Here is a 134,399-nt window from a genome sequence, read left to right on the forward strand (position 1 = left end):
AGTGTTAGCTGGCGACTTGGCCACTTCCTGTCCGGGAGAATCCCAGAGCCTCCAGGCTTCCTGGAGGCTCTGGCCCATCCCCATCCTGCCCATCCCGCTCCCCCTGGCAACCCTCTACAGCTGACAGAGACCTCCTGTCCTCATGGAACAGAGCCCTAGCGCTCTCATCCTCCATCTATGCAGATTCTCATCTACATAATGCCCTGTTTGTTGAATGCAAAAAACATGGCATCAGCCCTAATATGAACAAGAGGCCACATAGCTTTGTACAACATGCAGCACATTCAAGGGAAAGCCTCCCAGTTCGGATTCGAGTTTGTCATCGTGATGCAATGGCATTGCATCTGTGTCTGGCATTCACATTGTCTTCGACTCGATCTCTGAAACACACGCTGGATCTCTTCTAGCGATGTTCCCTCCCAAAGCGTCTGCTAAAACCCAGCAGCTCATTTATCTACGCGGCAACCTGACGAGGGACAAAAGGAACACCGAATCAAAACGACCTTGGTGCGGTGGAATATTTCCATATAATAAGACAAGTTTGATATGAACCCCCCCCCCCCCCCCCCCCCCCCCCCCCCGCCATCGCCTGCCGTCCACCGAGAGAACCACGTTCCATATGCTGCTGCTTCGTCACACCTGATGTCTGGCCGACGAAAGTGCTGTTGTGATCTTTCTTACTTTGCCTTCCTCTCTGTTGGAGACACACACACACACACACACACACACACACACACACACACACACACACACACACACACACACACAGCGGCCCAGACGTAGAGGACAAGGCGGACGCAGACAGCCCCTCTCCTCTGTTAAGCTGTAAATGAGCAGGGCTGGTGTGGATCAGTGCCTCCAGGCCAAATGGCTTGTGTCAGCGCACCGAGAGCACATCATCGGGCTGTTTAGTGGAGACCGGCCCCCCGCTGCATTGGGGAGCGGGAGAACGCAGTCCAATCAACACACTCATACACACACACACGTACACATGCGCACACGAACACACACACACACGCATGCAAGCAAACAAATGCATGCACACACACGCATACACATACACACACACGCATACACACACACACACACGCAAGCATGCAAAATCGCAGACGTGATGGTAAGCTTAGACCCACACTCACAGACACACACACACACACACACACACACACACACACACACACACACACACACACACACACACACACACACACACACACACACACACACACACACACACACCAATATATGTATAGATGCAGCTATGATGTATGTGAAGTTAGTCAGAAATTATGCTATTCACTACAAACAAACAAATGCGTGTGTATGCTGTCGGGAGGTTTATTTGAAATTCAACAGATGTGGAAAAAACAGAGGTCAACAGAAACAGAGATCCTCATATAGACAGATAGGGCAGCAGAGTGGCTGCTAAATCCGGTTACTCATGCACTATTGTTTGTGTGTGTGTGTGTGTGTGTGTGTGTGTGTGTGTGTGTGTGTGTGTGTGTGTGTGTGTGTGTGTGTGTGTGTGTGTGTGGGTGTGTGTGTGTGTGTGTGTGTGTGCATGTGTGTGCGCGCGTGTATGTGTGTGTATGTGCACAAACATGCATACAAGAAAATGCAAATGTTTATACAAAATTAGGCATAATGCAACATGCTGTCCACCTTTCGCCCCCATATTCATTCTCCCTCTCGCTCTCTTTCTCCCCCCCTCTCTCCCCCTCTCCCTCTCCCTCTCGTCTCTCCCTCCCTCCCTCTCTCCCTCTCCTCTCTCTCTCCCCCTCCTCTCTCTCTCCCCCTCTCCCCCTCTCTCTCTCTCTCTCTCTCTCTCTCTCTCTCTCTCTCTCTCTCTCTCTCTCTCTCTCTCTCTCTCTCTCTCTCTCAGGCTGTGATACAGCACAGGACCCTGGTGACCGTGTGAGTTTAATGGCATCACTGATGAGGTCAGAGAGAGAGGAGAGCCGGGTTAATTAGGAGCTGCGCCGAGAATCTCAGGTCGAATTCTGATTACAACGTTCCACCAAAATGTTAAGCGGAGAAAGAAGAAGGGTGATAAATTTAGCTCAGAGCCCGGCCGAACGGGAACACGGTACCGTGGAAAAAGGACAGAAAGAATCTTCCCCTTGAGATCTCAATCGCTCAGAATTAGGTTATGATACTGCACTAGATATAAAGAGACACAGACAATTATCCCATCTCTTCCGATGCAATGGTAGGCAGCGGCTGATGATACCTTCTGTGCGTCTGTGCGTCTGTCTGTCTGTCTGTCTGTCTGTGCGTCTGTCTGTCTGTCTGTCTGTCTGTCTGTCTGGTGTTTCTGTGTTGACTGTTGTCCCTGTTAGCCACATGACACCTCGCTGCCCTCGATGAAAGCGTTGGAGGTCAATGGGAACCTTTACCAGAAGCCAACGGGGTCTCCCAGTGCCCACAAACACACTAGCAGAGACAAAGATACACCAACACATACACACACGCACACACTCAACACACACTAAACACAACAGACAAACACAACAATAACAGCAGAAAGAGAGCCAGAGACAGGGAGACAGAATATCTCAATGAGAAATATGCAAATGCCGGATCTCCCGCTTTTTTCTGCATCAGCCCAAACCCCAGAACTCTGCGGCGGCCGCGGTTTTCTGCAGCATCATCCATATGAATGTCCATCCCCCGCCCGGCGCCCGGGCTGCGGTGCCCTTGGCACGTCTGGAAGACATCAGGAGGCGGCGGCGGCGGCGGGCTCCTCCTGGCGTCCCCGCTGGCCTTATCTGCTCGCGGCGCTCGTGTAACGCCACTCGCCAAGTTCATTGGAAGATCCCCTGGGTCAGCCCGTCCGGGGGGGGGGGGGGGGGGGGGGGGGGGACGGACAACACGAGTCCAGCCGGTTCAGCCCGCCCACCTGGAGGGGGGGGCGCTGGGACAGCGGGACCCTCGTCTTCACCCCCTCCCTGTGTGGTGTTTGTGTGTTGGGTTCTCCTGCCCCCCCGCTTCCATTGATTTGTATTTATTTTGTGTGCTTGCAACCTGCTTGGTTCTAGTTGTAGAACCAGGGAGACCGAGGCTGTAGTTGAGTTTAAATGACGCGTAGAAACTGTCCGCTGTAAAAGTGAGGTCAGACATGAGTGTGTGTGTGTGTGTGTGTGTGTGTGTGTGTGTGTGTGTGTGTGTGTGTGTGTGTGTGTGTGTGTGTGTGTGTGTGTGTGTGTGTGTGTGTCTTGTTTTGTAAGACATAGAGAAAGAGAGATGGAGAGGCAGACAGAAAGAGACAGAGAGAGTGAGATGACGAGTGCTAAAGAGAGAGAGAGAGAGAGAGAGAGAGAGAGAGAGAGAGAGAGAGAGAGAGAGAGAATGAGAGAGAGAGAGAGAGAGAGCGTAATCTTCTCAGAGAATCTTTTTCGCAATCCTGCAATTCAACATAAATTGTGTTAGCTACATATATACTGCACTCACTGACATACATAGCTATTGTGTTTGTGCTGTAATGTAGACAGAGGATAGATGGACAGTCAACCATCCCATCTCACTGCTTACACAGACAGAGAAACAGTATAGAAATGTCAGCTCTTCCCATTGAATATCTTACTGCACGTATGCAAATACACACAAACCCACACAGACCCAGACACACACATACAAACATACACACAGTCAAATACGAAAATCCCTTCTCCACCCACATTTCCCTTCACACAGAGATAGCCGCACATGTATAATTGCAATGCGCAACAGCGTGCACCTTAGAGGAAATAATTACCACCATAAAAAGAGCAATTACTAACCTGGCAGAGTGTTGCAGTGGATTTTAATGCTACTGCCAGTAACGTCTGCTCACATAGGCTTTTTTGTTTGACTAATGATTTCTTTTGAGGGCTAAACAAACCCCCAGTACTAAAAGCAATCTGTTTTGCACACACACACATATTGATACATAGAGCCCAGCTTGCAGACACCTCAAATCAGAGAGAAAAAAAAACAATGCAGGAAAGTCAAACACGGCGAAAGATTGATGTGAGAGGAAGCAGTCTGTAACCTTACATTAAAGGGGAGTTCATAGGAAGTGACTACGCTCCAATCCAATAGTTCATATCCACTCTCGATTAGAGCGTGTGTCGATTCAATTCATTACAGAGGTTGCGAGTGAAACTCACGCCGAATTGGATGTGGCTCATATAGCTGAGTTGTTCATTTTCATCTTACACATCCTAATAAGAACATCACTTACCGATACGGACACCAGAATGAGTGATGCCCTCAATTGCATCAGAGGCGCTGAATTGTATGTGCTGTGTGTCGCGTACACACAGTATGCAGTACGCAGTCAGCAACCGGCGGAGAGATCTTTTTACCATCTGCAGCACACTGCTGTCACAGGATTATGCACAATCGGTTTTCTGCCTGTTTTGAAAAATGCAACCGTCTAGCAGGGCTTTCAGTCTTTCTACCCCACCTCCTCTTTGGGTCAGCTCAGAACCACTTCCTCCTAGTCAATCAATGCATTTTCTTACCCCAATCAGGTGCTCTCCCGTGGCTGTCGCCCAGCCCAGCTCACAATGGGCAGACGGGGAAGGCCAGACTCTCTGAATGGGACCCCTGGCCGTTTGGTTCCATCAGGTTGAGAACGTACAAGATCTTCCACGGTAGTACCATAAACAAGAGGTACATTCGATCATAGCCACAGGATGGATTTGGAGTCTAAACATTAGGGAAGACCAAGAAGAAATGGGAAAACAGGAGCTATATAGTAGCAACGCTGTAAACTCTAGCATTTGAAATGCACATGAAACATGGATAACTCATCAGTATGTATGAGTTTATGTCAAATATTCGATTTGGTTAAGCATTGTGCAGTTTCCACACGTGTCTGATTGATGGAGAAAAGTGTTCCATTTTAAGCATAAACTTGAAAAAACAACAAAGTTAATTAGATATTTTTAGCACCATACAGAAGTGGGACAAGTGTGTCAGATCAAGACGTCGTCTGTACTAAAAAACCCTAAGCTCAAGGTTTACTCCAATGTTACATGTTGGTCAGGCAAACAGGTGAGGTCAGGTCAAGAAGATCACCTTCTTTGTAAACCTTTGTTAACATTTGCTAACTAATGTGCCCAAGCAGCTGTCAAGCTCATGGCTTGTTAAATGTGACTTTGGTTAATGCATGGCACTGACCTGATCCACCGGCTATCTGGTGACGTTGCTACTTTATTGCATTTTTCTTTTGGTTCGGTAAGCCATCACAGTGACACAAGACTCGGTCAAGCAAACATAACAATGTTAACACACGTCATGCCGTGAAAAGTTTGCTAGACAATTGAACAGAAATGGCAGAGGGTAACAGACAGTCGTACTTGAGCAAAAACTTTGTGAGGACATTGGTCTTTTTCGTTTAGCTTTTTTGATCCTCCAAATATAAATCACACAATTTGCACTAAAAAAGGTCAGTGATTTTGTGATGTTTATAAGCAATTGCATTATATAGACGTCCGACAAACAAGTCGTCTGGCAAAAGTGTACATTCAACCCACAATTCATTCGTTGTTGGTTCGCTTCCGATCGTTGGTTCAGATCACGTTGACACCTCAAGCCTACCGAACCAGAGATCACTTTGAAGCGGGCCGAGACCCCTATCAAACAGACCAGAGTTCGGCTTTTAGATCTACACCAGAATTCAAATTAGTATTTACACTTAAAAAACAGTTATATCGGTCGAAACGCTCCAGGGTGCGATCAAATGGGCCAAACGCTGAGCTGATGCTAGTGATGATATCAAAGCTATATCATTTATTTTTTTTTAAACTGTCATGACTTGACTGATTTAAAGTCAAAATGTTTAAGATTGAGCCCCTTCCTATCAGTAGGATGGAGACGTTCAGTATTTACAGTGTGCTCACCACTCTAACTGGCGGTGCCACTGTGTGACGTGAACTAGTGTAGCTCGGCTGGTTGGCTGATGAGAGAGGGAGGGGTTGCTTGCGTATGAATTTGATGCTTGGAAACAAAGACAGAGGTATGGGCTTGCCAGCATTTTGTATTCTCAGAATACATCAGTTCTAGGATGTGATCTTATTGGTAGCATTATTGAAACCAACAATCATCGAAGAGAATTGTCTAAAGATATGTACATTTAATTTTAAGTGACCAGCTAGTTGAAATGGTACCTATTGCGACTTATGCGATTATACGCGGTCAAATGTCAGTCGTCTGTCCTAAATGTCATGCGAGACAATGCGGTTGGCGATGGATTCTCAGCTCCATCGGGGCCAGGGCCAGACGCTGCATTTAACGTGAGCAGAGTCCTGATCACACACCCCGAGAGTGGATGCGCTAACAGATTGCTCATTGGTTTAGGGAGCGATATAAGTAACACAATCTGGTGTCTAATTTCAGACAGCTGTCCACGCCTCCATGGGACCGTGGTTGGAGACGATGGCCACCTTTATGATTCATGGTCTGTGAAATGAGGATGAATATTTCATAAGGCCCTGGAATCAAGAGACTGGAGCACTGTCATGCTCATACGTCAGCCTATAGACAACCTGCCCCCCCCCCCCCGATCTATCTCACAGGCTGTAGACTCAGGGAGGGTCAACGATGTGATAGGCAGAGACAGAGTCGTGATGTACGAACACCAGAACCATTGTTTGTATCAGTGGGTCGTCATCGGCTTCATGGTAAGAGGGCTACTCCACTTATTATGTTTTTTTTCAAAATGGGTCAAGGAATTGAATATTTGCAACGCGTCCCATAGCCTCACCACTTCACATGCAGAGCCCTTCACACACACTTCACACACCCTTCACAAACACTGTCTAAAAGCAGGACCTAAACAAAAATATTGAATATCATTTGATGATTTACTCTTCATCACTCTTGTTCGCTAATGCACTGCGTTGGAGTAGGCCTGTGTATGCTATTGGTGTGTATGTGATGGGGTCCATGTGGGCCCACTTACTACTATATCCACTACACACACACTACACAATGTGTGTGCTTCCATGGGTGCTCCTTCCCTAACAAGGTTTGTGGGGGTAAATTGAGTGTGTGACTGCGTATAATTCACTCTCTGAACAGTCCCATTTCCCCCCTGCCTGCCTGCTTGGCCACACTAATTCAATGCACCAGCAGCAATACAGAATGCATACCAATAAATTGAGCTTCCTGGGTAGTCGGCGCGTTCCCGCCACCAGGAACGCCCCCGCTGGTCGGAAAACCAAACCACAGCTGGTTAGCTCCGAAGTGGGGCTGCCAATTCCCCCCCCCCGTGTCCCGTAATAGATTCACCTTTCATATCAATCATGCTGATGCGATAAATGCGTTGTAAATATTCCCATTCCCCCCGGGGGGGTTGGGACGGTGGGGTGTGGGGGGGCGACCACAGCAGAGACACCCATTACGGTTGTTTCTATAACGTATTGTTAAATCAGGGCTGAGCGTCAACACAGGCTCCTGGGCTGCCGGTCATCTCATTTGCTCCTTAATGGCCAAACACTGTCCGGGCTGATGGATGCCGCTCGCTCTGGGGGCGCCGTGACGAGGACCAGAGGGCCGTGCCGAGATGGGCCGTGGCCGGTCAGACCCCAGTACGCTGATGTGATGCACGCGCCATTTCCACGACTTGCAATCTGCATTTGGTTACGTAACCATCTCTTCGCGCGCCATTTACCTGCCCGCGGCCCGCGCGTCATTATCGATTCTCCTGGGCGGCGTGTGTTGACGGCCGCGCTCCCCCCCCCCCCCCCCCTCCCCGACGATCACTTTTAATCATCCCAGCACTAGGACACACTGTGCTGTGTGAGAATGGTAAGAGAGTGTGTGGGTTTGTTTGTGTGTGTGTGTGTGTCACTGTGTGTGTGTGTGTGTGTGTGTGTGTGCGTGTGTGTGTGTTTCTGTACATGTGCGTTATGTGTGTCTCTTTGTTTCTGTGCGTGTGTGCGTGCGAGTGTGTGCATGTGCGAATGTGTGCATACAAATCACTTATGCAAAAAGACAATTTGTGAAGCACACTAATCTCTCAACTGGGAGTAAAACCCTCTCACATATTGTCCTCCTATGCTAAAAAAGGCAACAAAAGAGGAAGACAAAATATGGAAATTGAGAGTGGGGTAGCTGCACGCGAGTGTGTGTGTGTGTGTGTGTGGGGGGGGGTTTCAGATAGGCATCACGGGTAATAGGCTATCAGGTACTCTGTGTGGAATAGGAAGTGACACGCGCACCGGCGTCCCGGGGAGTCCTCGTTCATATTCACCGACGGGATGGCAGGTTAGCAAAACATTAGTGCCACTGATGAACTGAGGGCTACTGGGACGGACCGCGTTCTGATTCACGCTCTGATTACAACGGCGTGTTCAGCTCAAGATACGGGGGCCTCACTGATGAGTGAATGCCCCGCTAATGAACCTAATTGTGCTGAGTGCGATAAGGTCTGCTCCGACGCAAATCATTTCCTCGCACAATGCGTCGAGTCAGCGGGTTTTGAGTGTAAGGAACCTATGTCTGTGCGTCCAACGTCCGGTTGTGTGGGGGGGGGGGGGGGGGGGGGGGGGGGGGCTGTGACACTGTGACAGGGACTCCATCATCAGGGAGCCTTGCTGATCCCGACCGTGGCGATCTAGGTCACCATGAGGTCTGCTGGATGTATCCGTCGGCTCGGTTAAAGAACGTGGTGCACCTTAAAGTGGCCCGGTGAACTTCAGTTGAAATATCGGATCGGGTGCTTGCTGTTTCCCCCACCTTGGGGTTGTGACACCACATAGGGGTCGCCGACATGGGCATGGTGGTTACAGCGATGTGTGGGCAAGCAGATGCACAAAAGACGTAAGAAGTTGGGGGTCGCCAACGTTTCAAAAATGGGGTCGCCGGACCAGAAGGATCAGAACCCATTGCCTTAGGTAGTGATGTGCATTCGGCTTACTGCAACCTGTCGCTTTGTAACAGTAGTCAAAATAACATTGAAACAAACAACGTCCGACACACAAAGACAGACGCTGTGATGCGTGGAGAGAGCACCTCTTGTTATGCAGTTTTGGAGGGGAGAAAGCAAAAAAAATCCCCAGCAATTTATCCGTTTGGGTGTGCGAAAGTGGCTTCAACCCCATTTTTAACATGTCAGTGCAAAACTGTGGCACCGTGGCGGTGGTGGAGACTGGAGACGCGTTATTACCTGACAGAAAAAAACAGATGTGAAACTCTGATGGTGAATAGATGGATGGGCAAACCGTACACATTACGAACGTCACCGGCTCGCTAATGACCCAACGCACGTGGCTGAAAGGGGAAGACGTCGGATGATGGAGGGAGATAGTTCTATCCTGCTGAACCTCAAGTAGGCTGGCGTCACTTGATGATGTACCCCGGCCATGCCTTCTCTCTAAACCCCCTCCTCTCAGGGTTGGGTTGGAGAGAAGGCATGGATGGGCACATCATCAAGTGATGCCAGCCCACTGAAGCCATTGTTATCCTGAAGGCAATAATTCAAATAATAGACTTCAATTGAAACGGAGGTCCTATGCGTTCACCCATCACTTTCACCGTGCAACGCTCAGGTCGGCTGACCCTATATACACCACGCCGCCGCTCGTACGCAAAGGGGTGGTGGGGGTGAGGAAAATGTCAGCCAGGTCTGACCACAAAGATACATATTTGTGCCTTCTCTCGGTTGCGTGTGAGTGATGCAGCAAATTGTCCATTTGCTGCATTATATCGGATGGGTTCAGGGATGTCATTAGTCACAGCGCACTCGCTCTCATTAAACGGCCCAGTCGCCATGGCAGCCCCACAAAGGCCAGACCCTCCCCCGCCGCCCCCCCCCCCCCCAGCACATGGAGAGTGACAGGCCAATTAGAGCGGGGCGCTGTGACATGCAGTCTGCTGTGATTACAGCTCTGAGGAGAGCAGGACCGGGCCGGGGGAAGGCAAACAGCGGCGCTCCGACGCAAAAGAAGATCACTCTCTCTGCACGAAGAGGACGGGCAGAGGGGGCCCCCCCCACCGGGGGTCATGGCGGCCCTGAGAGCTGGACGTCCTCGGGCCCCTCAGTCACCTTGGCACCTGCCTTTGAGCGACAGTGGACACTCTGAGGAAGCATAGGAATTAGGACTACACCAACCAGGGGGCTTTGCGGCACATATGGGCTTGGTGGGTGATCCCCCCCCCCCCCCCCCCCCCCCCCCCGACCACGCTGACATTTATAATTTCTGCACGGTTCAAAGTTGCGTCGTCTTCACTGGGAGCCCCGTTATAGGAATAATGGAGGCGCAACAGGAGAGGGATGAGACCTCTATAATCTAGGCGAAGAGGAGATGATTATAGGGAGAGCAAAGTGTGAGGAAGAAGAGCAGCACTCAATCTCTCCCCCTCTTCCCTGTTCCAGTCTTATAACACACGCCATGCAAAGAGACGTGGCCCCATTATCAATTACACGCGGCTCAACTAATAGATACGTTCAAATGCACATGTGGAAAATGGGAACATATATTATATCTGATCATCAAGATATATGTAAAACAGGAAACAGTGAAACTGTTTCTACACATAGCCAGTATAGTAGATGTGTTTCTAGTTCTGCACATAGCCTGTATAGTAGATGTGTTCCTACACAAAGCCTGTATAGTTGATGTGTTTATACATGTAGCCTGTATAGTAGATGTGTTTATACACGTAACCTGCAAAGTTGATGTGTTTATTCACATAGCTTGCATAGCGGACAGAACAATGCTCCGCTGTGGGTGCTGTCTGAAGAATTAAACGGTAGCTGCTTTCAAACATTTCTGTGAGCTTCAAAAGTAAAAAAAATAAAAGATGATAGAAAGGGCGAAGAAAAGAACATTGTGTCTGAGCAACTCGAGCCATTGGCCTCTCTCACGACTCCTCTTTGTGTTCTGTAGGAAATGCTTCGCTGCCTTTTAATAATACAAAAAAGAAAACGTTGAAAATATAAACCATTTTCCTCTGACGCGCGATGCTCCTTTGTACTCCTTTGCTAGAAGCATGACGGAATCACAACTGTTTCATCATTGCATTTTTTTTGTTGACCACTTTTGTCGATGAAGATGCATCTTTCCGAGCAATTATTTAATGTTAGTGCTCCCTAAATAGATCCAGAATATAGATCCTTTTCTGATTCAGGTTGGCAGAAGTGCAGGAGCTATATAATGGCTCACGTAATATCCACGGCAGGGGCGGGAGAAAGAGGCAAAGGCAATCTATTAATTTCCAGATGATAATTTTTCTGTTACACAACATTGAACTCAAAGATTTGGGACAGATGGTGCTGAGTTGGGATTGGTATAATGCTGGCTGGGATTATATGAGTGCACACACATACACTGCACATAGACACACACACACACACACACACACACACACACACACACACACACACACACACACACACACACACGCACACACACACACACACACACACACACACACACACATATGCACACACTCACACATATATACACAAACCCACATACACTCGCACACACACATGCACGCAGACACACACACATATGCACAAACACGCACATACACTCGCACACACACATGCACGCAGACGCACACATAAACCCACAAACACACAGACACATGCATAAACACTTACACACACAAACGCATGCAGACATTAATACAAACATGCACAAACACACAGAAACAGGCACGCACACACACACGCACACACTCACACAAATGCACAGAGACGGACACACACAAACGCACAAATCCAACACAAAGTACGGCAAGTCACTTAACATGGTGGCTTTTGTAAACCCCTATCGCTCTGTGGATGATGAATGCTAGATAAACAACAAATCATATTATACACATCTATGTTGAATGTGACATGGTATAAGTGTGGCTGTCATGGTATGTCCTAAGATGCTTCAGTTCTATGTCTCGGGACCAAAAAGTCACAAGTGAAAAGAGGACAGAATAAGTGAGGAGTGCGCTCCAAAGTGTAATCCGGCCAAAGTCACTTGAGGCGGCCATAGGCGCCGCGAGAAGAGAAAAGAGCATAAATGGAAGGAGATTTGGGGAGGTATGAATACTGTGTTCTTGAGTGGGGAGAGGCGTGAGCCAGACAGGGGCTTTGAAAATGAAAGGGAAAGTGGAAAATGAAAAGGGATGGAGAGAAAGGAGACGAGAGAAAGGAGAGACCCAAGAGAGAGAGAGAGTGGGGTCGGGGGGGGGAGTAGAAATAGTGAGATAGAGAGCGACGGAGGGATGGAGGGCAAGCAATACGGGGGTTAAGGGCGAAGTGGGAGTCTGTGTGACAGTATCAAAGCCACAGGCGTAGCGGCAGAGAAAAGCTGTTAACGGGGAGCTTGCCGTGCCTTAATCGATTGTGAACAGTGGCGCAGAGCACAGCCAATCACACAGGGCTTCTAGAGCCTTCTCTAGGTTAGAGCACTTACACGCTGTCTGCGGCCCGATCAGCGACAGGACAGAGAGAGGGGCTGAGGAGAGCGAAAGAGACAGACGGGGGGAAAATAGAAGAAGACGGCCAAGAAGGAGAAGATGAAGATGAAGACAAGGGAGAAGAAGAAGAGGAGGGTGGGGTTTGAGGAGGGGTGGAGGGCTGGTGTGGGGTCTCTGATCTTGGTGTAGATGTTTCATCTCGGTGATGACCTTGAGAATGCGTGCGTGCTCTCAACGTACTGGCAAGGACACACACATTGAGGGGTGTGTGTGTGTGTGTGTGTGTGTGTGTGTGTGTGTGTGTGTGTGTGTGTGTGTGTGTGTGTGTGTGTGTGTGTGTGTGTGTGTGTGTGTGTGTTTGTGTATGTGTGTGTGCGTGTGTGTGCCATGTGATTTTACAGTCTGTTATCTCTACTCACAGATGTGATATACTGTATATCCAAGTATCTTGGAGATGTATAGTGAGATGGTGTTGGCATATCCTTTCAAAGCGTGTCTATATGTCTGTCTTCCGGCCAATCTGTCTTTCGGCCAATCTGTCTTTCTGTCTTTCTGTCTTCCTGTCTGTCTGTCTGTCTGTCTGTCTGTCTGTCTGTCTGTCTGTCTGTCTGTCTGTCTGTCTGTCTGTGTACCTGTTCATCCGTCTGTCTGTCTGTCTGTCTGCCTGCCTGTCAGTCTGTCAGATACAAAACATAGTCCTTAATGGAGACCATTAAGTCCATTTCCAGATCAGTATGCTGACACTGATGCTTTTGTTTCCAAGGGGTCGGCCGTTTCTAATCAGATACATACAAAATAAAAAGACTAAAACAAAAATAAAGCTATCAGATTTAGTTGAACAATAAGCAATTTTGAAAAACGTACACCCAGTTCACAAGAAAATCTAATTCAAAGACATGAATAAAATTGCAAGACGGAATAAAGTAACAGTTCCAACACATTTAATTTGGTTGTTTACTCCGACCCAATCACCTGGAGGCTTATTTAGTGAACTCTAATATCCAGGCATCCATCTTCTTTACCTGCTGAGGCTCTGTTCAGGGCGGCGGGAGGCGGGATTATCTCAGGTGTATGATAGGGAGACACTCTAGCACAAACACACACACACACACACACACACGCACACAGACGCACGCACGCACTCACGCACACGCACACACACCCTCATTGGAAGTGTTTGCTAGTGGAGGACATCTACATAATCAAATAGCTTCTCCTCCCTATGGCACTGTGCCTCTCTGAACCAAACCAGCCCACGTTCATTTCCCAAATAGAACTTCTTAATCATAGGAGATTAATGCTTGATCAAAAAATGCAAGATCAAATTGATGTTACTATTATAAGATCTGTAATACAACGATAATACCAAGATCTTGTCTACCCGATTTCCACCCTCAGTTTCTCATCTGTTGCTTCTCTCTCTGTTATGCTTTCGCACAAAGATACAACATTTCAGGTCAAAGAAACCGCAAAACGTCCGCATTACCAGCAGTGGAAACTCTGGGCCCATTGTCGGTCACATACAAAGCAAGCCATGTCTGCTTGATCCCCCGAGTCGTCCACCAAGAGGCTCCAGAGAAGCTAAGTGGTGAGCGGGAGGTCAGGCGCGGTCACCACTACCCCTGACTCCAGCAGCATCCCGGGGTACAGTTCTGCTCCGTCGCCTGTCCACCCCCCTGACTCCAGGCTGTGACTCAGACGCACCGCCCCGGCCCTGAGAAAGAAGTTCCCAGACGACAGCATGTTTCTCCAGAGAAATCTCAGGAGAGGAATTGCAGACTGATGTACTCTGGGAAGTGGTCGTTCCCACCATTGTGAAATGGGCGTGAGTCAACATCCCCTGGAACTTAGTCGCACCAGAGACGTGGTAATGGCAAAGCATGCTATGGCCATGCTGAATGAGTTAGCACTACCCGAGGCTAAGAAGTTGGTCTGTATAGGCTTCGCTCCATTAGAGACTGAGGACTCTCTCGTTATTTCCACCAAGTTTTAGCAACGAAACCCAGTAGGTTTTTGCTGCTAAAACTTGGTGGAAATAACAAGAGGGTTTAAAGGTGACACATATTACACGATCAGATGTGAGTGTGATTAGCCGTGTCCACCTAGATGTATGATGGATAGATGAACAACGTTTGCTACAGTCCACTGGGTAGGCTGGTAGACTGATCTATCCAGCATACATCTAGGTGGGCATGCCCACTTGTGATGTCAGAAGAGGCCGATTTTGAAAACGGCTTGCAACGGCTAATCACACTCACACCTGGTGGTATAATATGTCTCCTTTAAGAAAACCTGCATTGGAGAACCAATCAAAGTCTTTATGGGGGCCCTTAGTCGTACCAACATGTCTTTCTTGTCCTGGGTAAAAAAAAAATACTAGTGTCCCTGGAGGTGCTTCGTTCACCAATCTTGTGGACTGAGCCCACATTTGATGAAACCGAATCAAATAAGGTTCGGTGCCCACAGAGGGACAGCATCCTTTACGATACGGCATCATTTCCTATCTGATGTTAGCGGCGCACGTCTGTTAGCCGCTGCTCTCTGCGCTGTTCAAACAACTAACTTGCGTTGAGAAATCCCCAGACATTTGGTAGGCGGTGAGATCTCAGATCGTCTGAGACTTCTGATATAGCGCCTTCTATGGAAGTCTGTGGGCAACAGGCACCCCTGCTGAGGGAGCTCCCGAGGGGCTGCGCTGGCTGCCAGGGGGACCCTTTAGATGAGAAATACTTCAGGAAGTTCTGAAAGGTGTGTGTGTGTGTGTGTGTGTGTGTGTGTGTGTGTGTGTGTGTGTGTGTGTGTGTGTGTGTGTGTGTGTGTGTGTGTGTGTGTGTGTGTGTGTGACTGAACGCGTGATGAAGAATATGCAGTACGGATGTAAATATTAGTACTCTCTATAACTACTCTCGTCTCATTGACTCTAACTCAACTGATGTACTGTCTGACATGGTGAAGCCATTGCATTACAGCTCTCTGAAGTGAACATGGGTTTAAAACATTTATGGCTGTGTACAACATCTCGGTTCTAATAGGCCTATGTGAAAAATGTTTGGAGAAAGATTAAAGTAATAACAATAAGACAAATGTACACATATTTATCCATCCTTTGTAATCGCCCCAATGAGGAAATGTATCTTGCCGCATCATTCAATTGACTTAGCCTATTGGAAATAAAAACTGCTTCATATTGAATCTGCTCATAAAAATAAACAGCTAGAAACCAATAGTCTGCCGCTAGCCTATATTCTACACTAGCGTCATAACACCAAAGCTCTAGCACACACAGGACAACTGTCGCTAGTCACACACTCCTCCAGCCAGCCAGGCCCAAAATAGACATCCATAAAATATATCAAATCGTTCCCGTGGTTCAATGGTAAACTCAATGCCCCAATTACCACTGAAAAACAACAATGGCTTTCCCACTCACAGCTTAACAGTCAGAGGTGAGTCTTATTTAGAGTGGGTTCGTTTTCGTCCAAGCACATCCCTTCCCGTCTTCCCTTTCTACTGCTCTGTCTCCTGTGCTTAATCCACACACGGGAAAGCCACCGACAGAAAAGTTATGTCTCAATGCAGAGGTGAAAAATCCCATTAGTTCTGCTTGACTGGCTTCACCTGTTAAGAGAACCACTTCGCCATAATAATCACGAGTTCGGGAATAAGAGGAATAAATAAGATGGTTGCCCGATTGAGACGCCTCTTCGAGTCTGCGGTGATAACATGGAGGGAGGATCCAGACCGAGGGGAGCTTTCTGGGGAGTGAGAGGAGGGGGGCGAGTTGGAGAGCTGCCCGTTATTTTAGTTAGTTTTACGGAAGGGGGGGTTCAAAAGGGAGGCCGTATGCTTGTAGGGTGCAATCCATAGTCCTGTGTTCCAGCTGGTTTCACATCCGAAAATATCACCGCGTCACAGATCTGCGTGTGTGCGTGTGTGTGTGTGTGTGTGTGTGTGTGTGTGTGTGTGTGTGTGTGTGTGTGTGTGTGTGCGCGTGTGCGTGCGTGCGTGCGTGTGTGTGTGTGTGATGCGTGATGCTAGGTGGTTAGTGCTGTTGGTGGACCGCAGGAAAGGCTGGGGCCCCAGCCTACGCGGAACCTTTCTGTGGGCTCTAGTATGTGTTCCCCATGCATGCCCTGGAAGCCCCTGAATGACAACGTAGGCTATTACAAGTTATGTTCCTACCCTGCCATGCATTAGAACGGTTCAAGACATCATGAAATGAAACGCCAATCAAACACAACGCACAGCAAAATGGACTGTCGCTGAGTCCAACTGCATGGCCATGACATCACAACCAATATTAACAGCAGCAATCACATTCTCAACGATCCAATCAAATCCCTCTCTGCATTATGGCCCGGCCTAATATCCTGTTTTACTCTGGGAATGGTCACATGGGGAGCAAAATAACCTCTGATTGCTAGTGGAGTATCAACAAAAGGGCCTTTTTGGAATTAGTTGTAGAATGGAGTTGCTTGGCCGCTTGTTTCGAAGATTAGGTCAACATTTCACAAAACACAAATCCATGATTCCAACACAATATGTTGTGCCCGGGTCAGGGGGTCGTTGGTCCCTGGACTCAGACCACCTGATGTTCAAGAGGGCTCTTGAGGCGCTGGATTTCTGTTAGTTTCTACCGAGTCGAGAGCAGGAGTTCGATAACCGAATCCGCCCCTTTAAATGGCAGTTGTCTTGGAAACAGGTGCACGAATGGGCCATGGGGATGGTGGTGGTGGAGAACCATGCTAGCCAGCGCTAGGCCAGCATGCAGATCCACGTACCCCACGCTGACAGAACGTCTCGCTGAGGTCCGGTGCTCCACCAGAGCACTGAGAGAGAGCTGCAACAAGTCGCTCAAACGACATGGCAGAGAGACTAAAGGAGACTTACAGAAAAGAAATGGCCACACCTAATGTGTTTTCGTTAAAAATATCGGCCTATATTAGAATATTATTATTAACAATTATGGATTGTAGCCTAAATTGCATCTGTGGCATACATTAACAGCTTATTACATTGGGATTCATTTCAATCCTTGAAGTAAAATCATCTTTCATTTCTAAAATGATTACATTTAAAATGTTGCAGTCTACAGTATCTAATAACTAAGAGCCCCTGGGATGTCTAGCATTTGGTGTTTTAAGAATACATAATTGGTATATTTAAAGCCATATTAATTTGAAACCGTATTGACCTCGCCCAGGAATTGTGACAAATATAATCATTCTTTCATATCCATAACATTGACCACTACTGCCCCCTAGTGTACACAAACCGGCCGTCGTTGTAAATATGTATATTATAGCTAACTATGTAAAATAAAAGAAGACACATATAAACATATGTTTTATATATATATATATATACATATATAAAAAACATATGTTTATGTTCTTAACGTTTTTCTGCTTTTGTGGACAATTTTTAACAATAAGAAATGTACAGAAATTAAAAACCTGATCTCTGTAAGATTGATATGCAGCTCAACATTGGAATAGTTTATGTAATTCCCTCTCGCTCATATCTATCTAAACCGACAACAGGAGAGAGAGCTTGTCTCTCTGATTCAAAGTAGGTAGCTAGCATTGTTCCCATCCCTGACTCTAAGTGAAGGGGACAGATAGGCCTACACATGTCAGCATTTCCTCACATCCCAAGACGGATCTCCCTCAAACATCATTCCATCTTTTATCTACACTTCCACCCCATCCAACTATATGATATAGATCCTATATCCATACCAATATCCCGGCAGAATCACTCAGACACAATTTAAACAATGCATGCATTCCACCCAAAATATTTGATACTCATTCAAGGCAGATTTTACTTTCTTTGTCGCAGAGTGAAATGGCTTCCATTCTGTGGACACCAGGGGTTCACTGGGGCAGGGGGGAGGAGCGGGGAATGCAGATGCAATAGGACAGAAGCTGATGCCTTTAAGTTTGTGAATCTAGGTACAATTAATGTGCATTACATGTGTGTAAGCGATGTGTGTGATGATGCCTTAGCGCTGGTGCTGCCGAGCCACGAGGGGGAAGAAGCCCCGGGCAGTACTTGGATGGGGGGACCTTTCAAAAGCAATTGCATGTCGTTGGTCCCCGTCCCCCCAGAGTCGTCCTATCAGAGAAGATAACATGCACACTGAAAGGTCACAACTCACCGTGACATTTCTGGTGTAAGCAGCCAAGCCCAGATCCCTACACTAATCTTCAATTCATATAAATGCTTGGGTAACAATGTGTGTGTGTGTGTGTGTGTGTGTGTGTGTGTGTGTGTGTGTGTGTGTGTGTGTGTGTGTGTGTGTGTGTGTGTGTGTGTGTGTGTGCGTGCGTGCGTGTGATGTGTGCCTGTTTGTTTTTACAATTGTTGATATGTAGTATTTAACCTCAATGTACGGTTGCAAGGTAGTGCAACAGAAAGAGTTTAATCTATGCACTGAAATGGAATCACAATAAGCAGAAGCCACAGAAGCAGGCCATTTCTGCTTCTATTACCTCTACGACCAAAAGGTTGCACAGACAGGTTCATGTTTTCAAATGAATGCCTGCTCTACATTTATATACGCAGTCAAAATAAGTCAGGCATCCACTATGACTTCCATATCCAGTATATTATTTAGATAGGGTACAATGTCGGTGAATAAATGACTAAATAATAAAAGATTAAAAAAATAAATAAACAATTGCCGCAACCAGCAGGGGAAAAAGTATTTGTTATTTGTTGTGATGTCGGTCTCATTCACTGGCCTGTAATTAGCAAACTCACTGACAAAAAACATTACCTCCACACCTATGTTTGTGTGTGCGGGTGTGTGTGTGTGTGCATGCGTGCTAGCATGCATGCGTACATGCGTGCGTGTGTGGATGTGTGCGTGTGTGTGTATTCTGCACGCATTGGCAAATAATACTCCCTCTAGATGCTTACCCCCTATCTGTTTATCCGATAATAACAATTGAGACGATTTAACAAGGGCAAACAAAACAAATAGTCCTACGTGACAGCAATCGACAAGTCTGTAGTGGGCCGTGCCTGGCTACCCTTCAGCCTCAGTAACAGCCCTAATGCAAGAGGCGAAGCACACACTCTCTAGCCTCAAGCACCACTAATGACGGGGAGAGCTGGTGCACGGCGAAAGCGTTCTCCCATGATGCATAGGCAAGACAAGATGAAGACGAATGAATGACGGGAACCTCAGACTCTCATTGATTAAATGTGCTCCGTATCAGTGTTTTACCAGACAGTGGACCATTATGAGATTGTTAGCCTAATGATTTTGACAGCCAGACAGCAGCATACTACACACTACGTGTGTCTGTGTACGATGAGTTCAATCTGACACACACCCACCCACACCCACACGCACACCCACACACACACCCACACCCACACCCACACACACACACACATAAAGAGCAGCCCTGATATGCGATCCTTTAAAAAAAAAAGAGATGTGGAATTAAGGGGGAACCGTAGCTACTTAAATGTGCAAAGCTATTTAATAATATATGGTTCATAAAAAATATTTTTCGAATCACACATTACAAACCGAAGGGTTTCAGGGTCATGGTTTTAGCAGTTGTTTTAGATGTTCCTCAAACGCTCCTTCTAGAACATTCATGTTTCTCCAATAAAGAAAATGAAATGGAGGAAGAAGCCTAGCCCCACCCGCCCTGCTGTAATGTGTGGCCAGGCTGTTGAAACTCTTCAATAGTACCAGTATCTGGGGATACATATTGATAAGTTAACCAAATACCAACGTTGTTTGTGCAAAAGCCTAAAAGAGCATCTACCTTATGGCTCAGAAATGTAGATGTTGACACTGCTTTAATAAGAATGTTTTACCCTTGTTTTGATGAATCTGTTTTAATTCTATTTTATTTGCTGGTTTTGGTAACTTGAAAAACCTGAACAGGTAAGAAAATAATTGTTGGATCGGGCAGTAAAATAGCAGGCACAATTCTAAATGACCTCCCCTAATACCACAAAGTTAGAGCCAGCAAAAACCCCAGATGAACCCCAGTCACCCCTTGTTCAGTGAGTCCCGTTTGCTTCCAAATAGTCGCAGATATAATCTGCCATGACGCAGGACCAACAGAATCAACAATTAATTTGTCTCTGCTGCTATTGGCCTTTTGAAATACATCATGTAGTTCAACATTTTTGGGTTTAAATTGTTAAATTGTTGTTCAATTGTATTTGTTTTGATTGGTGTGTGTGTTGATTGCTGATGATTATTGTATTACTGCTTGCTGTGCAACCAATTGCCCCTTGGGGATAATCAGGATTACCTTACCTTACCTACCAACTGTGACTGTGCCTGCCAATCAGTGACCTCACCTAGTTTAAAGGCTGACCGGTGTGTGGTGATGAAGCTCTCCTGCTTTGTACCCTGGCAGAGTATTTCCTCTCTGCTAACAAAAGCATTTCTCTTCCAAGATCCACTTCATTACCCACACTAATACAGTGCAAAACGTTTATTCAAATGAGCTTAGATCTGATACACAGAAGAAATGGGAGGAAGGCTGAAAACGTACACTTTTTTTCCTCTCTCGCAACTCGCAAGATATGTTTACATTTGAATTAATTAGAGGGAGAATGGGGGCGGGAGGATGGCAAATCCCTCCTCTTTGCTTTAGCCACGGGTTCCACTCTCTGTATTCATTACACCACTGCTGTCATCAATATGTGTCCATGGAAACAAAGAATAATTACATTTTATCAGGATCCACATGACAATGAGAAGAACCTTTGTGGGAAATTGATTGGCTGTTTCTTAGAAGAGTTGGCGCATTGTGAGCATTTGATTGGCCAATACTAAAGGAAATTGATTGGGCCGTGTAATTTTCCACCTGAGTGCCAGGCACGTGCACGCGCGTACACACACACACACACACACACACACACAAAGTGTTATCGTGTGACTTGGTGGAGGCTAAAGTGTGTGTGGAGTGTGGATGTACTCCACGTGTGAGCCTCTGCACTGGCCATAGCTGCAGCTCAATTGTTTTCTATTTTCTAATGAGGTCCGGTAGGTGAGGGGGGGGGGGGGGTGTGTGGGTGTCTGGGGTTGTGTGTGTGTGTGTGTGTGTGTGTGTGTGTGTGTGTGTGTGTGTGTGTGTGTGTGTGTGTGTGTGTGTGTGTGTGTGTGTGTGTGTGTGTGTGTGTGGGCGAGCATAGCTGTCCATCCCAAGATAAGTCACATGTGACAGTCTGTCAGGTCACCTCTCATCAGGATGTATACAGCAGAGGAAGCAAATCCTCAACAGCGATGCATGTGCAACACACCAACCTTCAAGCACAATTACACAACCACTGCATAGCCAACCAACCCCCTTCTCCCCCCCCCCCCCCCCCCCCCCCCCCCCAATCACACACACACACACACACACACACACACGCTCAAGATCTATATTGTCAATACCCAACATCTCCTCGAAAATTGTCAATTTGGATTTGGAATTTGTGCGGCAAAAAGTGGAATAGGACCCCATCGCCTGCACCCAGCCACTGGGATGCACTACTTCTAAGAAGAGCCAGGGTATGCCTGCTACTCGCCGGGATTGTGCCAGTTGCAATGCAGCCTCTTCTAATGGAGATACAGCCTCTTGCAGAAGAGATAGACAGTGGACAAAAAGTCTGTTTAAGCGCACATCCAGCCTCTTTCAGTGTAGAAAAAGCCTCTTGTAGTGGAGAAACAGCTTCTGGTTGTGGAGATACAGTCTCTTTAGTGGACATGAAACATGTTTTACTCGCAAAACTGCCTCATTGAAATGGAATACAGCCTCCGTTAATGGAGATACAGTCTCTTTTAGTGGACATATAGCCTCTTTCAGTGGAGATACAGCCTCTTTTAGTGGGCATATAGCCTCTTTCAGTGGAGATACAGCCTCTTTTAGTGGACATATAGCCTCTTTCAGTGGAGATACAGCCTCTTTTAGTGGACATATAGCCTCTTTCAGTGGAGATAGTCTCTTTTAGTGGACATATAGCCTCTTTCAGTGGAGATACAGCCTCTTTTAGTGGACATATAGCCTCTTTCAGTGGAGATACAGCCTCTTTTGGTTGAGATAAGGTCTCCTTCTTGGAAATAAAACCTCTTATACTGTAGAAACAGCCTATTTTATACGCAATACAGCCTCTGTTAATGGAGATACAGCCTCTTTTAGTTGAGAAATAGCCTCTTTTATTGGAGAAATAGCCTCTTTCAGTGGAGGTATAGCCTATTTTAGTGGAGCTATAGCCTCTTTTAGTGGAGATGGCATCCATTCTTGTGGAGATCCACTTTTAGTGCAGAGCGCAATCAGAAGCTCATCTCCTGACCTTTGTCACCAGTCGGGTAGAAGTGACCTAACCACCACAAGGCCTTTTTGTCCCTTCTCCTTTCTGTCGCTGCCTCGTAGTGCTGATTTCATTCCACTCATCACCGTTCACGGAGAGACGCCATCAGAGAGGGGGGGTCAGTCAGAAACCACTTTGCACGACACGTCTTCACAGCCACTGCTCCCAGATGATAGAAAACCCCTCCATAAAACCAGGACACATAGCAACAGATGTGAGACAGTAAGGCCCTGGGGCTATGTGTATCAATGTAGACACAGGAAGGAGTGTCAATAAAGGACAATAAAAGGACATGGGGCACGACTGCACCCACATCTGGTAATACGATTACATCTACACATGCAGCGCTGAAGCAAGAAGTCAGCAGGTCTGTGTGAAGGCTGAGCCGGCCCATGACTCCTTTGAAGGACGCAGACAAATGAGGATTTAAAGCCAGCAGCGGGGGACTAGGTGGAGCTTTCCCCCCCCCCCCACAGGGCAACACAGTGACATATCGCTGCTGAAACGATGGAGGAAACAAGAGACTTTTAGAGTTCACAGGGCGCAGTGGAAGTACGAGAAGGTTTTTTTACAACAGCTTTTTCAACCGCAGCTAAACGAAGACAGCAGGGTGGTCAGGGTTTAACATGTGGAGGACACGTTCAGAACTTAGAAATAACTATAATGAGCTCGATTTTGATCGCTGACTGAAGAGGTCACGTATGATTGGTTTAGTTGATCATGTGAATTGGCAATAGTTCAGTTTTAGGTGGAATGCCATTATCTCACAGCCAGAAGCACTGCCATGTAGAGGGGAAAAAACCCACACAGCTTAGCTAATAACCTTCCGGTTCACCGGAACACCCGAGGCCTCATTTTCTGGATTTCTTTCCATTACATTCGATCCCACTCTATTTCATGCCTTTTAAAAGGAACATAACATAAACGACCCCCCCTCCCCCCCCCTCTTGCTGTGGACAGGGGGAATCTATGATTTTACGCTCCCGAAGTAAAGAAAACAGCCCAATGATAACAGCAAAGAGCCATGGCAAACGTCAGTCAGCACGAAAGGCAGCCATTACTCTGAAACACAGTTCCAAATCATTAAACACAAAACTACTTCTCCCCGTACCGTCTTCCCTTGCTGTCATTACAAAGCAATTACACATACTAGACACACATTGTGTCTGGAACATACTGAACAGGACAGTTTGTCTAGTTCGGAGAGCAACTCTGTCTGCAAGAAAGAAAAGGGTAAAGACCTTAAGTATCTTACTGCGTTCTTTCAAAAACCTCTGATCTGTTTCTCGTTGCCTGACAATCAACAAACGGTGATGAAATGAGAAGACAGAAGGCCTTCTGGGACCCTGCTATTCCAGTCCCATTCTCCTCGGGGGTGAAGGAAAAGGCCATTCTATCAGCCATCCACCATTTTGGTGTGGCAGTAGATCTTTCGATAACAGCCATGTGACACGTCTCTTAAATCACTCAAGGTCATCTTTCTCATATTCTTTCATTTCTTTTTTTTGTGGAGGGGGGGGGGGGGGGGGGGCTAGTTTCATCAATCGAAGTAAAGAAAACAGGTTGAGCACATAAATTGTCCAGCATAAAAGGTTCCAGTGATTCCTCATGAAATGTATTTGAATAAGTCTACAGCATATTTTTTGATGTATACATTTCTCAGTATGATCCGTCTGCTAGCCTTGGCCATCAAGCTGGAACCAGTTGGCCAAGTGTATTCTACCCCCTAAGCTTCCAAGAACTCAAAACGCACACAAAAGGTAAGGTCATAACTTCAACTTCACACAAAGACAACTCATCGAAGACACAATGCTGATGGAAGGGGAAATGGTCTTTCCAACTCCAGTAACCCATAGCCTTTTAACCCCTACACACCCATTTACTCTTTCATACTTACACAAACAAAGTAGAAACCAACTAAAGACAATACCTGAAATGATATCAAAATGTTTAAACATAACAAAAGTCATACGACAACAGGTTGTAACACTTCTATACTACCACCTACTGGTCACAAGCATTTGTGCTGGGTATAATAATGATAGTAATAACAGGCTCTTGGATTTGCGGATAAAGATTTATCTAGGTCAAATAGGCTGGTATATGCTCATTTACCACAACACAGACCAAGCAATCGTCATGCATGTTATCTGGAGATACATCAAATGTAATATTTTCCTTAGATAAGCCATCTAATGAAACAAAAAAAGTTGTCGTTCAAGTCAAGGCAATTTTATTTGTATAGCCCTTAATCACATGTACAGTCTCAAAGGGCTTAACAGGCCAAATATTTATGACAATTGAATGTGGTTGTGTGTAATATAAAATAAAAAAAGAGTTCCATGTGGAAGAAACAACAAGTTGTAGTTTACTGTTGAAAGTAATGCTTTGTGTAACAACATTCATATGGGGCAAGTAACTCACATTTAGTGCCTTAGTGAATAACGGCCGTCGGGTCAGCCAGGACTACATGTGACAAACCTAGGCTAGGCAAAACTATACCGCTGCTCTGCCATGACATACAATCAAAAACAAACACCCACAATTAGCAGGATTGTGCAAAAGAACCTGGGTCCAACTCTTTCCCCCTTGGAGCCGATATTGCAGTGCGTTAAAGTGGTTTGGCGCAGCTCTCCCCAGCCCAGCCAGAGTAGCACACACATTTAAACTTGGACCCCATGTTCAGCGCCTGCCTGGACTCTGGCTGTTCCAGCACTCTGTAAGTCCTCCCTCCTCCGGGCTTGTCATCAGACACCACCTTCCAGAATGCGGGGTCGAGGTGGAGGTATGCCCGGGAGGAGGGCTCCCTCCTCTGGCATCGGCCCCTGGATGAACACATGGCCTGGCTACACAGAGCGGCCGCAGACGTGACGTTCACCAGGTAGTGGCCCAAGGTCTTGTCGATGTAGGCCTTAATCGTTTCACAATTAGCCTAAGAAAAGGAATACCAAACAGAAAGGGAAATCAACAGTGGATCGATAAAAAATGATTGATCAATCAAGAAGAGTGCAGCCATTACATTTCGCAAAAGTGGACCCCACACACACACACACACACACACACATCGATTCAAAAGCCCAACCAATTCCAACACACATATAGAATGTTTTACGAAAGGGGGATAATAAAGGAAGGGTTAGCGGTCCTACCTTGGATTTTGCAAACAGGTTGTCTCCCCAGAGCACGACTCCTGCGGCTCCCACGGCGGCGCTCTCTCCGATGGTGTACACCAGATGTTCCTGCAATCCAACACACACACAGACACAGACACAGACACAGACACACACACACACACACACACACACACACACACACACACACACACCATCAGGGGCCCGCCGTGCTTCCATCAACACCGCGATTACCGCCCTGCATCCACATGACCCACATAGCAGAAACCCAACACCAGCCGGCCCCCCTGCCCACCACACACAGCCTTGCCTGAGGGAGGAAATCCAGGGAGTAGGTGTAGACGATGCGGGCGTACGGGACCACAGGGGCCATGGCGGGCCCCCGCTGCGCCCCCACCCTCATGGCCTCCATGATGCGGTGGTGGCTGTACAGCAGAACCTCCTCGTGGAGCTCCCGCAGACGGATGTCCAGGTAGATCTCGGGGTACAGGGCCGTGGAGACGTTCCAGAGCCAGGAGAGCCGGTCGTTCCTCTGGAGCTCCACAGGAGGGCAGGCGCCCGTGTAGTTGGCGTCTTTGCGGCTGTAGTAGTTGTAGCAGCCGGGGAAGCCGTAGAAGCCCCAGAGACCGCCCGGCCGCTCCTTCTCCGCCAGCCTCAGCGTTCCCTCCATAAAGTCACGGGCGCCGGCCTCGAACTCTTTGACGGCCTCGACCTCTACCTGAGCCGGACTCCAGTCGGGGTGTTTGGACCTCACCAGTGCCCTGGAGCCCTGCCAGTACACCTCCATGGTGTCCCAGTTCCTCTTCCACGACGGCCTCCAGCTTTCCCAGTCCACCACGGCCAGGCCCACGAAGTCCCGGTCGGGGATGTCGGCGTCGACGTCCCGGGCCGCCGCCCTGAGGTGGTCGGCCAGGCTGGCGTTCTGCGGCACACCGCCGTTGATCGCCACCCCCTGGTTGTATTTGGGATAGCGCCCTAGTTTATCTGCGTAGAATATGGTTATGTTGTCTCCCATGAAGCTTTGGTTCCGGTTTCGGACAATGTTGAACACCCCCAGGTCCAGCTCCACGCCGAAGCGAGATTTGCAGTTGGCCGTCGGGGCATTCCAGACGGCCGCAAACGGGACCTGGGAAAGAGGAGTCGCTGCATACTGCTGTCCTGATGAGAGACGGATCACCACCGCATGCAGGACCAGTAGAGGAATAGAGGAGCACATACCTGGGACATAAAGGATAAACATTACAGATTCTGATGCCAACTGGAAAATACAACGTTCAGAGGCTAGTTTGGGATCGTTTTTATGCATGCGAAATTGCAACAAATTAAATAAAAAAAAGAAAGAGTGCTTTGAATATTTGATCATTATGTTGTTTTACATACATTTATACTAGCAGCTAAAACCCCTTTGAGATTATTAAATGTCTAACAACAATGTAAAATACATTGCAGGTTTGTCTTTACAAATCCGCTTTGTTTGAGAGGCCAAGACTGGCTGGAAACAATTACAAGAAAACAGGGGGAACTGTGTTTTTTCTGGACAAAAAGTCGTAACATTTTATTTCTCAACCGTAAACTTAATAGTGATTTAACCAGAAAAACGCATTACCCGTTTACATGTATTTGTTTACAGGCAGCTCTTGGCCTCTCAAAGATAGCGGTCAATGCAACATTTGTTTATATGATTATGGTCATACAACAGTGGTCATGTGCATTAAAAACTCACTCGCTTCTTGTTCCTCATTCAAGATGGAGCGGATATTCACGTTTTCAATTCAATGTGAATATATTATGTTATGATTAAATTAAATTAAGGTCTTGATCTTGTGATGATGCTGTAGATGCAATTTTTATTAAAATAACCTATTCAGTCCACTTTCAGTCTACTTATTTGGAAACAAATAAGGGTGACAACGATCTTCACAAATAAGGAACATTCACAACCTTACGAGCCAAATGAGGAACATCCGGACTGGGACTTGGCTGTGAAAGGGGAAGCATCGATTCCCTTGAGCATTGCATATTGGCAGTAATGAACCCTCGTAGAAGCTGAACAACCAAGCTAGTCAGAGCCAGAAGGGACGGCCACACCCCAACGCAAAGCCAAAGTGCATGACACTTGTATGAGGCAGATAGCGTGAACAAATATAGTTCGTCTTATGACAGACTGCTCTAGGTAGGAATATTGTTCACATTTAATTTGTCAGGATTATGAGCCTAAACCCAAACGTATGCTCAATTTTGAAGTGGCAGTTCGAGAGAATTCAAACTCGGGGGGGGGGGGGGGGGGGGGGGGGGGGGAGACAGGCTGTGGACATTTACTTTACACCTTATTGTTCTGTTAGTTCTCGTTGGCTAAAAGTAATTCTGTAATAATTGTGGGTAATGTGGGGAACACTGCCCCCCCGGGCTCCCCGTTAGTACCGCCAATGACGTTTTGAAAACATTGTCTCCTATTGACTCAGACTCATTTATTCAGATTAAATTATCTCCTAACCCTCAACCATTTCCCATTTAATATAGCCTAAACAACCGCAATACATCTGCGTGACGTGCCGTCTACAGAAACCGAGAAGACGCAGAAAAGTGGAATACCACGTAGAAGTGAATAACAGTAGCTCACTTGCGTTGTGACATTAGCGCTTTATTATCAATAATCCCATCCTAACAACGTCAACGTGTTCTAGGTTGCATTAACCTTATGCCGTTTTATTAACTTTGTAAAGTCAACCAAATCGGAATTCTTGCATTTCAATTTACAAAAAACAAATATATTCTCTTCATTCAGTGAATACAAATGACATTATAATCACAGAAATATGAAAAAAGATTTAGTACGTACCTATACCGCTAACAAATGTCAGCAGATTATTTTGGTTTGCAGCATGTTTTGATTTGGTCATAAGTCTTGTGATCAATGAAAATAGTTTTCCTCTTCTTCTTCCTCTGTTGTTGTTGGTGGAGGACGATCCGTTGAGACGTGCATATACCACCACCTGCTGCACTGGGGTGGGCATCTCAGATAAACGTGAATAAACCCATGACGGATTATGTCAAGGTTTTAAAATGATTATTATTATTATTACCTGGTCATGTTATAACACAGCTGGAAATCGAGGATTTCTGATAAGAACTAGCTAACCTTTTTGACAGACAAAACAGCAGAAACTATGTTAAGTGTGCTCATTAGTGTACAGCACCATTCTCTCATTGCTTGTGTAAAAAAAAAAAAAGATAGAATATTAGATTTGAGGACGAAACGATAGGGTGGGCTAAGGCAAGTTTTGGGTGGGCTTGAGCCCACCCAAAAAAGGTCTAGCTTCGCCGCTTGTCACAACATAAAGAAAGATTAGGAAGGAGAAAGAGTGCGCAGGGATGAAAGAAAGTTTTTCAAAGTGGTTGAAAGACAGTAGTTTTTATGTCAGAGTATCAAGAGGAGGCTTTTAAATGTTCAGGTTAGCTAAATCTACTACTAGTAAAACAACAGGTTACTGTTGTCTTGCAACTGTGTAGGCTACTGATCAGAATGGAGCCTACAATATAACAGATCATGACAAGAAAAATAAAAGGAACTTGTTTGTGGTTATTTTATTTTGCTTCAATCTCTATGCAAGTCTTTATTTTATGTAAATAGACCCAGTAAAAACGGAGTTATACATTTGATACAAAATAATCGATTCAGATAAGTTAATCAAAAAATAAAGATTATTATCTTATCTGAATCGAGACTGAATCGTTACACAGTATCCCGATGCATCGAAGAATCGATTATTTTCCCACCCCTATTGATTACAGTACTCCAAAAGTTCTAACAGAGTCTATTGTTTTGCATAAGCTTTTTGGTAAAACTAGAGTTGCTGACATGCGCCTTGTGGTGGGGTATATAACTGGCAGTGTCTTTCAAAAATAATGAAGCACCATAGTGGTTATCGCATAAATGCTTATCTGATGTGGAAAGAATTGGCATCCCGCTTGTTATGCCTATAGGTAAAACTATTGATAGCGAATTGCAGAGAGCCTGTTGACTCGATTGATTGACTGCATACACTTCCTTGCAGAAAGAAACCTGCCACTGAGGGGGGGAAATGCACAGTAAGGAAATCCTAGAAATTGACATTTTTCTGGGTATCCTTGATCTCATAGCACGGTATGATGTTACACTGGCAGAGCATCTTAGAAAGGCTGCCTCAAAAAAAACATCGGATATCGGTCCTGGTGCACTCAAAATGATTTTTTTGATTCAATAATGTGTTTTACGTACAATTTGTGGCCAGAAAAAAGAGAGGGGGGGGGGGGGGGCGCGCCTGCTATGTGTCTGCTTCCCCCCCAGAAAGTAGGCAGTTGCGCCTCTGACTGCATCCCTCTCCACTCCCTCTAACTGATTTATGTAAGTTAGCCTAAAGTCATGCAATGATGTCTCCCCTGGATACTTGTGTCCTGTTGTTGCTTCCAGTTGTCCATTCCCTTTGCCGTCAAATGCTTTTCACTTCCCCGCGTCCGCATGCTATTTCAGTATCTATCTCATCTCTCTTCCCAGCACTCCAAGCCACTGCATTAGCCCTCTCGTTACCGTGAACATGCTGTGATTATGGCCATCAACTCGGCACTTGCTGAACAGCTCTGTATTTCATCATGGAATTCTGATAGGCATACAGCCCAGCTCCTACCTGGCCGCTAATTGGGTCCTTTGTTCCATCCATCCGTTTATTGTAGAGTGTGCCGAGGCTATTGCAATTTAAAGATACTGGCACTTTTGGATCAATCATCAAACATGCTTTAAAACACCACCATCCTCGCTACAATGTGTTTTTATATCGAAGCCTTTTGATTGGATAATTACCTTTGGTTGGGGGTGTCCTAACAGCAGCCTAGTTTATTTGATGTATGCACGTCATGCAAGTCACAACCAATCAACATCGAAAATGTAAATGCATGTTCAAATCCCCCTCAACTCTTTTGGTTGAAAATAGCTCTGGCTTAACCAAACCCTGTAATTACCCCGAGCAAGAGTATGGGATTGATGCATGCATGCAAAACTCCCTGTTGAGCGCTCAAACTTTAGACTACTAGTCTGCTCGCTGCCACATTTCGTATTGTAAACCATTGTTTTGAGTCATTACACGTTGTTCTTTGAGGGACACTATAGAGGGCTGCAGCATTATCTACACGTCCCTAATCGCTAAAATATGTTTTCGTCAAAATGGCATATACCAGTTTGACATAAAAAAAATACATAAATAAATTAAAGGTCTAGTTTGCCTCGAAGAACACAACATAGAATCTCATTGCCCAATATTATTTTGTTATAGAAGAGTCCAGTAATAAATCTAATACAAAACAGGTGGTAAAAACGAAATATTTATTTTACTTATCAAAACATGTATTAAAGAAAATACTTGGGAGGGAGAAGCCCTAATGCAATTGTAATGATCATCTCAGGGTATTCTACATTTGATCTTCGCTGGTAAAGGAAAGTAAAACATGAACGGCCTCTGGCTCTGCATTTACAATAAAAGTGCTGTTGAACTAGAAGTCAGACATTTGTGAAGTTTTTTGTGTAGTAGTCATGTTCTGTAAAATATTAAGGACAATTAATGAGATACTGAAAATACATTCAAATAAATATTAATGCATAGGCTTCCATACACAGTTTTGATGCCAGTGAAAAGTCTTTGGATAAGGCCCACTAGAGCCATCTTGTGCCGATACCAGAGCTAAGTGCAACACTCTTACATCTACCTATTGATCAGATGCACAATACAAATATATGTTCATATCAGAATCACATTAGCCTATCAGTTACTCCAATCACATTGCATTTCCCCTGGGAAAAATCTATGGAACTGGAGACCATGATTATAATCCACCTTTGATGCAAGTGGCAAGGGAGAGCAAAATGTAAACACAAATCCTTTCCAGCAAGCTCTCGATCTCATGAAGTATATTTAAAAAAGTACAGACAGCTTCGACTCTCATGTCGACAATTTCCCTCCCATGTCCCTCCCTGCATCCACATCCCCCACTTCAATGTAGAGCAAACACAAGCCCTTCATCGTGTACGTCTACAATTTGGCATACGCTAAAAATACTGCAATGCACGGTTAGCCGAGAAGGAGAGTGGCGAGAAGCAGGGGGGTCACCAGCACCACCACCGACGCCACGGTTGCCCGGGCCGCCCCCTTCTGTTGATTACACCCATCACCGTGGTAACCTTTGTAACAGCGGCACTGGAAATTCTCCTGGAACGCGCTCCTCTCTGCGTCGCCGAGCTCACCGGTGACTGCCAGCTTCCTGCCCTGAGCGGCGATGGAGTGAGAGAGCGGGTCGAGGTGCAGGTAGACGTCGGCGTCCGGCACTCGCCGCTGGCAACGGCCCTGAGAGGCACACAGGGCCTGGCTGCATAACTCTGCTGCCGTGGAGACGTTGAGCAAATATTCCCCCAACTGACCGCGCAAATAATCATTCAGGCTGGAGCAGCTGACCTGGTCAAGGAGGTGGGGGTGGGGGGGATACAGAACATGTGATTTAGGGCTGAACAAAGAGAGACGAACTGGAAAGACCTCCTCAGTGCTAAATGAGATGCTATGAATGGATTTTAGGCAATGTGGTAAACTGCAGCAGTATTGGGTCCAAGCAAGGCAATTGGAGAAATTAAATATATTGTTGGGGAATGTGATTAAAAATAAAGTATCTAAATATAGATAAAATGTAACTTCCTCATTCTATTTAAACATGAAGAAATACTTTGTTAAAATAGAATCCTCTTTTATGTTAACAGTTGCACTTTGCTTCCTCTTTCACTATTAAGTGTCAGTCCGGATGTTCTTAATCTGGCTGGTATGAGGACCAGCTTGTGGAGGTTCCTTATTTGTGTACATAGTTGTCACCCTTAATTGTTTCCAAATGAGTAAAGTGATAGTGGACTGAATAGGTTACTTGAATAACAATTGCATCATCACAAGATCTAGACTTTCATTTCATTTGTATTAACAAAAGTATTCTATGAAATCCTCATGATCAAATCCCTTTGTGGTCAGGTCATTTAAAACCAGAACCGCAAATGGCCACCCAAAGTTAATGTAACATACATAATCAGCCATATTATGGCCCAATCCCATTTCTACCCCTTACCCCTTCCCCTTACCCCTCCCCCTTGTTTTGAAGGGGTAAGGGGAAGGGGGAAGAGGTAGAAATGGGATTGGGCCCAAAGCCCAATCCCATTTCTACCCCTTCAGCTTCCCCTTACCCCTTCACCTTCCCCCTCCCCCTCCCCCTTCCCCTTCCCCTTCCCCTTCCCCTTCCCCCCCCCCTCCCCCTTCCCCTTCCCCTTCCCCTTCCCCTTTCAAAACAAGGGGGCGGGGTAAGGGGAAGGGGTAAGGGGTAGAAATGGAATTGGGCCTATGTATGTTGCTGTATGGAAACTGCCTTTCCATACAGCTATATGTAGACTGATGGCCAGCAATCGGACAAATTGTTCAGAAGCACCACTTGCTGGTGTCAAAAGGCCAAGTGTGATGCCGCTTACTTTACTGCTTGCGTACGTTGCCTCTCCCCACAGGATGACACCGGCCGCTCCCAACGCCACACTCTCCCCGATAGTGGACACCAGATCTGTCTGGACATGAGACATGAGGCATGAGGCAGAACCACAATCTTTAAAATAACATAACAGGGCAGGACTCATTTGTGCTACCAAGTTCAAAGGAGTTTGCCGGAGGGAGGGTGGAGGGGTGGGGAGGGGGTGGTTAGAGTCCCTGTAAGCTTAGGCTTACAAGCTCTTATCTGTACCTAAACGCAACAGGAAGTACTGAAATGAGTGTTGGCGTGATGATATGCAGCATGACCAACACCCATCCTCCCCTTCTTTTAGGAAATTCCTGATATTAGAAACTTGTCCCTGTGCCAGGATTTAACAGGAAAACACTGCGGTTGAACGTAAGAATTTCAATAGCTCAGCATCGAACAATGATGAAATCTTGTCATGCAGAGACATTTTCGGCAGGAGTGGGGAACAATCCATTGTAATCAGTTAAAAAACAATACACTAGTAATGAAGACATACATTTGAAAGATACATAAGTTATGCCCGACTGGGATGGAGTTTCCTCACCTCCGTCAACAGCTCCAAAGAGTTGGAGTAGGTGGGCCGTGCGTAAACAAAAACAGGCCGCGCCAGGCCATCTCCAGATGACGCCAGACGCATGCCTTCTTTCACGCGGTTCCGGACAAACTGCCTCCCGGAGGCGGAGGACTTGAGCACGGAGCTCATATAGATGGAGGGGAAGAGGGCCGTGCTCTCCGTCCACAGCCACTTCAGCCTGTCGTTGCGAACCTCCTCCACGTCTGGGCAGCGGCCGGTGTAGTTCTCCAAAGTGCGCCTGTAGTCGTGGTTGTAGCAGTCGGGGAACAGGTAAAAGCCCCACAGCTGGTTGGGCCTCAGGGATTTGGCCAGCTTCAGGGTCTCCAGCATGAACCTGTGGGCGGACATCTCAAACTCCTTCAGAGCCGCCCTCCCCACCTCTTCTGTGGGCAAGGGGGGGTTCTTTTGGACCAAAAGCTGGCGGGAGCGACTGCGGTACACATCTTTGTTTTCCCAGTTCCGTATCCAGAGTGGGCGCCACTCTTCCCAGTCAATGACAGCTAGGCCCATTGCTTGTTTCTCGCGAATGTACTTCTGCACACCTTCTGGCATCTTATCCAGGTGCTCTTTGAGACTGGCTACCTGGGGCAGCCCACCATTCACTGCAGTACCATCTTCCTGGTAGTATGGATACAAGCCCAGGCGGTCTTTATAGAAGATGGTTAGGTTCTGTTTGACAAAAGCCTCATTAGGTGAGGCAACAATCTGGAACTGGCCCAACTGAAAATGGACGCCGTGGCGTGGGGCACAGTCCTCTGTGGGTGCGTTCCAGGCCAGAAGCACTGGCTTTTGAGGGAAGAGTGGCCATCTCGTGGGCTTGAGGTCCAAAGCCCAGAGGCAGTCTAACAGTAGGATAATCGGTAGCAGTGTTTTTAAATCCGCCTGAGCCCGCAACATGTCTTCAAGTGTGAATGCACAGAGATTGCCCTGACTCTATGATCTCCTGAAGAAATGTACAAATGGGAGAGAAAAAAAATTGCTTGGCTATCCGGCGAAATGTCACCAGACTGAAGATAACACTGCACAACGTGACTACATGCTCATGGGTAGAAAAAATCCGAAGAAAAGTTATAGCAGAGGGTTAACACATAGAAATGATAATGCAATGCATAAAATATTACGACTAAAATTTTATCGCAAGAATAGATGAGGGGGGTGGGTGACCTATGGACCAGGACACTCAAACTGGGAAAGTCCACAGTGCCATTGCCTTAATTATCGTACATTAAACCCACTTTAATTTCTCAGAGTGCAGTTCTAACTCAGTTCGTTTAAGAGAGGAATAAAGGATCTTTAATACATTTCCTACAATCGTTGTATTTGTAAACGTGCTTACCTTTATATGTAGACTTAGGAAGCATTCCAAAAGTATAAGTTGCTTGAGAGTTATCCAAAGTTTTTTATCTTATTTCAAACTAAAATATATTACCCGAAAACGTATGTTTGGGCCTGAAGGGAAACGTCAAAAGTCTCGAACGGCATTCGTAGTAACATACAATCCGACTTCTGAACTTCGTCGCTGTGTGCAATACTGTTACCCCCTGTGATGTTGTCAGAGGAGAGCAATGGTTGAGAGCCATTCGGCTTTTCCTAGTGCCAAACCATTCCAGGATGTTCCATTCAGAATCAAAGGGGGGAGTGGCGTAAAAACCTGAACAAGTTAGCTCTGTAGGCGTTTTTAATTTCCTCAACTGACATCCTTCCTAACCTCAAAGTTCCGTTTAATGTCAAGTAAAAAAAAAAGAAAGTTAAACTCATTTAAAACATTTGAGGTTTTAGTTGCATGTCCCTGAAACGACATGCATCCCATTTAAACAATAAATGAAACAGTCCGAAAAAATGTGGCATTAACTTGAAATAGATATGTTATAGTTATTCAGACTCGTAGGCCATGCCCAGTGCGTCTTCTAAAAGTACTGCAAATGGAATTGTCACTGTTAAATACGAAGGCCAATAAAATTGCCACCACTTTGAAATGTTTTCCCTGATTGCAATTAGGAAACCATGTTATTAATAATAAATATTAACTCATTTATTTTTCAACCTACATTGTTTTCTTAAGTTGCTGAATCACTAATAACACCAGTGAGTCCAAAACTATGCCCAGCCAAACATGAAGAATTTCTAAATGCATGAAAAATTGCTCAGTGATTCAAAAATAGGACCTTCTTCTTGGTTTACACTCTGGACAGGGCGTCAAGGCATCTGGCGTGCAGATGTCACTGCTAGGGGCAAGTCATGATGGCCTTTGGCAACGGTTCAATAGAGTAACAAAGTACCACATGCTGTTTAAGGAAACCTATCAAGCATCAAGGAGTTACTGAAAGGCAGCATGGGTGTTAGGCACTTATAATAGCCTATATACTATTCATTAATTTAATATATAGATGTTAATAATAATAATAATAATAAATTCAATTTATATAGCGCCTTTCAAGGTACCCATGTTCTACTAAAGGGCGTGCACACGTTTAAAAAGTAAGAAGGTGAGTGTTAATTATATTAATAATAAATAATGAAAAAGGAGATAAAACTGAATATATTTGTAGAATCAGCACTTGAAATCCGCAATTGCAGGGGGACATCTCCTCTTTCAACATATGTCCACTGAAGGTATGTTCACTGAAGTGTCCTAGCCCGCTCGGACATGCGACGGGGGGGGGGGGGGGGGGGGGGGGGGGGGGCATGAGAGCAGCTGTGTTTCCTGTGTCATGGCTGTTCTTCTGATGTATTGCTCTGCTGACTCACTGGCCTGTGTCATCAGTTTCTCTGGCTGCTTTCCCCCCCCCCATGTGAATCTAGGATGTGTTGCGTTAGTAGGAATCAAAAGGGGATGGAACAGAACAACATTGAAGCCGTCCAATTCCCCCTGGCCTTCACTTCCTGTTGACCCCCAAGATGTCCCGTGCCCTGCAGCCGTCAGGAAGCCGAGACAATGGCCGGGAAACGTGATATGTGCCCTTCTACTTTCATTGAGCGTCCAACATCTGAGGCTTGTGATGTCATAACACAAATCTGTAATGTGTGTGCCTGGCAAAACCAAGTAGCAGACAGGGACTGCAAATGTCTTAGCCGCCCAGATAAAGAGTAAAACCACCTTGAACCTTTTTGATAAAGGCACAGAATACAGAAAAGTCATAAACAGAATCATACCTGTGCACCATATATTATTTATCACTAATATATCAGTATCATTAATCTCATGTAATTGATCTTTCTCATTATTTAGCAAGGGTGCCAAGCCAACCGTTGTGGATTATCAACACCACAGGTTCACAAACACGTTAAGACTCTTACCACTATAATATACAATAATGTATCATGCTGCAGGGTTTTATGAATATCCCACATGTGAAGTTCTTTTACAAAAATAATTCTTACAGCACTTTTAAGAGCTATTAAGAGGGATAAATCACAGGGATTTTATGTCAAACCAACCCAAAAACAAAAAAGGAATTCCTGCCAACCATGTCTATTAATGCCATAACAAAATATGAATTTGTTGCATGTAATAATTAAGTCATTTAGTCAGACCATAATTGTCATTCCAAAGGAAATAAAGTATGCTGAATCAAAATAATGTATGGAAAAAATCTGACTGGCCTCTGCTGCCCCCTAGAGCAGTGGTGTTATATTACAAGAACATCCATAGGACAAACATTTAATTGAAACCCAAGGGCTAAAACCAGTGATAAACTTAAAATGTATATATGAAAATCCATATATGTAGCATGATGAACAACTATTATTGAGTCTAGTTTCCCAGCCTTCATAGACAGCATAAATTAAAATATACAATTTGGTTAGGAGGAAAAGATACATCTACTCCACACAATGATCCGAGTAAAGCATTTATTCAAGTCTTCCAAACTCTAAATTATTTACATCATATCACTAGTGTAGGTCTGAGCCCAAACAACAGACGTGACACATGACAATATATTACAAGGATGTGACTTTATATACAAAGAATATCACAACGCATATTCCTAGCACAACTTCATAATTTCACCCCTCATTCTTTCACTCGCACAAACCTATATGTACACAAGTACACATAACAGACAGTCACACGCTAACACCCTTTGCTACATTACACAGAGGTTAAAACCTTTTCACATCTACGATATTCTCATGTTGCAAACGTATAACAGGTGAAGCACATCTTTACTTGATGTTTGCATACTGGTTGCCAAAGTGTTGGGTCATTAAAAAAAAAGAAAAAGACGCAAGTTAACAGATTTGTAAAATTGAGAATGTCACCATGCTCAACTACCTTCACATTTTGCAGTGTATACGTTCACATTGCATTTTTGTCAGCTGACTTTTATATTCGCTAGGCCTCGTTCCATCTTCGCAAGTCCACATTCTTGCCTAGCAGAGCCAAAACTGTGGTCTGACGAAAATACTTCAGCCAAAACAACTGGCCAGTGGCTCCTCACAAGCATTCATAACAGCAGATAGACTAGCACGTCTGTGGGTATCCTACATGGTGGAAAGACCTGCTGTGACTCACACTTCACAGAGAATAACAGGAAAGTCTGCATGAATACGGGGGTGGTCCAGCCTCACAACTCCCTAATGAAACGAGTAAAACAAAAAGGAATGCATTGATGAGAAAGTTCATACATCATTGATTGAAGCAAACGCCTAAATAAAAAAAATGAACATGCACGGTTGTTTATTTTATTTAAAGGTTCAATCAGCATACCTGAGGAATGAGATTCTTCTGAATTCTCTTCAGCTTGGACTTCCTCCTGCCATTTTTTGTCACAACAGTCTCTTCATAGAACTCATGTGCCAGATCTCCATCCTCATCGAAGTACAAGGAACTAGGAACACAGAAACGATGCATTATTACGTCCTAGACTATACCTAAAGGGCAGCGTTCTCTAACATCACTCAAAACATTTTACCTTCTCCTCGTGAATACAAAAGGTGTGGCACTTCTGGAGCCTTTGAGTCGAGCCACGGACTGTTCGCTAACATCACTGGATGAATCACCTCCAACCCCTGAGCCTGAAAAAGGCCAGACGCCTTTGGCTTTGGACGTACTTCCTCCCATCTTCATCGAAGATTCATAGTCTCCAGTTCAGGCTGAGCCGTTTTCCTCTGCGATACAGGGCGAGTGTTGTGGACCGGATTGTTTACAAACCTAGGATCCGAATAAAAGGTTAAAAATGCTGGAGTGACACATGATCTAACTGACAGTGGTTGAATAGAAAAGGGGCTTAGCAGCCAGACGTATACCAAAACAGAGGAAAGCACTTACGCTAACCCTCCCGATGTATTTCCATCTAAAGGGATTGATTCGCTCAAGGAGTTAGCCTCACAGCGACTGTAAGCTAACTCCAGCTTTGAAGGTGTATGGTACACGACTTAATGGCTAACTAGTTAGATTGTTCATCCATTGTGATATATCGACAGCAAGATAATTACCGTGCATGGCTGTTGCTAGGTAAATAACGAGTTTGGGTTAGTTAACCTTTGAAATTAACTCGTAGGCCTTTGACGCAACCCTGCGCTATTTTCATCACATCATGTAACGTTAGCCAGGTTAGCTTTTTAGCTCGCATGAATGCAACACGCATAAGGTTTCTGCATCATCCATACATTACACAATATCTATTTAAATTAGTCAACGAACTGTAAATGAAAAGCAATGTGCGGTTAACGACTTAGTTTGGACATGGGTTAGCCTGTAATACTGGCCAGGCTAAACACGTTGTAAACAGCTAGCTTAAGCTCTGAAACCCATCTACGTATAACACAACATCAAAAAGCAACGCCCGTTAAAAAACATAACTTCGCTAATAGTTCTTATTGTGTGAACAACCCATACCTGCTTTATCCAGCATCAAAATACATTGCCTACGCTATAGGTGCACAAGGAAGCTAGGGTTCCAGTAGCTGGAAACGGCTTCTAGATATCCCAGCAGAAAGGGTCATGTGACCTAGAAGGCAGATATCTGACAGCTGCGACTGGGCCGGCAGGAGGCAGCCTACTACAGTTCCTACAATGACATGGAGAAAGCATTGACTGGTAATTTAGTGGTTCTCAGCTGGTCTAGCCTCAGGACCCACGTGTCATTATACATTAAGTAACGTCCCTCAACCAAACATTTTTTAACAATAATGCAGTTTTCAACAATGTCTTCATATACATCTAGATTCAGGGCATTAAGCTGACGCTTTTATCCAAAGCGACTTACCAAGGTTCATACACGCACTCACACCGACGGCTGAATCAACCATGCAAGGAGACAGCCTGCTCGTTGGAAGCATTAGGGTTAGGTGTCTTGCTCAGGGACACCTGACACTCAGCTAGGAGAGAACTAAAAGCTGAACAAATATGGGATAAACTCAATGAACCTATTTTTGTAGAGCTTCTTAGAAATATATATATTGGACAAAACTGATTGACACGTCAAATTTTCAGACAAACATTTATAAAACATTCAGACATATTCCAGTCAAACAAAGCCTTTTTGACACTTCTTTTTCACAATAACAATGTCCACATGTCAGTCATACTCACTCAGTAAGGGACAGTAAAAAGTATCACCCACTAAAGTGTGTGGTGTGCCGGAAATTAATGAAAAACTGGCTTGGGTCAGGTGAAAATCCATATACCTTTCAGCTCAAGCTGTACCTTGCTTCACAGAAACATGAATGGAGTTCTAAATCTGCCAATTTGTCAAATGAAAGCAAATTGATAGAACCACTCAATATATTCCTGCTTTTGATAGCAGCTGCATCTTTCGAATACATCTGGTAAAATGCATTTCAATGTTAGATGTGAACTACACATTTGAAGGAATTACAGCACTGAATCAACAAAGGGTCGCAGGGAATTTTACCATTTAAATGAAATCCCACCGGCGACATCCTATACAAAGTTAAGTCAGAGCGTAGGTATTTTGGATTATCCGACCGCACCCAATATCGGAAGACATTACTGGTTTAAAAACCAAACTTCAGTCACAGTTTCTCATGTTTTCATCTCTCATTCTCCCAGGCACATCAGATTCGCGCCAGGTGTAAGACACTCTCTCTCTCTCTCTCTCTCTCAGCATTTCACACGCACATCAGACTTGCGCCGGGTGTAAGACACTTTTTCTTTCTCTCTCTCTCGCAGCATTTCACACGCACATTCGCGCTAGCTCTAGCTTATGCGGCCTCAATGCTCTCATTCATTCTCCTCTTACAGAGGGATGCGTAGGTTCGGGTTCCCAGGGATGCCTCGTGGCCCAACATGCCTCTCTCATCCCGGGCTGGAACCCGGCAGGGCCTCCTGCAGCCTGGTCCTCGCTAAAGTGTAGCGCTGCATGATTTGCTTCACGTGCTCCTCCTCCTCTCGTTGCAGGATACGCAGGAAGTTCTTCAGCTCCGGCATGGAGAAGGCGTGCCACTGCAGATAGGGAGTGTGCAGAGCTCAATGAGCAGAGCTCTTACGGTCGAAAGTGCACAAGATGTTCATTATTGTATGCAAATAACAGAACTGCAAGCCATACTCACATTGACCTCTCCGGTCTCGTTCTCCTTCAGCACGAAGCTGAGCAGCTTCTCGTCAGGTCCGGTCGCCAGGCGCAGGCGGAGCGGACGCTCGTCGTCCGATATCTTGCGGAGGTACACTGCCGAAGACGGAAAACCAAACATCCCATTGGTTTTTATATACTGGGGAGTGCTTTTGAAAGTAGTTAGCATTAGGTGCTTATTCGTTCATGAAATCTTGTGAGGAGGAACTATACTGCAAAGCCCAAAACACAAAAGAGGAAATGCAAATTCTGGTTCATATTTTCAGTGCGACCAAAAAAAAGAGAACTCAATTTCATTGGGTCAACCGCGGACAAATAAAACAGGGCTGTATTTTTACGTTTGCATCTTCGTATAAGAATATTGCCTTTTGTGATCAAACAACACGTCCAGACTCGACAGTGTGCTTTGTGGCTTAAGTGCACAAAAGGTAGGAGGTGTACCTTGCTCGTGACGTTCCCTGCGCTCAAACAGGGCGAACTTGGCAGGGTTGTCCACCACCGTGAACTTCTTCAGCAGAGCCTCGATGACTTCGCGGGCAGACGTGTGGGAGCTGATGTGCAGATGCTTGCACGTGTCCTTGGGCAGGTAGAAGGATGTGCGGCGCTTGACTCCAGTGGCTTTCTTCCCTCCGGCTTCCTGTCTCGCAGGCCCCTTTCTGGGAGGTGGGACCGAGACGGGGCGAGCCAGCTTGAACTGCACCTTCACGAAGCCAGTGTAGGAACCATCTCGGTTCTGCATCGAAAAGAGTAGGTCCCAATTAAAATAAGGACCAAGAAGAGCTTCCGTTCAAACGTGTGGACGGTTCTACTCACTGTGTTCATGAACAGGTTGCTGTGGATCAGAGAATTGTACTCCTTCACCTTGTGCTGAATCTCTGCAACGGACCATTCCTGTTTCCTCGATTCAACCGGTTCATCCTAGAAAGGGACAATTGTGTTTTAATGCCAGATGCATTCTGTTTCTCAGAATTGGATTCACAGAACAGAAGAAAAACTTGATATTGACTCCCACCACGAGGTGGTGATCTACAACCTTCGCGGTACTGTGTGGACGTCATTGGTTGAACACACTAAAAAGGTTCACACAGAGAATTGCATTTAAAATGTTTTATTATAATGAACTGATGATTAGATGTGACATTTTCATTTGATTTGGTTCAACCAGATGGAAAACCTGACTAACCTGAATATTATAACTATACAAACTATTATAACTAATATCAATTAGTAGTTTAAAGCTTACAAAGGTCCGAACTGAATAAAATAAGCTCTAAGTGTGCCTAGTTTTAAACAATGTATGAAGTATTGCTCCAAATTAATGACACAATCAAAGATGAATCAGTCAATAGTGTTGAAGATTAGCTTTCCTGTGTTATCTCTAAAAAATACAAAACACATTTTGATGTCCAAGTAGCCAACTAAAATTGACCAACTCCAATTTGGGGAAGTACAGTTTCTTCCTCCAAATCACCAGAAGTTGCGTCAGACTCAATACTTCCTGTAAACGTAGCAAGGGCAAGTAAGATGATGTCAGCTCTGTCCAATCCCGTCCCTCTCCTTTAGCTTGGAGGGGAGGGGGGAGATCATGTGGGACTTGCAGCTGTGTGCCATGTCGGGGGGAACCAACTCTACCCTGCATTCCTGAACTATGTATTCATGTAAAAATAGCCTCCCCCCCACTGTGACCAAGTGGGATAGACAAAACATTCCCCTGTTCTAAAGCCACATCCGCTGACCAATACATCGCCTTCTTCACTGCCCATTAGCCTCTGCAGACCAGACACTAACATGGCAATGCACTTTTATATACCTTTTTAAGTAAACATACCTTCATATATATATATATATATATATATATATATATATATATATATATATATATCCTCATGAGAGTAATTTTCAATAATTGCTGATTGTTGAGGATATATCTAAAATCTTAAAAAGAGACGACGGTTGTCAAGCCTACTTCTGCAATTGATGAAAGGCGGTACAACTTATTTGGTATGTTACTGCCAGACCAAAATATAATGCTTATCTACAGCAAGTAGGAATCATAGAGCCCATTTAAAGAAAAAGTGATATTTTGACCAACATGCATGTTTTACATGATGAACAGAAGAGTTCTAATGGTTGCATCGGCAGTAGGTCCAACCTAGTCATTGAATATGAAGACTAGTTCCGATGACACCTCTGCACATCCCATGAATCACTTTGCCCAACCTTTTAATGTCTTGGTCGGCCTGAAGCGTTTTACGGATCTCAACGGAACACATTGAATGGGTGAGTCTCGGTTGAAACCTGAGACGTCTGTGTGCGTCACCAAACAAGGTGGGCTGTTCACAACTTGTTGGTGGTTGTTCTAAGTTTTCGATAATTGGTTCATCCCGGTACAAATGTGAATAATTTTCTTGAAACCTACTATTATTGCATTTACATGCATTTGTAAGTGGGTTAGCAATTAAACGCAACAACTTTTGTAATGTTTTCCACTGAGGAGTAACGTTAGGTCTGACGTTACTTGTCCAAATTTAACATAGGCCTGAGGTTAACTTCATACTGTCGCATTTTAATCTGTCAAGAACAGGATTTCTCAATTTAGACCGAATTAAAAACTATCCGTTCTCACCTTCTTAATCTCTGTCTGTGGTTTGCGTCCTAGGGACGTTCGGGCTGTAAAGTACTGCTCGAGCTCCGGCTGCGACTCATCGTCACTGCAGTAGCCGCTACTGGCGGAGCTTTCCCACGTCTTGTCGAAGGACGTGGTCTTCCCTGAACCGGTCGCCGAGCTTTTCATACTGACTGTTTCCATCGAAACAGAGCGAATCAATTCTAACTAACTAACTATAAACGACGAAACGCGTTATTAAAAAAAAAACCGGTGCCCGAACTTTTCGAAAAACAATCGCTGGTTATATGTAACGTTAGCAACGGGATTTTCAAACGATGGTGATATTACTGTTTTGTATCGGTTAAATGATCTCTTTATAAAAGGACAATGTCTAGCCTACATGAACCGTATCCACGTCTATTTGCCTTCCCACGTTTCAACGAACTCTTCAGTGTGAACAGGCGGATGTGATACACCCCCCTCCTTCCCGCCGCTCCCTCAGTGGCTCCACCCACGCCGTTGGGTTTAGTTGATTTTGGAAATACACAAAACCGGCCAAACTAGCTGCGATTGGATGCCGACGGGAAATACCAACTCCCTAATGACCTCAGCCTCAAGTACCCCCCCCCAGTGCACCCACCACCCACCCCCAGGTCCTTCCTGTGTGACAACAATAAAGCCAACGTCATCTCCCCACAGAGAGTGGGGCTGTCATGTGAAGCAGTGAAGCAATCGGGTAAAAAAATAAGTTGAGTTGTTGAGTTGGTTTGGCGTGACAGCTTTGATGCGTGAAGTTGTTGCAAAATGTATGTTCAAGTTGGATAAGATAAGATGCAAAAATAAAAAAGGAAATAAGATGCAGTTATGCATGTGCTTTATATTTGCAGATTGTTGATAGACTAGAATCAGTTTTAAGTTTCATACGTCCTTGCATTTCGTATCGTTTTGCACCAGGGACTATCGTCTATCTATGTCTGCTTTTAAAACAATTAAGTACTTGACTTTAAAATACGTATTATTCAAGTCATGTCTACTCTACGCCTGATAATCCCTCCATAAGATAAAGATATTTAAACATTAAGAAGCCATGCTAGATCTTGTGTGTTTGATGCACATTCCTGATCGGTCGCCTGGTTTATCTACTTGTAGCTGGAACTGTACAAACAGCAGCCTGACTGTCCAGACCAACAGACACTCTGCTTGTTCTTCCAGGGGTCTCCGATTGTAATGAATGCATGCAGGCCTCCTATTGTAAGGAGCAAAGAGCAGCCAGAGCCTGACGTCAGGCCATCAACCCCAGGGCAAAGTCTTTCCAGGGCACTGTCGAGGTAATAAGGCCACTTTATGTCTAGTTTATGTCTAGTATCTCGTGTCTTTCTGAGGAAACCAGAGCAGCCGCATAAACATAGGGAGAGCATTGGAGAAGAACTCCACCCTCCCAGTCCACTGGTCAGCTTCAAGCCCAGCAGCGCACCACACACCATAACCACTGTGCTGACTGATACGGAGGTTTCTGACTTGATCAAAGTAATGGGCCCTTAAAAAGATGCTTAGGCGGGATTGATGACTGATCCATAGCACAGTTATTAACAAAAATGCATGCCTACAATGTTCATTTATACTAAAATATAAAAGTTATATAATTAACACGATTTTACACTTGTTTTAGTCAACACTGTCAAATGTTGGAATCTATTAGTAGTCATATGTTGGCGTCTTGTTTTATGAGCTTATTTCCTTGACTATAGAGAATCCTTGTAACATTGCATCCAAGAAGTACATCGAGTAATAAACCTATTCTGCTGTAAGCAGCATTTTAGCTATTTGACACACAGAAGTTGCATACAATGGCAGTAAGCGGGTGGTGGCCAACTGCATGATTTTCATTGGTACACTCTATCTCTCCAATCCACTTTTTCTAAAGGCACCACTGTGATAGGGTCGTACACATCTGGATGCCCTTATAGGGTGACATTTTCATATTAAACATCGAATAATATATTGCAATACTTGTTACTCTCTTAATTAAGATTTGAGAGAGAGAGGGCAGAAGAGAGCAAGATTTCGAAATGTAACAAATAGAAAAAACGCCCTCCCTCTCTAGTCCCTCCCTCCCAGTGTTTTGCCGCCATTGAGAAGCGTGGTATTTTAAGATTCACCTGCGGTGGCCAAGAAAAACTGATCCCCCTAGGGCCTAACCAATTAGGGAAGAGATGTGCTGATTGGTCAGAAATGAGCCAGCGCAGTCGACTCACTTCATTCTCACAGAGTTTTTCCCTCGCTCATAACTGACGGATGGCTAGACCATTTCTTACAGTTTAACCCAATTGTTAATCTTAAAGGGGACATATTATACTACCAGGTGTGAGTGTGATTAGCCATTACAAGCCGTTTTGAAAATGTGCAGCTTCTGACATCACAGGTGGGCGTGTCCACCTAGATGTATGACGGATAGATAATCAACGTTTGCTACAGTCCACTGGGTAGGCTGGTAGACTGATCTATCCAGCACACATCTAGGTGGACACGCCCACCTGTGATGTCAGAAGCTGCACATTTTCAAAACGGCTTGTAATGGCTAATCACAGTCAAACCTGGTGGTATAATATGTCCCCTTTAAATCTCATCGACAGCACCTTTTAAAGGGGACATATTATTCCACCAGGTGTGAGTGTGATTAGCCATCTATAGCCGTTTTGTCCACTGGGTAGGCTGGTAGACTGGTAGACACACTTGTGATGTCACACTCACACCTTGTGGCATAATGTGTCACCTTGAACAGAGTTTATTTACGTATCACCCAGGCCCCCGTACGATCCGTCTCGATGGGTCCTCACCACATTTGTGTCGTTTTCTTCTATGGTGTGCTCCAACAGTGTGGGCGAGCGCCGCGTGCCCCCCTGGTCCCAGCTGCAGTCCAACTGGATGTGGGTGCGGCAGCGTCGGTGACACGTGAACCTACAGTCTGTGGAGGAGGGCAGAGGAGACGGAAACACATCAACATCTCTGAGGGCTTTGCAGAGGATCATCTCTCTCTGGCATATTTTCGGTTCAGAATTGTACGAATTGCATTGCAGGCTCATCAGGCTTTATTCCATCACGTCTCTTCCTAAATGTTGAGGTAACTACCGGTATTTAGCTTTATGGTCTCATTTGAATTCTTGAATGGTGATGTCCTCAAATCATACTATGCAATACTTGCAGCTGCATAATGCATTGTTATATACTGATAAATACATGTTGTTTTAGCAGGGTTTGAATTATTGTAACTATAAAGAGCAACGATATACTTAGTTATTTCATAATCCTATGCTTACTAGACTCATAGTTACTTGACACAAATGAGATAATGTCAGTATTCTTTGTCATTTCACCCCGTCCAATACCCACGCAACTCTCAGAAGGGAAGTTCATCTGTAACTCAAAAGACACACACACACACACACACACACACACACACACACACACACACACACACACACACACACACACACACACACACACACACACACATCCAAAACACACACACACACACACACACACACACACACACATCCAAAAACACACACACATCCAAAAACACACACAAACACACACACAGACACAAACACAACTTAATACTACGAAGTACTTACTGGCACAGCGCAGGCTCTGCTTGTAAAGTCCCCAAATGAAATCTCCGCACAGGTCACACCAAGTGGGCTGAGCGTGACTGCAGGGCTGGAAGTTGTGCCCCTCACCCAACTCCTCCTTCAGCCGAGGATCCTGGGATTCACCAAGAATCCGGATAATGCCCGCTCGGTTAAGTAGTTCTGGCACCTTTCCTGGGCTGATTCTAAGCGCATTGGTCCTCTCCAGTCGTGAAGGTGACCGAACCCATGGGCTGGTCAGCTCTATCGGGTCTGTGTCCAGCCGAAGGTCACGGAGCTCAATCACTTCGCCCAAATGCATTCTTTGTATTTTATCCAAGTTTAATTCATGTTAAACTCCAGAGTCCAAAACACTGAACCGTCCGGTTTCTTTGGGCCAAATGTTTTACCAAAAAATTACAGCTCACGTTTGCGCACGGTATTACGCAACAACCCCTATTTCACGCGTGCTTGTTCCAACGGGACGTGCTGCCATCAGCTATTTCTCATCCGACAACTGCATTTCACAAAGTCAACAACTTGCTCCTCAAGAAAAGTTGGACCTTCAAGTTAAAACGATGAAAAGCTTCAGGCACGCACGAAGCGCGGAGGCTTGTTTGAAATTAGATATTGAAGACGTCTGCGACTCAATATGTAGCCTATATAACAGAACGAAAAGCTCACCGTTCCTGAGAGGTAGAACTTTGAGACAGCTTTGTGGCAATCCTTCTCTCATCGAATAAATAAAACGTAACGTAGCCTACCAGTGATTGGCGGGGTCTCCGAGGCAGCTAACGGATGTGTTTCGTCTATATAACGGACCTCATCTCTGGAGGCAATTTCGGAGAAACTATTTTCTCCGGGTAGATCATGCAACTCCAGAAGTTTTGAAATAACATCATAGTCCTACCGGAAGGGTCCCATACTTGTCGTTTAATCAAGGAAACCTAAACAAAAAAAATGAATCGAGAAAAAAACCAAGTGAGATGAAAGATCACGACCGACATCCGGGATGGATCTCAGGGGGTGCATCCGAACTTCAGTGTGTGTGTGTGTGTGTGTGCGTACCATTCACCAACCAACTTTCGTCGCACACATTGTATTCTGTTATATTTGACACGCCCATGTAGTCATTTTATCGAAACATTTGGAATTCATTTTCTATCAGGAAATGTAGCCCTTCGTAGAAGAACACGTTCAGAAATACAAAAAGCAGGTTTAACTTGGCTGGGGGAAAAGGTTGAGAAAATGTCAATAGATTCAAACTCTTTAGTTTAGAGCACAAATTAAAATTCTTTCCATTTGTGGTATCCAATTAAAACGTTTTCTCTGTCATGGTTGGCTATTGAAGTTCTTCTGTATCTCCTCGGATGCCTCTGCCATCAGCTTGCATGCAGTCTTATGTTTGGACCAGTTCTTCACCTGGCATTCCCTGGAACAAATGAATGCAATATAAGAATATATTTGACAAATGTATTTTAAATAGATTATCGAATTGAATACAATATTTGCAATACGCAAGGTTATACCATGAAATAACCCCCCAGAAAAAAGCATTGCGCAACACAACACTTTATCATTTAGAAATATAGAGCGTTAAGTTTCAGCAAAGGCTTTACCTGTTGCAGTACCATTCTCCCTGGCAACGGGAGCATCTCTTAGTCGCCTCCCCTCCACAGCATCCACACTTGGGCTTCTCAGGGAGCAGACTCTCCAGCACATCCAAGCTGTAGGTCTGTGCTAGTCTAGTCACACAGGTGTATCACATGAATGAAAGCCTACGATGCATAACAAGAAGGCCTGACTGGTGGGTCACCGACGTAGGAGTACTTACCTATGTGCCTGTTGTCTGAGGTCCTTCTCAGAGGGGTTGAACGTCTCTTTTACTTGATACTTAGCGATGGCCTTCCATTTGCCTGCATTCTCGTGCACAATGTGGTCCCAGATCTCCGGGATCTACATGGGTGTGGAGATGGGTGATTTGTCAATAAAATGGCACGGATAGGTTTCTTGTGGGAGGGCTATAGAGCTAGGAGTGTGTAAGAAGTGTACCTGTTCAAGAATGAGATCTCTCTTGGGGGGGGCGGGGTCTGTTACGGACAGGTGAGCGAGGAACCGCTGGAAGGACAGTAGGTTCGGCAGCTGGTCGATCAAAACTTCTGTCAGGAAACCTCTAAGCTGGGACACAAAGTCAAGCTCACCGGTATGGCTACATGTAGTCATCAAGTCATTGAAACATTGAGAGGCCAACGGTATGGCTACATGTAGTCATCAAGTCATTGAAACATTGAGAGGCCAACCAAAGACTGCAGACAGTAGCAGCAAGAGCAGCCAAATATTTAAGAGCTGCATGGCTAAGTTTACAAAAAACAGCCAGATGTTTGTGCAGGCCAGCTTTTGACAAGAATCGAAGAAACAGATATTTTGCATACACATTTTGTATGTAGGTTGGCGGTGGCTATGTACTAATGTGACAGTACAGTATACTGTCACAGTATACAGCATAATCTACAGGACGTTGGAGGGAGTATTATCCTTGAAGAAAGCCCCTCCGTCTAAACAAGTCGTTATAGAAAGGGAGGAGATGATAACGGATGTTGAAAGACAATGACTTGGCGCAGGCCTGCTTCCCTTTTACTTCAGAGCTAAACTCTGATACCTGCACAGAGTAAAAAACAAACAACACCTAACAACTTGTACAAAGCAATGTTAAGAGTTAACTAAAAAACTTGAAAATAAGATACCTTCAAAATCGTATTCTTGTTGAAGTTGTTGAAGTCATATTTGCGTTGGCAGTCTTCCTTGAGAAGCAGGTTGTAGAGCGAGAGCCACACTTGGCCGTCCAGCTTGCTCATCTTTAGATGGTCTTCAGGGGGGATCTTCTGCCATGTGCCGTTCATGTACTTCTCAACTTTGCCTTTAATTAATTAAATAAATCACCAATTAAAAGACGAACAATTATGCATGCATGTTTTTTGGTCGAAATAAAGAATGGAAAGAGAAAATTTGTATGAGCTAATTTTACATACTCTATATAGTAAATAATAGTATGCAAATACTGAAATTACAATACTATCCTTATTTTCATTATCATCCCAGATTATCCATTGGTTATTCCCTAAACCAGGGGGTATACCTGCTGTGTAGCGACTCCAAGGGCAGCAGTGAATCAGCTGCACCAACACACAGGGCATGTTATGGATGCACAGCAGCCGGTTGATCACACTGATGCTGTGAAGTAACCATACATTGGTTACAGCTTGTAGTCGACTTTGGCTTCACTTTCACTCTACAAAGGCCTTAGTTAGATACTCAGTAGTGGAACTCGCTTATACATTTGCTACATCTCTGCAAAATGTCTGACCCCAGTCCTTGCCAAATATACGATACTTTGTCTCTTTCCCGATGAATTTTCTCTTCCTGTCTGTCTTTGCTTCCTTGCTCTTATCATAAAGAATATGTATCCATGTAGTGCTAGAGATAGAATAGGCATCTTGGAGAAACCAACAAGTTCGATTTTCAAAGTACCCAACTTAAAATCTCATCCCTCCCTACAAAGCCACCGCCCAAAAACTCTAAAGATTTATTGATTGAAGTTGGGATATAAAGAGAATTTCAACCAATTTATTTGTTGAAATAATGGTTCTAATAAACATCGCCTACCCTAGCTCTAAATTCACTTTCTCTTCCAGTCTGTCTTTGCTTCCTTTTTTATTTTCTTTGCACTTTTTTCGAATAATTGTTTTTGCATATTGATGCTTTTGATAGATTGAGATAGACAGGAAGGTATGGTAGGCTGAGCAGAGGATATGCAGCAAAAGACCACGGGCGGTAATCAAACCTGTGTCGCTGGGGAGCCTGCCTTTGCTTCCTGGCTGCTATCATAGAGAAGTCCTTCCAAGGTAATGTTAAATAGATGGTGCATCACCTGTCAGTATGATCAGTGATGTAGCGCAGCACCGACAAGGCCTTGAGGGAGATCTCAAACTCCAGCGCCGCGTTCTGTGTCTGCAGCTCCTGTAACGGGGGAAACAGCTTCCATAAAACACTTGTAGAACCTCCCCCGGTTTAACTTGCATTCGACCTCTTGTCCGACCCATGCCTTACACCAACCAGTGTGAGACAAACTTTCCTTACCTGCATGGTGGACAGATCCCCAGGGGTACCGGCCGGGCTTGGTTGGTCCGATGTCGGGGGGCCGTCCCTGGAGGTTCTGCTGGCCAGCAGCGTGAGCTTGCGGTGGCAGTAGTCCACCAAGTCAAGTACAGAGTCTTCAGCAGCCTCACAGGAGTCCTGCATAACCCACAATATCTACTATGATCCGGCTCCTTTAGCACTGTTGTGTGAGGGGGATATAAAATGCTATCTCACATTGGTATAGTATTGTTTTATTTGATTTCACTTTAACACACTCACCTTATGAAACATGATTGTTTCCAGCAGGTTTATGACAGTAGCTTCGTAGTGTATCTAGAATTAGGAAGAGGAGCACATCGTTCAATGACCCGTTCAAACGAACCTAACCACAACCACCATTGCCTCTACACACGTCAGGCCCACTCACCACCATGTAAAGAGGAAATGTGCTCTTTGGGTTGAAGTCCTGCAACTGACAGAGAACAGGGAGCACTTTTTGTTTCCACACCTCGACTAGAATCAACTCATGGACTAGAGTTGGTATCTGTAGGGGAAATGACAGCGATTGAATTATAGTTTTGACTTGACATCAGTATCAGATGTTTGAAATGATAGCAGTGAATCAGCCAACATATTTATAATATACCACAATCTTTTTAGGACTAAGATACATTATTTGATAGTATTAATTTTTACCTTTCTATGCGTCACCAGGAGCTCCTTGACATATTCATCATGTGCTGAAGAGGCACTTATTATGGCTTGCATGTTCAGTTTCACTACATACTCGTGTTGTCTGAACCACCTGTGTGTCACACACACACACACACACACACACACACACACACACACACACACACACACACACACACACACACACACACACACACACACACACACACACACACACTAAAGAGTTATATTGGTAATAGTTATTCTATTTTCAAAAACTTAAAAAGATAACCATTAAGTCTATAACTAATTGTGTCATGTATAAATTGGCAGATTGTTTGGTTGAAGTATATTATTTGCTGTACTCGAAATTGTTCTTCAAAATGAGTCAGGGCGAATTGGTACATCACACACTCAAATAACTGTTTTATATCCGTTATTCGAAGCTAAACTTTCTTCATGATGTAATTCCGTAAGTTTTCATTCATTTGAATAAGTTATTTGGTTGGCAGACCTACCCACTTTAACTAGTTGATTAATGTGACATAGCCTGGTTCCTGAGCATTATGCTGAAAGTTTCATGTTTACCTTTGAGAGCCTACATCCCTGAGAGAAAAGGCCTCCAGGCATCGAACATATACTTCTCCTTCCCCCGGCAAGATTACTGATGCATCCATGCTGCGATCGGGTTAGAATCAAGTGGCCAAACTTAAGTAGTTCTTAATGTATCACTGAAGTGGTCCTTGTAATGGCTATACTTCAGTTCCTGTGGTGGTCATGGCAACAACAAACGAAACGCACTGACGACATGCCGGGGTTTACCACGGTCATGCCCTTCGCCTCCAGATGGGGGCAGAAGTGGGTCGTATTCATTCTCTTAATTCAACAACAGTCTCCTGCTTGTTTGCTTTATTAGGCAGACAACTTTTCAAGTGAACCAGGCAGCTACAAACTAAATGTACTGAAAATAAATTCACATACAATACAATTAATTTATAAAATCCTTCTAACTTTTAACATCACTTCACAAGTATGATGTAAGGCTTTTCAATGGTCTTTGGGGGACAACTTTTTTGATCAGGGCAGTTCTAAAGAAGGCAGATCCATCCAGTGTTTGTGTGTCTGCAGCTACTTCCAGCACACAATGATGTTCGGGTCATTTTCAAGCCGTTCATCCAGTTCTTTGTAGCTCATTCCTGCAGGAATAAAACACAACATAGCATACAGGACATCAAACTCTTGGAAGCCTCTCTTGGACATGGAATTATTCAAACTACTGAGTCACGCTAACAGAGACCACCAGTGCTGGACTTGCCTGTTTTACAGCAGATTTCATCATAACTGTGACAGCCGGTGTACAGCCGCGGGGGTTGGCTCTTCTCGTCCCGACACACCTTCACAGGGTACTTCTGCAGTCTTCGTATCAGCCCCCTCATCAGGCCGAACTGAATGAGCCTCCTTAAACAGGGCAGAACAGGGCGTGTGCCCACTTCACATTATTAATGAGCACAATTGTTTTTTTTCCTCGTTTATGGTCATTCAGTGTGTCTTTAGGATGTTGTCGCTGCACCGCACGGACCTCTCGTCCACTCTCTGAAGCTGGGGTGAGTAACGAGAGCAAAGGTCTCGAACCGTCGTGCCGGGGGTCAGACCACAGTACAGCTGAAACACGTCTCTGAGATTGGCCTGCTTCTGACCTGGCCACACAGAGGAACAGATGCGCGTGTTAAAGGTGAAGGGAGAACCGTACGTCTGTCGTCCATCCCGTACACCTTGCTCCTCTTTACCTTGCTTTGTGACGTATCTCAGGCACTCCTCCTGAATGGACTTGTTGTCTATGAGGCTCTGGACTATGGGGGTTGTGCAGTACACATTGGAGTACTGGGTTGGAGGGGGAACACAAAATAGCAATTAGCATAGGATACTTACTATAAAATATCTCTGGCAATGGATTGTTCTAGTTCTGTACTGTACCTGGAATATTGAGACCATGGTGACAACACCGTAGTACCTGTCAGAGGAAAAATATCAGCGCCAACCAGGGACCACAATGGAAATAAACCATCTGGCTTTATTGTGTCATCCCTGACTATTTATGTATTTTGAATGTATGACTCTGAATGCTGTTCATATTTTATATAAAAATGGCCAAATAAAATCTATCAATCGATCAATCAACCTGTCTGGCATGATAGCCCATCCCATAGAAGTCCAATCAAATAAAATGTACTTACAGGAGATTTTGAACCGCTATGCGAACGAGATTTAACTCAACATCTGCCTCAGCTGAGATTTTCTGAATATGTCGAAACCCGTCAATATAGGGCAGGATCTATGAGGGTTTAAGAAATGTTAATCCATTTAAACAAGCAAAAAATATGATCATTATTCACTGAGGTACATGCTTTTATGATGTTTTGAAAAAGGTTTCTTAGGATATTCTATGATTGCAGCCACTCTCAATAAATCCATCATTGGAATTATTGAAACAAAAAGGTCAACCATACATTCCAATAAATACTGAATTGAAGACTTGCTAACGTGATGCATGAATGTATTGTAGTCAGTAAGACCTGCCTGCTGAGTGGTCAGGTCCCATTGGGATTTGATAAAGTGGTCTTTGCCTTTTGCAAACACAGGAACATCGTATTCTTGTACAATAGGTGGATCTTTCCGTTGCTCTATGAGCTTCAGGTGTATCGTGTTGGACTCGTCTGCAAGAGAGAAACAAAGGTGAGAGAGTGAAGCATCACGCAAAACTTAGGTGTCACAATCCAATATGTATATGCAATATAATTATCATGTATCAAAATGCATATGCAATCCATTTATCATGGGTCACAATGCATGCAATATGTATATGCAATACAATTATCATATATAACAATGCAATATGCGTATGCAATCCATGTATCATGTATCACAATGCAATATGTGTATGCAATACAATTATCATATATAACAATGCAATATGTGTATGCAATACATGTATCATGTATCACAATGCAATATGTGTATTGCATTGCATGTAACCCGCTACCAATTGGTAAGGTGCATGCTCCGGTCGCGTTGAGCTCTTCTAATAGCGTGGACATTATAGGAAGGAGTTTCTGCTTGCACTCCTCATTGGATATGAAGCCAGTCTCCAGCTGCAATAGTCAGACATGCCAAGACATCATTATAAATAGTAACCAGGACTAGTACCAAGGTGTCTTACACAGGGATTTTCCATTACCTCCAGGGTGGTCAGGTACCCAGAGAGCTTCTTAACTATGGGCTCCAGGGCACACGTCTTACTTTGTGCATCACAAACAAGACCCAGGTTAAAGAGCAGAGCGTTGCGGCTGTACTTTTTATGTTCAATGCATACCGGGCACCCAATTAGCTTCTTCCCCATGGCAGTCCTGCAAATGAAACATCATGTTGACTTTTATCAGATAGAGGGGAAATTTGTACCATAAGAAGTGAGGGCTGTTACGTGTTGGTGTCACTATTATCTAAAGGTAGTAATTTGCAAACCCCTCCTTAAAGACCTTTTCATTTCAAACCTAGGTGAGTGCCTGGACCTGGATTCATTGTTTTCACATCACTTATTGATGTTGTAATTTTTCCTCTTCTTTTTCCAAGTTTAATATTATAACTTAACTGTGGCAGGCAACACGCATTTAACATAGTTCTGGAAATAATGTATTATTCAGCAGAGTACATACACAGTGATGAGTTTATTTTGTAGTTCTGGCTTGGTAATAATATACACTTGCACAGTGTCGAACAGCTCGCGAGAGATGTACTCCTCCGGCACCTGGAAGAATGATCTTTATTAGCAATCACGAAATGCACTTTTTGGATGTACTTTTCAGAAGCTCTTGTTGTACACTTACCTGGTATGTGATCTTTGGGCCGAGAGTAGGGTGAAACTCACTGAAGAAGACGCACTCTATACGACTCGCCATGCCCATGGCAATTCAGTTAACGCCCCAATCGAAAACCTAACTCCGAATGTAAATATAGGCAGGCATACAGGATTTAAGAAGTTGACATTTGAGGCATAATATGCTCGACTTGTCGCCCTGGCTGCCTAGATTGTCACAGTTCTTTTTCAACTTTGAGCTAACTCCAGCTAGCTTTAGCCGTCTAAATAACAGGATACCCCAGGGACAGTGTGCAGATATTTCGTCACCTATTAAATTGTGACATAGCAGAAAACAAAGTATAAGCCTACATGCGGATTAACTGCTGAAAAAGCTGTTACAAATAAGCAAATCACTGTACATTCAAGCCTGCACCAGATCGTGGGTTTGTTTACGACAGTCAGTCGGATGTGACATTGCGCCTGCGCATGAGGAGGTTCAGCGCCGTCCACTGTAGCATCACAACATTGCCGGAGGTTAAAGCACACGAGTAGTTCATGTAATCAAATGCCTAAACGATTAAGATATCCAAACGGCCTGGCTTTGCTACTGGTCAAAAGAGACCACCACTAGATAAATGATACGCTGATCTTAAGAAAGCCTTCTGTGGTCGAGAAAAACAAAGGTGCAAGCGAAACGAAGCGAACCGTTTCGGTACACTGCTCACTGAGACTGGGCCTGGCAGGTCCATCAAGGCAGCACGTGTTATGTTGGGAAAAGCTATATACACATGCAGGCGGTTCGGCCGCTTCAGTAGAACTGGGCTAAAGGTAAGGCTGCTGCAGTAATCAACTTTCTAAGGGACGGATCAACATCCAGGGATTTGAAAGCCTGTTTCCAAAGTCCAGTAAACCAGGTTGTTATTTTCCTGGCTGGTCAATGGATTTCTTTCTTTACTCATTGAGGGCTAGAAATAAATAGTTAAGGAATAATAACCACCACAAGCAACAATTGTTATTAGGTATCCGTGTAAAAATCAACATAAAACGAACCGTGGTTGTTATTATAAATAGCAGTATTAGCCAAGCTGCTGTCACTGTCTTAATACTGAAGTTTAACAATCAGGGCTACTAGCTATTATTTGTTTGTCAGTAACAAATAACAATTCACGTTTATTGAAAGTCAGCCATATTGACCTTTGCTGTAGATGACATTGCATATGCACGGGTGAAAAGTTTTTTACTAAAAATGTAATTTTAATTTAATTAAAAGTGGAATCATCTCAAATTGCATCCAATTAATGTTGACAGCTCTGGATTAAAAGGAACAAGGCCTTGACTGTGTAGCTTTCAAGTGCATCAGGTCTCAACAAATTTGGTCAGGGTTGAGTTGGGCTGATAACTAACAAAAACACAGGCACTACTTTCCTCGAAATTCAATTCTCTCTTGTCCTCTTCAGGGAATATGTGGCACGCATTCAGCCCCCCTATCAACTTACCAAGCACCACCTCCCATCCCGGGTTCAAGCATGACAGCGTTCCAAGCAATGAACCTGTGGAGAAGGTGCTTTGAGGAGAGGGGTGTGGGGGAACCCGACCAGTCCAGCCAATACATAGTTGCACATCTGCTGGGTGCTAAAACGGTAAGAATATGTCGTGACTGAGTGTGAAGTGATTGGCACAATACGTAAACGCCTTTCCATGCTCCTTAGACCTGCACTATGTTACTTGTTCACTACAGCTTATACTTTGGCTCAAACTCAAATTATGAACCCATCCATCAACAAAGGGAATCCATTCGGTGGCTGCAGTTGAATTCATTTAAAATCAAACCATTTTTCCAATTCTTGTATTCAATATGTGTCCACAGATAGAAAGCCTCGGCCATGAAAAGTTGAACAAGCCTCTGAGTTGTGCAAAAATGGAGCAGTTGTGGGAGCTTAGTGTCAAGCGGCTTTCCAGGTACAAAGTGTATCTGCAACACCTTTTAAAGTGCACTATTCTTCTTGTAAGACAACTTGCATAATTGTGTGTGTTTCTTAGGATGCCTGTGCAGTATGTGATTGAGGAGTGGGACTTTCGAGACTTGACCCTTAAGATGAGACCACCTGTTTTCATCCCAAGACCGGAAACAGAGGTAAGCGACGGGAATATTCTTGAACACATCACCAGTAAGCCCCCATGTTCATGACAAGCACCAAAAGAGACCAGGGTCAGCGCTGCAATTGGTTCCCTATGGGACGAGTGGCGTTGTGACACCTACGACCCTACCCTAGGCACTCAAGAAGGGCCCATTGCTCAGAGTTAAAGGAGCTATATGTAAGAAAGGGACTACTAAATCATATAAGGTGTGTTTCCTCAACCTGGCAACCAACGTGAGCTTCGAGTCTTGGGAGGAGGGGGATGCTATTATTTGAATGCGGATTTCTTCTCTGCTTGTGGTGCAGGAGTTGGTTGAACTAGTGCTTGCAGACCTCCAGGGAAAAGAGGACACTGGAATGCATGTAGTACCTCAGCTGACATGCTTAGAAGTGGGCTGTGGTTCTGGAGCCATCACGCTCAGTCTGCTGAAAGACCTTCCTCGGGTAAGGTGTGTGTGTGTGTGTGTGTGTGGGTGTGTGTGTGTGTGTGGGTGGGTGGGTGTGTGTGGGTGGGTGGGTGGGTGGGTGGGTGTGTGGGTGTGTGGGTGTGTGGGTGGGTGGGTGGTACAAAGAAGAACATAATTATAAAAAGAGAAATGTGAATATGCTTCTACAATAGGCATCAAGTGCCTATTTATGGTAACATTGTGCTCTTTACCCAATAGCATCTTGTGTTAAGATGTTTGTGTAAAGATTATAGAAGATGCTCTTTGGAGTTACAGATGAACTGCAAACACACACACACACACACTGTGTGATTTGTTTAATCTGAAAACAAACTGCAATTTATAGAATCGCTTCCAATATTGTCAAGTAAAATGCAGTTTAGCCACTTTGTCCGCTGTACATTACAAAAACTTGTACATGCCTTTATCACTAGTAAGCTTGATTACTGCAATGGTCTCCTTACAGGTCTCCCAAAACAAACTCTAAGGAAGCTTCAGCTTGTTCAGAATGCTGCTGATAGAGTTCTAACGAAGACTAAAAAATTTGAACATATTACACCAATTCTTAAATCATTACATTGGCTTCCTGTAGGCCAGAGAATTGATTTTAAAATCATGTTTTTAACCTATAAATCCCTACATGGTTTAGGCCCAAAATATTTCACTGATATGCTTCCACTCCATAATCCTTCTAGACCACTAAGATCTTCTGAGACCAATCTGTTAATTATCCCCAGAATAAACACGAAACATGGGAAAGCAGGATTTAATTACTATGCAACAAATAGCTGGAATAAACTCCCTGAGGATTTAAGACTTGCCCAAACTCTGAGCACCTCTAGAACAAGACTGAAGAATGTTTTATTTGCTTTAGCTTTCTGCTAAATCTTAAATACATTGCACTTTCTAAAAAGCATTTTTAACTTTGCCTTTATTTTCTATTTTATTGCTAATATGCCTTTTTTACTTTCCCTTTATTTTCTGTTTTTACCAGAAAGATAAATGATCTGATAACAGAGAGAAAGGATAAGGGTTTGAGACCCAAGTTCTGTCTGGGTTAGAATCCTAGAATTTGAGTCCCAGAGAAAGGACCAAGTTCCTTTAGGTCGGGTTGGAGTCCCAGAGAAAGGACCAAGTTCCTTTAGGTCGGGTTGGAGTCCCAGAGAAAGGACCAAGTTCCTTTTAGGTCGGGTTGGAGTCCCAGAATAAGGCCTTTGGTTTGTGGTTAGAGTCCCGACGTGTGTCTGGGTTAGAGTCCTAGAATCTGGGTTAGAGTCCTAGAATAGAGTACTAGAATCCGGGTTGGAGTCCCAGAGAAAGGACCAAGTTCCTTTAGGTTGGGTTGAAGTCCCGACGTGGTTACCAAATTCCTTTAGGTCGGGTTGGAGTCCCGATGTGGGTATCAGAGAGACTGTTGATTTGATCTTAAATTCGTTGCACTTTCTATTTTACTCATTTCTTTGCATATGTTTTCTTTTACTTATCTATTATTTTATTTTATTGTATGACAATGTATGTGTGTATGTGAAGCACTTTGAGTCTGCCTTGTGTAGGAAAAGTGCTATATAAATAAAGTTTCCTTGCCTTGCCTACGTTACATCGGTATTACCTTTGATGCTGAAATAGCAGCTTGTCCTTATAATCGATCATTGTTTCATCTGCCCCAGCTTAGAGCCATTGCCTTGGATCAAAGCAGGCATGCAGTGGATCTGACAAGAGAGAACGCACTAAGGTAGCCATCTTGTGTACTACCCTTAATCTATTGAAATGCATTAGGGTAATATATTTTACAACTCTGATTGACCCTTATTCTACAGATTAGGCCTTGAAGATAGACTGCTGATTCATCAAGTAGATGTCCTGAAAGGTGAGGCCAAGGTGAACGACAATAGTGGGATCTGAATAAATAAGGCTTTGTTTTTTCCAAACATCTCTGATCCTAAAATGAAATTATTATGTTCTATATGTAATGAAATAAATCATAAAAATTGATTATGATTCATGTTTAAGAACCTGAAGTCCTTTTGAGTCTGGGTGACTCCATCTCAACTTTGGTCAGCAATCCTCCGTACCTGTTCTCAGAAGATATGACGTTCCTGGAACCTGAACTCCTAAGGTAACGAGCCAAGAGCCTACACAGTTTGTCAGTCATCTGCAATTTGATAACGGACGACGATGTGTTATGAAACATCAGCTCCCATCCTTAGTTTAGGTGACTGTTATACATGGATGTTTTATTGTATTTGGGTGGCTATAATACCGAGATATATTCTCTGGAGACCTTTTGAGACCTGCATACCGTTTCTAAAATTAAAAAGCATGGCTTTGAAAGTGATAGCATTTCCATAAATTAAAAAGCCTGAGCCAAGACGTGTGTCGTCCTGATTTCCCCTGGGCCGAGGTGGGCTTAGGGGTTCTGAGTAATGAACCACGGTGACACCCTCAGGTTTGAAGACCACGCTGCCCTAGATGGAGGTGAGGACGGCCTGGACGTGATCAAGCAGATCTTGACAGCGGCTCCCAAGATGTTATCCATTCATGGGTAATGCCCGTCCTCCCTCCGCTCATTTACACACGCATAACGTCCCCTCAGTTTGGCTTATTCAAAATAATTCCCAGGGGCACAATTCTAACAGTTATTTTCCATCGTGCTATTTCTGATGCTGTAATTCACCAGACCCCTTTTTGACAGATGCGTCATTCTGGGACAAACACGGGTATTGCTTATAAAACTCAACAGGGTAGCTCATGCTACCCAGGAGGAGACGCACTCCGGATGACACGGCTGCGGAAAGGCGCTATTGAATGAGTCCCCTTTTGTTCTGATTCCTGCCCTTTCCAGACATGTTTATCTGGAGGTGGACCCAAGACACCCCCCGTTAATCCAACAGTGGGTGAAGGATCATGTCCCCGGGCTGAGTTACCTGGAAACACGGCACGACATCACAAACAGGTTGGTCTGGAGGAAGGATCTGGGTCACTGCTACCCGGTCTTCACTCAAGGCTAAACAGTCAGGGGTGAATTAGCTTTACGGTGATGAACGCAATTTCACAAACACATTCTTGATGATTAAAGGGCACCAGTGTCGGCGTGCGTGCGTTTCTTTCAGACGTAGGCTGCGTCTTGGTTCACTGTGGTGTCCTCAGCCACAAGTCCAGACACGGATCATTCCCAGTATTACTGACGGAGAACTTCCTCTGCCCCAGGCCCCGCTTCTGCATCCTTCGGAGGGAGCGGTAACACGATGCAGGGCAGGACAGACCTCATTCGGCGACCCAAAGTCTGGACCGTTTACCGTTAAAGACCCCACTTGATGACTGCCTACCCACCCCCCCCCACACTAAATTGGTAAACACAGATTAAGGTTCCGATCACACTGTTACTCACCATCAACAAACACTCTCCCTTTTGTATTAATATACATTTGCCTACAGTTTTTTTCCGAGAGAGTTGGGGGCCAGGCGGTAGTGTGTGTGGTGTCATCGCCAAAAACTGTGCGCACGCCACAAGAGAGAGGCAGGCTCAAGGCTTGAGTTAATTGCCCAAGCTTTTTCTCAGAAGCGGCCTTCCTGGAATCTGCGGCTCCTAGAAAGTGCTCCCTGCCTCCGCGAAGCGGCCTCCCCTCCGCGCGCGCTCCCCACTCCCTCACATGCAGATTGTTAACCAAAAACATACAATTTGGCCTTCGCTCTCTCACGCAATGTACTTCACACACACTTCAAGGCCGCCCAAGTATTTGTCGATTCAAAGGTCGCAGTCTGCGCGAATATCTAGAATAACAAAATGCAGTTTTAGGGGTATGAATAATAAGCCAAAGAATATCATCAAGTGCCGGAAAAAATAAAGCAAGCCACACGTTGCGCTCCAGTTGATTATTTTTAATAGAAAAATGTTGAGACAAAATAAGGTACAAAATACTAATAATGACAAAATGAACAAAAACAATCGACGGCTCTGGAGTTGTGCACATTGTGCACATCCAGAACCAATGGGGGTAGAATAGATGTGGAAAATCCACACATCTACAGTACCAAAGTGTTTCTTTGCAATTCACCCTGTAGACGGACCGTGCCGCCGACTCTTGGGACAAATCAAGTCTAAATCCAGACACGAGTGTCAAGTGTTTGTTCCTGTATAGAGTCTCTCCACCGTGTGCTCTTGCGTCCAGCATTAAGAGCCTTGTGACTCTCCCCCCCCCGCCGCACCACAGTGGTATGGTTCCCTTTGTTCCGTTGAGGGCTCCGGCCCCAGGGAGCCCCTTCCATCATACCTTGAAGGGGTAGTCCTTGATGAAGCCCAGCAGCGGCCTGGGGAGGGACAGCCGTTCGGGCTGGTCCGAGTGTCTGTTGATGGTGAGGCGCGTGAGGTGCTGCAGCGAGGGGAAGCCCTGGGACTTGTACACGGCGGTCCGCAGCTTCAACACCACCGAGGCCTCGTTGGCGCTCGGCTGCTTGGGCGGCGGCAGCAGCTGCTGCTGCGCGGTCTTGCAGGAGGAGCCCGTGTCCTCCGCCTTCTCCTCTCGGACCTTGCGGCCCGGGCCCATGTAGTGCTCCACCAGGCTGGGCACGTCGGGGAAGGACAGCATCCCCAGGCGGGCGGGGGGGCTGGAGTCCAGGAGGAACTGAGCCTGGCTGTACTGTATCCTGATGCTGGTGGGGCCGCGCGCCGTCCGGACGGACAGGGTCAGCATGTACTGCGGGTGGCTGCTGTCCCGCACCAGGAAGGCCCCCTCAGAGGCCTCCTGGAGGGCGGCGTGCGCCTGGGCCGCAGTGATGGCCCCCCAGTACCAACCTGCACACACACGGAGAGTTAGTACTGGTTCTGTGTGAGGAGTGGCTCGTTATCAACATTCGTATACAGAGAAGAGTTTATAAAGCCTTCGTTTGGATTTATATATTTATATAAATATATATTTATGTCTTCTCATAATTTAAACAGAGCTCTCATGGGGTAAAATGGAAAATAAAACAACGATCTTGGATAGGCATTATGTGTTGTTGCATTCTGGTTGGCGTGTCACTTGTGTGGCACTCTACCTGAGTTTTCTAGGTGACAGAAGTTGCTGGCTATTGCCCGGAGGTCCTTGGTGGGATCGCATATCAGAGGGGGGCTCTGTACGCAGTGGGGTGGGGACACGGCTCCTGGTCGCATGCCCAGGGGGAGTGCAGTCGATGGGGCACGAGTAGGCAGATGAGTCCTAGGACTGATCAGGGAAAAAAAGGAGTGTTGGTTATTAAAGAGATTCAAAAACAGAAAGCCTTTCTGATATGTGTTGACGTTCAACGTCAACACATATAGCAACATGGCAACATGGCAATGTTGCAGCACAATGGTCATTAGGTCTGCTACATAGGCAATAATTAATCTATTTAGCTAAATAAACTCAATAATATTTTAACTTAAATAGAAATGTAAAATGTGGATATTGTTTGTAACGAGGTATGGAATATCAAAAACAAAAAATATATATTCAAAGCAATTATTTATTTGGGTTTGTCTGGTTGTTAGCTTTTTAGGTGATTTTTTCAGTTAAATGTATTTTAAGTGAAAATGACTCAATGGTTACTATTGGAAGTCTATAAAGGGTTAGACTTGTAGGTTATTATATTCAGTAGGCTAATATTCATAATACGAATTAGCTCAAAGGAAAATATACGTTTCTTGGGTCATTAACTTAAGCTGATGTGTATTTTAATTTTGCCACAAGTGTTTGCAACTTAGTTATATGTTGTGGTACACTATTCTATTCCATATGAGGCTATTTTTTCGTATATGTTTGACATACTATGATGCTGTAAAAGTAACACAAAAAAACGTGGACACTTATGAAGAGTCTCGTAAATGGTTGATCGGTCTGAACAAAACATTATGTTCTCTCACAAAAATAATTGCACCTTACCTTTGAACGCAAAGAATCATACTGAATCCGGCAGCTTAATTCCAATTGACGATTCCTCTTCCACAAAATAATAAATGCATATGCCTAGGCGACAAAATAAATTACTTTCACAAGAAATGATGTCGGTCCCACCAGGAAATATTGGCAGCGTCAAGACGCGGAAATGCTGAGCGCATTGGTTGAAGGTCTAGATTCCTCTGTTCAAGTAAACGCGACCGTATCGCTAATGTATATAGTCCCTAAACGTCCAACAACGCTAGAACATAGACCAAGGCCATAAATAAAAACACTGAGCGGCTACACGGAGTGTTGGCTCCCGAATGCGACGCAAACGTGTGAAGGACACAGTGTAGGCTTGGCTTTTAAAAATCACCAATTCCTAGAATTCTATTCTGAGAACTCTTCAGTTCACCAGCGGCTCTGACGTCACATGAGCCGCACAGACTCCTGTTGGATCACCGCGCGTACAGAACGGGTCGGAGCGGAGCGTCGCACCGTCGAACCTTATTATTTTTCCTATTCTGTTATTGTTAGTTTTCAACCATGTGACCTTTTTGGTTTTTTAATGTTTTATGCGATGGGGTTTATGATCCCCCATCCCCCCCCGTCCATGCACTCGGTGAACCAGCGCTCCCAGGAATCGCAGACCAGCTTCCCCCTATCCACTTTCCAAGAATAATTGCGAGTTATCTCCGCCCACTGGGCTGTTTTGGCCTATCCCACATTCTCAGAAATCGGCGCCTCACTATTAAGATAATAGGAATGCACACAGGCTGTTTCCAGTAATATAGATTTTCCTTTGGTATGAAAAAAACCCGATGGTTTGGGAAGGAGATTTGTTTAACTAATTGCAGGCACAAAATAATATCTTAAAACATTTGTGAAATACACTACTGTCACTTTATGTTGGATTAGAGTTGATTATACATTGACGCCCCAAATTAAAAATATATCTATATTTGTTCTCCGAAATTGAATTCGTTTTCATTGTTCAATCGGTTTAGTTCATTTCTCGGAAATCAATTTGTAAAGCCTTCCACTCAAACCTCCAGATAAGTTGTATTTGCTTTGTCTCACTATTTAGGCCTACGCATGTTGTCTTGCATTAGGATTTTATTTTGAAAATAAGATCAAAACAATTTGAGTATTTCAGAATATAGACCTAATAGTCTGATCTGGATTCGAGTAGCCAGACATTTTGTGAAATATGAGAAAAATAAGTAAAACATTTATATAATAATACAAGTTATGAATATATAACTAGTATATAATATACTAGTTATATATTATATATAGTAGTAGTTATAATATATAATAAGTCATAATCCAATTTCAAAGGATTGATTATTTCTGAAAACACACCGAGATTTTGAAACGTGCACCAAGTCGTGAGATATTCAGTTTTTATCAAGAACTCGGGAGCTTTTCCTTTAAGCTAATAAGAAACAGGGCTTTACTTGAAGCCGCATAGATACAGGGTTTTCCCTGAAGAGATCGTTGAGACCTGCAGACTTGCTAGAAAGCAGAAGGAGAGAGCATGTGAGACTAAGTGCTTTTGTGTGTGGAGCACTCAGTGGTTCTGTGTAGTGGTTGGCCCTCGTCCAGACTCCATTCCTCGTCTCCTTGTCGCTTAAGGCCTTGACAATTGGGGGATACTGATGTAGAGTGAGACATTGTTATATATTATACATATATTAAACATTGTACTGTACGATAGCGACTCGACTTGCTATGTTTGGGTGTATTTCCACCAATAAATGAAATTTGTTTTTTTTTCTCCGATCTGCCTAGTTAATATGCATGAACGATGGATTCAGATGGATCAAATCAGTCTTGTTGGACAAGTGAAAAGAAATTCAAACAGATGTGGCTTACAAAATCCATATGGGAAACAATTACCGATCTGACTTTAAAATCTGAACGAACTCTGTCTATTAAAAACGAGACCCATGCAATAAAAATAATAAGCAAGATAAACCATTCCATCGCATTACATGCACTAAATGCTATTCTGAGATGGTCAGCGTTTCACTTCATGTATTTATCTGTAATAATAGAAAATAAATCAAACCTGCGTATGAGGGAATCAAACTTGGGTACAAACAAGATTTTTTATTTTGAATCATTCGTTTTTTTATAATAAACTTGGATGATACAAAAGTTGGACTGGAGGGAAGACAAGAGAACTGAACTATTTGTTTTCAATCCAGTTAGAGGACAGGGGCAATATATGGTACAAAACAAGACAAACAAATCAAAGAAACTGATGGACATTAGAATAACCATACTTCACATTAACGGGGGTAAAAGGATTGGATGTATGATCACTTTAGAGGTGACATGAAATGGCTAACAGTCATAAGATCTGTGTTTGCCTCTAATGCAACTCATGAAGGGCAATCCTTTGCCATGGGTGTGGACAATTTACAAATGGAAAAAACCTATCCTTTTACATGCCCCCTGCTTAACCCTACAAAATGGGTCACAAGATATGATAACATGGAGGACTGTGAAACGGGTTTGAGCTCAAACGTTCTCTCTAGCTCTCCTGCTTCCTCTCTCCTGTTGCGCGGATGAGGCGTTTGTGTCCCCTCTTCCCCGCCGGACCCTTGGGCTTAGCGAAGGCCTGCTTGTGTGCATGCTGCTTGGGATGGACTTCTTCGTAGAGGAAGTCTTCTGTTAGCTCGTCTCCATTTTCAATCTCCAGCTGAAGGCAAATAGAAGACATACTAGAGTTGAACCTAGGGCTGAGCTTTCTGGGGCCTCTCAATTTAACCCAGAGTTTAACCAAGGGTTTAGCTCTCATTTTAGCCCAAAGTTTAACCAAGGGTTTAGTTCTCATTTTAGCCCTAAGTTTAACCTAGGATTTATATCTCAGGTAGGCCTTTATAAATGGGTCTATATTAATCACAAATGGCCCAAAACGTTTTCTTTGTCCATTTTAATCTGTCGCTCACCCTTATGAATAACTTTCAGAATGATTTTATGCTCTGTATCTACCTGAGATAATATTGAATCATGCATATTAGTCTTCTAAACCACTGGAAATTCCTGTGCTTCCATCGGCTGGCCACAGTGGGAAGCCTTTTGCCCCTTTGTCGGTTACCTTTTTAGCCACTTCTAAATGGTAATCTTTAGCAACGTCTTCTAGAAGTCGGCTCTTGCAGCTGGAGTACAACATCCTCTCCTTGATTCTACAGCTGGACCCAGGCATGGAGTAGATAAACACTGCAACAAAAACAACAATCCCACAGAGGTACACATTGATCACGTGTAACGATCCAACAGAAAGCATGTCGGTGTCACCGTGCTGGATCTGTGACCCGAGCGCAGCCCTGTAACCCTCCCCTTTAGTGAGGTTTGTCCCCGCCGTACCGACAGATTCCAGGTAGTCTCCCTCATGGGAGTGTTTGTAGAGGAAGAAGTGGTATCTGGGCGTGTCGGTGGGCACCCTTCCGGGAAGGTCCCGGGTGTCTGTTGGGTTGGCGTGGACCAGCTCAATCGTTTCTTTCTCCACATCCAACCTCTGCAACAAAAAAACAAGCATCATTTAGCTAGGTTTAGTTTAGTTTATTTGTTTTATAGTTTGGTGGACAGGGAGCAGCCTTAGCCTATTTGGTCAATTTCCAGCTGTAGTCCCCGGCCAGTTGTCAACAGGCAACCTTAAATACGTTAGTTAATTAGTTGATTTGTACATGATAGGTAAATGTACACAAATGCATGTGGTATTGTTCACACATTTGAAGAGTTTGCACGGGACACTACAGCTGTGGCTGGAGCTCACCAGTTGGATATAGTTGATGCGTTTCTGAGCCAGTTGTTGAAGGGCTCTCCTGGCTGTTGCCTGAAGTGGGAAAGCGATTCCCTGTAGGGTCTGGTGCTTGCTCTCTACGCTGATCTCTACCTTCACCTGGGGGGGAGAGAGGGGGCAGGTGTTTGTGTGCATGTACACACATAAACTCAATCACCCCGTTTCTCAACAGTGTTTTGAGGACAAATCATGGGGGTATGTTAACTGGGTGAAAATAAAAGCCCCGCACTCGGAGCATGGTGTACAAGGAATGTCCACAAACAGATTCCAGTAATCAATGAGTCATAATCGTTTGAAAAGTGACTCACCTGTTTAACCCTGCCCTGAAAATGCAGCAAGCACAAGAAAGAGTTAAAAGCAATAGGCCCACCACATACGACATCGACACGTTAGGCAAATATAGTCAGAAGTCCGGCCACACAGGTCTCAAGCAACCCATGAAATCAGCGCGGCAGGCATGTTGTTGACCTCTGACCTCTGTGAGCTTGATCCGCCGCAGCTCTTGCTCAGCCTGTGTGAGCGGGGCGGGCGCAGAGAGCGACGACACGTGACGCTGGTAGCCCAGCAGACAGATGTCCTCCTGGTGCCGCAAGCAAAACAACGGCTCCTTTTACCAGAAGCCCTTCGAAACAAGGTCACCACTTTGATATAGACAGCCTGGACATGACGTGCGCAATGTGGACTGGCGCACACTGCCCTGGTTTATTTTTATTTTTTTATATTTGACCTTTGACCTTTTCTGGAACTCACCTCAACCGTGCCGAACAACTCATCCTTCACGTGGCCGCCGCCAAACTCTTTCTTCACGGTGGCACGCGTGGCTGCGTAGAGCATCTTCTGTCTCACCTGCCGGAGTAGAAAGCATTTGATTGGTGGTTCACGCGTATCAATACTTTCAAAGGTGGACCCGTGTGTGCCGGCAGGTGACCTGTGGCATGCCTACATACCGGAGACTGGTCTGGAGACCAGGATATGAAGATCCACTCATAGCCCTGGGCGTTCTGAGTGTCCAGGCGATACAGGATGTAGCAGGGGTCCTGCTCATCCAGCAGAGGCAGCAGGACACGGTCATAGTCCTGGTCCCAGCTCTTCTCAACCTCCCTGTATGCCCCCAGCACCAACTGCTCTGAAGATCACAGCAATAACACATCACAACCCTCACCCTGCGCCTTCACACCTATGAGGCCAGCTCAGGTCCACACACAGGCCCGCCGCTCCCTATACGCAGAGTACGCAGTGCGTAGGGCACCAAGTACCTGAGGGGGCACCAAAAATTAAGTACCTGAGGGGGCACCAAAAAATATGTTAATTAGTTATGAAGAGGCCCACCGTTGTTTGTTCTTAATTGTATAACCTATCACTCAATTTCGGCAATGTATAACATAATATATAAAAAGGGGCTCCCCCCCAGGGCACCCAGGGCACCGAAACGGCCAGCAGCGGCCCTGTCCACACAACCCTGGATGTGGCAACTTGAGACGCAACGCACAAAAACAAATACAACATTTTGTGTGTGTGTATGTGTGATTGTGTGTGTCTGTTGACACAGTACCGTCATTGAGGCCCCCAAACTGAGACTGGTACAAGTCTTTGTTCGTCCAGTGTCCTTTTCTCCCCTTCCATGTCCCCAGTTGGCTAGTAATGTCCCTAAACTTAGCGACCTCAGAGGCTCAGTTAAGATTGGATGAGGTCACCCTTTCTCCGTCAGCCATGACGACAACCGGCAGCAACCGACGCCGGGTGATGGGATCATCCATCAGGGACGGACAACGCATCACAACACAGCTGATTACTGAGGGAGAGAGAGACCACAGCCCTGTTCCGAGGGTTGCATGGGGGGTTTCCTGACTGTCTCGCGGCCGTTGCTATTCTGAGCCCCAACACATTCCATTTCTTAGCACACATGCATACTTTCCGTCCGCCATTCTCTCGCCTTCTTTTTACAGCCTTTTAAAGGCAGGATAGTGTGAGGTACAAAAACCATGAGCCCTCATGTCTCCATACTTCTGTTAACAAATGATGTCATGATCGATTGCCGGTGAATGAGGTCTTTGTGACTTTGTAGCGCGTGTCTGTCTCCATTGCTAAGGGCTCAGGAGCTTCTTAGGGCCTAGAGAAAGAGGATTTCAGGCTCACAAATCAAGGGCGGTGTTGAAACAGACTGGTGCAATCGTGTTCCTGTTTCAACATTAACATGAACATGTGTGGCACCAGATATTGGTAAGCAACCATCTCGTCACATGCCGTTCCAAATAGCGCACATAACTCCGGAGCTCTTCAGTATCCCACTCAAAACTGAATGGTTACCCTGTGCCTGGCGCTACACAACCCATGCCTGCTTTGTCGGCTGGCCCTGCAATAACTTCTCCCTTAAGGAAACCATGGAGACAGCTCTGAAAATGAAGAAAATCGAGGAGGATGAGGAGCCTTAGAAGTTACTGAAGGTTATCATCTGTTGCGCCACGGTTGCCCAAGAACCCACCGATTGCTTCATTAACCCTTCTTGGCGGTGTACGCAAACACGTTTTCCAGTGTACGCATATCTGCGGCTGTTTCATTCTCCGTCATGGCTATTATTTATCTATGTCGTAACCATAATAATAACAACCATAACCACATATACTAATTATTACATTAGGGTCCTGATTGGATCCACTGCATAAGAAAATAGTGTAAATTAGGGTAACCTGAAAGGTATAATGAGGTAAATTTTTATAACTTAGGCTAAAGCTATGCCATTAGGATCCAGGGACACTTCTTCCTGATCACTGTAGACCGTGATAAATGTGTTGTAAAAATAATGTTGGCCATCATATATCACAACCTGAGTAAAGTTTTCCAACCAGCTATGAAATGATGTCGCTTCTTTTTCAGTTTTTTACTAAAACAACGGCGCTTACTATTAATATACAGTATTAAGTAAAAACCATGAGATGATCAACAACACCCCATACGTTGAATGGTGATGGTCCGTGATTCTACGTCATCATGGCCTGGGTCACTCACCTTCGTGGATGCACACCTTGATTAGGCGCAGCGATCCTCCTCTAGCTCTGGCCAGGAACCCCGCGAGTTCTGGCGTCACGAGCAACACAAGAAACATGGCGGGTCAGCACCAAGTACCCCTCCTGAGGCCGTGTCGGCCAGTGAGGGCCAACCAAGAATCAGATACTAGTCTTCCTCCGCCGGGTCCTTCACTACAAATCGAGGGGAGGCTGCGATCCAACAGAGGAATCAAGAAGATAATATAATAAAAAGTCAAATAAATCCAATTTGTTTAGAGTGTGACTAAGCAGTCTGAATTCACCAGAGATGCGTTAAGTGTGAGCTCTGTCAGAGTGCGAAAGTATGAGAGGGGGGGACTGCAGCTCCAGTAACTAGGGCAGTATCGTGTGGACACAGCAAGGAAACCTGATCACTTCTATACCAAATTTAGCCACCACTGACTATAGAACCTCAGGGTGGGCCTACCAATCACGCACCACATCAGTACTGTAGACTGTACATACAACACATACAATAGCGTGCAACACATAATGTAGTGTGTGCCTTACATGGCTAATAAATGTGAACTTCTATTTTCTATAAATAAATCAAGCTACTTTAATTAGAAAGATCACCTTAATATTAAGGAATAGTTGAGTTTTACAATGGTCCAGTATCGTCGAAATGAGCCAAACAAAGCCATCATCATAGAAACAACATTTAATGTTAAATTACAGTATAAAACAAAAGAATCGGGAGACATTTATATTTCTGCGATCTACTTATTTACAATAGGACATTTTCACACACAAAAGGTGTGTAAAACAATCAAACAAATAAAAACTGCTGGGAGAGCAGGGACTTTGCATTTTTCTTTCCTGCGGCCAAACAGCACAACTTGGTAGCTACCCTCTCCTCAGTCATCGATGGTTGGGAGCCAGAACGCCTGGTGGAATACAAACAGGGTTAGCATGGGGCACGCATTTTTTTCGGACCAGACCACAAATTCTTGGTGTCAGGATTAGCCTTACCATGTTAGAACAGGCACTTGCAAATGTCATGAACTTGGGGTTGAACTGCAGGCAGGTGACAGGCCCTGTGTGTTTGCCGTCCAGTAACGCCACCTTCAAACCACTCTCGGCATTCCACACGTGGATCTTTCCATCCTCAGAGCCTATTCATAAGGTTACAGAGAACAACCAAAAAACTATTGAGAAATCTATGAACCCGATTTCAAGCATCTCCATCCCTATGGAAACGACATGTGTACATGTGAGGCAAAACATGATCTACATAATCAGACTGAGTCATGAAGAATAAAGGCGGTATGGCAGGTCAAACACTGGTAGCGGTGGAACCTGTATCATGCACAGAGAAAAATATGAATACATTTGACAAGCCCCGTCCGACATAAGAAAGCATGTCTTGGACTTACCGATCATAATAAACTGAGAATCAGGAGTGAACGATGCTTCCAACGCGACACCTTTACTGTTGTTGTATCCCTGAGAAACAAAATACAACAACATAAGCCAAACTCAGCCAATAGAACTTTAACAGCAGTTACATATGTATTTTCACAGGCAGACTTCTCCCTAACTTCAAAAGATTATTTGTGGGCAGTTTCACAATTTATACAATTTAATGAATGCGAGTACACTTGAATTTTATGGTCAACGCTTGACCCTGTGGGCCTATTACTGGACCATGGTCTAAATCCCCTAACTTAAACATACATATCTAGCATACATATCAAGGTGCATGCCATCCTATCACCCGACCACCCGTGCCTCTATGGGCCGTTTGTTAGTACATATTTGAAATCAAATAGCAAGAGGTTCTGCACCTTCCTGCTCGGATTGAAAGCGTCCATGAAGACGAACGACTTCTTACCCCAAAGGAATGAAGCACGGCGCCCTTGAAGGCATCCAGGAGCCGGACGGCCCCCCCGTTAGTGGAAAGAAGAATGAGCTTCCCGTCATTGCTGAACTTGAGTCCCGTCCACTCACACGTGCGATCGTATTGGAGCTTAAAGGTTGCGAAGGGACCCTGCGAGAGAGAGGATTGGTCAGTAAAGTGAACGAAATGGACGATGCACGCTTGTACTTTGTTGTCCCGTTTCACGCCGTTTGCATACATAACTTGTGTGCATGCTTCCCGCACCTCTCACCTTGTCGAAGGACCGCAGGTCGTACAGCTTCACCATCTCAGAGTTAATCCCAGCGGCGAAGATGAGACCCTCTGGATCGAAGGAGCACACCGGCTTCCCCTGCAGGTGCATCAGGCCCTGGGTGGGACGCACAGCGCAACGTCAGACCCCACTCCGTACGTCATCGAGCCGCAGCATCGACCGCGATAATTAACACATTGTGACACGCATGACCTGGGACTTGCCTGGCAGTTGGGCGACCGCAGATCCCACAGTCGGATGGTTTTATCTAACGAGCCGGAGATGAACGTGTCGTCCACAGGAGACATGGAGAGGGATGTTACCCTGAAAACAAAAACAAACAAAAAAACGTCTAGAATGAGCTCTGGAATCAATTCAACAATGTATTTTCCGGCCGGGATTTATCCACCCAGACCATTCTAAATCAGAGTCAGCCAAGTACCTTTTGCTGTGGCCAGGGAAGTAGCGGATGTATTTGTTGTCATGAAGGGATAGGTACCGAATCGTGTCTATGAAATAAAGTGACAACAGGATTATGTTTCAATAAGACCACACACCACAAGTGGATTAATGATCACAACTGACTGATTGATGCTCTAATATATGAGCTGAAGCAATCGTAATTAAAAAAGGTATCTTTAAGATATCCTTTCAATGCAAGGAAATTATACTTTTAGAACACCACTACATGTTCTATGCCTGCAGTATCGCCAAAAGAAATCACATTAATACATGCAAATGTTGTAGTTCAAATTACAAAACGTGTCACTCATAACCAGGGGTTGATAGGCATGGATGCATTGATGGACAGTTGAGATGGGCAGGCACAGCCTTGGGCAAGGCAGTCACTTGTACAGTTAGCTCCTGTATGGGGCAGAATCATGGACCCTCAAACTGTACAAACAACTACCTCAGACCAAAGTGAGCAGTAGGTCCTCCAGACGTGATTTTTTTTTATATCGTTCATTTGTGGTCTTACAGTAACGTTAATGCATTCAAAACGCCATGCACAAGCAATAACGACGGAAGTAAGTAGAGTGGAATACGTACCATCAATTTTATTGGAACTGTAGACCACAGTGTTGGCTGCATGTGTATACCTGATGAGATCGACTCCGTACTTTTTACTGTAGAGTGTTCTCTTTGGCCTGCAGATCAATGTTTAGGAAAATCGGTCATCAGAAATATTTCTTACATATTGTTACAATAATTTCAGACAATCCTTTGAGATAGTTTCCACGCAAGCCATTAAGCGCTCATATATTAATTCAAACATTCGAATAATGGCGCTGACTTCAACGTGAAAAGGCAGCAGTGCCAGTGCACACACTCATCCGGCTGCCCCCACCTAAAGAGCGGCATAGGGATTACGCGAGAGCGGGGTCGCTCTGCAGCGCAGCAGGCCCAGGAGGCTACTGTGGACCTGCTAACTGGCTAACAAGACTAATAGCTACGTATTATAGGAATCATCGTTCTTACTTTCCCTCTTGGCAGTCGTATAAGACGAGAGAGTCATCGTCACTACTGGAAATAATGGTTTCCCCGTTGGAACTGAAGTCAAAGCAATTGATTTTGTCTGAGTTTTCCCGGAACACCTTCGCCACCCTGAAGCTTCGTAGCACATTGTCCGTTAGCTTCATGATGGCCTCTGTGTGGTTGGGGAGGGACGCAAACCCTCGATCTACTGTAAACTGCGTACAGTGGAACGGTACTTATTATTGCAAATATATAAAAACACCGTGATGTATTGTTTCTTATTTAGAATGATAATTCAAAAACTGTAAGAAAAGCCCGCCTGTGATACATGCATACACGGGAAGGCAATGGAACCGCCTCTTTACCTCTACGTATGTTAGGCGCATATTTAGGGAACATGCGCAGTGTCGTGAAAACATAATAAGATCTCGCGATAGAAAAACCCCACCAGCACCAGCACCCGTCCCTATCTTAAAGTGTTAATGTATACGGTCAGCGCTGCAAAGACTACAAATTCAACATGTCCACAAAATGGTAAATTAGCAACGAGGTTGTTGACAAAAAACCAATATGTTTCTGTGGCTGTTTGTTTGACAGTCAATAACGTGAAGAATTTAGCATATCGACATTTTGTAAACGATGTGCTAGTTATAATTTAAAAAAGTTGTATGGCTGTCATGGCTTTATAATGCTGTTGTTGAACAACACACAATTGATTGAGACATTGTATGCCCTTTTACCTTTGGAAAAGGTTATTTTGGGGTGTTTTCAAGTGGCCTTTCACTTTAGTCCCTCTTCGATCAATTAACTGTCCATAACATTTTTTCCACAAAACCATTGGCGTTTATGATGACACGTTATCTACCAAGGGTCAATAACGTGAAAAATGAATTGTGCATTATCTCTTTGTGTTGTAATGATAGGCTACAACTGGTTCACATATCTGGTGACACCACTTGTATACTATATGCCTCCTTTGCTGATTGTTGAGCTGCTTGTTGATCTGCTTGACTAGATAAAAATACATATTTTCACTGAGATCAACTGGGTAATCGTTATATATGCACTATGGACAAGCCAGGTCAATCATTACACATTGGGTACACATCCAGCTCTTCACAATCTCCAGCCAGATTTGTGAAACACTGACCAATGTGCTTTTTGCGGTGCCAGCTCTCCGAGCGCACTTTTCCTTCGATCAAATCCCCTTTTCTTTATCTACACAGGTAGGAATTAAGACATTGTACTAACCTCCAGCAAGGAAGCATTGCTAAACATTAGAAGTCTCCACTTTATTTAAACCAAAGCATTGTTTTGTTAACCTTTTTTTTCCTTTTTTTTAGGAATTGCTCTTACAACCCCTGCCTTTTTGTGCTTCCAGCATCAACCTTTGCAACAGCCCATGGCGCGTATTCTCTCGCTGCTCCACTCCCAAACGTTGGTGACCCTCACCGGTGTGAGGAGGACAGTCGTCTGCCGGATGTCCCTGGAGGCGCGGGCGCGGGAGCTGTTCGCCACAGCGGTGGAAGCGGTGCAGCCGGACGCGGTCGTGCGGCGAGGCGTAGAGCGGAAGGATGACTCGTTGGTCATCGACGGCCGCACCTTCGCCCTCCGGAACAACCTGCACCTGGTGGGCTTCGGGAAGGCCGTGCTGGGCATGGCCGCCGAGGCAGAGCGGATCGCCGGCGACCACCTGGTGAAGGGAGTGATTAGCGTGCCGCACGGGATTCAAGAGACCTTACGGTGTCATGGAAAGAGGTAGGCAGAAGCCCTGCTCCGTTCCCTTTGTAGACAGTTCAGCTATCAGACGGTATCACACAGTGCATGAGGTAACAACACAAACAGAGTTCAGATGTAATGGGACCCCTGTGTCTATTCCAGTCAGATGCTGTTAAAAGACAATAGTCGCATCAAAGTGATGGAAGGAGCTAAACACAATCTGCCTGATGGCGATGCCCAGCATGCAGCTCAGTGCATCAAGCAGTTAGCCAGTGAGCTGACGGAGAAAGACCTGCTGCTCGTACTGATCTCGGGTAGGGTAAATACCCAACACCAAACAGATAATCCAGGATCGCAGTTGGCAGGGTATTGCTTTCACGCCGTGCTTTCACATGTCTTGCAGGTGGGGGCTCCGCACTCTTGCCTGCCCCCATTCCACCCATCTCGCTAGAAGAGAAGCATGACGTGACCCGGAGGCTGGCCGGGGCCGGTGCCACTATTCAGGAGCTGAACACAGTGCGACGGGCCCTCTCCTTACTGAAGGGTGGGGGACTGGCCCATGTGGCGCACCCTGCTCAGGTAATGGTTCTTTAAGCAATGGAGTGCTGGTTATAAATAAACTGTAAACCCTCTCCTGACAGAATCAAATCAATCGTCTCCGCTTTTCCTCCCAGGTGGTCGCATTGATCCTGTCTGATGTCATCGGTGACCCGCTGGATCTGATCGCCAGCGGCCCCACGGTGAGGACCGACGTGTGGCCTGAGGAGGTCATCTCCATCCTACAGAGCTACAAGCTGTCGGACTCCCTCCCCGCCTCGGTGAAGGAAGTCCTCGGGCGAGGCAGCCCCCGTTGGGAGAACATTAAGGAGGAATCCGCGGGGAAGGGAGGCGTGCTCAACACGGTCATCGGCTCCAACAGCATCGCCCTGAAATCCGCGGGTCGCCGCGCCCGGGAGCTGGGCTTCCGGCCCGTGGTTCTGTCGGGCGACGTGTGCGGCGACGTCAAGGCGGTCTCTCGTCTTTACGGCCTGCTGGCGCGCTTCGCCTCCTCCCGCGAAGAGCCGGCCCCGGAGCTGGCGGCCGAGATGCTGCGGCTGGGGCCCGAGGTCGGGGTGGAGAGCTGGGACCTGTGCCGCACCATGCAGGTCCTGGACGAGGGGCGGAAGGAGGGCTGGGGGGCCACCTGCCTGCTGGCCGGGGGGGAGCCCACCGTGGAGCTGACGGGGAAGGGGCGCGGTGGCCGCAACCAGGAGCTGGCGTTGCGCGTTGGACTGGAGCTGAGGGGGATGGAGCTACCACCCAAGGGCCCCATGTTTCTGAGCGGAGGGACCGACGGGCAGGACGGCCCAACGGACGCCGCCGGCGCCATCACCGACGGAGGCCTGTGGGAAGAGGCGCGGGCACAAGGGCTGGACGTTGAGGGCACGCTGAAGGACAACGATTCCTTCACGTTCCTCTCCAAGGTCTCCGGCGGCCACCGTCTTCTCTCGCCGGGATTAACCGGAACCAATGTGATGGACGTGCATATGCTGCTGCTCCCCTCGATACCAATTAGGATACCCAATGATCCCGAAGCTGATGACAGGTCTTTAAGGTATATGTAGAAGGTGTGGTTGAACTACTAATGAATAGCATTTCAGCAGCATGTTTGCTGCTCAGGAAATGTATTTAATATGATTGTTGTTTAAGCACTTGATATTTTGAGCCCTAACCCTAACAAAAGGCCCTATTCATGCATTTTGAATGAATGAAAGCAAATTACCTTTGACTGTTATGCTACCCTATTTGATGAATAAACAGAACGTCCTAAAAACACTTGACCTATGACCCCAAAAATGGCTACGCAGGCAATACAAAAGCAGATTGCAGTTACTCGTGTTTCATTCAGATATTTTGTTTTTACATAAAATTCCTTGTAATTGTTTATGGTCCAAATCAGGAAGATTATGGCAAGGTTCTTTGTCACAAGGTAAGACATACATGGAAAAAGTACATTTTGAGTCATAACACAACATTTTTGGATTTGCCTGTTTGCCCTTGTAGGGCAGTGTAGCCAAATGTCCTTGCTAGTTCTATGACATTTATCATTTAGCAGATATGATTTATCTTCCAAAACTAACATAACACAAAATGTAAAATCATTTGATTGCATAAAATAACTGATGGTAACCAAACAATTATTTTTTATAAGCCACAGGTACCCAGTTAAATTGAAATATTTAATTTCTTCAGTTTTTCACAACATTTTGGGCATGATTAAAATAAAAAAAATATTTTATTTTATTGAAGTTAGTACCTGTAAGAGTAAGGGTTTTTAAGAGACCAGTGTTATGGTCACTAACACCCCCCAAACACGTGAACGCACACACCCACACACACACAGATGTATATAGAGTCATAGTCGAGCAGATTTAGTGCTTTATTGGTTTAAGACATACAAGTCATATTTACAGTAAACTATGGTTTGTGATCTGGCTGTGATAACAACCGGGTGTCAAATATTAGTATAATAACATGATAGTATAATAACATGATATTATGATACAAACATGCCAGTAAGCCACCTCCACATGTAGCCCTGCCCCACCCATGTGCTGGCGGTGATCAGGGGCTTAAATCAGTAACTCAAAAAGTAGTTGGCCGTGTTCTGGTTCTGGGTTCTGGACCGGAAGCCATCTAGGGTTCAAACGTTAGATTCTAAGTTTAGTTGAGTTAACCACTACACACACACACTCACAAACATACACTCTCTTACACACACTCTCTGTCCATCTTGTGCAAAACATACTTGTGAAAAATATTTTGACACAAACGACAAAAAAAAGTCCCAAAAATGAAAGAGACAGTAAAAGTCCCTTATTTATGCTTCGTGGGTGGGGCTAAGGCAGCAAGTCAGGCATCTGATTCACCCTGCTTCTTCCCCTCCTCCCCTGCATCACTGTCCTCTGATTGGCTGTTGCTAAGCACCAGGAACTGTCCGTCAGAGGAGGGTGGGTTTGCCGGACGACTAGAGGCAGCAATCAACCGACTCTGCTCTTCCAAATCCTGAGAGAGAGAATGAGAGGGAGATAGAATGAGAGGAAGAGAGAGAGAGCGAGAGAGCGAGAGAGAGAGGGAGAGAGAGAGAGGGAGAGAGAAAATCATAACGAATATATAGTTTCAACTTTTATCTTGAACTGAACTGTTGGCATGCTCACCTAAGCTAGCTACCTGTAGCCAAACGTTAGCTAGAAATCCACTAAGGACATGTTAGGGTTCAAAAGTTACCTTCTCGATCTGTCTCTGTTTACTGAGCTCCTCCTCCTTCTTCTCATGCTCCTTATTCTGCTCCTTCCTCTTCCGCGCCTCCTTCTTGTCCTACTCACAGACACACAAATATATATACATACATTATACACTGACAGACAGGCAGGGAGACAGGCAGGCACACAGACAGGCACACTGACAGGCACGCAGAACACTCACCAGGTCGGAGTGGAAGGCGATCTGCTTGGCTAGACCGATGCTGTCACAGATCTGTAACATAACAATTAATTATAGTAAAACAAGAGACTTTATACTAATACTTCTCTTCTTCTCTTCATTATTGTTGGATTACTTTACTATGTAGTTTATGTTGGTATATAGTTGAGTCTACCTTCTCTCCATCGTTGTTGGTCTCAAAGATGTAGCAGACAGTCCTGCTGCCGCTGTGGTCTTTGGAGTCCAGCAGGAACCCCAGCAGCCTCTTATTGTCCTGATGGGAAGCACTGTGGAGCACACTCTGCAGGGGGAACTGGACGAGAGACATAGGGAGATGAGGCATGGAGAGAAGAGAGAGAGGGATATAGAAAGTGATGAGGCCGAGAGAGATGAGACAGAGAGAGAGCAACGGTTTGGATGAGAGGGAGAGTCACAGGCCTTGTTTACACAAGCTTACTGAGATCCTGATTCAGAGAGATATGTCCTCTGTATAAACACGCGGGAGCGGTTGTGCGAGTACACAACTGACAAGTCACACGCTAAGCTCATAAGACAACCGGTAGTCGACCAATATACAGGCAGGAGGCATCATATGCTTTTTATCTGGAACATTGCCACAATGTGCCCATCTTTCAAATGATTGTATGATTCCTAGACAATGCACTAATTGTAATAATCCAAAGCAAACTGGAACACCACTGCTTCCCTCCTCACCCCACAGACCAAGAGCTACGCCCCTTTATTTGCCCCTTCATTTTCCCAATTAGCCCATATCAATCAGTTAATTACTCCCTGCCCTGCCACACACTATTTAAGCATCACCTGTGACAACACCCCTTCCCTTTTGTTCAGAGACACTGGACACCTTGAGAGCTGTACCTTGAAATCCTTGTGTACGTATACTAAGAGATAAACATCCTACTTTAGCCACACACACATCCTACCTTAGTCACACACCTTAGCCGCACACACATCCTAGCTAACTACCTACCTCCACATCCTACCTAACTACCTACCCATCACACCTAGCTACACATTAGCATCATACTTACCTACCTACCTACACACATCCATACAGTCCTGCTCGCACCTTTGGACAATAAAGCCTATAAACTTGGAACTCACCGACACCCCCATCGGTCTCAAACAAGCACTAGAGATTCCCAAAACGCCCTCTTCAACTACGTTCGCTAAATCTCCGCCCATTCTCTGAGATTTTGCAAACCATGTGTGTGTGGTGTAAACCACAAACCTGTAGAGATATCAATGGAGGATCTCTTGAAAAGTGCACCTTCATGTAAACAGGCTGAGATGGTTGTGAGTGTGTTGGGGGTTGCATGTAACCACATGAGTTTTTCGAATCATTTATACAATCAAACTTCAAAATTTGTTATAGAAGCTAGATATTTATCTTGTGTCAACAGGGCCATAGAGAGAAATGAGAAATTATAGTGATGAGATACAGATAGACAGACAGCCAGACGGGCAGACAGGCAGTTCTTACCCTCAATCTGGTGACTTGTGTTTGTGGATCAATGAGCCTGAAAAGAACACATTCGGCGGCCATTGTTACTTGAGGCCACAGCAGTAGTGTGTATTGATAGATTTTTATGGTTACTTGAGGCCACAGCAGTAGTATGTATTGATAGATTTTTATGGTTACTTGAGGCCACCGCAGTAGTGTGTATTGATAGATATTTATGGTTACTTGAGGCAGCTGCAGTAGTGTTAATTGATAGATTTTTATGGTTACTTGAGGCCACCGCAGTAGTGTGTATTGATAGATTTTTATAGGGTTACTTGAGGCAGCTGCAGTAGTGCTAATTGATTGATTTTTATGGTTACTTGAGGCAGCCGCCTCAGTGTATAGTGAGTGGTTGTCATGGTTACTTGAGGCAGCTGCAGTAGTGTTAATTGTTAGATTTTTATGGTTACTTGAGGCCACCGCAGTAGTGTGTATTGATAGATTTTTATAGGGTTACTTGAGGCAGCTGCAGTAGTGCTAATTGATTGATTTGTATGGTTACTTGAGGCAGCCGCCTCAGTGTATAGTGAGTGGTTTTCATGGTTACTTGAGGCAGCTGCCTCAGTGTGTAGTGAGTCGTTGCCACAGTTCCTTGAGGAAGCTGCCTCAATGTGTAGTGAGTGGTTGCCATGGTTACTCGAAGAAGCTGCCTCAGTGTGTAGTGAGTGGTTGCCACGGTTACTTGAGGCAGCTGCAGGTGACCAGCAGGTGGGACTCGGTCATGCGGAACACGTTGTGGATCGCCCTCGCCGCCAGGATCTGACGCATCGTCTCCCCGATCACATGACCCTGCTCCCCGGTCACATGACCCGTGTCCCCGGTCACGTGACCCTGCTCCCCGCTACGCACCTCCATGCTACCCAGGAAGCGCACTACAAACAGCTGGTGGAGGATTGAGTCTACACACACACACACACAAACACATGTTAAGATGGGAAAGCTGGAGACATCGCCGAGCAAAGCTGATCCTCATCAGAGGTCGTTCACCATGGTAACACTGCGACCGGAGCATGGGAATTAATTAATGACAGGTCGATTGGCGGACGGAGAGACCGACCTGGGTTTTCCTCTTCACTGATTTCTCCTGACTCTCCGAATGGGTTGCTCCTCCTGCTGAACACACACACACACACACACACACACACACACACACACACACACACACACACACACACACACACACACACACACACCAGTATATATTAGCCAATCTCTGGTCAGTATGGATCAGTATAAATCAAAACCCAGTATCTATCAGCCAATCCCAGCTGAGCGTACCTGCCATGGGTGGGGGTCCGTGTCTGGGCCACGTCCCCCTCGTTGGCGGGGCAGATGATGTCAAACTGTATGGGCGTTTCCGGGGCGACCAGTGCGTCGAACGAGAGGGCAGAGAGGGCGGGAGAGATCTCTGATCCCACAGAGCTAATGCTGCTCGCACGCCCTTTACTGGGCCTGGGAGAGAGAGAGAGAGAACCCCATTAACACTGTATAGGTCAATTCATTATTTTACCTCCAGGAACATATTTTTTATATGTGTATTGTTTTGCGGCATTCCTGCACAGTGATACGTGACACAGCCCTGGAAAGTTTAGACTCATGACCTGACAAGTCATTCTCTGGCCTGGTCACAGACAACACTTTGATTAAAGGAAAACTTCTGGATTTTTCATCATGATCAATTTGGTTCTACGGGACTAATGCGGATACAATTTTTTTTTTTTGTGTATTGAGGGAGAACTCTGCAGCCGTTATCGGTGAAAACGGGCTACGATGTAATCCTTTTGGGCAATTATGCACCATCAATGTAAGTCGTCTAAAACTCACTGTATGCCTTGCACTTACATATTTACTTTATTTTCTAATCGTCCATTATGACAGAGGGACCATTACCCAGCAGGCTTCATGCTCTCGTGTCTCTGTTGGAAGGAGGGGGAGGGGGTGACAGCCTCCAGTGCTGATTGGTTCACTCTGGCCGCCAGCTCCTGCCACAGGACAGCCAATAGGAAGTAAGGTTTCATCAGCCAATGGCAGTGTGAGAACATTATTGATATGTAAAAAGAAAGGGTTCTGACCTCTGCGTTCTCACTCAGGTAAATCCTCTTGGAGATGTTATTGATGGTGGAGATCCACTACGCAGAAAGATAAATAAGTTATGAATTAATCCTAAAAACATAAAACATTTTGTTTGAATAGATTTGTCTCGTACATAAACACGTGTATGAAAATGCCTCACCTCTTCACATTCTCTTCTGTTTTCCGCCTGCAGCGTTGCCACTCTGAGCAATACATCATCAATATATATCAGTACATCATCAATAATAACCAATAACGATCAATATAACGTCATCAACTATCAACACTAATCACTACCTATCAATAATACATCATCGATTACTATCAATAGATAATCAATAATTACTATTAATAGATATCAATACATGATCAATAACGGAACAAGGAAGGGGGCTGGAACCCGACAGAGAGTGGATTGGTGATGTAACAGGAAGTCCTACTTCTTGCCGTCGAAGGAGGTGATCTGGAAGCAGAACCGCCGGTCGTCTGAGTCCACGGCCATGACGGAGCAGTTATCAATATCCATGAGCAGCCCGCCCGCCACCTCCCCCCGGCTCTGCCCCATCAGGTTACCCCCCTGGGTGAAGAAGTACTGCCGCTCCCACGACGACGACACCAGACCTGTTTTACTGACGCACACGGCTTACACGTAAGAATTGGTCCCAGGTTTACACACTTCAATGCATGATAAAAAATAAGAGTCATGAGCATAAAGTCATTAACAGAGAGGCATGAACATAAAGTAATGCAAATAAATGTGTCAACAAAGGTATTTTCATAAACAAAGGAAAATAAATATTGCAAGGACAAATATAGGAAAGGTTTAGAAGATGTAACAAAGGTAGGCCTTGGCACTTGGTGGTTTTAAGGTGTGTGTGTGTGTGTGTGTGTGTGTGTGTGTGTGTGTATGTGTGTGTGTGTGTGTGTGTGTGTGTGTGTGTGTGTGTGTGTGTGTGTGTGTGTGTGTGTGTGTGTGTCTTACATGCGTTTATACAGGTACCCCTGTTTCCTGGTGAGGTTTCGGTTGAGGGGCGTGTGCGTGGGGTCAGGGTCGGTGGGTACATACAGGAGGTCACATGAATCCTCCATCTCCTGGATTGTCTGCTGCATGGAGCCCACCTCTGTCTCCATCTCCCTACGCACACTACACACGTACACACACACGCACTTCTCAGTCTCCCTACCCATGCTTCACACTTGGCTACTATCTTAAATTCATTCGACAGTGTTCCAATGGTTTTATAGTGTTCCTGTGTCTACCCATTTCATTAACAATTTCCTTCAGTGATAAAAGAGATTTGTCACACAGCTGGTCTGTATTATCAAATAGTACAGCTACTGTAGCTACAAATGGCACGGGAGCCTCTTTCATTTCAAAATAGCCGAACGGGACGAATCTCCTTTAACATTTTTTGCTGAAAATGAGAAAAAGGACTGATAGATAAGTGTTTCTGCCGTTTAAAGATGCGGGATAGAGTGGATCCTGACTGTGTGGTTTCTGGTATCCAGAAGTTTACACCATACTGTCTCTGTACGTTCCTTCTTAACTCACAGAACCCTAATGGAGACCCACTTTATATATTGAAGGAACGGTGCTGTTTCAGAAGGATGAATATAAATGAATTTCATTCAATTCATGTAGGCCAAACTTCAGGAATTGGTTTGGAGCAGAGGTCTAAAATACCACTAAACAGATTTGTGGAGCATTTACCGGTCAAGACAGATCAAGTGTAAGATAGGACACACCCAAATCGAATTTGATTTATAGACGGTCTTTCCCTTTCCAATCTTAAAAAAAAGAAAAACATTGAATGAAAAATCTTTTTTAAGAAGCACCCTTCATAACTTTAAGCCCAGGTGTGTGTGTGTGTGTGAGGTGTGTGTGTCTGAGGTGTGTGCATGTACTTCTGGACGCTGGTGCCGATTGTTGCCAGGAAGTCTTCCCACTGCTGAGTCAGGTTCTCTGAACCTAGTTTAAAAAAACTGCTCTACACAGACACAAACACAAACACACGTTACGGGTTATACATACTTCATATGGTATATTCGTGTTATATATAGGACCCACATGAGGTACCTGTGCCTGCATGTATCCCAAGAGTGGCTCCAGGAGGCTGATCTTCTTCTTGTACTGCAGAGCGTTGAGGGAACTGAAGTAGTGCATCATGGTCTGGTGCTGCTTCTTACGGGCTGTGTACACATCCTCTATGACCTCCAACCGCACCTGTAGAATATAGAAACATCCTCTATGACCTCCGACCTCACCCTTAGAATATATACACACACCCTCTGTGACCTCGCCTGTAGAATACATACACATCCTCTATGACCTCCACACAGAACTCTAACATATACACCCATTCTCTATAACCTGTAGTATTCACCCACAAACAGGTAATATATAAGTAATGTGTATATATTATAAGAAAGACATACCCTTTCATTATCTCTCTTCTTGGACAGACGACTGTATCTGTTGTTAGCCATGTCATGATCTGCAGAGAGGGGGACAGGCAGAGAGAGGGACAGGCAGAGAGTTGTTTTAGTTTTTTTTGAATGGAGATAGGATAAATGTACATACCTTTGGACAAACTCCAAAGCCCAAACATCAGAATATTGTTTAGCGATCACAATACTATTATTGATCAGCGTATTGATAACTCACCGTCACTTGAGATCTGGAAAACCTCCTTCAGGGTCAGGATTTCTGGAGAGACAAGACAGGAGAAAGAAAGACAGGGGAGGGAGAAAGACAGGAGAGAGACAGAGAGACAGGGAGAGAGAGAGAAGGACAGACAGGGCAGAAGAGACAGAAGGGAGAAAGAAACATGTGCATAGAGACACAGACAGGAGAGAGACACATGATTGAGAGACATACAAGAGATAGAGAAAGACGGGTGAGAGAGACTGGGTGTATGTGTGTGTGTGTGTGTGTGTGTGTGTGTGTGTGTGTGTGTGTGTGTGTGTGTGTGTGTGTGTGTGTGTGTGTGTGTGTGTGTGTGTTTACCCTTAAGGTCCCGTTCTTTGAACTGTGTGATGGGAAACATCATAGCATCTGCCAGCTGCGTCGAGAGAACTGCATGAGAGGAACTCAACTAGAGAGAGGGAGAGAGAGAGGGAGAGGGAGAGGGAGAGAGAGAGAGAGAGAGAGAGAGAGAGAGAGAGAGAGAGAGAGAGTGAGTCAGTCCCACAGACTGTCTGACCACTGTAAAACCAGCATATATCAAACTGCAGTCTCTTATGAATGTAGTTTCATGGACGACAACTCTTATAGGTCAAGGTTTCCTCACCTCATCGATGACTTTGGCAAACTGCTGCAGTGTGGCGCTCATCACCTCGTCATCGCCCCCTAGAGGAAACCGCTGGAGGTACAACAACAATATCTGGTCAGACTGGTTCAGCCAGGGACTCGTTTTATTCAGCAATTGCCAGATATAATAGCATCGGCATAATAGGTGTGTGTTTCATGTAATCTCAGCTTGCACTTGAGGGATATAAAAGTAGCAGTAGCAGTAGATATAGCAGTACCTAGCACCAGAAATATTACAGTAGAACTACCGTATTGTAGTAATTTTGTAGAATATGTAGTATTATTGCTGTACATTTTGTAGTAGTATTGTAGTACTGTAGTATTATTGCAGTTCCTGTAGTAATACTAGAAGATTTATCACAGTACCTGTAGTAGTACTAGCAGTATCATAGGAGTACTAGTAATAATATTGTAGTAGCACTAGCAGTAGTATTGCAGTATCTGAATTAGTGCTCGTAGTAGTTCAATACTATAGTAGTACTAGTAATAGTACTAGTAGTAATAGTAATGTCGTAGCACTAGTAGTAGTATTGCAGTATATTAAGTAGTACTAGTAGTATAACTACAGTACTGTAGTATTACTAGTAGTATTGTAGTAGTGCTAGTAGTAGAATTGCAGTACCTGTGTATCATACTCGCGTAGGAGTTTGGAGGTCAGGTGAGTCGCAGCACTCAGCTCATTCTGTAACACAGGAGAAACAACTGGAGCAGTCTGTGTGTGTGTGTGTGTGTGTGTGTGTGTGTGTGTGTGTGTGTGTGTGTGTGTGTGTGTGTGTGTGTGTGTGTGTGTGTCTTTTTATCAGTGTACCTGTGCATGGTAGATGCGCTGCATGGCGTCGTAGAGTTGTGAAGAGTAGTTGGATATGGCTGCTGCATCTTCCTCAAACACCCCCAGCAGAGATCGAGTCTGCACACACACACACACACACACACACACACACACACACACACACACACACACACACACACACACACACACACACACACACACACACACACACCTTAAAATCAATACAACTAAACCATACCTCATTCTCCAATAAAGTGCCACGCCTACCTTGTTTAACTTCTAAATAGTATAACTTCTAAACCTCTCCTTTATTTGTCCTTGCTTTGTTCACACCTTTTTGTTTATGACTTTATGTTCATGTCTCCATGTGAATGTCTTTATGCTCCTGACTCTTTTTTATTATGTATTGAAATGTGTCTTCCAGCTCTCGGAGAGCTGTCTACAATATATTTGATTCATGTATTTCATTTGTTATTCTGTCATTTGTGAAGTGACACTTTAATAGAATGTACATACTTACCAGTAGAGAGGTTGCTAAATAAGAAGTCAGGTCATAACACTATATATTGTAGTTAATTGTTTTATTTAGCATGTCAGGCAAAACTAATTGCGTGGCATGTATGTTGTACTGTTGTTTTCATTTCTTTCTACAAATATATTATATTTGCACATATGAAATGAATACATAAACCCATACAGTAAAGACAGACCTAGCTTTTTGCAGTTACTACTACTACTCCTGTCAGAGAACAGATGTAATTTTGCAGGAAAATGTCTACCGTTGCTTTCCACAATTTTACTATTTATCTCGTTTAATCTCAGACAAGGGAAAGAAAAGTATTATCCTGTAGGAATGGACAAGGAGATGCTAGCCTTCCAGCTAAGGAAGTAACAGTAAACCGAACCTGGTGTCAGTACATTTAATCGACACTGGGGAAAAATTCCATCTGGTAAAAGACCCGACCCAATATTAACAACTTTTAAATAAATCTAAACGTTTAAATAAATATTAAGATAAGGGTTCAACAGACGCCAACCTCGGAGTGATCATCGACCAGTCAAAACAAACAGTAGGCTGGTTGGCTTCACATCTGACAGTTACCGCTAACAGGCTACTTAGCATAGCTTAGCTTAGCATAGTCTTTGATTCTGGGCGACTCTGTTAGCGTGCTAGCTGGGTGTTTAGCTCCTACCTGCGGGCTATCATCGAGTGTCTCCTCTATCGGGAGCTTCTCTATCCCTGGCATGGCTGATAGCTATCGTCGGGTGGATAACCGCTGCTGCCGACTGCTGAATAAAAGACAGTTTGTTGGAAAGCTTTTTATAAAACACAATTTGTTCGATAACTGCTGAATAAAACCCAGTTTGTTGGACAACTCCTCCTTTTCCTCCCCAGATAACAACAAACTGAGCAGCAGCCCTACCCACATTACAGACAATCACCCCCCTCGCCTGCTCCTCCTCCCGGGTAGCGCAGAAACACTGACCCCAATCGGTCTCTCTTTCACCAACCTAAAGCAGCAGCCTGTTTGGGTTTATTTTACTGAAGGTATTTATTTCACACACACAAATGAATGCATTTAAACAGATACGGATACGGATAATGATTAATATATTCACAGTGGTCATTCGAGATCATAATGAATGCTCAAGAAAGCCAATTTTATAAAAAATATATCTAAATAACTACTTTACTTTATTTAGGCCTGTTGTGATGTATAGTATTTGATTTAGTGTGTTAAACGGAATCTATGGTTCTTAACAACCAAATACTATAATTTGACCATCTATTAAAAGTAATGGTTTAATTTGTCTCAAATCAACTACATTTATCATTCCGTAAGGAACCTTTTTCGTATGGTTACAAGTTAGGACATCTGTGACAACATACAAGTTGAAGACATAAACAAGTGCATGTAAACAGCAGTGTCAACTCTCCGCATCTGGCCTAAAATGTGGTCCAGGGTCCACCAAGACGGTTGACAACCGTTCAAGTAGGCAAGAACCAAACCTTAAATAACTATGACTGGAGTATTCTAATGGAATTGGGAACAAAACTTGATATGGCACGCTTAATGACACACACACACACACACACACACACACACACACACACACACACACACACACACACACACACACACACACACACACACACACACGATGTTTATCAGGGCTGGGTTTCGTGCTGGCTGTACAGGTCATGCTCCCTGAACAGGATGTAGTCCTTCAGTCGCCGGGGCAATGGCAGGAGGCTGATGAAGACGGGCGCCCGGAGCTTACGGAGGCCCAGACGTCTGCGGATGGCCAGGCGACAGAGATGCTGCAGGGAGCGGGCACTCTCTAGAGAGACAGACAGGTACAATAGATATAGTTCATATAGTTTAAAACAGGACTACAATATAGTATGACCTTTAATATATGAATGTATCCAACTGTAGCTAAAGGGGAAATAGCAGCAGAAACAAAACAGCAATGTATGATAGAGGGATGATACAGAGATAATACGACGGATGATGGAGCGATGAGGAAGGGAGGGAGTGAGAGGATGATGATGATGGAGGGATGAGGGAGGGTAAGAGTATGAGGATGATGAAGGAGGGATGGAGTGATAGGATGATGAGGGAGAGTAAGAGTGAGAGGGCGATGAAGGAGGAATGGAGTGAGGGGATGGTCATGGCGGGATGAGGGAGGGTAAGAGTGAGAGGATGATGACGATGGTGATGGTGATGATGATGATGGAGGGATGAGGGAGGGATGGAGTGAGTTATGAGGGATTGTAAGAGTAAGATGATGATGATAATGGAGGGATGAAGTAACAATGCATTGAGAAGCTGATGATTGAGTGATGAAGGAGGGTTAAAGTGAGAGCATGCTTATGTAGGCATGAATGAGGGATGAAGAAGGAGAGGGAGGAGGACCTTACCCTGGATGTGACAGATCTCCGCCCATTGCTCCTGCCCCCTGAGAGCTGATTGGATCTGCGAGCAGAGGGTCACATGATCTACATAGTCCAAAAGGATACGGACCACATGACCGGTCAGGTGACGGAGCCAGGAGATCGTCATCACTTCACAGAACTTGAGAGAGAAGGAGAAAGAGACCTTTACACAGAGCTAGAGTTAGAGAAAGAGACCTTTACACAGAGCTAGAGTTAGAGAAAGAGACCTTTACACAGAACTAGAGTTAGAGAAAGAGACCTTTACACAGAGCTAGAGTTAGAGAAAGAGACCTTTACACAGAGCTAGAGTTAGAGAAAGAGACCTTTACACAGAACTAGAGCTAGAAAAAGAGATCTTTACGCACAACTAGAGAGAGAGAGAGAGAGAGAGTGAGACCAACAAACAAACAAGAAGTTGACCGACAACTAACTAGCTGCCAGGTTACCATGGTATCTTTGATAACAGTATCGCTCCAGCCCTCATAATCGTCAGGTACATGGGAAGCGTCTCCATAGCGGCAGTCAAAACAGCGTTTCACGTCGTACCCATAGTTACACAGCATCCTTAGTAACACCTGGAGAAAAAACTTCCATTGTGATTTTTTCTCAGTTTGCAAACGGAACATGAATAATACTTTAAAGGGGAACTACAATAACTATTGAACAATTTTATGATTTTTATAAATTAAATACAAACACAATTAAACCCTAATAATCTTAAGTTCTTCTTAAGGTGTCTCTAAAGAAGGTTCTCAACCTCCAGATCTTCGTTGTACATGCTTCTACTATGTTCAAAGTCACCACTGCTACCCCGTTCAGGGACATTTTTCAAGAACCTGGAATGTGCAGACCCTGGGGCCCCTAGGCGGGGGCTCGTCCAGGACCTGTGGGCTCCATCCTGGGATCGTTCCCTGTCAACGGTCCTAATTGGGTGGTTTTTAAGGAACCCAGATCCCGAGCGGTCTTACAGGGTCTTACCGGGTCTCCTATTGTGTCTGAGGATCTAAGGAGATCTAAGGATCTCCAAGGGATCTAACACAGTTTCTAAGGGTCTTCCGGGTCTCTTATTGTGTCTAAGGGTTCTAACACAGTGTCTAAGGGTCTTCCGGGTCTCTGAGGGTCTTACAGGGTCTCGGAGGGCGTACTGCAGAGCGGAGGGGTAGTGGGTAGTGTTGACCATAGAGTAGTAGTTGACGTTGGCTCCGGACTGCAGCAGCAGGTGGATCAGCTCAAAGTTACCCAGACGAAGCGCCATCTATAGGAAACACAGTGTCACTGCAGGGAACAGATACTAACACAAAATATCAGGGCATAGAGACAGACAAACAGGCAGGCACACAGACAGACAGACAGACAGACAGACAGGCAGACAGACAGACAGACAGACAGACAAGTAGACAGGTAGACAGGCAGATCTAACCTTAGTCCTTATTGATGCCTCACACTTTTAATAATGTTCACTCAGTCTGTCAGAAGGATTGTTGTTACGAACAGGTGTGGCTAGCATGTGAGCAGGAGTCACTAGAGTTAAGAGGTGTGTTGGTGTTCGCCGCTGTACCTGCAGACAGCTGACCGGGTCCTGGTTGGTCCGGGCTCCAGCGGCCAGCAGCAACCTCACTGAGGCCAGGTCGCTGTTGGAGACGGCGTAGGACAGCGCAGACCTCCTCTCGTCGTCATAGTTACGGCGTACACAGTGATGGAGCATGAAGTTAGGGTCATAGCCTGCGTCAAGCAAGGCCTGGGGGTGATCAGACAGCACGTCGTTAAGGCTCAGTACCAACAATCATACATGGTCACCGCAGTAACCAGTGTACTGCCATACCGACTACCGTGTTCACATGGTAACTACGGTAAACAGGTTACGGTCAATCTGACCACCATATCTGCATGGTCGCTACAGTAACCAGGTTATGGTCATATTGACTATCATGTTTACATTGGCGAAACGGTAAGCAGGTTACGGTCATCCCAACTGCTGTGTTTACATGGGGACTATGATCAACAGGTTACGGTGATACTGAATACCTTGTTTACATGGTCACAACGATAACCAGGCTACAATCATACTAAATACCGTGATTCCATTTTGAGGGTAATCAGGTTTAAACACAAGTAAGTTTAAGCATGTGCATAGGTGCGTGTGTTTACCTTGATACAGAATGTGTGTCCCCCACCTGCAGCCGCATGTAGAGGACTCATCCCGCTTTCCTCAATACACACCAAAGACGTGCACGGAATCAACAACTCTACAGCCCTGTACACACAAACATAAAGGAGAGCAAATTAGAAAGTGGATACAGAGATGGCTCATTAAGGAGCAGGTAGTGATCAGACAGTACAGAGACAGGTCAATAAGAAGCAGGTAGAGGTTAGACAGTAGAGAGACAGTTCAATGAGGAGCCAGAAGGGGTTAGACAGAACATAGACATGTCGTTAATTAGCAGGTCGGGGTTAGACAGTACAGAAAAGGGTTATTAAGAAGCAGGTATTGGTTAGGAAGTACATTATACACAGGTTATAAAGGAGCAGGTAGGGGTTGGACAGTAAATACAGAGACAGCAGGTAGTGTTAAAGAAGTCATACTGAAGCAGGCAGTGTTAGACAGGGTTTGAAGCAGCAGGTAGACAGGGCCTACTCCAGGTGTCCTCGGTGGGCAGCCCTGTGGAGCGGTAGGTGTCCAGTGAGTTTGGTGACGTTAGCATCGGCTCCGTGCGCTAGCAGCTGCCGGATGATGCTAGGCACCCCGCGCGCACACGACTCGTACAAGATGGACGCCCCGTCCTTGGCCTGGGAGGACACACTCGCCCCTAGAGCAGAAAGACAGGCTGTCTGTGTTTGTGTGTCTGTATGTCTACCTTGCCATAATGCCTGCCTATCTCACCTGTCTCCAGCAGGGTGCTGACTAGGTGTTTCTGCTTGTCTCACATCTCAGCCTGTCTCTCTGACCATCTGTACGTCTGTTTATCTACCTGTATATCTGTGTGTCTCTGCCTGTTTGTCTGTCTGTCTGTGTGTCTGCCTGTTTGTCTACCTGTATATCTGTGTGTGTCTGCCTGCCTGTCTGTCTGTGTCTGTGTGTCTGCCTGTTTGTCTACCTGTATATCTGTGTGTGTCTGCCGGTCTCACCTCTCTCCAGGAGGGTGCTGACTAGGTCTGTGTGTCCGGCCAGGGTGGCGAGGGCGAGGGGTGTGAGGTCATAGTTGCTGCGGGGGTCCACCTGACCTCCGACCTCCAGCAGACGGAGCAGCGTCGGCAGGCTCCCCTGCTGGGCCGCCTCGTGGACGGCCGTCCTCCCGTACACGCCCCTCTGGTTCACACTGCAGCCGCCAGACAGCAGCACTTCCACCAGGTCAGGGCGACCAGAGCGCACGGCTGCAGACAGACAGGTTGAGAGGGAGACAGACAGGCAGAGGGACAGACAGGAAGCCAGAAAAGCAAATTAATGTGTTTTGGAAGCGCAATTGATTGGACTAGTTTTCGTTCATTCAGCCAATCAGAGTGTACCGAGCTGTAGGGGTGTGTCCTTGTTGTTGTCTGAGGTGTCGGGCCCCGCCCCCTGCTGTAGCAGGTAGAAGACGTTCTCCTTTAGGCCCCGCCCCACCGCCACCATGAGGGCCGTCTGCCCACAAACATTCCGACACTCTAGAGTGCCATTCCCGGACGCTGGATCAGATTAGATTAGATTAGTTTCAATTTGATTAGATAAAACTAGCATAGACTACAATGGCATATAATAGATTAGACTACACTAGAAAATTAAATAATAGATTATATTAGACTAGATTATATAAAATAGGAGAGTAAAATAGATATTAGCACTCTAAAGTGTATAAGGCATCTCTATATGTGAGCTCTACAGTGGGTTATGTACCTCTGTATGTGAGCTCTATAGAGTAAGGTACCTCTGTATGTGAGCTCTATAGAGTAAGGTACCTCTGTATGTGAGCTCTATAGAGTAAGGTACCTCTGAATGTGAGCTCTATAGAGTAAGGTACCTCTGTATGTGAGCTCTAGGATGGTCTTGTTTCTCTGTGCCGCAGCCTCGTGAAGTGGAATCCATCCAATGCTGTCTGTCTCTTTAAACCTGTCTTTCTCTCCAGCACATAGCGCCTTGAGCAAGCTCTCATCACCTAACAGACAGACAGACAGACAGACAGACAGACAGACAGACAGACAGTCTCAAACCTGATCACTCAAATCATATCCTAACCATAACCTGAGATAAAACCTCATCCTCACCTTCTCTGATTGCTCGGAAGATCTCTTTGCTCTCTGCAGAACTGCTGCTCCCTCCCAGCCAACCAGAGACAGGGATGAGGTGAGAGCACATAAACATATACATACTATATGCACACATAACATTGTCCATGATTCAAAGTAATACAACAACCCCACAACATTAGATCCAGAACCAGAAGTAAACAAGCAGACGTGGGCAGGACCATAGTGGTTACGCTGTTTGGCTTCCAGACCAATGGTTCTGGGTTTGAATGACTAAAGAGTCAACTAGATCAGTGGTTCCCAACCTTTTTTCCTTGAGGACCCCCCTGCCAGGGTCCAAGACAAGCAAGACCCCCCCAACCCTAACTCCGACCCACATACACACAATAAAAGAATAGAGTGATTAATTACAAACTTTTATTTGCAAAAATAAACAGCAGTTGTAGGCTTTTGTTCTTATTCTCCTGCTTTTACACTGTATATAGACACATGGACTCTCACACACAGACACTCTCTCACACTCACACACACACACACACACACACACACACACAAAGTGTATAAAAATATGAACAGAAATTATAACTGCAAGGACATTTAACTATCTCTTTTCCTTTAACAACTGACAGGTGAGTGGACACACACACCTTCTTACATAGGGAATATACTTTCAGTAGTGTTTAAGCACTTTGGCTTATACATATAGCTCTGTCACAGATCTCATTCAGACAACAAAACAGGGGTAGTCTTTTGATATTCACATGCACATCATGTCAGTGAAGGTTGGGACACAGCTATACACGTTTATGTGTAATAATTACAAGAACAGTAAACATCAATAACAGTAAACAAGTTATATTTACTCTGTGCCAGTTAATTCATTCATAAACTAATCATGGCTACCTTGGACTTGCATACCTTTGACCAGGGATGCGATGTCAGGTGTGATGGTTGTGACAGCCAGTCTAAAGTCCTGGTGGACATCAAGTCTGTTTCTGGCTTTTGTTTTTATTGTCACAAGGTCACTGAAAGCTGTCTCAGACAGGTATGTAGTGCTGAATGGCAGAATAACCCTCCTTACTGCGTGTTTGGCCAGTCTGGGAGCAACAGCATGTCCTTTGACAATCCAAAACTTTCGGAATCCGTTCTCCTGTAAGTATTTTTTTGCCACAGAGTCAGCCTGAAGATCACAAAGCTCATCTTCACAGCCAAGGTATTCCACATCCTTGAGGGTGAAAGTGTAGGGGTCCACTACCCACGCTTCCTTTGATAAGTACTCACTGATGTCTGCGAAGCGGCTTTTAATCTCCTCGCGTAGCAGGTTCAGGTGGCGGGTAAACTCGGTGCTTAAAGACGCACACACAGTGCCAGCAGACTGTTTCAGCAGCAGTGGAAAGTGATGTAATTCCCCGTTTGACATTTTTTGAACTCTGTAATCCAGTTTGCGCGAAAAAGCGTCCAGGGCGTCTTTGCACTGCATGACGTTTGATTCAGGTCCCTGCATTCGCTTGTTCGTCTCATTGTAGAGCGCGAACGTATCCGCCAGGTACGCCGTTTTAATCCAAAACGCATCAGTCAGCTGTTCACACAGATGTCGATTGTGATCTTGTAAGAATTCCTTAATTGGTTCTTGCAGTTCCATAAAACGCACAAGCACTTGTCCACGCGACAGCCAGCGCACCTCCGTGTGTAGCAGAAGTGTTTGATGCGCTTCATCCTCGCACAGCTGGGCAAAGAGTCTCTTGTTTGTTGGGCGAGCTTTAATAAAGTTTACAACTTTAACAACAGTTGACAGGGTGTTACTAAGGTCTTCGGAAAGTTTTTTACTCGCCAGTGCTTGCCGATGTATCATGCAGTGGAAAATCACACACCCTGGGACTTTTTCCTTCAGTCGGCTGTTAAACCCCTTGTTTTCTCCCATCATTGCTGCGGCTCCGTCAGTGCAACATGCAACCAGGTTTTCGTAGGGCAGATTGTTGGATGAGAGATATGAGTCCACAGCCAGAAATATATCCTGGCCGGTTGTTGTTGTTGATAGATTTGTAGACATAAGAATGTCTTGTTTCAAGTCCTCGCCATCAATATACTGCACATAAACAATGAGAACGGCCTCGTCTGACACAGTTGTTGTTTCGTCCAGCTGAATGGCAAAGTTAGCATTCCTCAGTTTCTCGTGCAGCTGGTTTTGGCAATCTGCAGCCATTTTATCAATTCTGTCTTTCACAGTGTTGTCCGAGAGTGGGACAGTTTTCACTTTATCAGCTGCTTGCGGTCCACACATCCTCTCAACAATTTTCAGGAGGGCGGGTTTGATTAGCTGCTCTCCAATATTGTGCGGCTTTTTAGCCTTCGCAATTAACAGTGAACAGTCAAATGACGCCTCCGTGGCTCTGTGTAAATCTTCAGTACCTGCTTTTTCAAAAGCTTTTCTGATGTCCGTGGATCGTCTTGATAGTGCCAATTGCTTCTTGCTCTTAAAATATTCTCGACTTTCACCAATAGTCTCGGGGTGTTTGGTCTCCTGGTGTCGTTTCAGTTTGCATGGTTTCAAGCTTTGATTAGCTAGATTCTCGCCACAAATGACGCATTCTGGCCGTAAACTGTCCAGTCCTTCCATAAAACCAAAATCGATGTATCTCTCGAGATATTGCTTTGTTTTCATCTTTGGTACAGACGAACCATCTGTACATTTACGTTTCACGGACATTTTCTTTCTGTGTAAAGTGAGGCTGACCAATGAGGGAAACAATCGGGTGTGGTGACGTATATCATATGCGTCGAGAGAAGCGAAGAGCTGTAGTTCACAAAGCGGCCTCACATAAAACCAAGAATGATCAAACTTCTTCACGAAAATTTTTAGTTTTCTATGCATGAAAAATTATCATTTAAATCCACTAAAACATATGTGTAATCCAGGGCATATAAAGACTGGGACCAGAAAATAATTATTTTCTCTCCATTGACACCCATTCATATTTTTCGATCTCATATAGGTCCCATGAGTTATGAGTGTTAGAGACCTTGGGTGTCTTGAAAGGCGCCTCTAAATTAAATGTATTATTATTATTATTAATATGAGCTCTACCGGAAGGGGCGTGACTTCGTAGCTGACCGGAAGGTTGCTTACGCAAGTTCAGAGGTCACATAGTTATGAATTTAAATGTGGACCAATAATATGTTTTAATTGGCATTAAACATCGTTTTGATTATCCAATTGGATGTTATTGGGGTTTTATACATTTAATGTGCAATTCTTTTTTTTTCACAAGTCACAACCTCAGCGCAGACACACTTGTGCGCCCCCCTTGCGATTTGTTCTGGCGCCCCCGACTGGGGGGCGCGGACCCCAGGTTGGGAACCACTGAACTAGATGATGGAGGATAATATCTAGTCGACCTGCTGGTGTCCTGGGCTGCTCCAGGGTTCCTGTCCTGCAGACTCTCCTCCAGGCTGTACTGGGCCTCTAGGTCATCCAGCTCCACCAGGTGGTTCAGGTCCTCCAGCTGGTCCATCCCCAGCCTGCTGTCACCCGCCAGCACGAGGCTTAAGAGAGAACGACCGGAGAAGGCTTGTGACGGCTGCTGACGGTCATCCTCACAGAAAGCCCCACAAAATATGTTGCCACCAGTGGTTCATTTCCCATTATGAAATTTGTAGCTTCCCAGTGTAAACCAGTCACATCTACTGGTTATACTCCACAGTCTCTACTGTTGGACACTGGAGCTGGCCAGTACAACCACAGTCTTCTACTGGTTATTCTTGGAGCTGCCCAGTACAACCTGAGTCTCCCGAGGCAAGCCCATTAGCCTAGTGTGCTAGTGCTATTGAGTCATGCTAGCTGCTAGCTAGTGCAGGTTTGGTACCTTGTTGTCCAATCTGGGAGGGGGGCGGGGTTCTGCTCCTCTATGTGTGTGTGTGTGTGTGTGTGTGTGTGTGTGTGTGTGTGTGTGTGTGTGTGTGTGTGTGTGTGTGTGTGTGTGTGTGTGTGTGTGTGTGTGTGTGTGTGTGTGTGTTAATGTGTGTAAGTGTTTGTCTGTCAGAAGGCAGCAGCTCCTTGACTACATATATCCTCATGCTAAAAATACTCATACACATTACACACGTTCCCCGGTCAAATGACCCAAGGGGTCAAATGACCCAAGGGGTCATTTCAACCCAACCGTTAAAGTGAAAGCACGTCTTGCTTTTGTGTGTTATGTTTGTGTTGCATATGTTTGTGTGCGTGTGTGTGTGTGTGTGTGTTTACATATTTTACAATTATTTATTTTACTATCAAGGGATAAGACCCTGTACAGCCCCTTTACAGTCTGAATATAGCAAACGTGATTCAACAGCGCCCCACTATGAGCAAAGCATGAACTGCTCCTAAAATCAAGTGACTTCAACTTTATATAGCTCCTCGCCTTCCCTTAAAGTAAACAAATAGTCCAATGTAATAACCTTCAAAATCCTTCACACCGAAAGTGTGAATACGTGAGAAATTATGAATACTATTGAGTTTTGATGAATGTGCAACCTTGCGGATGACCCGGAATAGAAGACGTGCGTCATGGGGTCATTCTTGTACATGGGGTCATTCCTCCACCTGGGCGCCTTTGACTTTTCGTTGTTTTCGTGTTGCCAAGTGACATGGAAGATAGAAGTTCCCCGACCTATTGTCCTGTCGTACCCTCCCTCCTCCATATGTATTTAAACCGCGGACTCCGGACCAAGGAGAGACAGCGGAGGAGAATATTTAAGAGGAGGGGGAGCAAGAGAAGAGGTATCCTCACGTCCCTACCGCGAATAAAGATCACCTGTTCACCCGTCCGAATATGGGAGGCCTCGTCTCACACTTTTTGGCTCGCTTCGTTACCATGAAACCCGTCCGAATTCTCATGGGTAAGTACATTTTATTATCTTAAAGAAAAAGATTATGACAACAATTGTGGTGGTGGTGGTGGTGGTGGTGGTGTTGTTGTTGTTGTTGTTTTTGTTGTTGTTGTTGTTGTCTCTATTACGCTAAACCAGTGCAGGCTACAATACGAACGCCTTCTTATATGCCCTATGTATTTCCATTATCTTCCTGATGGAACTTCTTAAGGGGATATAAATTAGAAAAATATCGGTAAAGTAAATCTCAAAATCGTATGTCCTTTAATGTTAGTTTAAAAGCATGTTGCAGTACATTGTAGTAGTAATTAATAACATAAACAATGACGTAAATTACATATTCAAAAAAACAAAAACGTTTTCCCCCTGAAGACAGTATGTATATATTTCTGTATTATCTGAAGAGCGTTATAAAGTTAATGAGCCCCTTCCCCGTGTAAACAGCGCCTCCGTAGTTGCGCTTGTCTTGTTGAATAATGGTTATGCTTATAGTGGACTTTGCTGACGACAGATCTTGTTTCTTAGTGGGTTGAGTTGACTTCTGGTTTTGTTTCCAAGTTGGTTTAGATGGTGCAGGGAAAACTACTGTCCTGTACAAACTGAAGCTGGGAGAGGTGGTCTCCACCATCCCTACTATAGGTACATCCATCTAGCCGTCACTCCATCCATCAATCATTCTCCAATCCCTCTATCTACCCATCCAGCCTTCATCCATCCATCCATCCATCCGTCTGTCTGACTCATCAGTTGGATTTATGTGTTATACTGTGTTTAACGTGTAGTGCTGGGTTTTCAGGGTTCAACGTTGAGACGGTGGACTATAAGAACGTGAGTTTCACCGTTTGGGACGTTGGTGGACAGAACATCGTCAGAACCCTGTGGAGACATTACTTCACTAACACACAGGTACTACTCAGTTCTAGGAAAAATGTTACATTACCACTGAAACGTATACAATACTATCATACAACAAATAATACCATACAATACACAGGTACTACTCACAGTGCTACTACTAGGAAAGCCAGTACAATACTACTGAAGATTTTTACAATTGCCTGGGATCTACTTATTAACATTCTACTACTAACAAACTATGGTTACGGTTGTTGACACCGTTCTGTCTGTTTGCCCATCGTGCACCAGGGGCTGATATATGTGGTGGACAGTAACGACCCAGAGAGAATGAAAGAAGCCGCAACAGAGCTGCATCGCATGGTACATTCTCTCTTCTGGATCTATTCTAGTTCATGTTAGTTTGCATTGTGGTTAAGATTATGGTTAAATTCATCAGAACTCGTGAGTCTGATTCCCTTGCAGGACTTGAATGCATCACGGTTGTCTTCTTGCTTCTAGTTGGAGGAGGATGAGCTGAGGGGTGTGGCCGTGCTGGTAATGGCCAATAAACAGGACCTGCCCAGAGCCATGTCTGTCAGTGACGTAACAGAGGCCCTCGCTGAGGCTTTTCCCTCGCTGTCAGGGCTGTCCAACACGGTAGGGGCTGCGGCTCACCATTGGCTATCTAAAATATATTATATTATATTATTAATGACTATTACATATGCATATATAAAATATATTTATGGCCAACGTGTGTGAACTCCGCAAGCCGTTGCCCAATAAGGACCTATAATTACGTCATCACAGCTAAAATGTAACTTGTTGCGTGTTGCCTACCTCCGATTTTTCCACACTGAACTGACATCAGAAGCATGTTTTTAAACTTTTTATTAATGATCAGCTATGTTAAGGTATACTACGCGATTTTACATAGGACCTCATTCATTCTACTTGTATTTAAGATGACAGACTCGCTAGCATATAAAATGGCTGCTACAAGTTATCTAGGCTACTGTGATCCATATCCCAGTCGTAGAAACTACAAACATAAAGCCCATTTCTGTGCGTGTGTTTACTGTTGATAACTATATGAATAAAACCGTTTCTATCCCTGGGTCTAGTGGGGAGTAGTTTTAATAAAAATCCTTTTGTGTGTGTTTAGTGGTCTGTCCAGGGCTGCTGTGCGGTCAGTGGTGCCGGCCTGATGGAGGGACTCGACTGGCTCTCCATACAGGTACAGAAGCACTAGGCCCCCCCGGATCTGGGAACACCTGCTGCACCTTCTGCATCTTATACAGACCCCAACCCATCATGACGAAGTCACTTGGTTCCGCCTCAATGAGTCCAGAACCTTCTGAGAAGGATCTAGTCACTGTCTGTGACAGGCAAAACGAAGTTGGATCAGATTTGTTTGTAAAAGTTGTTTTGTTATGCTTTTATTTTACATCCTTCTTTAAAAGAAAGAGTATATATATTTTTATTGTTTATTGCTGCCTATGTAAAGCACTTTGAATTGCCTATGAATGCAAACAGCTTTAGTGTAAGATTTATATAAAATATTGAGTGGGAGTTCATACAACGGGAACAATAAAGTTTAATCAAAACAAAGCAGGAAGTGTTTCTGTTACATGCAAGCGGTCCATAGGGTGCATTCACAAATATAACAACATTCAATATAAAATGAATCCTAGCTAAGATGGTACTATCGGACACTAGGTTAATATGGGTTACATTCGACTAGGGTTAGGAAGTTGGATAAAACACAGGAACCAGTGACTCTTGTTGATGGTTTATTTTCCAACTCATCACATCATCGTCTCATAAAATAAACGGTTCTCCTGTTTCAACGCGGTCCTTCAACCACAACACCGTTCACACATGCTGAGTCCAGAGGGGGTCGGGGTTCAGGGTCTGAAGTGCAGGTCACAGACCAGAGCGATGTGGTCAGACGGGTGGGCCACGCTGGGCAGGGCCTGGTGACTGGTCACCTCCTCGTGGGTGGGCATCGGAATCACCTGATCCACCTGCAGGACAAACGCTGGTATTACAGGGTAGTAGCTTACTTAGGGTATCATGTTGCCGCTAACTTTGCCTAGCACGCAGCCTGTGACTTAGCTCTGCATGTAGCCGTTATCTGATGCGCTGTTTCTTACTTAGCCCAGCATGCAGCACCCGTCCTCATTGCTAAAATATCGACCAGGTATTTATCTTTGGCTGCATTAGCATGTAGCCGCTTAAAGTCGTGGCACGAGGCCGAGGATGGTTGTAGAGCAGCATGTAGCTTCACAGTACCTCAAGGCTGTCAGGCTGCAGGAAGACGTAGTCGAGGACGCCATGGAAGCCCCCTACGTAGTTGGTGTAGGCGGGGTCTCCGCAGGCGCTGAGCAGAGGGGGGAGGGGCGAGCGCAGCTCCATGGGGAGGGCCTCCTCTGGACCACTGGAGACCCAGTCTGGGTGGGAGTCTGGCACCAGACCGCCCTGGATCAACTGGCAGACACCTGGGAGGGGGTGGTTTAATAATGGATTGTGTTCAGTATTTATATATTTTTTTATATTGTAAAACTACATTTTCTTATTTATGGCTCTTATTTTACTGTTTTTGCTTGGCAATTTAAATGCACATTTCCATACCAATAAGCCCTTAAATTTGGAGAGAGAGAGAGAGAGAGAGAGAGAGAGAGAGAGAGAGAGAGAGAGAGAGAGAGAGAGAGAGAGAGAGAGAGAGAGAGAGAGAGAGAGAGAGAGAGAGAGAGAGAGAGAGAGAGAGAGAGAGAGAAAAGATGCTTATTTAGGCCCTTGAATGTTGTCTTTTGGGCAGCTCTTCAGTTAACAGTAAACCATGGTTTCTGTAGCCTGAGCTGGTACGAGTAACCTAGGTTTGGGGTTATCAAGGTGTTCGGGAGGGGGTTACCTGAGTCGGGGGTGGAGTTGAAGTCTCCACAGAAGATGAAGGCGGCTCCAGGTGCTTCCTGTTGGATCACATGACTCAGGTGTTGCAGGGCCACGCCCATCTGCACCAGACGGACGTTTCCCCCTGAAGGAACAAAACCAAACATTCAGGTCCACAACATTGCAGGAAATGCAAATCCAGCCTTAGTGTGTCAGGGGTTCGCCTCTAGGGTGATAGTAGGTGGGTGGGTGGCTTACCTTTAGGGTGCCAGTACAAATGAGTGTTTCCTACACAGAGCTTATTGGAGGGCTCATTCAGCTTCTCAAACACAGACACCTACAAGAGCGAGAGGGGGAGAAATGTTATTACCCTCACTTCTGTCTTCTTTAAAATTAGAGTCACATGACATCACCAGCCCATCATTGTGTTCCCGTGGTTACCGGAGGGGCCGAGCGTCGCCATGGTTACCTGCAGGGTGGTGGACAGGTGGAGGACCTTGTCCTTGAGGACAGGATTGGCAGAGAGTCTCTCCAGCATGTCGCTGTGCAGGGGGTCTGAGGCCAGCGCTTCGCTTATCATGACGTCATGACGACTCAGCAGACGCAGCCGTGACCTGGAAACCCCACATCACATGACCAATCACGATCCAATGATAAGGCCACGCTTGGACAGCCTCCCTGTTGGAGCGTGATGATCGTCACTATCCACTAAGGAGGCCATGCTGAGACAGCCAATCAGCGGGCGAGGAGTGGTTGTGGGCGAGGCTAACCTGCGGTAGAAGGTGGCCAGCCCCTCGTGTTGGCGTTCTTTGACCCGGAAGGTTCCTTCCAGACCGTACGCGTCCAGCGCCGGAGCCAGGCTGTCGGAAAACACTCCTGGAGGACACACAGCACAGTAACATTACATCACATATACTTAGCTGAGACTTTTCACCCAACCGACTAACAAGAAATGCATTCAACCATGAAATAATATAATAATGATCACATGACACATAATAATACAACCCATAAAGAGTAAATATTTGAGTAAATAGAATGATGAATGATTAATAATAAAATAAATAATAAAATGGCTTTAACTGCCAAAATGGAAACTAGTTTCAGCTGTCCTAACGTCAGTGAGGAGCTCGTTCCACCATTGTGGAGCCAGTACAGCAAACAATCAGTTTTTTTCTGAGCGGCTGGGGTCCCTAAGTAGCGAGGCAGTAGCACGCCGGTTGGCGGTCATAGTGCGAAGTGGACCTGATGTGGTGTACGGACTGACCAGGTCCTTGTCAGAGGTCATGGTCCAAGTCTTATGGTCCATCACCTGTGTCAACCTCCTGCAGACAGAGCAGGTCGGCCTTGTATCCCGCCAGCTCCTTCAGCAGGAGGTTGAAGCGGTAGTCCATCTGGAGCGCGTAGGGGGGGCAGTAGGGGTACAGCACCGTCCGGGACATCTCCGTCTGGGCGTACACGTCGGCCAGGATGTTGTAGGACAGCACCCTCAGCCCCTCCGGCCCCGCCTCCCTGCCCGTGTAGGCGTGCCGGTTGTCACACGTGCACCAGCCGGGCCCCGCCTCCACCGTCGCCACGGAGACCAGCTCCTTGGGCAGTCCACTGCGCGCCCCGTCCCGAGGGGTGGCGACGACCTTTAGCCTTGAGCCGATGTCCAGGTTAGACGGCACGAAGACACGCCCATTTCCTGCCGGCACCCACTCTGCTTCCTTTGTGGAGGCGTCGCCCTCTGGGCTGGGAGCAGAAGATAGTGGATAAGATAAGATGATTGATTGGCCTATAGATAGTATAGTAGTATGACATGGTACAGATAATCGTACAGTGTATAGTTTAGTATAAAAGATAGTGAAGTGTAGTACAGTATAGTTTAGAAAACAGTATATTACAGTATAATATAGTTAGCGTGATAGTTTGGAATAGATAACCTTGCTGCTTCTGTGTACCTTATGGTAGCTTCGTGTTTGTACCAGGTCAACTCACAGTCCTCCAGCCGGCCGAACTCCACCTCAAGCCGGGGGCAGACGGGGAAGCCGGCCAGCAGACAACCTGGCAGCTGGGCACGGGTGAAGTTCGGTCCGTTCCGCTGCACCTCGTATCTCATTTCTCCAATGTGGAGGGTCATGCCGTCTTGCCAGGCCTCGCTGTTCTCCGCATCCTCTGACACCGGCTCCCCGTTGTACAGCAGCTTCACAACTACCGGCTCGGCGGAAGCCTGGGGGGCTTTGCTCTTCTTGGACTTCTTGGCTCGACCTCCCTGACCGCCGCCCCTGGCCGCGTTGTTAGCGATCCGGAGCAGGACTTTCCCAAGCTCCTCAGTTTGGTCCCGCAGCATGTGTCTGTGGCTACCGTCCAGGATGAACGAGATGGTGAGTTTGGGTTCTCCGGCGACACACCTGACCACGACACTGTCCTCCATCCTGCTTAGGAACCGATGTTTTTGCAAATGAAAAGTCCTCGTAACAGATGTCACACAGCGTGAAAACAATCTCGAGGTCGTCGGAAGATATTTTAACATAAGGAGGACAACAGGACACAATACACAAAGAGCTAAACCTGTAATATTAACAGCAGGGTCCAGCCGTTTTTTATCTGTATATTCCTGTTTGTTGTCAGAACAATAAAACCCGACACGGAGAAACTCAACCTGTCTGAGGTTAAACTCAACTCGCTCATTTCAAAGACAACATGAAGCCATTTTCCCCTATAATCCACAGAACGTGTGTCGACATAGGCAATGGTGTTCACAACAATTTAATTCGTGTGATGTCAAACGATTTAAAGGTCTATTTGGTTTTATTTCATTCCATCTTTCTCGCTGTCTAGTGTTTTCGATGTCACTCTCCCATGCGGAATATTCCTGTGTTGTGATGAGGATTCTTCTTCCGGGTGGTAGTGTCAGCAAGAGGAATCGAATCAGCGGCGCCCAGTGGTCAGGAGACAACATTACAGCCGCAGTTGAACTATAACTACAAAATAGTTACAATAAATATAAATTGTTTTAATACAAAATGTAATTGTACAATAATAATAATTGTATTCTTGTAAAAAAAAAAACGTTATGTATATAAAGCAACAGTTACAAAAACTCTGCATTTGCATGATTATATATTATATATTATATAAAAATGCTAAATCTGTAATAGATTACAAAAACTGTAATAAATCACGCTTCAAAATAAATCAAGGAAAGATGACAAACTATATTGTTTGTTATAAAACACTGTTTATTACAAATGATTCAAGGTTATAGTCTATTGCAAAGACACTTAAAGGTTGATGTTGTGGAACTGTTGTTATTTTGTATTGTCAGGTAACACCTGACTGAGTAAATAAACAAGCTTTGTGTTTCCAACATAACGAACTTTCCGTTGTAGACAATTTATACTGTACAAGCCAAAGAACACAGAATTAGAACATAGATTAGTTAAAACCTGTAGTGGTTCAAATCATAAACGTCTAAACTCAATCCTTTATTAGGTTTAGTTAATCATTTCAGGACAGTTATGATCATGAACAGTTGATTCCTTAAAAGGGTAACTATGTTTCACATTAGGAGATACTGTCATCATTGTGATTAGCTTGATGTCCATCTGATGACACGGTTAAACAACCCTTCCTCTCCTCTCCTCCCCTCCACTTCTCCTCTCATTTATTAATGCATCTTCAGACACTTCACAAGGCTTCACAGCTACGATAAATACATATTTATAAATACATGAATAAATACATACGATATGAGGTTTGTCATGTCAGGAGGCAGTGGGACGTCTATAAAACCCTGCTGTAAGCGGGGATCCACATAATATTATCTGTATGTTTCAGTTTCCTCACTAAACCGTGGGTTGTGCTTTGATCAGGAGTAAGGTTCTGAGATGGCACGCTGCTGTATGAATAGGTACGTGTTCTCCTTCTTCCGCTCGAAGTTCAAGTTCTTAATGATTCAAGAAGTCCAGAACCGTTCCAAACACCAACCCTACCCTCATTCTGTAGTCCTGAGAGGTAGTAACATCACGTTGTAGTCCTTGTATGTTTAACGTGATGCAGACTGGAATCCTCACGTGATTGCCCGATGGCCAACTATAGCTGGCCTAAAGGCCAGCTGAGGCACCAATATTGTTGCCGTGGGGGGGGGGGGGGGGGGGGGGGGGGGGGGGGGCATGGCATGTAAAACACACAGAGGAGTTAGGGTTGGACTCAGCATTCTACACATGATGATCATCCAGCAAAGTGGTGGACACTAGGTTAGGCATTAGGGATATAGGCAGCCAACCACCATGGATTCAGTGCTTCTAACTCCAATGACATGGATTTAGGTTTAGAAATCAGGAAAGCCGTAAGCGTTTTGATTCATTTGGTCAAACAAAGCTGATGAGACACGCCTCGATAGGTCAGCGTAAACCGGGTCAGTTTAAATAGTTTGATCTTTGAGTCGAGTTTAGGAGGAGAATCTTAACTTTCAGGAATGCCCCATTAGCATTGGGCTTTAACGCTCCAGTACATAGGAAAACATCTGCAACACTTGCAACGCAGACACTGAAAGTTCATCATGTGTTGACCACTTAAAGGGGACATATTATACCACCAGGTGTGAGTGTGATTAGCCTTACAAACCGTTTCGAAAATCTGCCCCATATGACATCACTAGTGGGCACGTCCACCTAGTTCTGTGCTGGATGGATCAGTCTACAAGCCTACCCAGTGGACTGAAGTAAACGTTGCTCATCTATCCAGCACAGATCCAGGTGGACATGCCCACTAGTGATGTCATATGGGGCAGATTTTCGAAACGGCTTGTAGGGCTAATCACACTCACACCTGGTGGTATGATATGTCCCCTTTAAGTGGTCTTTGACCCATTACCCTCAATCCCTGCCAACCTGCTCCTTTGCGATACTACTGAAGGGGCCGGGAGAGCCAGGGGACCCGGGCTCTACGGGCTACTCTTGTCGGCTGAAACTGTGTCGGAGTCGGGTGCGCGGGGGAAGTACACGGTGGTCTTGTGGTCGTAGTCGTCGACGTGCCGGAGGTGCACCACCATGTGGAGGGCGTAGGCCAGCACCAGGAGGAGGATGAGGGAGGAGATCAGACCCATCAGCACCGCCGGCGTCAGGAAGGTGGCGCAGTCGGCCGGGGACGAGAACTTCCCCGAAAACACGTTGAAGGCCTGGAGCTGCCAGGGGGACCAGATGTTAATACAGCTGGAGATACCAGGGGGACCAGATGTTAATACAGCTGGAGATACCAGGGGGACCAGATGTTAATACAGCTGGAGATACCAGGGGGACCAGATGTTAATACAGCTGGAGATACCAGGGGGACCAGATGTTAATACAGCTGGAGATACCAGGGGGACCAGATGTTAATACAGCTGGAGATACCAGGGGGACCAGATGTTAATACAGCTGGAGATACCAGGGGGACCAGATGTTAGAATAGATGGAGATACCAGGGGGACCAGATGTTAATACAGCTGGAGATACCAGTGGAACCAGATGTTAATACAGCTGGAGATACCAGGGGGACCAGATGTTAATACAGCTGGAGATACCAGGGGGACCAGATGTTAATACAGCTGGAGATACCAGTGGAACCAGATGTTAATACAGCTGGAGATACCAGGGGGACCAGATGTTAGAATAGATGGAGATACCAGGGGGACCAGATGTTAGAATAGATGGAGATACCAGGGGGACCAGATGTTAATACAGCTGGAGATACCAGGGGGACCAGATGTTAGAATAGATGGAGATACCAGGGGGACCAGATGTTAATACAGCTGGAGATACCAGGGGGACCAGATGTTAATACAGCTGGAGATACCAGGGGGACCAGATGTTAATACAGCTGGAGATACCAGGGGGACCAGATGTTAATACAGCTGGAGATACCAGGGGGACCAGATGTTAATACAGCTGGAGATACCAGGGGGACCAGATGTTAGAATAGATGGAGATACCAGGGGGACCAGATGTTAATACAGCTGGAGATACCAGGGGGACCAGATGTTAGAATAGATGGAGATACCAGGGGGACCAGATGTTAATACAGCTGGAGATACCAGGGGGACCAGATGTTAATACAGCTGGAGATACCAGTGGAACCAGATGTTAATACAGCTGGAGATACCAGTGGAACCAGATGTTAAAACAGCTGGAGATACCAGGGGGACCAGATGTTAATACAGCTGGAGATACCAGGGGGACCAGATGTTAATACAGCTGGAGATACCAGTGGAACCAGATGTTAATACAGCTGGAGATACCAGGGGAACCAGATGTTAATACAGCTGGAGATACCAGTGGAACCAGATGTTAAAACAGCTGGAGATACCAGGAGAACCAGATGTTAGAAAATAACCAAATAGAGACGACAGGTAGAGAAAGAGAGAGGTACCTGGAAGTCTGTGAAGGTGAGGCTCCAGAGGCGCGCGGGGTCGGTGCTTCCGCTGGCCACCAGCAGGGGGCTGTAGCGGGGCAGGTTGCTGACGTGCTGACAGTGGTAGGACGAGGTGGCCGGAGCGTACACTTCCGTCACGTTGAAGCGCGCCTCCTCGCTCCAGTTGTAGTGCAGGGAGACACGGTCCAAGGAGAACCAGCTCTGACCCGCAGACTCATAGAATTTACTGGACATCTGGAGCCTGGGGGTGGGGTGGGGGGGAGGATTAACTCAAGCCTGTCGCAGCCATGGGCCCCATTCCCTTCCCCTCAGGGTCATCAGGGGTAAATGAGGCAGTAGTGTTTAGTAGTACTAACTTGTTTTTGCTTTTGTGCAATTCTTTAACTGCGTGTCAATGTAAATATAAATTTTCCTTAATATAGATATAAAGATATTTAACCTTATTGACAGGGCTCTCAAATCTTCAACATCTCCAAACTTCAGGACCAGTCTGAGAGAGAGAGAGAGAGAGAGAGAGAGAGAGAGAGAGAGAGAGAGAGAGAGAGAGAGAGAGAGAGAGAGAGAGAGAGAGAGAGAGAGAGAGAGAGATTTAATTAATCAAATTGTTCTGCCTCGGTAATCAGATTAAGGATTAATATGCAATATTTGTAGGTGTGTGATAGGACTGACTGGGCCTAGTCCTATATGTTGAGCTGTGTGATTCGACTGACTGGCTGTGGTTCTATATGTTGAGCTGTGTGATTCGACTGACTGGCTGTGGTTCTATATGTTGAGCTGTGTGATTCGACTGACTGGGCCTTGTCCTTGTAGCAGACGGACCCCCTGGTGTCCACGGGGCTGTCAGGGGAGAAGGCGCGCTGGGTCAGGTCCACCAAGCTGTTGTTCTGGTAGCGCAGAGCGATCCTCCGAGCCCGGAAAAGAATACACGGCTTGCCATCCCCCATCACCTGATGGAGCAGGTAACACATAGGTGCTATTGGGCTTGCCATCTCTAACCTTATACCTAAACTTAACCATCTCCAAACTAGCACCTTAACAAACCTTCTCTAACCTAATACGTAAACTTAACCATCTCCAAACTAGCACCTTAACAACCCTTCTCTAACCTAACACGTAAACTTAACCATCTCTAAACTAGTACATTAACAGATCTTCTCTAACCTAATAAGTAAACTAAACCATCTCTAAACTAGTACATTAACGAACCATCTCTAAACTAGTACATTAACAAACCATCTCTAACCTAATAAGTAAACTTAACCATCTCTAAACTAATATGTAAACTTAACCATCTCTTACCTGATATATAAACTTAACCATCTCTTACCTAATACCTTAGAGAACCATCTGTAACCTATTACCTACAATTAACCATATCTAACCTTTTACCAGAGTTCAATCTAAACTATGCTACTCATCTAGTGTTTATAAACTAGTGTGGAGATGTGAGGGGTGCAGAACTACTCCACCTTGAGGGGAGGAAAGGGAACTGCAGCTCCGGGCGTCTGCAGTAACCTCCGGGATGACCCTGTCTGCAGTGCAGACAAACACAGTCAGTAATACTGCAGTACTAATACTACGAATACATACCAGTACAGACTATACCAATATTCTGAATCCAAATATTTCAGAATAAATTACAAATAATATAATATTATGAACATTTTATATCAAATCGTGTTAACATCATTGTGATGTTGTGTTATGATAGTGGTGATGGTATTTGAGAGGTGGATGAATGAAGGGTGGTTGGATGGACAAATGATGGATGGATAGATGGATGAGCTATTGATTCGATTCTGAGAGATGCTTACCTGCAGTAAACTTCTTAGGGTGTGGCCAGCAGGTACATGCCCCTCCCCCCTTCTCACCCCCACAAGTTCCGAACCTGAGAGAGACAGAGAGCGAGCGAGAGAGAGAGAGAGAGAGCGAGAGAGAGAGAGAGAGAGACAGACAGAGAGACAGACAGAGAGACACACACACACACAGCACGAGAGGGCAAGAGAGACAAAGAGTGACACAGAGAGAGGGAGGATTAGATTTAATCTCTAATCAATAAACTGGAGACACTTCACCTTTCCATCTTCTCATCTCACACAGAACAGTGTCCTTCAAACACATCTAGTATAGAGCACAATATATTCAACATTCAAAGAGCTTCCTCAGCATAGGAAACGTATTTTCTTGTTAAAGCAAAGAAAGTATAATAAAAAAAAATATGATATATCACAAATTAAAATATGTGTATATATAGATCTAAGATAGATAGATGGATAAAATACATAAACTGCATAACAGAAAGAGTGCATTACAAACCAATCCCGATAAATAAACCCAACAACACATTGGTAAAAGAAGAGAACAGGAATTCAGGGCGCTTCCTGATAATACCAAACCACAGAGCCTGTGATTACGGTGATGTGGTGGAAGTGTCAAAAGCTCACTCAGAGGGAGCACCACAGATGGAGTGGTCTCCCCCCTCCAGATGGATCAGAATGTCATTGGTTATCCAATATGTTATTATAGAATGATAGATGGTTACCATTTATCCCGGAATTCAGGATTGATGGAAGAGCCCTTCAGAGAGAAGAACAAAGAAAGATTTGAATTATGTAATAATAAAATAAAATAAATTATGTCCTAAGCAGTGAAACAACACATTAGTATAGTATACTGTCAGACAGATGGGTCTTTGGACAGGCCGAGAGGCAGCCAGACAGACAGACAGACAGATAGACAGAAAAGCTTTTAATTACAAATATCCAGAAATAGTCACTACAGAGTAGGCCAGACTTTGTTTGTTGCGTAAAATAGAAGTGTTTTAGTTTTTCTGTCCCGTAAAATTTCTTTGATTAATTTTGATTTACTGATTTGCTGGAGAGAGGCGGCAGAATATTTTTTTCGTTAAACCAAGCTGTAAAATAACCTGTAATTATACTATGAATTTAAATGTAATGAGATTTCAGACCAATCTAACTTTCGGAGTCTTGTAAACCCATGAGAGTTGGGTACTTTGTGTGCATGACACAAACAAAACAATTAATATTAAATTAAAATATCCCATTAGAGACTAAAGGCAAGCTCTGATCTACACAAGGAATAGAACCCTGTAACCATTGTTAGTGCCTTGCTCTACCTACTGAACTTCCCAGGGGATATAACCCCTAACCACGTAGTGTTAGTGCCTTGCTCTACCTACTGAGCTACACAGGGAATAGAACCAACAACGCAGTGCTGGGTTGACAGCGGTTACACTAGTACACAGCACTAGACAGTTGTGTGAGTGTTGCTACACATGATGGATGAGCTGTCAGAAGGAGAGCAGAGTTGGTTGGGACAGGATGGTTGGTTTAGTGTGTTGGGAGCCTAATCTGCCCTAGATGTGGGCTGGAGCGCGGCGAGCGCGAGCCGCCTGGGTCAGCGACTGCTTAGACCTCGGCTCCAATACGCCACCAATTAGTTCCTTCTTCTGATGTCTGCACCAATCAGAGTCACGCTGCAGCTCCAGAAGCCCATGGGGTCAAACTGACTGAACCAACCGTGGAGAGGAGGAGGAGACCGAACGTGATGAGATGTTCCCGTGTGTCTGGTCGGCCGTCACCATGACAGGATTACGGTGATAGTGTGAGACTGCAGGTAATCTGTCACGTGTCATGAGACATCTCAGATCACATGACCAAACAGGGTCACCTGAATCCTCATCTCCTCCCCCTCCCACACCTTGATCCCCCCCCCCCCCCCCCCCCCCCCCCCAACAATCGCTCCTCCTCCAGGGAGCATCATAGAAATGAATCATGTAACAAAAACGTAATAAAAGACAGTAGAAGGCCGACCTGATCTCCAGGTTTAAGCTTGGTGATAACGATTAACTAACGGGATTTCCACAGTTAGACTGATTCATCCAATAAAGCGTATCCCATAAAGCCAGATCAATGGAGGTAATCCTTAAGAGTTGATCTCCTAAACTCTTTGATCCCATTGAACAGATCTTGTGAGATCACCTCAAACAGCACGAGATGTCGTTCACTCCCCGCCTGACCCAGATCCGAGTGTAGAGTCTACAGTAGTGTACCTGTAGAGCATACTAACCTAGATATGAAAGCAGACTTACCTATCTGTGTAGGGTATACTAACCTACCTGTATAGGAGAGTAGAGTAACATACCTAGAGTAAACTTACAGTATACCTGTAAGGACTAACCTATCTATAGAGATACTAACCTCCCTGTTAGGAGGAGACTCACCTAATAGACTTACCTTCCTGTAGAGCAGCCTAACTTACCTAGGGTAAACTAACCGTATACCTGTAGACTACCCTACCTAGAGTATATTAACCATTTACCTTAAGATTAACCTGTAAAGAAACTAACCAAATACCTCTAGATAAACCTGTAGAGTATGCTAACCGAATCCCTGTAGACTCACTACCTATAGAGTTAATAACCAAATACCTTTAGACTAAGTCAGCAGACCCTTTGAATATTTGATCAGATCAATCTAGATATTCAGAAAATAACATGCTGCACGGACAAAGGATCTCCAGGAAAACATAGAGCAGTGTGACAATATTTACATAGTTAATGTTATATATTATGTGGTACAACAGTAGTACTGTGGTACTACTACAGTACCACAGTAATCAATCAGTACTATCACAGTTCTACCATACACACACACACACACACACACACACACACAGGCACGCACGCACACACACACACACACACACACACACACACACACACACACAGGCACGCACGCACACACACACACACACACACACACACACACACACACACACACACACACACACACACACACACACACTTTTATCTCATCCTGTTCTATAATCCGTCCTTGGTCTCTGTTCGCAGTCGACCCTTTTCCGCGCGCCATCTCTCTCTCTCTCTCTCTCTCTCTCTCTCTCTCTCTCTCTCTCTCTCTCTCTCTCTCTCTCTCTCTCTCTCTCTCTCTCTCTCTCTCACAATCTCTCTCTCTCTCTTTCATTCTCTCTCTATATATCTCTATCATTCTCTCTCTCTTTCATTGTCTCTCTATCTCGCTCTCTCTCTCTCCCCCTCTCATTCCTTCATCCTCTCATGCTCTTTGTCTCCCTCACCTGTCTCCCTCGGCGGGCTCGTGGCAGGTAGCTAGCTGGGAATACAGGGACAGAAGAGCCCACAGCCAAGCGCGAGCTAACATCCCGACGTGCTGTAGTTACAATACCGAAACACACTGCGAATTCCTTCTCTCTCGCTCTATCTTTGACACTGTCTCTCCTCCCCTCTTTCTCTCTATCTTGCTCAGTCTGCCAGTTGAGGCTCTCTCTACATCTTAATCTGATTTGATGACAGCTCGTGCCTCCAAACTCATATGATTGATGCTGCACGAAGCCAATCAGAACGCGATAACAGAGACAGTGGGCGGCAACCTTACTTTTGCCACGCCCGTTGATTTACGCGCACTCTTCACACGCGCGAACACCAGTACGCACACATTGTGCATCAAATATATTGATAACACAAGATAGTGCTTGTTTGACCATTTCTTTATTGATTAAAGGGTGTATAAATTACGATTGAATTAATCATATTCAATCGTTTTAAAAAAAAAAAAAATTGTAATAATGTAATAATATACTGGACTAAAGCAAACGTAATCAAATATTATATATGAACTGTATTGATGGCCAACCTTGATTAACAGATCGTTATGTAACAAGGATTAAAGAATGTTAAATAAATGTTACATATATTTATATGTATTCATTATATATAATATTCTCTACCTTTCAATATTATTAAATAAAACATGTATTATATAAACCTCAAATTGTCTATCTATTGTCAAATCACGGAATAACGTAAAAAGCGTTTAATTCCGATATTTCATCAAACCACTCTAGTATTTTAACCAGGCGCTAACAGGCTACCTGCCTCTGGGTCCTGGAAATATTCTTAGCCGCGGTGCATCTTGGGTCCTTCCTTTCCAGTCCCGTCTCTGATCTGCAAACATGGGTATGAAACGTATTCCTCTAATAATTCATCCAAAACACTTTAATATTCCTAATATAACCCTCGACATAATATGCAATTGTCTGTTAAACGTGTTTCGACTTGATCCAACCGAGGAAGTATTATCTAAATGGCTTAATAAACGTTTTTATTGTGGATGGTTCCAGCAACGTGGGGCGGCCATAAAATGCCGATAGCACGATCATGTTAGCATAACGCTAACACTCGGCCTTCATTAAAAACAACGTTCTTTATGGATATTCCTATAATTTAGACAATTCGATGCAGTAAACACGCCTTTTATGTCTCTGTACACCAAATTGAAAGTTAGTGTGGTGTTAACTGCCGTTGTCTGTTAGCTTGGACTCATCGGTAGGGCTACTAGTTCAGTTGTCCATACTGAGCATTGCTAACTTGCATGGTTTATAGTTTAAAACGTCACCTTCATTAATTTCACAATGTCCAATGGTCCCTGAATATTTAAATGACGTTTTGTGTTCCAGGAAAGTGTCGCGGTCTGCGTACAGCCAGGAAGCTGCGGAACCACCGTAGGGAGCAGAAGTGGCACGACAAGCAGTACAAAAAGGCTCACCTGGGCACTGCGCTCAAGGCCAACCCCTTCGGAGGAGCTTCCCACGCTAAGGGCATCGTCCTGGAGAAAGTGTAGGTGTACTTTCCGGTCTTGTTTATGAACTGAAACACTGACAAAAATTATAACTTTGAGATTCGCTTACAACATCCCTTAACGAACAAGCATCCCTCTTATGTTGTCCTTGTCAGTGCTCAGTGTTCTGAAAATATTGGATGCTTAAAATGCCCCCGGCAACAACCTGTCAATTATTACGATCAACTCAAAACAAGGCATTGAGAAGCCACAGGCATTAAAGTTTAAGAAAGAATAGGACAGTAATGTGAGTTAGCGGCAACCTCATTGTTATGGTGACTAATGATGTTTTGTTTCTCTTCCCAGTGGTGTTGAGGCCAAGCAGCCTAACTCTGCCATCAGGAAGTGTGTGAGGGTGCAGCTCATCAAGAACGGCAAGAAGATCACCGCCTTCGTCCCTAATGACGGTTGTCTGAACTTCATTGAGGTGAATATGCTCTCATTAATAAACCCGCTGCACTCAAGCTTGTGAAATTGCAGTTCAGTCCAAACTTTTCTAAATGATTTGCATTTAAACTATTTGATCCTCCTAGATGCAGATTTAGGTAATTTCTGAAGTTGATGTGTAATGCATTATCTTTTGCAGAAATTGTACAATTGAAAACCTACTTTTCGAAAATGCCATCGAATCTCGCATCTGATAAATAGTTGTACATTCTAGACTTGAGACTAGATGCCTTGCTGGACAGTGAGAATAAGTATTTGGGGAACTAAGATGGAAAGGTTGATACTTGTAAGGAGAGAATGTGCCTTTTCTTTATTACATAAAGATGGTAGACTCGTGTCTATTAGAATTTGGGTTTAGTTTACTTTCCACGTGGCAGGTTCTGATCAACCAGTTCTCCCGGGTGTTGGTCTTTGTACACGTGTTGAACTTGTGACACCCTCCCCTGCAGGAGAACGACGAGGTCCTGGTGGCCGGGTTCGGTCGTAAGGGCCACGCCGTGGGAGACATCCCCGGTGTCCGCTTCAAGGTGGTGAAGGTGGCCAACGTCTCCTTGCTGGCTCTGTACAAGGGCAAGAAGGAGAGGCCTAGGTCTTAGACTGCTCACTGCTCAATAAATGCTTTTTCAGTCCAGTCTTTGTCCGTCTCTTGTTCCTGGGTGAATCCGCTGCTGTAATAGAGTTGATTAACTTAAAACTAAATGCACTGGTACACTGACAACCCTGTCAGGGATGTCTGAGATAGGATGGCATGGACAACCAATTAAATACACTGGTACTGCTCAACCCTGTTGTATTGTCAACTGAATACAAGGTTCAAGATTTGCCATAAACAAAAGTGGTTGAGTTAATGCCCGACAGGAAATATTGGACCTAATCAACATTTTGGGTGGCCAGCTCTATTCCAACATTTTGTAGATGTCTGACGGGATATCCAAGCTTCCACGAGTAAACAGATTCCAGTCATGTAAGAGCCTTGAAAGCTGGAACATGTAATTGAAATGTTTGAAGTAATGCTGCAAAACGCCTCAATTACATGTATATGATCAGTCACCGACGAGCCGAAATGCTTGGAGATGTAATGGAACAGTCTCTTGAGTGCTTATCGGCACGCCGATGGCAGTGCTTGGTGCAAGAGCTCTAATTGTCAATCGAATCCTCAAGCTAATTAACAAATTGCCAAAATATTTCAGGGCTGGCCTACAAGTAAACTACATGCATAACTTGCTGGAATTGGGTTTTTCTTATGCTAATTATTGGAGATTAGAGTGGTTGCTACTAACGGTTGAGTAGCAACCATTTACAAACCTGAGCACAGGGTATGGCAAATTGTCAGCTTAAGAGGGAACCATGTCTGACTTAGCCTAAAGGGCAACTGCCAGTCAACCAATTACATAGAAACAAATAAATTAAACAAGTTAAAGAATATCCAGACTTCGTAAACGTTCGATTGGACTGCTTTAATGCGAACGAGTTGTGCTTCTGCAAGGAACACAGTGACTGAACATTTGAAATCACATGCCATTGGAAAATATTCTGGTAGAATTCCTGAATCAATGGTACACTGGTTACTTCTGTCATAACTGGATATGAAACCGAGTCTATTAACACACCATATCAATAACTGCAACACACAATTCAAACATTAGTATTGATCAATGGGTATTGTGGTGCACATGTTTATATTAGCACAGCTGGTAGTGACAGCAAGCTAATAGCCTGCATGGATAAACTAAAAATAAGTCCATCCATGATTGCAATAGTAAAAACTTCCAAAGTAGCAAAATAGTTTAGTACATATTATTGTAGACATTTATTTACACCTATTCTGCACAATGCACCCACCATAGAAACATGTGAACTATATTTACACATTTAAAGATTTGATGGCTGCCAAAGAACCAAATGTTAAGTTTACCTGCTTTTCCTTAGTGGTTTTACGTGAAGGTAAGTTGGGCTTTCATACATTACACATGATTCTTAAATATGTATACATCTTTACTGTTAATATTCCTAATACATTTAGTATGTGGGTGGTTAATTTAAAAGCATGTTATTAATATGGGAGTATTGGTCTAGACCAGGAGTCTCAAACTCGAGGCCCGCGGGGTGATATTTTGTGGCCCCCTACATAAGAAAAGTTTAGTGTTAGTGTGGCCCGCGCGTTGTTGTCAAACACACATTTTTGCTGAGTCGCTTGCCACGCTTTTTTAATCACTTGTGATAGGGTGACCAGATGTCCCAGTCTTGCCGGGACAGTCCCAATTTTGAGTTGCGTGCCCTGGGTCCCGACAAAAGCCAAAGGAAGCTTAAATGTCCCGGTTTCCACCAACCACTATGAAATGTCCCCTGTTGTCAGCGATTACATAGCCAAGATGATCTAATTATAGCCTGATCATTAACTTAGATTGGGTCAGTTGTGCTACTTTTTTTTGTGGAATACTTGATGTGGCACAGCCTGACCTAGACTCTACCTCCAGCGGCCCCCAGGTAAATTGAGTTTGAGACCCCTGGCCTGGACAATTTTTTTGTTGAGTAACAGACAGATTGTTGTGTGTATCCTGCGGTCATACTGGTTGTGTACGGTTTTCTTGAATAAGGCACAGATCCTTTTCAAACTGATTCCTATCTTTCCCAAAAAATAATATTGTTAGCACCAAAACCTTTATCAAATAAAGTAAAAAATAAAATTGTTGAATACTTTTCGAATGTATTTTATGTCAAATATTAGTGAGGACCAAGATCTGAATGTAAAGAAGAAATTCTCTATTATTGCTTAAGGGAGGATAAGGGAAAGCATGTTCATTGGACCCCAACTAATGGTTTTAATTGGCTCCTGTTGCAAGAGAGTTTTCATTAAAAAAAGAGGAGATTCTGATACTCCATGTGCCAGCGCTTTGTTATCCAAAGCACGCTGTGTGCTGCGTGTGATAACGGCTGAAGCCCAGCGCACAGGTTCACTTAAAACCATGTGACTGGAGTACAGCCTGCTTTCTTCACATGAAAGTCAAGGGGTCAAAGTTCAATAGGTCGCAGTTCAGACGGTCTCCACTGTTTGTATCGACGGTTAAAAGCTTCTACAGAGAAGATGGCTTCTCCATGTAGTGTTGTCCGTTTTACATGAGGGGGGCCTCGGAGGCTGGAGATGTCAGGGAGTGGAGGGTCTGTGGAGGATGCCCTGCAGGTCCTCCGGTAAGCCCAAGATGATGGCTTCGATGTGGGCCTGAAGTTTGGACACCGTCCCTGGACGCACAGGGAGATGGTTCTTCTCTGCCTGCGTCTGAAACACATGATTGAGTAATCAACCCCTAATCAAATCAATGTCAATGACATAACGATGCTTTTCTAGTTTCCTATAGTATATAGTCAAGGTTTATAATATCTAATATACAACATCTAGAGTATGTATGTTGTATATTAGATATTCTAAACCTTGAATCTGGACAATATCCATATACATAACATCTATACATTATACATAAGATCCAAAAATAACATCAGCCATGGAGCCAGCGAGTCAGAGGGCAGTTTTACCAGTTTGTCTTTGAGCTTGAGGACCAGGTCCACTTTCTCCACCTCTGTATGCTCCAGAGTCCTCAGCTGTAGGTCCTACACAAACACACACACACACACACACGTTTACCTCCTTCCAATCTCCTTATCCCACAGGCCACCCCCCCCCCCCCCCACAGCACACTCCCCCTCACCTCCTCACACAGGGCCTCTAGGTGTAGGGCGTCCAGCTTCTGGCTCATCTCTCTCTTCCTGTTCCGGAACCAGCCATCAAAGTTAGGACACCTGAGGAACTGTCTGCAAACACACAAACACACACATGTGAAGTATCAAACAGCAATGGAGGTTTGATCAGAACCCATCTGGAGATGGTTTAGTTAGTTAGATACACAGGGGTAGCAGACATTGACTTGGTTGACTACATTTGTTGGTTTGATGATTGGTAGGAGGAGTTTCCCTCACCTGTACAGACCAATCCAGTCTCCCTTCAGTCTGGAGGTGAGCTGAGGCCCCGCCTTCTCCAGGGTCTTCATGAACTCGTCCTGCAGGAAGGGGCGGAGCTGAGGAGGGCTTTTCCATGGAGTGATGGACTTCTGGAGGGGCATGAGACTAGCTACGTAGCGCTCCTAGAATAAATAGCACACGCATTAACATTTAGACACATTTACATGAGGACATAATACTCCTGTATGTTAGATGATAAATGTGTGTGTGTGTCTAGCATAGGACTGGTTATGACTAGTATACACACAAAAATGGTTATTACCAGAGGAATGATGAAGCTTTGCGTCAGTTCCAGGAAGTAGCGACGGAGAATTGCATTCTGAGCTGCTGACGGCCTTTTTTGCTGGACACCCTAAAACACAAAGACAGATCAACACACACAGATCATCACATACGCACAACACACACGCACCCGACATATCATAACTCCTCACCTTCTGAAGTTGTTTTAGGATGTCTTCGTCTTTATTGAGGAAGGGCTTGAATGCACTGTACACCCCTACAATGAACACACACACAAACAGTTGAACAAGTGTGGGGGGGGGAGGAAGAAAGAGGAGATAGAGAGAGAGCGAGAGAGAGAGAGACCTGTTTTGCAGTCCAGAGTTTTCAGGTTCTTTAGTTTCCTGACTTTCATCTGCTTGGCCATCTCTCCTGGGACACAGAGTGAGAGAGAACATGCATGTGTGAATAAGGAGGCAAGCATGTATGGGTATCCGTTTACATAATATGTATTTACATGTGTTACCTTCTTGCTTCATGTCTCCTATGCGTACGATGTGAGGCCAGTGCTGCAGCGTCTTGGCAAAGAAGGGATTGGTCACTCCTAGGATGACAGAGGGGCTGGCGGCGGCAGAGAGAGAGAGAGAGAGAGAGAGAGAGAGAGAGAGAGAGAGAGCCAGAGAGCCAGAGAGGGAGAGCCAGAGAGAGAGAGCCAGAGAGGGAGAGCCAGAGAGAGAGAGAGGGAGAGAGAGTCAGAGAGAGAGCGCCAGAGGGAGAGAGCCAGAGGGAGAGAGCCAGAGGAAGAGAGCCAGAGGGAGAGAGCCAGAGGGAGAGAGCCAAAGAGAGAGAGCCAAAGAGATAGCCAGAGAGAGAGAAAGAGAGAGAGAGAGCGAGAGCGAGAGACCGAGCAAAAGCCAGAGAGCAAGGGACAGAAAGAGAGAGACAACAAGACAGAGACACTTTTATTGTACAGCTTTGTATTTTTTGTGGGGTAGGGTACTGGAGGGTAGGGGTACTGGGGTGTACGGGTACTGGGGCATACGGGTAATGGGGCGTACGGGTAATGGGGGGGTAGTCACTGGGGGGTAGGGGTACTGGGGGGTAAGGGTCGGGGTACCTACGGGGCAAGGGGGTAGGGCTAGCAGGGGTACTTACGGGGCCTGGGTCCTGGTGGTGTACTCTTTAAACTCGCTGTCGTGGATGGTGAAGTAGGGACGGAAATCACTGCAGTACCGCAGGGGAGAGAGGCAACTGGAGACAGAGATAGATTTTAGTGCTTAGCATTTAGAAAAAGAGACTGCTGAAACCTGAGAGAGAGAGCGAGAGAGCGAGAGAGCGAGAGAGAGCGCGCGCGAGAGAGAGAGCGAGAGCGAGAGAGAGAGAGAGAGAGAGAGAGAGAATCAGGGACGGACATGAGACAACATTTTCGCCAGGACTCTAACGCCAACCTGATCAACGCCAGCACAGTATCAGACGACTCGGCCGGCGACGGTGCCATGACAACCAGGGGTTCCCCTAGCAGCACCAGCTCCCACAACATCTGGATGTGGAAAAACACTGGATGGAAACACCTGTAGGCGGAGGGAAAGAAAGAGAGAGAGGATAAAGCTATAGAAATAGACCTCAGGGATAAGACTGCTAAAGACTTCCATAGTTGATTTTGGGGACTACAGTACAGGTCTGATGCCGGTCCTAAGTGAGTCAGCGGGGGCAGCAGTGGTGTTGGTGGTATTTGAGAGCCTGTAGGCTGGTGGTGGTACTTAGCCAGCAGAGGAAGAGGACAACTCACCTGAAGAGGTCCACCTCGTGGATGGTGGGTAGGACGATAGACACTTGGCTGTCAGTCTACAACACACCAAACACAATTGTGTTAATGTACAACACACAAACACACAACACATTATTAATAATCTACCACATTATTTATCTGCACACACACACATTATTATTATTAACACTTTATCAGTACATCAATATTAATCTACCACACACACACACACACACATTATTATCAATCTACAACACACACCCAAACTGAATCAGTACTTTATTATTATAGAGATATACATTCTCTCTTATTACCAGTGTGGGTTACCCCTATGTCAAAGGACTGTGACATAGCAGTGGCTAGATGTAAATGTATGTAGTGTAATTTATATTGAGAATGCTAAGTGATTGTAATGTGTGCGTGGGTTTTATTGTATGGAATGTGTAATCATGCGCGCGTGTGTGTGTGTGAGTGTGAGTGTGTGTGTGTGTGTGTGTGTGTGTGTGTGAGAGATAACAAGCGTGCATAGCTGCGTGTGTGTGTGTATATTCTCTAATCAATTGTTTGTCACCTGTGTTGACTGGACCAGCTGTGAAGTACCCGGTTTGTCGTAGCAAGTCGGGATGCGAACCTACCACAGGAGGGCAGATACAGAAGATAACAACAAACAACAAAAAATCATTATACACAATTATGTTGTAAACCTGTAAACGTTGTTTTTGAAATAAATTAAAATTAAAATATTTTTTAAAGGTCCCATGACATGCCACCAGGGGTGGATGTGACTAGCCGTTACAAATCTGGCTCTTATGACATCCCAAGTGGGCGAGTGACACGGCCACTTCAAAACAGAATTTAACGGCTTATCACACTCACACATGGTGGCATGTCACGGGACCTTTAAAACTCGTGTTTTATTCTTCAGAATCTTTCTAGCTCTGATCTTTTTACAGAAACTTATTTGCATGCCCTCCCCAGGTGAGCCCGCCTTAATGACCACATTCTCCTCAAGTGGACCTACCTTTATTACCACGCCCATGATCGGCAGACTCAGAACTCGACCAGGATGGGGCGTTGGCCAGCGGTCTATGTCATTACAAGCTGTCAATCAAAATAAGAACAACATTAGGACATTGAAGGCCCCCCGTTGGTACTTTAAAACACATGGACACACATATATTACGGACCAGCTTCTAGGCAGGGCTCCAGCTTGTCAAAGTACTCCGGAGCCAGGATCTTGAGCAGGGAGTGGAAGAAGGTGACGTAGGGGAGGCGGCTGATAAGCACTAGAGACTGAGAGACATACCCTCGATTAAACACCGGTATTACCAACAAAAGTGTTTGTGTGTAGCTTGGCTGCAGTCTGGTCCCAGTCCAGTTGCCAAAGTACTATTTGTGTGGGCTCCACCAACACAAATAGTTTAAATAAACAAACAAATCTTAATCTGTTGTTGCTTATTATGGTTATGTATACCACACACACCCACACACTGGCTTTACAAAACACATTCTTGCCTGTAAGCAAAGATGATATATCGATATCGATATAATATACACATAACCCACCAACCTTCTGGAAGTATCCTCTCTTCAGAGACTTGTCCCGTACTTGACGGAAGTACACGTAACCATAGTAATGACCCTGGTCCCGCTGGAACACACACACACACACACACACACACACACACACACACACACACACACACACACACACACACACACACACACACACACACACACACACACACACACACACACACACACACACACACACGTTAGATGTCTGCTGCACATGCAATTATCTCGAGCCGTGCGTGTGTTTATGTATACGTTTTTGTGTGTTTGTTTGTTTGTGTGTATGTGTCCCCTGACCTTCAGACTGACAGGTGCATCTCTATCAGCGGTCTCAAGGAAGCAGCCCAGTGAGGACTTCCTGTTGGAGCCCTGGCGGAAACGAAAGCAGAACTGGGTGTCGCCAAGGCAACCTGGAAACACAGATCACATGGGTCAGAGAGCAGCATTCCAACAGGCTCCCGTGTAAATACACACAAACACAGACACACACGTACGCACATACATAGACATACACACTGTATAGACAGCCTGTTTAAAAAGTACACGCACCACAAAGAAAGCCTAATCATAAGACACACACACACACAGTCAGCCTTGTTAAAACACAATCACGTCCCAAACCGGGAACTGGCCCAGAAGGCCATGATCTAATTGATACATTTTCACTTTACACTTGGCTTCAGTACGTTTCACTATTGCTTTTCCGGTCTATAATAAGCACATTTTTATTCGGCCAAATAAGCAGATGAGAAGGGTAACTTTCTAAGGAGACCAAATGGAATAAAGAGCTAACCTTTGACCACAATAGAGATTAAGGGCCAATTTATTGGACATTGGACTGCTGCTTTCGCAGGCAGAAGTCTGCAACATTGTGAACTCCCGCAAGTAGCCTCTAACTAATACCACTAACAGTACCAATACCCAGGTAGTAGTCCACTCTCTGGATATGAGTACTGTTACTGGTATTAGTCGGGGTACTAATATCAGAAGATCGCTGAAGAATGTTTCTGAGAAAGAGACCTTACCCTATCCCGACGAGTTGGCTTTTGCCTTGCGGTGTATGAATGGGAGAAAGTGAGGCAAGCATTGTACAGCACTTTGAGAGGCCCCTGGGCTGAAAAGCGCACTATATAAGTAAAGTCCATTTACCCTGTACTACCTACATAATTGTACCGTTAGTGGTATTAGTACCACTACCTTAGAATTGCTGTTGGTTGTATTCATAGTAACGTGGGTAACCATAGAAACAGGAGCTCACCGGAGTTGGAGTCAGGGAACGACAAATAGCAGATACTTGTTTTCTGGAAGAAAAAAAACAGAGCTTCCATTAACAACACACAACAACAACACACCAGATCATGACGCACTACACACCCCAACACAAATAGCAACATGAGAACTTACCTCCTTCTCAGACAGCTTCGAGTGATGAGGGTATATAACCTGCAAGACAGAGCCGCAGATCAACAAAGACAGAACACAGAAGGAAAGAAATGTAAACGTTAGCGGAAAATAGTCACACATTCAAATGAACAATGAATTCCTTTTTTGCAGGGTCTTCTCATATTACTGGCTGCCTTACCTAATTCACTTTGTCGTTGAGCCTCCAGTAGGTATAATATTTTTTAGCATAGTACAGTACAGTACTTTATATTACAGTATAGAATAACAGTGTAGTATCCTACCTTAGTGACATGGCATGAGCATTAGTATTGCGTATCCCTAATGTAGCACGGCGTAAACTTCTCACCTCTTGTTTTTGCTGAAGGTACGGTTTGATTTACTTGAAACTTGTTATTTAAGACCCAACTCAACTAAACACTTTCGAACAGGTTCAGTCGGGGGAAGTCGTCGACTTGGCTATTTAGCATCACGATAATCTTTTGACTGTTGGGGTCTTACCTCCACCGCCTGGCCCAGCTCCAGGTCGAAGCCCACCACACATATGCAATGCAGCCAGGCTGAGAAGCGGTCCCAAGGCAGTAGCAGCGGCTCCGACTCATCTTCGCCCCCCTGGCCGACTGGCAGCGTTATCTCCTCGGCTGGGGAGATACTGCTAGCGTCCTGATCTTCCATATCCTCCGGTTCTTCCACCACTTGTTCCCCTAACTCCTCGGGACCCGGCTGCAAAGCCATGGCGACCAAGCCCGTGAAGTAAAAAACCACCAAGAAGAACCCTCTTTATTTCATTAAGATGTTTGTCCAGCGTTTTCTTGTCCTTGTTTTTATAAAGAACAACAGAGGGAAGAAGCGAAAGAACCGCTTAGCTTAGCATTTTAGCCAAGCGCGTAGCCGAGTAGTAACGTGATGACGTAGGTCTGACGCTGACCGCGAAGCCTGTGGTACAACACAAGCGTGCATGTGTGCGTTGCTGCGTGTGTGCGTCAATGTGTGCGGTTGGTTGCAGCGGACTGTCATACCTTGGGCATAGACATGATGAGATAAGGTGCACTTTGTTCATGTCCGACTGAACGTATGGGCAGGAGGAGGAAAACATGTTATTCATTAAAATATCTTAGTTCAGTCATTTCAGTAGTCAGAACATTGTCCCTGACTCGAAGTGTTTCATTGGTCATAACAGTTGTTTTTCTAGTAGTGTGATGCAGCCGGTCACGCTGTGGTCAATTAAGTGGTCCTCTATGGATCACAACGTTAGGTTACGGTAGCGTGTGTGTGTGTGTGTTTGTGTGTCCAGACTGTTATACCATATAACAGCACACTGGCCAAATGTAAGGCTGATGCGTCCAGAATAAGCCCCTATAGCTCCCCAGTCCTGAAATATGACAGCTGGTGTGACCCAACCCACTCTACAGGGTGCCAGTGAGGGGCGCTAAACACATAGAATAGAACCATGTAGAACAGAATATAGAACCATATATTCTACGTGGGGCTTTTAAAAAGTGGTTCTAGTTTAGAGAGAGAGAGAGGGTGGGGGGAGGAGAGAGAGAGAGAGAGAGAGAGAGAGAGAGAGAGAGAGAGAGAGAGAGAGAGAGAGAGAGAGAGAGAGAGAGAGAGAGAGAGAGAGAGAGAGAGAGGTTAATATCAGAGTACACAGACCTGAAGAATGAAGGGAAAATCTAATAAGGGATGTCAGTATTGAATTGGAAATTAAATCAATATTTACAGTATTTTGTGTTGAGTACCGCTGCTCAGTAAATAATTGTTTTTAGCGACCAACAAGAGTGTCTCCTGTCTGTAGACCAACTGCTTATTCCGGGTAATCAGCATTGTCTCTAGGCATTGATTTAGCCTCGGCTATCAATTCACCAGGGATATAATAACCCTCTGAAGCAGCTTAATACGCCTTTAACAGTGTGGTAATAAGCTCAGCACCAAAATACTACACCGAGGCCGTCGGGGAATCAATTTAAGTTTTTATTCCTGAAGTTCAGAACATTAAATGCTGTTGAGGGAAAAAGGGATTTGTCTTTAAGATTAACTAGTCACGGATTAGTCATGGGTTTGCAAGTTTAGCTGTTGACCAACGTATGAAACAGGTGCAATTTCTCAGAGCCGGTAAAAGTTCACCCCCAGATTTCTGTGTATTTTGGCATTGTGTTTAAGAACGTCAAAGCATGGTATTTGTTCCTGTTCATCATCTTTTGAAACATGTATTGCCCAATAAGCTTCAGCAAACAAGTACTGCATAGTGATTCAGAAAAGGAATAAAAAAAAAAACTGGGAAGAATTGAACGGTATATTAAATAAAAAGGAAGATATAATAAAATAAGTGCAAGGAGTGCGTGTAGAGTGCGCGAACAGTGCGTGGAGATTGTACGCCAGTGAACGCAGTGCCACTGCCCCTGCCCCTTTCTGCTCCTTCCTACAGTATGGCGGCTGATACTTGCGGAGGACAACTTCTTCCACATTCCTCCCGTCAAACAGGGAGAGTACGGCGACTATAGTAGACTATTAACCAGGGGACCACGGATCTGCTTGACAGAGACGACGTCGGCGCATTTTGTTTCTTGTACTGGATATTTTCATGGACGACAAACGGGCTGATGTGATGATCGGAACTGCAGCCAAGTAAACTCGCCTCATTTTCCGCGTCTTAACTCAGTACTGTCACTGAGAGGGTTAGTTAGCTGAGCTAGCTCACAGACTGTCAGTGAGCGGGCTAGTGAGCCGAGCTAGCGCACAGACTGTCAGTGAGCGGGCGAGTTAGCCGAGCTAGCTCATCTTTGGGCTAACGCTCTCCTGCAGGCGACATTACTTATCGAAGCAAGATATGCGTGACTCTATTTAGCCGCAGAGGGGAGGAATGGCATTAAGCCCACACACTATAAGCGAACTGGTAGAGAGGGGCCGAACGAAATCGTTAAAACATTTAAGTATCCGGAAAACAAGTTTATTATCTCCACTAGCCTGGCTGCTAACTCCAGACCAGAAGCTATACATTGGACGCCAGGGTTAGCCACTTCTCTTGTCATTTGGAGAGCTAGTCAACTATCTTATTCTAGCTTCATCGGGTCAGTTAACCCCTGAATCAGGCATTGCGAAGGGTTTCTTGAAACCAACCACGACAACTAACCAGGGCTAAAACTGGTAAAGGAAAAAGCGCTAGTGTGCTAACTGTAACGTTAGTGAAGTGAATCAGTGCTCATGTTCTAAAGCGGACTATGGTAAGCGTTAGTTAGCATTCGTTAGCCTCTTGATAAGGTGTACTGTGGAGGGATTGTGTGTTCAGAAATAATAACAACAAGGTCATGGAGCTTGAAATCTCCTTTAATTGACAAGTAGATTGTAGAATACTGGTAGTTCAGCGCCAGCCAGAAGGCATCCAAGAGGGAACAATAGTTGGTGGACTGCTCAGCCAGATAACCTGCCCTCATTAAGAGGTCACAACTAGTAACTCACTAATCCGTTTCATTTGGTTGTCATTTGTCTACACTCTACCAGCGGGTTATTTGGAGTGCCAGAGGAGAACATAGTGACAGGAGTCGGATTCCTGGATGTTTGATGGACGTGGGAGTGTGTGTGCCAGCCTGTCATCGCGATACTGTGTCGTGCATGTCGTGACACATGGCACCGCGTCTCGCCACACTTTTCTCTTTCGTTAAGAACCTTGGTTGGGGAACATTACGATGTGCTGACAATTCTTTATAAGTTATTAGTGTCGTGGGTAAAGTTGGAGGCTGTGTACAGTCGAAGATGAGCATCTGCTAGTGGCTACAGGTGTCTACCAGTAGCCCAACCCCTTGCCTGGAAAACCGGGCCCATCATTTTTATTTTTGAATTGAAACCGAAGACATCCGCCACTCTGGATCAAGAAACCTTGTCCATCGTCTCTGGTTGGAGCAACACTCTCAAGCCGTCCTCGATGCCTTCCGCGCTGGCCGTGTTCGCCTGCCGACCAAACTCGCACGCCTTCCAGGAGCGGCATGTCTACCTGGACGAACCCGTCAAGATCGGCCGCTCCGTGGCGCGCTGCCGCCCCGCGCAGAACAACGCGACGTTTGACTGCAAGGTGCTCTCCAGGAACCATGCGCTGGTCTGGTTCGACCACAAGACCGGCAAGGTGAGAACTTAACTTGAGTGAATGAGTATACGGTTGAGGTGTAATTATGGTCTCCTCCCTCATTGGGTACAAAACGTCTCCAGTGTCCCCTCACAACGTGGACTGGACTTACTTGCATCTAGCTCGAGCAATCAACCTGCTTTTCTTTCCCCACTTTAGTGTTATGTCTTCATGTTATGATGCCACCATGTTGTGATGTTATGGTCCGGAGTTCATCTACAAGTTAGCAACAGCACACCCCCAGACTAGACGAGAGATGTCTAGCATGTAGTATTTTATTCCTGAAGGTGTGTGTGTGTCACCCGTGGGTTCCTGCGGTGTGGATGACCCTAAAGGTCCAAGTTCATATCAGACCCTTGGGCTGAGAGAAGACAAATTAAATCTATGCGGTTCTGAGTCTAAATGTAAATTCTTCCTGTCTGTTAACCTTAGCGCCTGTCCTCCCTCAGCCTATTCTCAGCTTGTGTCTCTCTCCCAGCCTGTGTGTATCCCTGTGTGTCTCCTGGCCGGGGTGTTTGCAGGGAACAGGTTAGACCTGACCCAGGAGAGGCTGGAAGCTATTCACACATATCAAGTCTGTCCCTGAAATCTCTGCTGTACTTTTGACATTGTCTTGAACAGCCTGTCCGTCTTGTTGAGGAGATAGGCGATTATTTTATTTATTTCTGAAAGCGGTTCCGTGTTCTGGACTAACTAGTGTAAGCTTTCATGCACATGAATGACATGGGACCCCGAAAAAGTGAGATGTTTAAAGCCCAAGCTAGACTTCTGTGTGCATGCTTGCTTGTGTGTGGGCTAGCTATTTATAATGAGACCAAATACAGCGTCATCCTTTCCCCAACATTGGAACACATGCATGTACTTGCACATACTCACACATATATCACACAGACACACACAGTAATTGAAGAAATGTTCATATTCAATTGCTGTGGATATTAACAATATGACATATTTATCCAAAGCAACAGACCAAAATTAAATTCAGCCATGAGAATAGATGCAACCACAAAACTTGCAAGAATCATGGGAATTCATAACATTCAAGTGTTACATCATAGAAAGTGTAACGTAATTTCTTTAACCATAATGAACTTGATAAAGTTGAGTTGAATAGAGTATAATCGATTAAATATCTAGCCGTGCCATCACTAAACTAACATGAGAAGAGCTGTTCATGCTAGGGGTTGTTATTAATCAGTTGGATCCGACCATCTGCATACAAACTCGGTCAGAGCTGCTCTTTGTCACAGAAATATAAATAAACAACTACAGAAGACGTGTTAAGCTACCTCTGAAACACTTAACACTTTTGTGTGTGTGTGTGTGTGTGTGTGTGTGTGTGCGTGTTTCGGAATAACTACCATGGTAATCCTTCCTTGGAAATATGAATACGTTCATGACCTTGTGTCAGTAGCGGGTTTGCCATCAGGACCACCGGTACAATTCCTGGTGGGCAGATTGCTGCGGCCAAACCATAGTAGAGGCGGCCCGCGGTGGCACTGAGTTTAGACCGTCCTAGGTTTCTGATCGACCCACAGTACTTTTGGATTTGAGCAAATTACCCGGGCCACGTCAATGGCCTTTTCAGTGTGTGGATGTTATCGTTGGTTTGTAAAGTTCTCTACCTGCATGATCCTCTATATATAATTTTTCTTCTTCCCTATTGACAACCAATTGACACTCACACTTCAACATTTTTCAAACACTTTTCTTTGGCTTTCTGTAATCGGTCTGTGAAAAAATTCTAAACCTACGGGCTTGTTCTGAACATGCGTCATAAGTCAGAATTGTTGTTTGAGCTGTCATGATCTGATTAAAAAGTAAGTTGATGAAGTATTGCCAACTCAAAAGCATGTGTAAAAAGCAAAACGGGTAATGGACTATGAGCTGGGCTTTAGAGTGATGAGCTGCTGGCTTGGCCTCTAGTGTGTGTGTGTGTGTGTGTGTGTGTGTGTGTGTGTGTGTGTGTGTGTGTGTGTGTGTGTGTGTGTGTGTGTGTGTGTGTGTGTGTGTGTGTGTGTGTGTGTGAGATGAGGTAAGTTCCCTACAAGGTGTGTATGGAGGAAGTAGTTGTAACATGACTTGGAGGTGTGTTTGGTAAGACTGACTTGTGCAACACACTAGCACAGCTACGGTGTCACACGTCCGCTAAGAGCATTCCTCTTGGGCTAGCAGCTAGAAGACCTCCCGCCATAGCCCTGCTGTCTGGGGGTGGACTACACAGCAGCTCAACAATGGCGACATTAACTAAACTCTGCACTATTTAGCCATTACTCCTAAGTGTGTGTGTGTGTGTGTGTGTGTGTGTGTGTGCGTGCGTTCAATTAAAGGAACAGAGTACAGCCAGTCATCCTCCCCCTAATCTGTTATGTGGTGTGTGTGTGTGGTCTGGCGCTCGCTCTGTCTTCCGAAGGACGGTTAAGTCCTTGAGCAATGAAATGTGTGAGACTGAGGTGAAGAGATGATTTGAACCAAGGATAAATTCTAATAGAAAAACAATCTGGTTGGAAGAAGGGACAGACGCAGGCTTGTACATAACTGTTGGGTTGCCTGTATGTAGTTTAACGACATGTGTGTTTGGATGAATCGCCATGATTATTCTGTGATGTTTGGTCTGATATCTTGATGTTCTTTAGTGGATGTCCCCATTATATGATGCTATATTTATCTGTTGCATATTGTATGCTAGATGGTTCTGTTTGAGATGTCTTTCAATGCTAGATGTAACATCAGGCGGGTCACCAAACTGCGTATCAGCGAGTCTACACTTTACTTTATAAGCCAGAGTCGATCAGTGTTTGGAGATAAATACAAATGGCTAACAAGTAGTATCTATATGCTGATGTGGTACAGGTACTAGACTAGTTGGTGAAAGTAGTTCTAGATAAGTAGACTGGTTCTTACGAGTAGGCCGGTTCTATCAGCATTCGGTATTGGGCTGGGAAACACTACCGTAATAATCATTGGAAGGGGCTCTCCTGCCCGTATTAGGTTTGCATCCATCGGCTCCGCCCAAGATGATAAAATATGCAAGCTTCAATTCCAGATGTGGATTGCTAGCGCTGACTTACTAACCGGTGGTTCTCTGTTCCAGTTCTATCTCCAGGACACCAAGAGCAGCAATGGAACCTTCATCAACAGCCAGCGCCTCAGCCGGGGTTCAGAGGAGAGTCCGCCCTGCGAACTCCTCTCTGGGGACATCATCCAGTTTGGGGTCGACGTCACGGAGAACACACGCAAAGGTCTGACATGGAACACTGAACACATGACATCGTAGCTAGGTGTTTAGCCAGCCAAGGTGTGTAGCCAGCCGGGCGTGTAGCCAGCCGGGTGTGTAGCCAGCCGGGTGTGTAGCCAGCCGGGTGTGTAGCCTAGCCAGGTATGTAGCCCAGCCGGGTGTGTATCCTAGCCAGGTGTGTAGCAAGCCGGTTGTGTAGCCCAGCCAGGTGTGTAGCCAACCGGTTGTGTAGCCAGCCAGGTGTGTAGATAGCCATGTGTGTAGCAAGCCAGGTCTACAGCCTATAACCTTTAGGTTCAAATTGAATTAAATCAAGCTTATTTGTGTGTGTGTGTGTGTGTGTGTGTGTGCTTATAGTCACCCATGGCTGCATCGTGTCTGGTCTCAAGCTCTTCCTGCCAGATGGAATGGAAGCCCGTCGACGAGCAGAGTAAGTCAAACACAACTTTATTTATACAACAAAAACACAACTTTATTTATCAGGGATGCAAACAACTCGCAACTCGCTAT

The 134,399-nt window shown here is 45.1% G+C and overlaps 19 protein-coding genes and 1 long non-coding RNA gene across 37 annotated transcripts in view; 6 read left to right on the forward strand and 14 right to left on the reverse strand.

The window, feature by feature from the left end:
• Positions 1–24,971: 24,971 nt before the first annotated feature.
• On the reverse strand, positions 24,972–28,868 carry hyal1 (hyaluronidase 1). 2 transcript variants are annotated; one of them, XM_030375244.1, is made up of 4 exons: positions 28,726–28,868; positions 26,197–27,104; positions 25,905–25,994; positions 24,972–25,687 (listed from the first exon to the last, which is right to left on the reverse strand). In XM_030375244.1, the coding sequence occupies exons 1-4, from the start codon at positions 28,784–28,786 to the stop codon at positions 25,367–25,369; spliced, it is 1,380 nt and encodes a 459-aa protein (XP_030231104.1). In that variant the 5' UTR covers positions 28,787–28,868; the 3' UTR covers positions 24,972–25,366. The 2 variants fall into 2 exon arrangements, with proteins under 2 accessions (XP_030231104.1, XP_030231105.1); XM_030375245.1 differs by lacking the exon at positions 28,726–28,868 and adding an exon at positions 27,610–27,840.
• A 2,357-nt stretch (positions 28,869–31,225) lies between these two features.
• Positions 31,226–35,653, reverse strand: hyal2a (hyaluronidase 2a). Its single transcript, XM_030375173.1, has 4 exons — positions 35,360–35,653; positions 33,994–34,966; positions 33,409–33,498; positions 31,226–32,365 (listed from the first exon to the last, which is right to left on the reverse strand). The coding sequence occupies exons 2-4, from the start codon at positions 34,918–34,920 to the stop codon at positions 31,985–31,987; spliced, it is 1,398 nt and encodes a 465-aa protein (XP_030231033.1). The 5' UTR covers positions 34,921–34,966; positions 35,360–35,653; the 3' UTR covers positions 31,226–31,984.
• Positions 35,654–37,861: 2,208 nt separating this feature from the next.
• On the reverse strand, positions 37,862–39,178 carry tusc2a (tumor suppressor 2, mitochondrial calcium regulator a). Its single transcript, XM_030374548.1, has 3 exons — positions 38,940–39,178; positions 38,735–38,855; positions 37,862–38,601 (listed from the first exon to the last, which is right to left on the reverse strand). The coding sequence occupies exons 1-3, from the start codon at positions 39,092–39,094 to the stop codon at positions 38,536–38,538; spliced, it is 342 nt and encodes a 113-aa protein (XP_030230408.1). The 5' UTR covers positions 39,095–39,178; the 3' UTR covers positions 37,862–38,535.
• On the reverse strand, positions 37,862–48,817 carry LOC115557012 (ras association domain-containing protein 1). 3 transcript variants are annotated; one of them, XM_030374539.1, is made up of 10 exons: positions 47,805–48,817; positions 47,007–47,134; positions 42,375–42,479; positions 42,003–42,294; positions 41,542–41,657; positions 40,236–41,434; positions 39,866–40,037; positions 38,940–39,178; positions 38,735–38,855; positions 37,862–38,601 (listed from the first exon to the last, which is right to left on the reverse strand). In XM_030374539.1, exons 1-6 carry the CDS (start codon positions 48,118–48,120, stop codon positions 41,288–41,290), a joined length of 1,104 nt encoding a protein of 367 aa, XP_030230399.1. In that variant the 5' UTR covers positions 48,121–48,817; the 3' UTR covers positions 37,862–38,601; positions 38,735–38,855; positions 38,940–39,178; positions 39,866–40,037; positions 40,236–41,287. The 3 variants fall into 3 exon arrangements, with proteins under 3 accessions (XP_030230399.1, XP_030230398.1, XP_030230400.1); XM_030374538.1 differs by having other exon boundaries at positions 39,866–41,434; XM_030374540.1 differs by lacking the exons at positions 47,007–47,134; positions 47,805–48,817 and adding an exon at positions 44,188–44,649 and having other exon boundaries at positions 39,866–41,434.
• On the forward strand, positions 43,284–47,706 carry LOC115557019 (uncharacterized). Its single transcript, XR_003979153.1, has 3 exons — positions 43,284–43,841; positions 45,382–45,497; positions 47,046–47,706. It is a non-coding gene; the product is annotated as an uncharacterized LOC115557019 (long non-coding RNA).
• On the reverse strand, positions 48,712–53,421 carry zmynd10 (zinc finger, MYND-type containing 10). The gene is made up of 12 exons (XM_030374536.1): positions 53,196–53,421; positions 52,632–52,740; positions 52,363–52,479; positions 52,215–52,268; positions 51,936–52,091; positions 51,727–51,815; positions 50,935–51,029; positions 50,543–50,715; positions 49,851–49,976; positions 49,633–49,754; positions 49,418–49,543; positions 48,712–49,230 (listed from the first exon to the last, which is right to left on the reverse strand). The coding sequence occupies exons 1-12, from the start codon at positions 53,282–53,284 to the stop codon at positions 49,131–49,133; spliced, it is 1,356 nt and encodes a 451-aa protein (XP_030230396.1). The 5' UTR covers positions 53,285–53,421; the 3' UTR covers positions 48,712–49,130.
• Positions 53,422–53,501: 80 nt separating this feature from the next.
• nprl2 (NPR2 like, GATOR1 complex subunit) lies at positions 53,502–56,961 on the reverse strand. Its single transcript, XM_030374537.1, has 11 exons — positions 56,489–56,961; positions 56,318–56,409; positions 55,843–56,011; positions 55,648–55,756; positions 55,185–55,321; positions 54,842–54,939; positions 54,582–54,618; positions 54,395–54,488; positions 54,187–54,304; positions 53,923–54,065; positions 53,502–53,803 (listed from the first exon to the last, which is right to left on the reverse strand). Exons 1-11 carry the CDS (start codon positions 56,564–56,566, stop codon positions 53,736–53,738), a joined length of 1,143 nt encoding a protein of 380 aa, XP_030230397.1. The 5' UTR covers positions 56,567–56,961; the 3' UTR covers positions 53,502–53,735.
• A 5-nt stretch (positions 56,962–56,966) lies between these two features.
• Positions 56,967–71,609, forward strand: hemk1 (HemK methyltransferase family member 1). Its single transcript, XM_030374544.1, has 12 exons — positions 56,967–57,288; positions 57,918–58,100; positions 58,328–58,419; positions 58,501–58,594; positions 58,905–59,042; positions 60,712–60,776; positions 60,862–60,911; positions 61,055–61,160; positions 61,491–61,586; positions 61,887–61,997; positions 62,252–62,393; positions 69,657–71,609. The coding sequence occupies exons 1-11, from the start codon at positions 57,226–57,228 to the stop codon at positions 62,283–62,285; spliced, it is 1,032 nt and encodes a 343-aa protein (XP_030230404.1). The 5' UTR covers positions 56,967–57,225; the 3' UTR covers positions 62,286–62,393; positions 69,657–71,609.
• On the reverse strand, positions 62,909–65,472 carry LOC115557016 (cytokine-inducible SH2-containing protein). The gene is made up of 3 exons (XM_030374546.1): positions 64,945–65,472; positions 64,082–64,248; positions 62,909–63,836 (listed from the first exon to the last, which is right to left on the reverse strand). Exons 1-3 carry the CDS (start codon positions 64,962–64,964, stop codon positions 63,310–63,312), a joined length of 714 nt encoding a protein of 237 aa, XP_030230406.1. The 5' UTR covers positions 64,965–65,472; the 3' UTR covers positions 62,909–63,309.
• twf2 (twinfilin actin binding protein 2) lies at positions 67,037–72,131 on the reverse strand. 3 transcript variants are annotated; one of them, XM_030374541.1, is made up of 9 exons: positions 71,762–72,130; positions 69,703–69,881; positions 69,506–69,601; positions 69,231–69,335; positions 69,064–69,078; positions 68,729–68,854; positions 68,320–68,470; positions 68,051–68,172; positions 67,037–67,651 (listed from the first exon to the last, which is right to left on the reverse strand). In XM_030374541.1, the coding sequence occupies exons 1-9, from the start codon at positions 71,856–71,858 to the stop codon at positions 67,484–67,486; spliced, it is 1,059 nt and encodes a 352-aa protein (XP_030230401.1). In that variant the 5' UTR covers positions 71,859–72,130; the 3' UTR covers positions 67,037–67,483. The 3 variants fall into 3 exon arrangements, with proteins under 3 accessions (XP_030230401.1, XP_030230403.1, XP_030230402.1); XM_030374543.1 differs by lacking the exon at positions 71,762–72,130 and adding an exon at positions 70,308–70,389 and having other exon boundaries at positions 69,703–69,876; XM_030374542.1 differs by lacking the exon at positions 69,064–69,078 and having other exon boundaries at positions 71,762–72,131.
• Positions 72,132–72,442: 311 nt separating this feature from the next.
• Positions 72,443–75,761, reverse strand: wdr82 (WD repeat domain 82). The gene is made up of 9 exons (XM_030374545.1): positions 75,390–75,761; positions 74,961–75,058; positions 74,353–74,419; positions 74,135–74,234; positions 73,911–74,027; positions 73,634–73,789; positions 73,176–73,245; positions 72,772–72,914; positions 72,443–72,686 (listed from the first exon to the last, which is right to left on the reverse strand). Exons 1-9 carry the CDS (start codon positions 75,548–75,550, stop codon positions 72,657–72,659), a joined length of 942 nt encoding a protein of 313 aa, XP_030230405.1. The 5' UTR covers positions 75,551–75,761; the 3' UTR covers positions 72,443–72,656.
• A 53-nt stretch (positions 75,762–75,814) lies between these two features.
• glyctk (glycerate kinase) lies at positions 75,815–78,925 on the forward strand. 3 transcript variants are annotated; one of them, XM_030374532.1, is made up of 5 exons: positions 75,815–75,920; positions 76,768–77,144; positions 77,268–77,419; positions 77,509–77,684; positions 77,780–78,925. In XM_030374532.1, the coding sequence occupies exons 1-5, from the start codon at positions 75,918–75,920 to the stop codon at positions 78,707–78,709; spliced, it is 1,638 nt and encodes a 545-aa protein (XP_030230392.1). In that variant the 5' UTR covers positions 75,815–75,917; the 3' UTR covers positions 78,710–78,925. The 3 variants fall into 3 exon arrangements, with proteins under 3 accessions (XP_030230392.1, XP_030230393.1, XP_030230391.1); XM_030374533.1 differs by lacking the exon at positions 75,815–75,920 and adding an exon at positions 76,479–76,612 and having other exon boundaries at positions 76,730–77,144; XM_030374531.1 differs by lacking the exon at positions 75,815–75,920 and adding an exon at positions 76,483–76,612.
• A 581-nt stretch (positions 78,926–79,506) lies between these two features.
• On the reverse strand, positions 79,507–89,731 carry appl1 (adaptor protein, phosphotyrosine interaction, PH domain and leucine zipper containing 1). 2 transcript variants are annotated; one of them, XM_030374530.1, is made up of 22 exons: positions 89,459–89,731; positions 88,284–88,382; positions 88,098–88,157; positions 87,456–87,527; positions 87,173–87,260; positions 86,831–86,872; positions 86,602–86,660; positions 86,243–86,389; positions 86,071–86,153; positions 85,148–85,309; positions 84,606–84,794; positions 84,326–84,368; positions 84,165–84,221; positions 83,983–84,074; positions 83,371–83,544; positions 83,150–83,202; positions 82,775–82,991; positions 82,072–82,108; positions 80,743–80,880; positions 80,571–80,621; positions 80,373–80,462; positions 79,507–80,150 (listed from the first exon to the last, which is right to left on the reverse strand). In XM_030374530.1, the coding sequence occupies exons 1-22, from the start codon at positions 89,510–89,512 to the stop codon at positions 79,998–80,000; spliced, it is 2,160 nt and encodes a 719-aa protein (XP_030230390.1). In that variant the 5' UTR covers positions 89,513–89,731; the 3' UTR covers positions 79,507–79,997. The 2 variants fall into 2 exon arrangements, with proteins under 2 accessions (XP_030230390.1, XP_030230389.1); XM_030374529.1 differs by having other exon boundaries at positions 83,150–83,205.
• Positions 89,732–89,793: 62 nt separating this feature from the next.
• Positions 89,794–99,742, reverse strand: asb14a (ankyrin repeat and SOCS box containing 14a). Its single transcript, XM_030374535.1, has 12 exons — positions 98,824–99,742; positions 95,446–95,489; positions 95,202–95,336; positions 94,711–94,869; positions 94,333–94,578; positions 93,842–94,013; positions 93,355–93,460; positions 92,765–92,944; positions 92,333–92,461; positions 91,653–91,781; positions 91,192–91,345; positions 89,794–90,608 (listed from the first exon to the last, which is right to left on the reverse strand). Exons 1-12 carry the CDS (start codon positions 98,937–98,939, stop codon positions 90,436–90,438), a joined length of 1,743 nt encoding a protein of 580 aa, XP_030230395.1. The 5' UTR covers positions 98,940–99,742; the 3' UTR covers positions 89,794–90,435.
• Positions 99,743–100,002: 260 nt separating this feature from the next.
• On the forward strand, positions 100,003–102,747 carry LOC115557017 (ADP-ribosylation factor 4). The gene is made up of 6 exons (XM_030374547.1): positions 100,003–100,308; positions 100,858–100,938; positions 101,096–101,205; positions 101,446–101,517; positions 101,656–101,793; positions 102,302–102,747. Exons 1-6 carry the CDS (start codon positions 100,242–100,244, stop codon positions 102,386–102,388), a joined length of 555 nt encoding a protein of 184 aa, XP_030230407.1. The 5' UTR covers positions 100,003–100,241; the 3' UTR covers positions 102,389–102,747.
• Positions 102,748–102,916: 169 nt separating this feature from the next.
• On the reverse strand, positions 102,917–106,908 carry pde12 (phosphodiesterase 12). The gene is made up of 8 exons (XM_030374534.1): positions 105,972–106,908; positions 105,341–105,762; positions 104,799–104,904; positions 104,498–104,642; positions 104,287–104,365; positions 104,051–104,173; positions 103,432–103,637; positions 102,917–103,163 (listed from the first exon to the last, which is right to left on the reverse strand). Exons 1-8 carry the CDS (start codon positions 106,541–106,543, stop codon positions 103,044–103,046), a joined length of 1,773 nt encoding a protein of 590 aa, XP_030230394.1. The 5' UTR covers positions 106,544–106,908; the 3' UTR covers positions 102,917–103,043.
• A 1,899-nt stretch (positions 106,909–108,807) lies between these two features.
• atp6ap1la (ATPase H+ transporting accessory protein 1 like a) lies at positions 108,808–115,803 on the reverse strand. Of its 2 annotated transcripts, XM_030375661.1 has the most exons (8): positions 115,543–115,803; positions 112,967–113,001; positions 112,239–112,312; positions 111,894–111,956; positions 111,217–111,371; positions 110,864–110,914; positions 110,422–110,665; positions 108,810–109,198 (listed from the first exon to the last, which is right to left on the reverse strand). In XM_030375661.1, the coding sequence occupies exons 1-8, from the start codon at positions 115,623–115,625 to the stop codon at positions 108,959–108,961; spliced, it is 945 nt and encodes a 314-aa protein (XP_030231521.1). In that variant the 5' UTR covers positions 115,626–115,803; the 3' UTR covers positions 108,810–108,958. The 2 variants fall into 2 exon arrangements, with proteins under 2 accessions (XP_030231522.1, XP_030231521.1); XM_030375662.1 differs by lacking the exon at positions 110,864–110,914 and having other exon boundaries at positions 108,808–109,198.
• Positions 115,804–116,332: 529 nt separating this feature from the next.
• rps23 (ribosomal protein S23) lies at positions 116,333–118,179 on the forward strand. The gene is made up of 4 exons (XM_030374649.1): positions 116,333–116,440; positions 116,941–117,100; positions 117,408–117,528; positions 117,998–118,179. Exons 1-4 carry the CDS (start codon positions 116,437–116,439, stop codon positions 118,142–118,144), a joined length of 432 nt encoding a protein of 143 aa, XP_030230509.1. The 5' UTR covers positions 116,333–116,436; the 3' UTR covers positions 118,145–118,179.
• An 805-nt stretch (positions 118,180–118,984) lies between these two features.
• On the reverse strand, positions 118,985–127,442 carry dennd6a (DENN/MADD domain containing 6A). The gene is made up of 19 exons (XM_030374648.1): positions 127,030–127,442; positions 126,532–126,570; positions 126,386–126,428; positions 125,425–125,537; positions 125,123–125,203; positions 124,740–124,845; positions 124,574–124,653; positions 124,124–124,183; positions 123,574–123,629; positions 123,233–123,355; positions 122,940–123,035; positions 122,311–122,405; positions 122,151–122,216; positions 121,997–122,061; positions 121,825–121,914; positions 121,521–121,684; positions 121,253–121,355; positions 121,080–121,154; positions 118,985–120,825 (listed from the first exon to the last, which is right to left on the reverse strand). The coding sequence occupies exons 1-19, from the start codon at positions 127,261–127,263 to the stop codon at positions 120,694–120,696; spliced, it is 1,821 nt and encodes a 606-aa protein (XP_030230508.1). The 5' UTR covers positions 127,264–127,442; the 3' UTR covers positions 118,985–120,693.
• A 1,477-nt stretch (positions 127,443–128,919) lies between these two features.
• The window catches only part of slmapa (sarcolemma associated protein a), a 21,116-nt gene continuing 15,636 nt past the window's right edge, over positions 128,920–134,399 (forward strand). For 6 of the 9 annotated variants that reach the window (XM_030374172.1, XM_030374174.1, XM_030374176.1 and 3 more), the window contains exons 1-3: positions 128,921–130,648; positions 133,746–133,893; positions 134,247–134,319. In XM_030374172.1, the coding sequence (XP_030230032.1) occupies positions 130,451–130,648; positions 133,746–133,893; positions 134,247–134,319 (419 nt within the window). In that variant the 5' untranslated portion in view covers positions 128,921–130,450. Of the gene's footprint in view, positions 130,649–133,745; positions 133,894–134,246; positions 134,320–134,399 lie in introns of all 9 variants that reach the window. The other 3 variants (XM_030374170.1, XM_030374171.1, XM_030374178.1) reach the window with 3 other exon arrangements.

The sequence above is a fragment of the Gadus morhua genome, chromosome 13, assembly GCF_902167405.1.
Source record: "Gadus morhua chromosome 13, gadMor3.0, whole genome shotgun sequence".
Taxonomy (NCBI): Eukaryota; Metazoa; Chordata; class Actinopteri; order Gadiformes; family Gadidae; genus Gadus; species Gadus morhua.

What these genes read in the sequence shown, in the direction of transcription:
- asb14a (XM_030374535.1), bottom strand. Translation starts at nt 98,939, where the DNA reads ATGGACCAGCTGGAGGACCTGAACCACCTGGTGGAGCTGGATGACCTA. An exon ending in GCAGCCCAGGACACCAGCAG is followed by an intron (nt 95,490 to 98,823) that starts GTCGACTAGATA and finishes GGGAGGGAGCAG; the next exon opens with CAGTTCTGCAGAGAGCAAAG. An exon ending in CTTCCGAGCAATCAGAGAAG is followed by an intron (nt 95,337 to 95,445) that starts GTGAGGATGAGG and finishes TCTGTCTGTTAG; the next exon opens with GTGATGAGAGCTTGCTCAAG.
- tusc2a (XM_030374548.1), bottom strand. Translation starts at nt 39,094, where the DNA reads ATGAAGATGGGAGGAAGTACGTCCAAAGCCAAAGGCGTCTGGCCTTTT. An exon ending in TTTGTATTCACGAGGAGAAG is followed by an intron (nt 38,856 to 38,939) that starts GTAAAATGTTTT and finishes CTGTGTTCCTAG; the next exon opens with TTCCTTGTACTTCGATGAGG. An exon ending in AGAAGAATCTCATTCCTCAG is followed by an intron (nt 38,602 to 38,734) that starts GTATGCTGATTG and finishes TCGTTTCATTAG; the next exon opens with GGAGTTGTGAGGCTGGACCA.
- pde12 (XM_030374534.1), bottom strand. Translation starts at nt 106,543, where the DNA reads ATGTTAAAATATCTTCCGACGACCTCGAGATTGTTTTCACGCTGTGTG. An exon ending in TCTGCAGGAGGTTGACACAG is followed by an intron (nt 104,905 to 105,340) that starts GTGATGGACCAT and finishes TGTGTCCTCCAG; the next exon opens with GAGTGTTTTCCGACAGCCTG. An exon ending in CTGGCCACCTTCTACCGCAG is followed by an intron (nt 104,643 to 104,798) that starts GTTAGCCTCGCC and finishes TGGGGTTTCCAG; the next exon opens with GTCACGGCTGCGTCTGCTGA.
- hemk1 (XM_030374544.1), top strand. Translation starts at nt 57,226, where the DNA reads ATGTTGGGAAAAGCTATATACACATGCAGGCGGTTCGGCCGCTTCAGT. An exon ending in TCCCAAGACCGGAAACAGAG is followed by an intron (nt 58,595 to 58,904) that starts GTAAGCGACGGG and finishes CTTGTGGTGCAG; the next exon opens with GAGTTGGTTGAACTAGTGCT. An exon ending in CGGCACGACATCACAAACAG is followed by an intron (nt 61,998 to 62,251) that starts GTTGGTCTGGAG and finishes CCTCTGCCCCAG; the next exon opens with GCCCCGCTTCTGCATCCTTC.
- zmynd10 (XM_030374536.1), bottom strand. Translation starts at nt 53,284, where the DNA reads ATGGATGCATCAGTAATCTTGCCGGGGGAAGGAGAAGTATATGTTCGA. An exon ending in AAACAATCATGTTTCATAAG is followed by an intron (nt 52,092 to 52,214) that starts GTGAGTGTGTTA and finishes TGGGTTATGCAG; the next exon opens with GACTCCTGTGAGGCTGCTGA. An exon ending in GGGATCTGTCCACCATGCAG is followed by an intron (nt 51,816 to 51,935) that starts GTAAGGAAAGTT and finishes CCCCCGTTACAG; the next exon opens with GAGCTGCAGACACAGAACGC.
- LOC115557016 (XM_030374546.1), bottom strand. Translation starts at nt 64,964, where the DNA reads ATGATTCTTTGCGTTCAAAG. An exon ending in ATGATTCTTTGCGTTCAAAG is followed by an intron (nt 64,249 to 64,944) that starts GTAAGGTGCAAT and finishes TTCCCTGATCAG; the next exon opens with TCCTAGGACTCATCTGCCTA. An exon ending in CTGTCACCTAGAAAACTCAG is followed by an intron (nt 63,837 to 64,081) that starts GTAGAGTGCCAC and finishes GTGTGTGTGCAG; the next exon opens with GTTGGTACTGGGGGGCCATC.
- glyctk (XM_030374532.1), top strand. An exon ending in TTACGGTGTCATGGAAAGAG is followed by an intron (nt 77,145 to 77,267) that starts GTAGGCAGAAGC and finishes TGTCTATTCCAG; the next exon opens with TCAGATGCTGTTAAAAGACA. An exon ending in GCTGCTCGTACTGATCTCGG is followed by an intron (nt 77,420 to 77,508) that starts GTAGGGTAAATA and finishes CATGTCTTGCAG; the next exon opens with GTGGGGGCTCCGCACTCTTG.
- appl1 (XM_030374529.1), bottom strand. Translation starts at nt 89,512, where the DNA reads ATGCCAGGGATAGAGAAGCTCCCGATAGAGGAGACACTCGATGATAGC. An exon ending in TGGGATACATGCAGGCACAG is followed by an intron (nt 86,154 to 86,242) that starts GTACCTCATGTG and finishes GTGTCTGTGTAG; the next exon opens with AGCAGTTTTTTTAAACTAGG. An exon ending in CGGACCCCCACCCATGGCAG is followed by an intron (nt 83,206 to 83,370) that starts GTACGCTCAGCT and finishes GTGTGTGTTCAG; the next exon opens with CAGGAGGAGCAACCCATTCG.
- twf2 (XM_030374541.1), bottom strand. Translation starts at nt 71,858, where the DNA reads ATGTTTCTTGTGTTGCTCGTGACGCCAGAACTCGCGGGGTTCCTGGCC. An exon ending in AGACTACCTGGAATCTGTCG is followed by an intron (nt 68,173 to 68,319) that starts GTACGGCGGGGA and finishes TTTTTGTTGCAG; the next exon opens with TGTTTATCTACTCCATGCCT. An exon ending in ATTTAGAAGTGGCTAAAAAG is followed by an intron (nt 67,652 to 68,050) that starts GTAACCGACAAA and finishes ATTTGCCTTCAG; the next exon opens with CTGGAGATTGAAAATGGAGA.
- hyal1 (XM_030375244.1), bottom strand. Translation starts at nt 28,786, where the DNA reads ATGACCAAATCAAAACATGCTGCAAACCAAAATAATCTGCTGACATTT. An exon ending in GACATTTGTTAGCGGTATAG is followed by an intron (nt 27,105 to 28,725) that starts GTACGTACTAAA and finishes TTTATGTCCCAG; the next exon opens with GTATGTGCTCCTCTATTCCT. An exon ending in CCCTGGATTTCCTCCCTCAG is followed by an intron (nt 25,995 to 26,196) that starts GCAAGGCTGTGT and finishes GTTGGATTGCAG; the next exon opens with GAACATCTGGTGTACACCAT.
- nprl2 (XM_030374537.1), bottom strand. Translation starts at nt 56,566, where the DNA reads ATGGGCATGGCGAGTCGTATAGAGTGCGTCTTCTTCAGTGAGTTTCAC. An exon ending in GGTACCTGACCACCCTGGAG is followed by an intron (nt 55,757 to 55,842) that starts GTAATGGAAAAT and finishes TGACTATTGCAG; the next exon opens with CTGGAGACTGGCTTCATATC. An exon ending in CCATGGTCTCAATATTCCAG is followed by an intron (nt 54,489 to 54,581) that starts GTACAGTACAGA and finishes CCTCCAACCCAG; the next exon opens with TACTCCAATGTGTACTGCAC.
- dennd6a (XM_030374648.1), bottom strand. Translation starts at nt 127,263, where the DNA reads ATGGCTTTGCAGCCGGGTCCCGAGGAGTTAGGGGAACAAGTGGTGGAA. An exon ending in CACGAGGTGGACCTCTTCAG is followed by an intron (nt 123,356 to 123,573) that starts GTGAGTTGTCCT and finishes CTCCGCCTACAG; the next exon opens with GTGTTTCCATCCAGTGTTTT. An exon ending in ACCACCAGGACCCAGGCCCC is followed by an intron (nt 122,406 to 122,939) that starts GTAAGTACCCCT and finishes TGCCGCCGCCAG; the next exon opens with CCCCTCTGTCATCCTAGGAG.
- LOC115557012 (XM_030374539.1), bottom strand. Translation starts at nt 48,120, where the DNA reads ATGCATTTGGGCGAAGTGATTGAGCTCCGTGACCTTCGGCTGGACACA. An exon ending in GCAGAGCCTGCGCTGTGCCA is followed by an intron (nt 47,135 to 47,804) that starts GTAAGTACTTCG and finishes CCTCCTCCACAG; the next exon opens with ACTGTAGGTTCACGTGTCAC. An exon ending in AAGAAAACGACACAAATGTG is followed by an intron (nt 42,480 to 47,006) that starts GTGAGGACCCAT and finishes GTCCCTTTCTAG; the next exon opens with GATGAACCGGTTGAATCGAG.
- LOC115557017 (XM_030374547.1), top strand. Translation starts at nt 100,242, where the DNA reads ATGGGAGGCCTCGTCTCACACTTTTTGGCTCGCTTCGTTACCATGAAA. An exon ending in CTCCACCATCCCTACTATAG is followed by an intron (nt 100,939 to 101,095) that starts GTACATCCATCT and finishes CTGGGTTTTCAG; the next exon opens with GGTTCAACGTTGAGACGGTG. An exon ending in CAACAGAGCTGCATCGCATG is followed by an intron (nt 101,518 to 101,655) that starts GTACATTCTCTC and finishes TCTTGCTTCTAG; the next exon opens with TTGGAGGAGGATGAGCTGAG.
- atp6ap1la (XM_030375661.1), bottom strand. Translation starts at nt 115,625, where the DNA reads ATGTTAGCTCGCGCTTGGCTGTGGGCTCTTCTGTCCCTGTATTCCCAG. An exon ending in CCTGAATTCCGGGATAAATG is followed by an intron (nt 112,313 to 112,966) that starts GTAACCATCTAT and finishes TGTCTCTCTCAG; the next exon opens with GTTCGGAACTTGTGGGGGTG. An exon ending in TTGAGAGCCCTGTCAATAAG is followed by an intron (nt 110,666 to 110,863) that starts GTTAAATATCTT and finishes CCCCACCCCCAG; the next exon opens with GCTCCAGATGTCCAGTAAAT.
- wdr82 (XM_030374545.1), bottom strand. Translation starts at nt 75,550, where the DNA reads ATGAAGCTAACGGACAATGTGCTACGAAGCTTCAGGGTGGCGAAGGTG. An exon ending in TACGACTGCCAAGAGGGAAA is followed by an intron (nt 75,059 to 75,389) that starts GTAAGAACGATG and finishes ATTGATCTGCAG; the next exon opens with GCCAAAGAGAACACTCTACA. An exon ending in TTCTCAGTTTATTATGATCG is followed by an intron (nt 72,915 to 73,175) that starts GTAAGTCCAAGA and finishes CCTTATGAATAG; the next exon opens with GCTCTGAGGATGGAAAGATC.
- rps23 (XM_030374649.1), top strand. An exon ending in GGCATCGTCCTGGAGAAAGT is followed by an intron (nt 117,101 to 117,407) that starts GTAGGTGTACTT and finishes TTCTCTTCCCAG; the next exon opens with TGGTGTTGAGGCCAAGCAGC. An exon ending in GTTGTCTGAACTTCATTGAG is followed by an intron (nt 117,529 to 117,997) that starts GTGAATATGCTC and finishes CCTCCCCTGCAG; the next exon opens with GAGAACGACGAGGTCCTGGT.
- hyal2a (XM_030375173.1), bottom strand. Translation starts at nt 34,920, where the DNA reads ATGTTGCGGGCTCAGGCGGATTTAAAAACACTGCTACCGATTATCCTA. An exon ending in CTTTGGAGCTGTTGACGGAG is followed by an intron (nt 33,499 to 33,993) that starts GTGAGGAAACTC and finishes TCTCATGTCCAG; the next exon opens with ACAGATCTGGTGTCCACTAT. An exon ending in CAACGTACGCAAGCAGTAAA is followed by an intron (nt 32,366 to 33,408) that starts GTAAGCGGCATC and finishes CTCCTTGACCAG; the next exon opens with GTCAGCTGCTCCAGCCTGAA.